Genomic DNA, 144179 nt, shown 5'->3' with positions numbered 1-144179 from the left:
AAGGTGTTGTGGTTTTTGATGTACGGGCAGCCGTAAAAGTGCCACACATGCGATGCTCAGGATAGCCGTATTCGCGAATGGCCCAACAAGAAACACCTACGAAACAGTCTTAACCCATGAAAAGAGTGATTGTAGTTCGGTGAGAAACGCTTAGAGCCAGAGTTAATGTGGTTGCTAGCGACATTGTTAGGCACGCGTTCAATCGATACCATGTTCAACTAATGACATCATTAATCATGAACCACGATAGTGGGTTCATAATAGGGATCGCAGTGGAAGTTTTGAAAATCCTAATAGAGCAGTCACCTAAAACCAGCCTTAGAAAGCAGACTCGAGCACAAAACAACACTCAGATGGCTTATTATCAAACACTGAACTCAAACAAATGGTGGTGTAGCAGTAAAAATAGTGTAGACAAAATTTAGAAACATTCAAAAATTGCAAATTTTACGCGAATTGTTCATATTATTATTCATAATATTATTATTATTATTATTCTTATTACTAGGACCGCATCACATACAACCAAGTACATACACCAATGTTGCAACCTACTCATTGGGCAAGTATAAACAGTGCCATAGGCAGCACTCAGAGCAGTGTGCGTGTACCGGTGGAAATGATGCATATGCATACGTACACAGGCAAGGGAGTTTAACTGGCATCAGAAAAGCACAATACTAAAACACAACCTACACAAAAACCAAGTTAAGTTAGATATATTGAAAGTAACTATATATTGTAGGTGTGACGTGTCTCTGAAGATGACTCAGCAGTGAAGTGAGGCTATGCAGAATAAGGGATATGATGAAGGCACAATTAGCAATTGATCCCAATCAAGCCAATTGGCAAAACAGACTCTGTTGTAACTAGAGGCCACTGGTGATATACCAGTATATCAGCGGTGTGGCATTGGCACAGTGATTACAGTCTATAATATTATGCATACAGCCATGCACAACATACAGGAGATAGTTACACATTGTTGTATATGCAGCACTGCATCGGCTTCTTGAGCTATTACAGAGTAAAAGTTAAGCCAAGTGGAAAATAATTCCAGCCGCTAGCAAGCCAGATGAAGGATGAAGATGTATAATACAATTACCGGTACAAGTATTACATTACTCATTACCTTGTTGATCCAGCTGGTTGTTTATGGACGTATCAGCTGGTATCCCAACTGGTCATCAGCTGGTTGTTCATTGCATGACGCCTGGAGCGCATATCCTGCACACAAAATACACAGTTACAAACATTTAAACATACTTGTAATGTTGTTGTTTACCAGTAAAGTGGCGCCTGGCCTCTCCCAGATGTTTACTAATCTTCTCCTTCGAGCAATCTGTAATTAAACAAGGGCGTGGTGCCGGGCGTTATATAGAATTGCACGTACGGTAAAGTCATCAGCATGAACAGGCGTACTTATTATACGGTTGTGCCTTCATTCACAGGCGAATCTATCCCCGCTTAGTTCATGTCTCTAGGCCTCGTAGTTTTCTCAAACATTATTTATTATTTATTGCATTCATTATTAATGACATAATTTTACCGCATTCCGTATTATTCTTAGTACTTGGTTGTATAATTATTTTGTTTCACTCGTATACAGCCCAAGACTTCCATTTTTTCGCAATAAAAACTACACAGCCTTACTCACTGAGTCCTTCCGCGTATCCATGACCCATTAATTAACCCGTACTCCACAGATCGCTAACCGGCCTCCACCTCGATAAATTTCTAAGCTCTTCTTTGCCATTGCCTGCTGTTCCGTACATGGACGAAGCCATAGAAGAACAAAATTACGGGATCTTGTGTGCTCAGGGATGCGTATTGTTCGACCATAGTCTTTATAACTTTAATAGATGGTAGATTGAAGTTGTGCAGCATTCTTTTACCTTACAAGATCCATAATAGGGTCTCTAGTGAGCTGCCCGTCTTCGCTACGAAAAGCCGTTTAAGCGCGCATCCAGTTTATTCTTCCTAGCCATCACAGTGAGTGCTTTGTTTGTCCATTATAGGTGGAAGGTAAATGGTAGCGCTGATATCATGGCTGCTTTTCACACACAAAAAAGGTTGGGTGGGGTGTTTATTGCATCCCTACCATTTAAAAATATTTTGTGGTCTAACCACATATCATCAACAACCCTCCCATATGGTATCCATGTCATAAACAACTTACAGAGTGTGAAGCCTGACAGTCTTATATGGGAGGATTGTGTGCTACTGTGCTTATGTCACTGTAACTAGCTACTGTGTACATATTCTAGCACACTCTCCGATCAGCTAGTGACATTGACAGTTGCAAACATTTAGCCATGACCACATGCATGCTAACCGGCCAGACTTTGCTGACTATACCTATGGTGTTCCACTTTGTGACACACCGTTGCTAGCAGGCTTTCCAGGGCTAGAGCCCAGTCTAAGTCCTGGAAATTGGAACTCAATATGCCAGTTTAAAGTACTCCTGCATGTATGAGTAATGACTGCCAAATCCCTGGTAATCATGTAAGACTGGCTACGCCACTGGCCACTGGTAGTGATATTGTGATTTGTACATGCAAACACCGGCATAGGAAGACTTTTCGGCCAAGCCTAGCCATCTCCTATTTAGCTTGATTAATACCAACTCACAATGTTGCTGCTGTATTCAGCCCTGTTCATACGTGCATTTATACAAAGGTGTTGTAAAGCATCATCGCTACAATAATAACACTACAGCTACAATGTATAGCTATCTCTTCACTACCTATTCTGCTAGACAACTCTACACCTATAATGTACATGCTTGATGTATGCATCGTTATATCATGTGAAAATTTATGAAAAAAAATTGGACTCTACAGAAATTATAACACTAACAGTTACCATTCTTATAACTTGTATCATAGAGTTTCATTCTTGTCCTTCTGTTAGAATAAACACCTAAGACATCTTGTTCTTCTTCAAGTCTCCTGTGCTGCCATCAACACTGTCTCCTGTATGATAGGTACACAATCAGTAATTCTTCTGAAAGGTAGGAACATATAGCAGTGTGTTTTCAGCGATGGCACCAAGTGTGACGATGATGGCTCAAACACTGAGTATAGACTAGGAATTAATGCCGTATCCTGCCTTATATTTTGTGTGTGTATACAAATGAATCAGGATGAAAATACAGTCTTTATCATAGATTACAAAATTAATATTGCATTAACATATCTAATGAGTTAGCCTTTTAAACTAAAGAATCTCTGTTAGCTTACTACACTAATGTGCCAATTAACTTATAATCCATAAATGGATTTGGAAAAAAGTGCACAAACTAGACATATTTAAAATTAAAAATTTAAAATAAGAAATAGGGATCGCTGAAAAAAGCCACGAAACAAGAAGGGATCGCTGGGGTGGTATTGTAAACCACAAATCCCTATTTTGACTCTCTATAAATGCTCCATTTGAGTATAAAAAGTCAAAATAGGGATTTGTGGTTTACATTACCACCCCAGCGATCCCTTCTTGTTTCGTGGCTTTTTTCAGCAATCCCTATTTCTTATTTTAAATTTTAAATTTTTAATATGTCTTTATACAAGGAAAAACGGGCAAACTCAAAAGAGTTACATCATAACTTCACGATATGCCCTTCTGCAGGGGTATATGAGAGTAGGATACTCTCCTCAGTATATATATATTATGAACTCTTGGTACAATGCATACTTCTTGGATTTACCTGTGTCTTCCTTTGTGTTCCATTTATCTTTGCTGACAGTGCAAGGTGTTGAGTCATGGTAGCGCTGCATGATGGTTTCCCTATATGTCTGTAACAGGAATCATCCAGTTTTCTGTTGTGACTGCAGAGGTCACTCTTAATCATAAAAGTGTTCAGATAGCTTATAAGCAAACTTGTTTTGGGTATGTAGGTGAAGCCCATTGTATGAGCAGTGGTGAACTACTTTAATAGAACATACACTTGTTGCTCTAATAGAATGGTCACTAACTTCTACTGTTTGGATAATTAAGGGTTCAATTAATCTAAGCAAGGTCCTACTGCATTGCCTTTCACAATCTTAGTATGATGATGTGGATGTTCATGCTACGTGAAGATTTTTCCCTCTTTGGTACTATGTTATAAAAATATATTTTGAATTTCACATTTTATAAACATTAAACTGATAATTATGCAGTTGTTCTTAAAAACCATTTGAAACCTAAAAAAATATGTTCGTTTTTATGTTTAAAACTAAATAACATGCATAAATTACACAGAGAAGAGTAGACCTCACTACAAACTCACTTGATATCTTATTAACACATGCTGCATGTGTAAAAATTGAATAACCTATTCTAGAAAATCTAGGCATTATAGAGCGGTTGCATGTGACATCACAGGTGCAGTGTTCAACTGAAACGTTTGGCAAAACGTGTGGCATTTGTACAGCCAGGTGCTGGGAAAATTGCGTGTTTCATTTTCCTGTCATTGTAGAGTGACTAACAGCCAAACTATGTTGGTGTTGATAATCGTCTGTTATCATGTACAGATACTAGAGTAGTGAGAGCATAGCCAGTCTGCTTTGTGGCTACGCGGCGAAAATAGTGTGTATTCACCACATTGGTAAACGTAAATAGGCATCTGGCTTTGTGAGCGTGCTAGCAAAAAGCAGAATTTTTTTCATAATTTCATAAACCAAACCAGCTGCGCTCTTGTCCTTCTAATATATTAATACCTTATAATAGGTGAATGTAACACTGTAGTATCTAAGCTATCCATACTTGTGTTGTGGCAGTAGAATAGAATATGCAATTTTCATGCATTGTGGCAATGGATTCTTGCCACACGTTTTCCTAAACGCGTCTAATGTAATTACTTGTGCAACCGTTCTATTCTTGATTTTGACATAATCTCAAACTTACAAAGTATTTTGTTCACGTATTGACACTAGCATTGTTTTAACAAAATCCAGCCACCATATTTGATTGTACAACAACATCACATGATAGAATAGATCACCAGATGTACAACCATTTCTTAAATCAGACTATCAGAAAGAGTTTTATACAATGTTTTTAAAAGGCATGCATCCGATTTCTCTATTATCTTATATTTGTTTTGGTGTTGTTTCACAAGCAAAGATTATTGCTTGGCCTGTAAATTTTATACAGTTTAAGTCGCCATTCATTGATAAACAAACTGGTGGTAGCTAGTTGTGTGTTAATACTGTTGACGGCTTACTTACTCTCCAGGCACGAAGAACCTAGCAGAAACCTGCCATTTTACTGAATAGCAGACCAACCATGCTAGTGATACCTTTGACACTTTTTCTATTTCTAGTGTCTAGCTTCGTCACTCTTGGATCTTCAAGATCCCACATGTTAGCACAAGTCTAGTTTTGCAGTAGTAGTATGGATGAGTTATTAAAATTTCTATAATTTTTTGAAGCACTTGTTTTGCAATGAAGGAAGGTGCTAATGGTATAAGCCTAAATATATAGACCTTGGTAGCATTGTAAAGAGGAGTTCAAAAGTCTTTGTTACGTCTTAGTGCTCCCAAGGAGACAGAAGATATGAATATTAGTCTGCCTCATGTTGGACAAGTGATTCACTCTCATTTTAACCAGGCACATGCCCCACAACCGGCCTTCATGGTTACTGTAATTGTATTTGAAAAGTACGTGTGTTTCTGTGTAACTCTGTCCACATGGGCAAAAAAAAAGGTTAGTGTTAAAAGCAGCCTGTATATGAGAAATAAAAGCTGTAAAGCATCAGTATTAACCTTCCAGGTAGGTAAGATTTTGCTTTGCGGTGGTTATCCATGGCAGGTTGGTATATGGAAAATGTTATATGTGCCTTTCACAATGAGCTATATGAGTGTAAAACAACCAAACATGGAATTGTAGAATACCAGAAATAATGAAATCTTTACACTTTGCTGAGTCATATTTCCGCTCCACGACAATTCTTGATCCACCTGGCATCAGTAAATTTTGTGATTGCCTACTGTGTTGTTTTGAAGAAAACAGTTATTTGCTCTGATAGGGCTTATCGTGTGATAGCAATAGACGGTCATAAATTAATAATGATGGCAGGTGTGGTAATGAATTATTGTAAACACAAGGCATGCAGCTTGGGTTATAAATATTTTATGTCACAAAATTACTGTAGTGATGATCCCTTTTATTTGGTTACTTAATGCTTCTTATAATAAGATTAATGTGAATTTTGGGTAGCTTCCAAATCAAGACACACGGTAGTGTGTCGTGCGGCCCAAGAAGCCGGCGCGTAACACCCGTGAGTATATTGACAGGAAGAAAGAAAACGCAATTTTTGCACCTCCGTAGCTCTATGCTTCCTTGACGAAACAAGACGATTTTTGCTGTGGACATGCCCTCCAACTTCAGCACTCCACATTCCAAATTTGAGCGAAATCACTTCACGCGTTACCAAGGTATGCGACTTCAAAAATTGGCTTAGTTTCTTCGTTTTTTTTTTCTTATTTTTCTTCCTCTTGTCGCACAGTTACAAAAACTGCTATAAAATGCAAACGCCATATCCGATTGCCTTGAAATTTGGCACACAGAAGGGGGGGTATAACGGCGCATCTCGGTACCAACTTTAGCTGGAATACGATAAACAGGCAAAGAGTTATGAGCAATTATTCATGAAAAATAACACCAATATGTTGTCACGCCTACAGGGTAAACCGCGTATGGGAAGAAGCTGAAAATTGGTGGGTGAATAGGTTAACTATTGAACCTCAAACCTTTTGTGGTTTGAAAGAAATCGAGCTAAAAACCAGGAAGATACAACGAAAAAACCAACAGTGTGTAACAATTACGCAATCGAGATTAGCTAATAAAAAAACGACTGCTTGCCACGCCTACCAGATAAACCGCTTGGGGTAATGCTTTGAAAATCGTTGTACAGATGGAGTAATCATCTTAGAAAGGCTCATCAATGGTGTAGAAGAATCAGACTTAAAGCCATAGAGTTATAACACGAAATCCAACTTGGTGCAGCAAGTGCGAGATCGAGATACTCTAATAGAGCAGTCACCCTGAAGAGAATTCAAGAGATCAGCTAGAAACAAGTAACCTGTATAGAGATCAGCTACAAACAAGTCACCCTGTAGAGAGATCAGCTACAAGCAATTCAGCCGGTAGAGAGATCAGCTAGAAGAAGTTACCTTGTAGGGAGTTCATGCAACTATGGAAAGAGATAATTCAGCTAGAAGAAATCACCTTGTAGAGTTCAGTTACAAATAAATCACCATGTGGAGAGTTCAGCTACAAACAAATCGCCCTGTAGAGAGATCAATAGAAGAAGTTACCTTGCAGAGAGTTCAGCTACAAAGAAACCATCATGTAGAGAGTTCAGCTACAAGCAAATCTCCCTGTAGAGAGATCAGCTAGAAGAAGTTACCTTGTAGAGAGTTCAGCTACAAAAGAAACCATCATGTAGAGAGTTCAGCTGCAAATAAATCACCTGTAGAGAGTTCAGCTACAAACAAATCTCCCTGTAGAGAGATCAGCTAGAAGAAGTTTCCTTGTAGAGAGTTCAGTTACAAAGAAACCACCATGTAGAGAGCTCAGCTACAAACTAGTGGCCTTGTAGAGACATCAGCTAGAAGAAGTTACCTTGTAGAGAGTTCAGCTACAAAGAAACCATTCTGTAAAGAGCTCAGCTGCAAACAAATCACGTGTACAGAATTCAGCTACAAACAAATCACTCTGTAGAAAGATCAATAGAAGAAGTTACCTTGTAGAGAGTTCAGCTACAAAGAAACCACCATGTAGAGAATTCAGCTACAATCTAGTGACCCTGTAAATACATCAGCTAGAAGAAGTTACCTTGTAGAGAGTTCAGCTACAAAGAAACCATTCTGTAAAGAGCTCAGCTGCAAACAAATCACGTGTACAGAATTCAGCTACAAACAAATCACTCTGTAGAAAGATCAGCTAGAAGAAGTTACCTTGTAGAGAGTTCAGTTACAAAGAAACCACCATGTAGAGAATTCAGCTACAAACTAGTGACCCTGTAAATACATCAGCTAGAAGAAGTTACCTTGTAGAGAGTTCAGCTACAAAGAAACCATTCTGTAAAGAGCTCAGCTGCAAACAAATCACCTATACAGAATTCAGCTACAAACAAATCACCCTGTAGAGAGATCAGCTAGAAGAAGTTATCTTGTAGATAGTTCAGCTACAAACAAATCACCCTGTAGAGAGATTAGCTAGAAGAAGTTACCTTGTAGAGAGTTCAGCTACAAAGAAACTATCATTTAGAGAGTTCAGCTTCAAACAAATCACCTGTAGAGAGTTTAGCTACAAACAAATCTCCCTGTAGAGAGATCAGCTAGAAGAAGTTACCTTGTAGAGAGTTCAGCTACAAACAAATCACCCTGTAGAAAGATCAGCTAGAAGAAGTCACCTTGTAGAAAGTTCAGTTACAAAGAAACCATCATGTAGAGAGTTCAGCTACAAACTAGTGACCTTGTAGAGACATCAGCTAAAAAGTTACCTTGTAGAGAGTTCAGCTACAAAGAAACCATTCTTTAAAGAGCTCAGCTGCAAACAAATCACCTGTACAGAATTCAGCTACAAACAAATCACCCTGTAGAGAGATCAGCTAGAAGAAGTTACCTTGTAGATCGTTCAGTTACAAAGAAACCGCCATGGAGATTTCTGTAATCAATATATGTATTATATATATATATATATATAATTTGTACATTTACTGATAAAATATTTAAAGTACATCTACTTCATCTTTTCTTCTCCCTGTGGTAATGAAAAAAAGATAGGTTTAAAAAGTCCCGAAGCCGGCCATAGGGTATACAAATACAAAAAGAAATGAAATCTAATCCAAAACAGCCAAGCTGTAAAAAAAAGTGTGCGGCCCTTAAAAAGGCTATGGTGAAAAAAGATGTGAAATCCAAGGTGGCGGCCAAGAAATGGCTGTGATGGAAGGTTAATGGTGGTAAAAATTTTAATAATGACAATTCAGGTGAATTTTGTGCCAAGACCAAGTGTGCACAAAATTCACCTGAATTATCGTTATTAAAATTTTTACCATTAACCTACCATCACAGCCATTTCTTGGCCGCCACCTTGGATTTCACATCTTTTTTCACCATAGCCTTTTTGAGGGCCGCAAACTTTTTTTTACAGCTTGGCTGTTTTGGATTAGATAATGTTAACAATAATAGCATGTACATTGATACACTAAGTCATTTAGAGTATGTTTCACTACCAAAATTTTGCTGTCGCTTTTTGAGAACAAACTGTAGGATTAGTACTCTTTTGCGGTGGTAATTCTTTTTAACACTTGTGATAATCCTGTTTTCCTTTTAAGGGACTGCGTAGCCTAGGTAAGTCCTGTATGTGGAGGTATTAAACCACACAAAATATGTACGTGTGTAGAAGGCTAGCCATTTCGCTTATACAAACTGTAGTAATTAGCTAGTTACTGATGCATTTATTACAGGTTGGTAGTGACCAGTTCTATCGTCATCTTGAGGATACCAGTAAACTAGCTGATCATTTAGCACCGACAATCACTGAGTTCTCCAAAATCTCCATGGCATTCCAGTACGTGGCTGGAGTCTACCAACTATCAGTTAGGAGAACTGAGGAACTAGAGAAAAAAGTTGAGGAAGTGGAAATAAGAAATAAAAAGCTTGAAACTATAGCTGAAAACGTACTTGTTGAAATGGAAAGAAAGATTAAGGAGCTGGCAAAAAAATATAACAATCAGATTGAAGAACTTAGAAAGAAAGATTTGCAGCGACAGAAAGATATAGATGCATTGAAACTTCTAGCTGTTAATCCAAATGCAGACAACTCACAGCGTAAGGATAATGTTGTTGATGCTGCCAGCCAACTGAGAGTAAGTGATATGATTATGCTGGTTAACCCAAATTAAGCCTGTCAGCAATAATGCAGTTGTCTTACCACATCTATCTTAGTTATTTGATTCCTATTATTTTAATCACCAAGGATCAAGACTCATGGTAGTGAGTCGCACGGCCAGTAGAGCAGAAATGCACGCCACAGATAATTGATGATATCACAGTAGGTTTCCCCCTTAAAGTGATGGGCACTGCCCCCAAATGTTGCTGTTAAAAACCATAGAAACATCATACACAACAAAAATCACTTTAGCAGAATGGCCTTAATGTATCAAACAGTATGGTAGTCCCATATAAGTAGGAATTCCCCCTAAAATGTTGCAAAATTATGCGTTTTGAAAATCATCCTAGAAACATCATACACAATGAAAATCGCCTTTTTGGAATAACTTAACATCAAATACAGCATCAAAAACAAGAAAACACTTACAGGCGGCCAGATATAGAATTTTAAAATAATCGCCCACACTCAAATTTTGTCTGCTTGCCAGCCACCATGGTTGTAAGGCTAGAGGCCAGATGAAGCAGTGTATGGCCATCACTTTATGCCACAATTACAAACACTCACCAGTGGGATGTGCCTTTTGGGGTTCTGATGAGTGCATGCCCTCTATGCCTTGTCTTTCCTTTTATCTTCAATCAGGTTGGTCGTCATTTTACCTTCATACAACGAAACCATAACGAGGCATTAATTTTCCATATTAACACTTTCCTTGAGCAGCATATTTAGATGCCACAAAATTATTTAAGCCTTACACTATACTGTAAAAGATACTGAACACTTGGTAGGTGCCTGTAACTCTTGGTTGAGTAGCAAAAATTGAGCCTGGAGACCACACCTCTTAACAATCTATTTACTGAACACAATGACCATACCCGTTATTGGTTAAGCTGTATTTATAATAGCACAGTGAAATAAGGAATAGTGACCATGCCTCAGTCTTGGTAGGCAAGAGGCTGACTTCTAACCCTAATAGAACAGTCATACATGTATAGTTGTATGCTATATACAGGTAGCAAAAAAGCCAAACAAACTAGTATATTGAAAAACATTAATTAAAAATGAAGTATAGATCAAAGCAATAAAAAGTGAAGCAAAGAGATGAATGATGGTATTATAGCGTAGCTCGGTAGGAAATAGACGAGTATACTAAAAAATTATTAATTTAAAAATGAAGTAGGGATTTAAGCAAAAGAAAATAATGAAAGAAGATGGTATTACAGCACAGCTTGGTGGCACTACTATCCTTTCAGCACAAAATACTTAGCAAATGCTCACATTTACAAATTTCAGTGATTTTTATGATGCAGCTGACTTCATATGAGATTCATAGCAAACTTATGTACATGAATTCACCTTTATACATTCTTTATAGACATTTGCATGGGTGAGATCAAAGGAAAAATGTTCTGTAGATTTCATAAAGTATATTTTAGGGCAAATAGTGCTTTGCTGCCCACAAAGAGTACTTTATTGCACCACAAAGAGTGCTTTATTGCAATAGATTCATTGCAATAAAGCACTCTTTGTGGGCAATAAAGCACAGTTGCCCATGTACTCTAGTACAGGAAATAGCCCACAGTGCTCATGCCAATATGACTAATCACCCAAGTCGGTGAAGGCTGATACCCCTCACAGCGCTGAGTGGTCAATCACCCTAGCCAATACAAGTTCTACCACTGGATTGCTTTTATAGTCATACCTAAATGCTTCAATGATGGGTGGGAGAAGGTAATGTTGCTGTTATGTTTGTTAATGTAAACGGACAAGTCCTGGAGATGTCAAAATACTTCACCATGTGTCACAATAAAATTGATTGTGGGTTACAACCCAAACCTGCCAAAACATGCAACGAACATCTACCGTTCCAAACTATGGTGAATTGTGCGTGAGTTACTTAGCTAAACTAGCTTGTGTGCATTCAGTTAGTGTGCATTCAGGCTGCTAATAGTTCATGCAATGCGTGTTAATTACGAGTCCTAGTGTATGATGAAACTACATGACTAGAAAGTTCCATAAATCATTTAAAGCATTTCCTTACTCATTGCTATATGAAAAATAAAGCACTTGGTGCTGGCCTCAATGCTAATAAAGCACTCAGCTTTGCCTCGTGCTTTATTAGTATCTTGGCCATGCGCCTTGTGCTTTATTTTTTATATAGCACTCGTGGCAGTACTTTAACATATATGTATTGTGCCAAAGTTCAAGGCAATCAAGCTACACATTTGCATTCAATACTATTGAACTCTCTCGGCGTTTGGCCTCTAGCCTTGCGACTATGGTCAGTGAGGCAGGCAGTGAGGCAGTGAGGCAGGCAGTGAGGCAGTGAGACAAAAATTCGAGTTTTGGCAATTTTTTAAAATTCTATATCCGACCACCTATAACTGTTTTGTTATATTTAATTCTGTTTTATCATACAGTACGATAGTAGGGACCACAAAGGAGTAGGCGTGGCCCACAAAATAATATCACCCAAAAATCAGCCTCAATTTTCCCTTACGATGATGAGGCAATATTGGTGAGGTAAAACTAAGCCCAAACAAGCTTTCAGATTGACCTGAAATGCTGTCAACAAGTTGCTACGGAATTTAAAAAAAATTTTATTCAATGGAATTTTTTACTGACCGACTGAGTAACTGACTGACTGACTGATTGACTGACTGACTGACTGATTGACTGACTGACTGACTGACTGATGCCTTTAGACAAGTGTAACTCGATAACGGCTAAGGCTACGGGCTTGATTTTTTCACTGTTCGGCGTCGCTTCAGCCCGACAGGTACCTTTTGGCATACCGCAGTACGTACAATGCATTCTTCATGGACTTACCAGTGTCCTCCTTTGTGTCCCATTCATCTTTGCTGACAGGGAAAGGTGTCGATTTGGCGCGAGCATGTGATGACTTCCCTTGGAAACGGAAATCGTCCATATTTTTCATTGTGGCTATTTTGATATGCAGAGGTGCTTTTCAAACAGTTCCTGATTCGTACTGCCGTGTAATGGATTGAACATAGCCAACAGCGAAGCATAATGGATACTTCACTTTTCAGACAATAATTAATATGATTGGGGCGCGCGGCATGATTTCTTTCTTTTGATGTGCGTAGATTGTGGAGGTGCTTTTCGAACAGTTCTTGATTCGAAATGCTGTGTAACAGGTTGAACATAGCTGACAACGAAGCATAATGGATACTTCACTTTTCACACGATAATTGATATAGCTGGGGTGCACGGTGCCTTTTCAGATGCGGTATGCGTGGGTTCACCAGTCATAATAAAATTATTTGCAAAAAAAGTTAACAAACAAGTAGGGCTGGGACGAATATTGAAATTTACCTTCGAATATTCGCTAATAAAATGTTCGAACATTCGAAGTTTCGGTGTTAGCTTTCAAGTTGTAGGTTTTCTTGTATTTATGCACATCCTTCTTAGGTTTTATCTTTCTAAACCTATTTAACAAGTTTGTAAGCATTTGGAAAGTGCATAGCAGCAGTACTGAATGACGCGATCGATCGATTGCAAATGGGCGTGTCCGCTATACTGCAATCATCCACAGGTAAACACCGAGAAATGGCTAAAAATATGCTTTCCATGCATTATCTATCACTTTATAAGGTGTTTTAAGGCTGCAACTATGGTAGCAAGCTGAACTGCGATAGTTTAAAAGTGGGCGTGGCACACGAAGATCGATCGCGAAGAGACGAACATTCATCACGCAAGAGGAATAACAGCTGCAATAAAGATAACCACGTTTATTTGTAATTCTTTCATAGACTATGAGTGCATTACGAAGCTTCGAAGGATACTTTTATAATTCGAAGTTTACTTAACCTTCGAACCCACGAAGCATTCGAAGCTTCGTCCCAGCCCTACAAACAAGTACACGAAAAAATTTGGAATTTTCAACTAGAGTAAGGACCATACATAGCACATCGATAAAAAGTACTGAAACAAGTTGGAGCAGCCCATGATATTAAATCACTGTAAAACAATAAGAAGTGTTATATCCCTACTGTGCATTTCCGTTATGGTATCTTGAGCACAGTAGGAATATAACACTTCTTATTGTTTTGCAGTGATTTAATATCATGGACTGCTCCAACTTGTTTCAGTACTTTTTATCGATGTGCTATGGTCCCTACTCTAGTTGAAAATTCCAAATTTTTTCGTGTACTTGTACATTATATGGACTAGTACTATTCATAAAGATGATTTTCATCGCATAAAATGTGTTTAAGGTGATTTTTAAAGGCGGAGTTTCAGGAAGCATGTGAAATTTTCTGGGCAATTCCTACTTAAACGGTACTACTGTACCATTTGATTACAACATAGTTATGTGAGAAAATCCCTACTTTGGAATTGAACAGATGGTATTAAATGGCATCCCATAATAGCTGTTGTAATAGTTACATCTCTTGTTTCAGAACTTTTTATTGTTGAAACCCTATTTTATTTAATGCACTAGTTTTACTAGTTATTTATGGCCCCATAAACATCAAAAGATAGGGTAGTACTGCGATGATCACCCTATGCAATTTTCAAGTTATTCCTGTGCAGGGTTTACCCTGTAGCCGTGACAAAAGTTTGATTTTTACATGAATACATATCACAATATTACTATAAATTTAACTTAGCTGAAAGACTTAATTAGTCAGTTAGTGTTTAATTAAGACACACAGTAGTATGTTGTGTATGCAGCCAAGAAAGCCAGTGCACCACACAGTGTAAAGTGACAGGAAGAAAAAAAACACATAAATATCATGCATGCATAACTTTGTTACCCTTTCTCTAAAGCACACCAGGTAGACAGGCCACACAGGAAATTTGATTAAATTTGCACCAGTCATTTGCAAGACACAGCAGTTTTTGCAAAGTATGCAAAAAGAAATCTAACCCCCTTAAGGCATAAGAAAAAAGCAAAGAAGAAAAAAAACAAACCTAGCTATTATTGCAATGTGAAGAGGTGGCCTTTGTAAAGAGATGATCTTTATAGAAGGTGACCATGAAGTGGTCAGTATGTCTTAACCATCTTTGAGATCTAATTATAATGTGGTCTGTGTACAGAGATGGTCTTTAAGAGGTGGCCACTAAACAAGGGTTTTACTCTAGGGTACATTTATATGACGATTTGACCATTTTCGCTTTCCACTTTTTATTTCCGGTTTCCATTTCCACTGTTTCCAATTGCCCTGTGTGCTGCTTTGTTTGGCCTCTAGCCTTCTGACTGTGGTCAGACAGGCAGGCTGAGGCAGCCATACCAAAAAGCGATTTCATAAATTTAATATTCGTCCATCCCTTGTTTTTTTTTTGTTTTTTTTTTGCTGTCAATCTTTCTTTGCTGCATGATTTTAACTTTGCCTGTGACATAAACTTATGGCATTTGATTTGCATGTTCATGGCAAACACAATGGTACAAGATTTTAACTCTGTGTATCATTCCAGTTGTAACTATTTTAATGAGCACTTGTGATTTATTTCCCAATAGTTCTGTACAAAGTGATCTTTATATTTTTAGTTTTTTGAAAACAAAAAAGCTTCAAAAATGTGCTATTATGTATGTCAGATTCAATAGACCATGCAATCACAAATTAGTGTGTATTACAAGGATGGGGATTATGTATTGTTGTTTAGTAAAGTTTACCACTTCCTTTTCTGTTTATAGGACAACTCGAGTCAATTACCCAAAGAAACAGGAACTCAGCTTCATAAAGTTATTGTCAACTCCCAAGCAGTAATCCAGAAGAATGAGGTACTAGAAAATTTGCTAAAAGAAAAAATCTGTGAGGTTGAAAGAGAACTGGTTCAGCTTAAGGAAGGTATACCAGAAAAACTGGCTATGCTTGAAAGAGATATACATTCTAAGAAACTTGCATCAGAGGCAGCATCAGAACACAGTGTTTCAAGTCAGTCTGATTGTATGGAGGCAGCATCTTTACTTCTGCCGCATCAAGACTCTCCTAACATTGAAGTCTACAACAGAAAAGAAGTGACATCCACTAATGCTTCAAGTGCTCCTATTTATTCACAGATTATGGAGCGCATGGATAGCTTTGAACGACAACAACAACAAACTGTAGCTATCATTGGAGCCCAACAAAAACAAATAGAAGAAACCTCAAAAGCCTGTGGCACTGAAATTTATTCACAGATAACGGAGCAAGTAGAAAGCTTTAAACCACCACAGCAGCAAGCTTTTACTATGAAACGGAATGTTGCTTCTGGTGAAGTAGTCCCATATGAGAAACCACCCTCCTCAGAGCTAGTCAAACAAGTTGAAGACAAGGTGTTGGAAGTGGAACGTACACTTAATGTTCTTAGTGTGCATCATTCAGAATTAGAGCTACAATTACAAGCCTCTCTTGCTAGTACCCACAATGGAGCATTTTTGTGGCGTATTCCTGAAGTACGTCGAAGAATCCGAGATGCTAAGATTGGCCGCATCACCAGCATTTATTCCCCACCATTTTACACAGGAAGGAATGGTTACAAAATGTGCATCAGAGCTTACCTTAATGGTGATGATACTGGAGAGAAGACACACCTCTCCATCTTCTTTGTGCTAATGAAGGGTGAGTATGATCCCCTCCTTCAGTGGCCATTTGAGCCTAAAGTCAGTCTAATCCTTGTTGACCAGGATCACAAGAAACATCTTGTCCAAACCTTCAAGCCCAATGCTCAGTCTAGCAGTTTCAAGAGACCAGTTAGTGACATGAATGTTGCCAGTGGTTGTCCTGAATTTGCCGAGCTCTCGATCCTTGATCACCCAAGTTATGTCAAGGAAGATGTGATGTACATCAAAGCCATTGTTGATACCTCTAAGATCTTTCATCCTTAAGTTGTAAGCTATGGATAAAATTGAAAAAACATTTTAAAAATTAAAAAATGAAAATTTTTTTAAAAATTAAAAAAACAACTTTAGAAACTAAATAAAAATAATGCATTTTACGTTTCATGTGTTTTTGTATTATCATATAATGTACATACAATCAGCTGTTGACAAGCATGTTGAGCTGTATGTGCAAGTTATGCACTGAATTTTTGTGTGACTTTATATGTCTGTACACATTGTAGTGTATGTCCACGGGTTTTATAAGACTTACTAATGTAGTGCACAGTATTTTTCATTATTTACATTATGCTATTTGAATGCATTCTTGTATACTTTTCATTTAGTAGTAATAAATTATTTGCTCAATCACCAATACGGTCCATTCTTAAATGGTCAGAAATTTCAGATCCAGGCTCTGAGGCTCTTGCAATTTTACTACAGCCTCACCATTCAATGTAAAGATTTTCACTCCCTCTGCTGTAACTCAGGGTTCCTGGCTTCCTGCCTTCTTGTGGGCTCCTATGGGATAGTAATTCAGTTGTGACCACATACAAAAGGTTCCCCCAAGAGGGCAGCAATGGAATTTACCACCATTGTAACTGTATAATGTATTATATTCAAGTGAGAGTTACTCCAACATGCATGTAACAGCAGTTATAGTAAGTTATCTTGGTGACAATAGTTTTGTACTGCTTCACTTGACACAAACTAACCTAAAATGCATTGCATAATTGCTGAGTGGTTTATGATTAGGCCACTATTGTTGTTATGTTTCACACCAGAAAAGTTAGTCTAATCAATGCAGGTGGGAAGTCAATTATTCATCTATCTATAGCACTGAAATCTGAAAGGGATAATTATTATAACCTCCAGTCCTCCCCTGACATTTGGGTCAGTTTTCAGCCCATCTAGTCTCCATTCATTTATATAAGCATGTTAGTTTATAACTATACAATCTGCATAACTGCATTGTTTACCGGTATTCACAGTGTTCAAATTAAACACTGAGATGATGGAACACTGGTGATAACTTGAATGATGTCATAGATGGCGGTGAGACATAGCAATGCAAGTGGCACAAGTACATAATTAACAAAAAGTGGCCTTAGCGATATAGCTAATAGTCTTTGTTAGCTTAATTTATTTATATCAAGACGCACGATAGTGTGTCGTGCGGCCACAAAAGCCGGCGCGCCACACCGTGAGTATATTTACAGGAAGAAAGTAAACGCGATTTTCACACCTTTGTAGCTCCGTGAGTTCTTATCCGATTGAAACCATATTTGCTACAAACGTTCCGGCTAGGTAGGGGAGTCTACATTCCAAATTTACAGAAAATCACTCCGGCCATTTCCGAGATACGAGCGGCCAAAGTTTGGGTTTTTTTCTTCGTTTTTTTCTTCTACTACTTCTTTTCGCACACTTTGCAAAATTCGCCATAAAACACGAATGCGTGCTCCAATCAGGCTGAAATTTGGCACACGTAAAGGGCTCATTAAGGCAAATCTCAGTACCAAGTTTGGTAGGAATCCGATGAACATTCACGGAGTTATGACTGATTATTTGCGTAAAATTAGGTCGAAGGTCTGTCACGCCCACAGGGTAAACCGCTTGAAGGAATGAGCTGAAAATTGCTATGTAGATGGAGTAACTATCGTAGGAGTACCTTTTTGTGGTTTGCAAAGAATCCAGTTAAAGGCCATCGAGATATGATACAAAACCCAACCTGTGTCAAAATTACGCGATCGATTTTTATGATTAAAAAAACTATTAGTTTTCACGCCTACCAGGCAAACCGCTTAGAGCAGTGAGCTGAAAATCGGTGTGTAGCTGGAATAATTATCATAGAAAGTACTTGCAGTAGTACAGAAGAATCGGATTACAAACCTCTGAGTTATGATTCCAAAGCCAACTACGTGTAGCATATGCGAGATGGAGATACTCTAATAGAACAGTCACCCTAATAGAGCATTCAGCTACCTTTATAATTTACTCCATTATAGAATTATATTACATTGCAAGTTATTCTGTAGGGAGTTTAGCTACAAACAAGTCACCCTGTAGTCAGATCAGCTACCTAATAGAGAGTTCAGCTACAAAGAAACCATCATGTAGAGAGTTCAGCTGCAAACAAATCACCCTGTAGAGAATTCAGCTACAAACAAATTGCCCTGTAGAGAGATCAGCTAGAAGAAGTTACCTTGTAGAGAGTTCAGTTACAAAGAAACCATCATGTAGAGAGTTCAGCTGCAAACAAATTCCCCAGTAGAAAGTTCCACTATGAACAGATCACCCTGTAAAGAGTTCAGTTAGAAACAAGTCATCCTGTAGAGAGATCAGCTAGAAGAAGTCACCTTGTAGAGAGTTCAGCCACAAAGAAACCACCATGTAAGAGAGTTCAGCTGCAAACAAATCACCCGTAAAGCGTTCAGTTAGAAAGAAGTCACCTTGTAGAGATATCAGCTAGAAACAAGTCACCTGTAGAGAGTTCAGCTAGAAGGATTACCTTGTAGAGAATTCAGTTACAAAGAAACTACCATGTAGAGAGTTCAGCTGCAAACAAATCACCTTGTAGAAAGATCAGCTAGAAGAAGTTACCTTGTAGATAGTTCAGCTACAAACAAGTCATCTGGTAGAGAGATCAGCTAGAAGGATCACCTTGTAGAGAGTTCAGCTACAAAGAAATCACCCTGCTTCATCTTTTCTTCTTCCTGTGGTAAACGAAAAATGATATGTTAAAAAGCCCTAAAGTCGGCCTATTGGGGTATACAAATACAAAAAGAAGTGAAATCTAATCCAAAACAGCCAAGCTGTTTTGGATTAGATAATATTATACATCATATGGGTACTTGTTTGGCCCAGCACTTGTACTGCTTCCTATTCATTCAGATGAGCAATTGCAAAAGTGAAGCTTTGGATAGCAATTCATTCTTAATGTATATTGTATTGGCCCAAATTGTAACTTCCTGTGGAATTGAATTCTGTGATTGGTTTCTTTTGATACCTTTGAATGCCAGACTATGTGTGTGGCCAAAAGGAGGTACTAAGCTATGTCACAACGACCATGCATAAACCAGTTTATAACTGATGATAGGTCAGCAAAAGCCTATGATCTGCCCACATGCCACCACACTACAAGTGATACTCACTGGCTTTTCTTTTATCTGAGGTGTACATGCATGAAATTGATACATCATAAATTTATTTATTAAGGGAGTTCTGTAGGATACCTGGTCCTACAGCCTTTAGAGACCTACCACATGATTTTAAAAACCCAAGGCAAAGCTGAGGTTTTAAAACCAGGCGCGCGCCTACAGCCGGCCTTTGGTGGGCGCACGCCTGGTTTACAGAAATTATTTTCGTAAAAGTGTGCGTGTGTGTGTGTGTGTACCCATTTACCTATCTACATATCGTGGATTGCACATCCGTGGTCACCAGTGTCTATGGTGTCACGTGAAAATGGGCCAATGAGAACGAAATTTGAATGGAAGTCCTCACATTTGATTGGCTATTTGGTCAAATCCAAAAAAAAATTTATGACAACGGATGCGCAATCCACGATATCTACACCCATATCGTGGTTTACACCTACAGCGGTTTTCCAAGTTCTTGCAATGCAAAGCGTCATGCGCTATACAAGCATGTACGTGCGCAGCTGTTCAACAGTGGATTTTCAGTGACAACTACTGACTCACAGGACTTCAAGGATGCCTACGCATACAACTTGACAGCCACAGAATATTACAGGAGCTTTTAAAGAACTGCGCATACTGACACATTATTAGCGCATGACGCTTTCCATTGCAAGAACTTGGAAAACCGCAGTATCTATGTTGATCTACACCTATCTATGTTTGTCCGTACGCACCCACGTGAGCAAAATCGTTTAATAACGGTAAAAGCAGCTTTTACGTAAAAAGTAAAAGTGAAATGAAGTCTGTAGTAAACATCTGCACAGGTGAACTTTGCTCTTAGGTGTTTCTTTTCGGCGGACTGAAATACGGGTGTGGTGACTTTCCTCAGATACCTTCCCCTTGAGGTTTTCAGGCATTTAGCAACTGAAAAACAACGGTGCAGGCCTCGTACACTACCAGGAATAGCCTATCGCTTCGAGTTGAAAGGGGGCGTATCCCTTACGTACGCGAACGAAAATGAAGAGCAGCTTTGAGATTTTGTCAAGAGAATTTGTGGGAAAAAACACGTTAGTCACACTATAAAACAGTTTAGAAGATAGTTCTGTGCGTAATATGTTGGTAAAAGCGGTTTGTTTATAACAAACGCTTCCTTAGCAGTGCATAGCAACGTAATTGAACGAATTACGAATATTTCATTAATTACGAAATACGAGAATTTGCTAATAATATTATTGCACAACCCAAAACTACCCTATTGTAAAGTAGTAACACATAGTTGGTTAATTCATAGTAGCATATACTGTCTATAGTTAATTCCAGATGAGTTAGCTAGCTGCATGGCGCCTGGTTTTTAGAAGTAGCACAACATCAACTTGTTTAAAGCCACGAAGATCTGAGTGGGCAATCTCTAACTGACTTAGAAAATGGTGTGGGTGTGTTTAAACAGGTAGGCAGATTGACTGATTGTGGGTTGAGTAAAACATCATCATGTCATCATGTCTTGCACAAAATGTAAACCCACAATCATTTTTCACATGGTCATCTATAATGGAAACTGATAAGCCTCCTGAACAGAGCAGTGATCATAAATAAATCTACAATGCTACTCTGCCTACTCAGTACATCAGTGATCATTAATAAGCTGTGCCATGTGTTGACTTCCTCAACTGGAGACAGCACATACCTATCTGCTACATAGGATGCCTCTAATCATTTTAGAGAACCTCTCCAGAGTGATTGTAAAGATCCTGAGCTCATTATCTGATTTATCTCCAGATAAAAGGGTTTATATACGTATATCAAAGGATGCTTGAAAAAGCACAAAAGGAGAAACAATCCATGACTGTTCTTCAAGATGATCTCACTGCCATTTCTTCTTGGGCTAGTTATTGGCAGCTAAAGTTAAATCCCACAAAACTATGATGTGAAGAACCTAGTACAAAAGGAAAATTCTACACAGGAAACTAAGTAAAAAATACATACCAGGTAGCTATAGATGGTACTGGTCATGGTGCAGGTTTACAAATCAAAACATTTGTCCTAATTTTATGTAGTGTGACTTAATTATATAATTATTATGTTGAATTGTATGGAATGCATTAACTTAGTAGTTTTCTTAATTCTCATTTGTATTATATATGTAATAGTGCGGATGGCTGTGGTATTCGGGATTAATATTTCTCGCATTGTAAACAGGAAGGAGTAAAATAGTGCAAGGCGAAGCCGAGCACTATTTCTTTCCTGTTTACAATGCGAGAACTATTAATCCCAAATACCACAGCCATCTGTCCTATTTCAAATTAATCCGACAACCATAGCAACTGTTGCTAGGCAATAGAAATTCACTGTAAAAGTCCAATCAAACTTAGCAACTGTTGCCTAGCAAAAATTATGTTTATCTTAGTAACAGTTACTTAGCAACCATATTGTTGCTATGGCATGGGGCATCTATCATTATGGTGACACTAGCTGTCAAGTCGGACATTTACTTCTAACAGGAACACACCACACTATTTTAGCCAATCAATTAGTATTACAGATTTTTGTCAAGGTAACTTGACAAATAAATGTAATACTATTTCTATTGGCTATTTGCTTGACATATTTCAATATAATATGTCAAGCTGCTATTGAGAGTATTATACCGTAACACATTCACTTGTTGGATTAGTAGAGTTTACTGTGTAATCAATAGGGTTGCAATAAGATAGTACTTAAAACCACTAACCAATTGCAAACAGTGCCATTATAAATAATGATCACCAGGTCCTCCTCTCCAGTCAAGACGAGTTTCCTCCATGACATATACCACCAGCAAGCATCTATCGTATTAATTTTAATAGTCACTGTTCATAGCATCAATCAGAAGTCACCATCTTCCACTAGTCCCTCCACAGTCCACCATCATCTCTCAAAAATATATATTCAATGCAACTTTCCTCTATACCATTCCTATATCCTTGAAGACAGTAATCAAAAGTCTTTGCAGCATCACCTTTATAATTACTTAGTGTCACTTAGCTTCTGTATCACTTTTTGTTCTGTTTTGTATTTTACTATGCATTGTTTAGTTTGTAGTATCAGGGGCGGATTCAGGAGCTGACAAGGGGAGGGGCACAAACAGGCTAACTTGTAGGTGGTTGGGGAGAACCTTAAATTCTCGTTTGTTGATGCATTTTTGAAGCAGCAAATGTGACCGGATTTGCGAAAAGGTACCTTTTCCACACATTTGACATACCAACAAACAAAATGATGTAACATTTGACTCCTTGTGCTGATTAACTTGCTCTTAGTATCAAAATGTAGCCAGATACTGTAGCTACAGTCAGTCAAAATTTCAAGCAATTATATGCCATGATAAAAAAGTTATGAAGCTTTAAACTTCAAAAAAGGGGTCAAATTTTGTGTGTGAAAAAGGTACCTTTTCGCAAATCCAGTCACAAATAATGACCTCATAGCTGTTGATTTTTGCTATTTTAGCCTTTGCAGATGGTTGTGAAGTCTTAATACCTGTTTACAAGGCTATGAATGTCTCAAACAATAGCAACACAATAATTATTTTAGAGGCACTTAGTGTGCATGTAGGTGTGAGGACAATTGCTCCTACAAAATTAAAATGACACTTATATATTCAAGGACGTGTAGTAGGAAACTTAATCACAGTGCTTCATAACACATTGCATAATCAAGACACACGGTAGTGTGTCGTGCGGCCCAAGAAGCCGGCGCGTAACACCCGTGAGTATATTGACAGGAAGAAAGAAAACGCAATTTTCGCACCTCCGTAGCTCTGTGCTGCCTTGATGAAACAAGACGATTTTTGCTGTGGACACTCCCTTCAACTTCGGTACTCCACATTCCAAATTTGAGCGAAATCGCTTCAGGCGTTCCCGAGATATGCGACTTCACAAATTGGCTTAGTTTCTTCGTTTTTTTCTTATTTTTCTTCTTCTTTTCGCACACTTACAAAAACTGCTATAAAACGCGAACGCCTTATCCGATTGCCTTGAAATTTGGCACACAGAAGGGGGGTATAAAGGCGCATCTCGGTACCAACGTTGGTTGGAATACCATAAACAGGCAAAGAGTTATGAGCGATTATTCACGAAAAATAACACCAATATGTTGTCACGCCTACAGGGTAAACCGCGTATGGGAAGAAGCTGAAAATCGGTGGGTGAATACGTTAACTATTGAACCTCAAACCTTTTGTGGTTTGAAAGAAATCGAGATAAAAACCAGGAAGATACAACGAAAAAACCAACAGTGTGTAACAATTACGCAACCGAGATTAGCTAATAAAAAACGACTGCTTGCCACGCCTACCAGATAAACCGCTTGGGGTAATGCTTTGAAATTCGCTGTACAGATGGAGTAATCATCTTAGAAAGGCTCTTCAATGGTGTAAAAAATTCAGACTTAAAGCCACGGAGTTATAACACGAAATCCAACTTGGTGTAGCAAGTGCGAGATCGAGATATTCTAATAGAGCAGTCATCCTAATAGAGCAGTCATCCTAATAGAGCAGTCACCCTGAACAGAATTCAAGAGATCAGTTAGAAATAAGTAACCTGTATAGAGATCAGCTACAAACAAATTTATTTATTTATTTATTTATTTATTGATTAGCAAACACCCAACAGGGTTTTTACGCTAATGTACAAGGTACGTACACATAAGTGCCTAGTTTAAGTTACAATAACATAAGTGCCTATAATTTAGGTTACAATAATGATTAGTACTAAGTTACAATAAATGCTATATTACAATAGGTGCAAGGTTACAACTAGTGCTAAATTACAGTAAGTGGTAAGTTACAATAAGTGCTAGAATTACAATGAGTACTAAATTACAGTGAGTGCTAAGTTACAATAAATACAATAAGTGCTAAGTTACAGTTATAAAGTAGGAGTAGTTGATTGTTTAAATGTTTCAAGATCAATGGTAGATAGATTTGGGATACATAGATCATTCCAATGGGGAATAGTTCTGGGTAGGAATGAATAGAGATATGTGTTTACTGAAGATTGTATATGATTAAATTTCTGATCATGATGGGCTCTGGTAGCAGTTTGATTTAATGATGGCAGACAGCGATTTGGGACCAATAATAAATGATTAACTATCTTGTACAATAGGATGAGGCGTGCTTGCTTTCTGTGTTCTTGTAAAGATGGCCAATTTAGTTCAAATCACCCTGTAGATAGTTCAGCTACAAACAATTCACCCTGTAGAGAGATCAGCTAGAAGAAGTTACCTTGTAGGGAGATCAACTATGGAAAAAAATAGTTCAGCTAGAAGAAATCACCTTGTAGAGTTCAGCTACAAAGAAACCACCATGTAGAGAGTTCAACTACAAACAAATCGCCCTGTAAAGAGATCAGCTAGAAGAAGTTACCTTGTAGAGAGTTTAGCTACAAAGAAACCGCCATGTAAGAGAATTCAGCTGCAAACAAATTACCTGTAAAGAGTTCAGCTAGAAAGAAGTCACCCTGTAGAGAGATCAGCTAGAAACAAGTCAACCTGTAGAGAGTTCAGCTAGAAGAATTACATTGTAGAGAGTTCAGTTACAAAGAAACTACCATGTAGAGAGTTCAGCTGCAAACAAATTCCTCTGTAGAGAATTAAGCTACAGACAAATCACCCTGTAGAAAGATCAGCTAGAAGAAGTTACTTTGTAGATAGTTCAGCTACAAACAAGTCATCCGGTAGATAGATCAGCTAGAAGGATCACCTTGTAGAGAGTTCAGCTACAAAGAAATCACCCTGCTTCATCTTTTCTTCTTGGTAAAAATTTTAATAACAACAATTCAGGTGAATTTTGTGCCAAGACCAAGCGGCACCAAATTCACCTGAATTGTTGTTATTAAAATTTCTACCATTAACCTACCATCACAGCCATTTCTTGGCCGCCACCTTGGATTTTACATCTTTTTTCACCATAGCCTTTCTGAGGGCCGCACTCTTTCTTTACAGCTTGGCTGTTTTGGATTAGATAGATAATAACAGCTGGAAATATACTTTGGCAGAAAACGGTTGGTGAATGAACAGGTCAATTCCCCAATGTTCTTCTATATTATGCAAAAATTTTCTAAGGGTTATTTCAAACAGTCAGCAGTCACGGTTTGGATGCTCCACTAGCAGAGCATAGCCAGGAACGGGAAGGAAACCAGGAAGAGGCTTTTGCAATTGTTAGAGCTATACTAGGTATGAGGAGAATCCCAGCTGCTACATGACTGGACAGTTTAGTTTAAACCATATGGGTGATACTTAAGATACACTAAACTGATGCTACATATATTTACATATGCCATGTTCAAACCATCTGCGAGATGCCAGATCAACAATCAGGCCATGATAAAGGGCCATGACTACACACAGATACACTACGCAGCTGATGACATCATGAATGCAATAAAAAATTAATGCAGAAAAGTTAGACCATCTGTTGCGCAAATTTAACCTCTGCTTTTAGTTGTGATGCTTATTATAAGGTACAACATGACCATCCCAGCAAAATCTGCTTGGTCCACCTTTTAAAACAAGAGAGCAAGTCAAAAAGAAAGGTCATTACTCAGAAAAAGCACATGTTTCAAACTAACTTACTCACATGCTCATGGAAAGCTCAAATGTCTCAAGGGTATGCATGTTAGTTGCATTTGTTTACAGTGCAGTAGACTCAACCAAGATGGTTGTCATTTTTCATTGAAATGCTTCATACTTCTATGTGTAAGTGAATATTGGGATAAAAGTATAAAACTTGATGAATTTGGTAATGCATAGTGAACATTATAAGCCAAAATCCCAACTTAGTAGACCAATGCAAACAGCAGTTATGGCAGTGAATTTGAACACATCTGTAGTTTATTTTCGGTACAAATCGATTTCTTCGTTCTCCCCACTGTCTAGCACTATAATTCCAAAACTCACCATGAAACTTTGGTATCCCACTTCTTGGACATCATAGGGATTGTCATGGAGATGTCAGAAATGTCATGGAGATTGTCACATATTTGTATGTCAGGTGATGACCTTCCTTGTTTGAGGGCATTTTACTGTAATGATCCCTACTATCTTACAAGAACCCTAACTTTCCTTATATGCCTGCAATCTACCCTTTTACTTATGTAATAATAAACTTTTACAAAGAATACAACAACATACATACATAATTGCAACATTCTTTAATATTAGTGCTGGTCCAAATTTCTAAATATTTTAAATGCATGATGATGTACTTGTATTAAAGTATAGAAAAGAAGAGGAGGTTGTTGCAACTTATTTAGCAAATCTTAATACTAACTTTGGGTCATGATATTTAACTCTTCCAACATTGATGCTTTCCACTTGGCTTTTTATACGATTGCCATCAGCAAACCTTGTGGGAAATCCTATATTAGTAATTCTTACATTTCGAGATAGGCTCTCCAATATTAAAACTGCCAAGTCTTCATCCAAAGTAGCATCACCACATAGCAGAAACTTCTGCAATGTAAGATTACTACGAACAGTTTTAGCAATTGCCATAGCCCCTTCTTCGCCAATAGCATTGTTACTAATGTTTAGTACTACTAAGGAAATATTGTTTGAAAGTGCATCAATAATTGCAACTGCTCCGCGTGGACCAATGCTGTTGTTATTGAGATTTAATACTTGCAATTGTAGGGATTTTCTAATCCCTTCTGATAGTAACTCTGCTCCAGCATCTCCAAGTTTGTTATTACCGATATTCAGTTCTGTCAAGAAAGTAATCATTTTTGCTAATGCTGTTCCTGCTGGTGCTGTAATGTCACAACCCCACAAGTTTAAAGCCGTTAATGAAGAAACCATGACTAGAGAGATGACATCAACACGTTGAATCTGATTGCTACCTAGCTTCAAGGTATGTGGCTGAAAGTGATTAACAAGTTCAGCAATGAAAGACATCGATGCTTCAGTAAGATCATTGTCCATAACATTAATTATTTCTATTGCTATCTTAATCCCACCATTTCCGCACAAAAACTGGCTAAGCCAGTATATACCATGATCTCCAATATGACACCCAAATAGGTTTAGTTCTTTGTACCTACCAGGTGACCTTAATAAAAACAGGCATAGTGAGATTAAGTGGTTTGTCTCCACAAACTTATTTTCAAGAGTAATGGTATTGTCAAGTGTATTTGCAAGCACTTTGCATAAGCTAATATCTTTGGCTTCATAGAAACACTGATACAACTGAAGGACTTTACAATGATCCTCCAAGATGACTTGTGAGATCTTCTCATGATTAGAGACAAACTCTTTTTGTATTTCATCTGTGGTGTAACTGTTTTCACTAGGTATAACTGTGGATAAAAGAAAATCCTTTGAAGCAAGCATCTGCTGACCATACTGCATAGGTTGACCATAATTGGCTACATAACTTCTTAAGGAAGTACACTGTCCACCAGTTATGCCAAAATAGAAGATCCACATGTTAGAGAGGCGAACACTCAAACTTGAGTCAGCTCTCAAAAATGACTTTACCAAGAGCTCACCCACTTCAACTTTTGGTAAGTTTGAAACATGAAAGGCAGCAAAATATTCTTGTAGTGAAAAGTGAATGAAATTAAAAGAGGAGGTTGGTGCAGCAACACTATAGTGCTCAACAGACTGGAGCAGTCCATAACATGTAGGATTGTCTCTAAGCAACTCTGGCAAGTCTTCAAAGGTAAATACGATCTTGTCTTGTAAAAGACCTTGAAATGCTAATTTTGATAGCTGAAGCAACATCTCACAGGCTGGTGGTGGCAAGTGATTGATTTCATTGATCACCTTATCCTGGTGCATTTCTTTAAGATTTTTACGGACTATGAGAATGATAAAACTCTTGTACAATTCAGATGTAGTTGTTGGAAGGTTTTTGTCCATTTTGAACAAATCTATAAGCAATGACAAAGTTAATGGTACACAGCAAACAGCATTGATACTAGGATGCTGCTGAAGATATTTGATTAAATCCATAGTCACCGAAGAATCCTGCAAGGCTTCAGTGATATATTTTACCCTGCTAGAATTGCTAAATCCAAGAATCTCAATTCTATGATCAACCAAAGGGCACAGTGAAGAAGAAGCAGTAGGTCGTGAAGTCACCATTACTCTGGCATTAGTTAAGCACTTCCCTGAAATCAAGTCGTGCAAAAAGGAAGAACAACATAGTTCAGAAGGCATTTCATCATAGCCATCAAGTAAAAACAATACACTTTTTCCATTTACACTTTGCAAATAGTTGCAGACTTGCTCTGCCTCATTGGTTGACAGTGTGAAGCATTGAACCAATTCAAGTAATGTGGTAATTTTCTGCACAACAGGATCTCTTAAAAGCAAAAGAAATAACAACTGGTAATCAGTAAGCATGCTTCCCTTAGCCCAATGGTAAGCAACTTCTTTGGCAAGAAATGTTTTTCCGATCCCAGGAATTCCTTCAATTAGTACTCGACTTGGTAAACCTTGCTTTGATGAACTACAAAATAATGATGTTACTGTTGTTAATATTTGGAATGTGGTGTCAAGCTTGTTTTCATCTTTTTCTGCATATGAAAGATCAACTGTTTTGGTTCCATTACTTGTTGTCAATACATCAATAGGACAGTGTTTAGCCCTAACAGTTAGCAATGGCTCTTGACTGAATTGACAGTTCATTTTGTATTCTTTTTTCAAGCACTCAGCAGTTTCTCCTACATTGAGGAGTAGTACAACATTATGGTTAACCATGTAGCTATAGTATAGTTATCATACAGTGGATATACATATACATACATACAGTACGTACTCAATACACAAGTATATTAGCTACATATTCACCATTAAAAAAGGTAGCAAACCATACAATTAATGCTAGGAAATTATGGATAGTACGTAGCTATAAGCGTTGTGTAAAAAAATCATGTAAAAACTTTTGTATCATTTTCTATAGCAAAATGCAGTATAAAACTACCATGTTTTTTGTACCTACAAGGCACTATGCCTAACCTTTAGTTGTACTCTGTATGTTCTATGAAAATAATCAAATAATTGTGATGTTACAATTACCACAATCACTCAGGAGGTACAATATAATGCTTAAAGTACCACCTATGCTTATGTGTACAAAAACTACAGCACATGGGGGTGCCTCGAGGCAAATACAGCACTTGACTGCCTCGTGGTGTATTAGTCTCTCAACATGCTGCATGGCAGTGCTTTATAATACTAGTATATTAAAAATTATAAATTTAAAAATAAAGTAGGAATCCAAACGATAAAAAGTAGTGAAACAAGAGAAGAACAATGGTAGCTATTACAGCATAGCTCGGTGGGAAATCCCTACTTTGGCATGATATAGCCATTATTTTGCGTTCAATTCCAAAGTAGGAATTTCCCACCAAGCTATGCTGTAATAGCTACCATTGACTACTTTTTATCATTTGGATTCCTACTTTTTTAAATTTATAATTTTTAATATACTAGTTTGTTTAGTTTTTTATTAAGGCATACAGCTAGCTATAAATATGTGACTGTTCTATTAGGGTGAATGCTGTGTTAGAGTATCTCGAAGCAGCCTGCAAGATGTGCGCTTGCCAAAAAGGAGCGTGGTTATTATAGAGTATGTCGAGTCAGCCTTCCAAATTGAAGGTGTGTGGTCACTGAAATACAGCTAGTGCAAAAAAGGAGTGTGTCATTGTGATTTCAATCGATAGATTGATAATGTGTAGAATGAAGAATGAGCGTGATCTTGTGACCTATCGTGAAGCTATCTAGTACCAGTACCTCCATACAGTACCCTCTGTCATAGATTATATCAGTAAGGAATATAATCTATTCCTCCATACAGTAGCGTAGTCTAAGCGTCTTAAATAATCTTGTGACGTCTATTATGCTGTTTAAAGAAAGTATTGATATGGAAAATTAACTCCACGATATGGTTTCGTTGGATGAAGAAGACAAGCAGCCTGATTTAAGATAAAAGAAAAGACAAGGCGCAGAGGGCATGCACTTGTTGGAACCCCAAAAGGTACATCCCACTGGTGAGTTTGTTATTGTGGTGTAAAATGGTGGCCGTGCGCTGCTTTGTTTGGACTCTAGGCTTGCAACTGTGGTCAGTGAGTGAGGCGGTGAGACTAAAATTCAAGTTTCGGCGATTTTTAAAAAATTTATATCCGGCCACCTGCAAGCGTTTTGTTGTATTTTATGTACTATATGGACTAGTACTACTCCGTAAAGGTGATTTTCGTCTCGTAAGATATCTCTAGGATGATTTTTAAAGGCAGAATTTTTGGCAGCGAGCAAAAATTTCACCTGGATTCCTACTTAAACAGTACGACCGTACCGTTTGATAGTACTGTGGGTCGGCCTGAAAGCACTCGATTATACATATAATACCAGACTGCCTGGTATATATGCACTTGTCTGAGGGCCACAAACAAAGTGCGTATATACCAGGCAAAGCATGAGTGCCCGTGGCTTAATTAATATTGTGCCATGTGGTTTATTAATTACCTACACATGTGGGAAACTGCTAGTATGCTTCACAAGTGTATTTATATCAGTATTGAAACCGGGTCAGGTCATCCGGGTCACATTTTCTCCGGGTCCGACCCGGATTGGATCACGTGAGAAACGAAATCGTTCGTTAGACAATATGAAAACTTATAAACACTAGTCACGTAGCTCTTTCATGAGCCATTTCCGCTTATCGCGGTATAAACATACAATCAGCCATGCCCATTTATTAGTAAGTGTAGTCTGTAGCACGAAACTGTGTCCGTTGGCTATCTGCAAACTTATGTGGAGCCACACCCACTAATTGATTATTGTAAGAGTTGTATATAGTCTAGTCTTGCAGCAGGATAAGTACTTTTGTGAGCCACACCCATTTCAATATATCGGTGAAATTGTAATACTAGGTATGCACGAAGCCACACCCAATTGCTGTCTGTAAACTCACAATAGCTATTAGTAGTTACGTGGAACCAAAACCCACTAGCTGATTTTAAATTATAAACTTACCAGCTTAGTTATCACATAACTACTTGTTTACTCAACAGGAATCGAACACTCAAAACATAGTCTTGCTTGCTTGAGACTACCCGAAACATAGCTCTTAACGCATGCTTCAGCTTTAAATAATCTGAGTCACATTCGGGTCAAATCCAGGTCAGCAGTAGTGACCCGATTTCAACGCTGATTTATATTGGGTTATATTAATTTCAATAGTGGACACTAAAAACAATGTAAGAATAACGACAAGGCATTGCTGTGGTACAAGTTCAAAATGTACGTGCAACAACACAAGCATACAAAAAGTTCAATTGTGGGTTTATACAGTGAGCAAGGATACAACAATTCATACTAGTAAATCAAATGTTAGAAACTGAAAACAGGACAAGTAAGCAAATTCTTTATCAAGGTTTATATCACAATACCGTATGAACATGCATCACAATATAGAACTAATTGTAACGTTTACAAGACAAACGTCATACAGTATGATAGTACTGTTAGTAGGGACCATAAAGGTTTCCATGAAAAAAACATCACCGACGATGAGGCAGTATTGGTTATGTAAAACTAAGCCTTCACATTGACCCGAAATGCTTTCAACAAGTTGCTACAGAATTTTATTTATTAAACAGAATTTTCTATTGACTGACTGACTGAGTAACTGATGTCTTCAGACAAGAGTAACTCAATAACGGCTAAGGCTAAGGGGTTGATCATTTAACTGTTCCACATTGCTTCAGCCGGACATGTGCCTTTTGGCATACCACAGTAAGCACAATGCAAGCATCATGGCCAGTATCTTCCTTTGTGTCCCGTTCACACAAACCTTAAAACCTAACAGTTTACTTTGGGGTTGGCATGTCTACCACTAAACCCTCAACACATAATTTAATTAAATTTCAAACACCATATGTCTGACCTCCCCCACATTACCATGAAAACATTGATATAGCTATATTGCCACCTTGTTATATCGATACTATATATTAATATATCGATACTATTAATATATCGTGGCAGCGTTACAAGTAAGTGTGCAACAGCCTCATCTCAAATGCAGGTCTCCCTTGTAACCATGCTTATATCCTCTACCTTACTTGTAGGATGTACTTTTAAAGACCTGTCATCACCACACATGGTGCTCTTTTCATCCAATCATGTTATCACAGGAATGTGGAAACTGACAGTATGGAACATGGCACTGTAGTAGGACGTAAGACAGATATCAACACTTAGTCTGTAACAAGGAAAACTAAAAATTTAAGTTCAATTAGGGAAAGAAAAGAAATAAGGGAGGTCACATACCTGTAGCTATACTAGTGTACTCCTTGTTGTCAATACTAAAGTCATGACTGAAGCAGGGGTTAGATGTCTGGCAGGTGTAAGTGGCGTCTCCGGTTTCATTGCTTTATTTTTATGATCCTATTATAATTCCTAATTATTGCTTGCTACTTCTTTCGCAATATGTGACTGGATTTGCGAAAAGAGGTCTTCCACACACATCCAATTTACCAACTTTGACAATTCATAACTTCAGCTTGGGACATTGGAAACGGTGGAAATTGAAAACTGAAACTGAAAAACTAAAATTGGTCAAAACTTCATATTAACAGGTACCTCTTAACAAAGACCACCTCTATAGTAAGACCACCTCCAAAATAAGACCACCTCATTACAGTAGTTATGTTAAATAGGTCCAAAATATGGCTAAGGTGTACTCATAATGTAATAAAGTACCAATCAATCAGACAGTACTTAAACAATGACAGCTGCAGGGTTGTACAAAAGGATATACTATCTTACCATGCCAAGACCTAAAGTCCATGGTCATGTCACAAATGAAAATGGAGCAATTGCATGCATAATTTACTCCGCTGATACTGGATTTGATAATGGATTTCTCATGAATTGTGCATGATTTAGGAGTTGCAGTTACAAAATCAACATTAATGATTCTTGACTTTGTGTCTTGATAATTATTAGGCACACGTAATAAGCATCTTCAAAGATTTAAAAACCTGAGGTGACATCAGTAATTACCGAGGCGCAGGTAATTATTGTTTTTAAATCCTTGAAGACGCCTAACATGAGTGTCTAAGACACAGAGTCCAAGATCATTAATTTAACTATGCAACTCTTAAATCATGCACAATTCATGAGAAATCCATTATCAAATCCAGTATCAGCAGAGTAAATTATGCATGCAATTACCCCATTCTCATTTGTGACATGACCATGGACTTTAGGTCTTGGCATGGTAAGATAGTATATCCTTTTGTACAATCCTGCAGCTATCGTTTTAACTTTTAAGAACTGTTTGATTGATTGATACTTTATTACATTATGAGTACACCTTATAGCCTTTTTGTTAGACCTACTTGACATAACTACTATAATGAGGTGGTCTTATTAGAGGCGGTCTTATTATACAGGTGGTCTTATTACAGAGGTGGTATTTGTTAAGAGGTACTTGTTAATATACCAATTTTACTTTTACTTTTTCGGTTTCAGTTTCAGTTTTCAACCAATGTCCCCTTCAGCTTATTTCCTTGAAATCTGATCAATAGGGTGCACCAACATATGTTAGAAAATGCTATGCATAGTATGCTTTGATCTTTGACAGATTATGAGGTCTTTAAAAACCATGAAGAAACCTGCTAGTAGGTTTCCAAAATGGTTAGAAACCTGCTAACAGATAGACCTCAGCAATGCAAATCTCACTTTTGATCATTGATTTGCTATGCATGCTCTGCAAAGCATACAGAAGCTAATAGCCCACATACCAACAGAGCTTGACCTACTCCATTCCTTTTATAAGCACACATACGCCAATTCGATTATGGGAGCTAGACTATAATGTTGTAGGTACGTTTGCTATCATAAACGGAGAATTCCAGAAATATAACGGAGTTTTATTTAATGCCCGTCAGTGTTCCAAGCCTGTTTAATATGCTTTTACTGTACTTTAAATGGACTCCCTATTAAAAGAACTAAATAGGTAAGTTTTCTTGCAGAATGTTTATTTGTTTCTTGTAAAAAAAGTTATGTAAGTGTGAAATCGTGCTTAGTCACAGAAGGCCTAGCGTCAGACCATCAATGAGAACAATGTTACCACTTACTTTAAACCCTTGGTAGTGCTGGCTTTAACTTTATTGTCACAGTAGCTATCACTCTGTTTGATCCACCGGCTAACAGAAGCAGCGATAATGTAGCTAGCTATAAGCTTTAATTCGAAAACAAGTTCAATCTTCTCTACTGGTTGCATGACTTGTTTTAACACTGTGACGATTTTGAAACGACACATAACTCAATCCCACAATGGTTCCACCTACATAGCGATACATATATAATGCCTGCATTTTCTTGGTTTCTAAAACCACGAAGACCTTCAGTCTAGGTTCCTAACCTATACTTAATGGATGGTGAAAATTTCAGGCTTGTATCGTTTTTGAACACAAAGTTATGGTCTTCCAAGTTCATAGAATTGGATGTGTGTGGAAGACCCCTTTTCGCAAATCCAGTCACATATAATTTATGACTGGTGAAATACCACATCAAAAGAATGGTGCCAGCTATCAATTTCATATCTAAATGTGCCCCTTGAGTATTAATTATCATACAGCACAGTAGTACTACCGTATAGAGGGAAACTTTGGTGGGGGTAAACTTTGGCGAATAGCAAGCTAAATCGCATTTGGCGAAATAAACTTTGGCGAATTCAAGCTCAATCCATAGCTATAAAGATGCTAATCTCAGGTGCTATGAGAAATTGGCGGGTTAAACTTTGGCGAATTTGTAGAGAATCGCCAAATTCGCCAAAGTTTTCCCCCGCCAAAGTTTCCCTCTATACGGTATATGATGGAGTCGTGAAGGTTATGGCTTCTCTGTTCAAACATGCCCAGCCTCATTTTTCCTTCATGCCCTGGTTAAGTAATTTTCATTGTGATTGCATTGAAAGCAGAGACGGTTCTCATACTGTTCCTCATTTGTAATGCTGTGAAGATAGCTGAAAACAAAACAAAACAGTCATTTTACTTTCCAGCAACTGGTAGTGTCAGGGTGCATGTTCAGTCATGCAATGAACTCCTATCATGCGTCTGGTGCCATCCTTTCCTATGCAATGGATCACCAGCACTGAGTTATATCATTACAAAGGAAGTACTACTTTCAATAAGAACCCCAAGTAATATTTCTCAGTAAAACACACATAAATTTCTACAAAATTACAAGTGCTCACTCAAGAATAGTTGCTGTATTTGTTGCTCAAGATCACTGGCCACACTACTAAGCCCAATGAATTTCATAGCTTTGATCAGCTGGTCCCACGTAGCATTACTGGACTGGTCCTCCTGCCATTTAGTAAGCATCTTTGCACAACAGTCCTTATGATTGAGCTTGTCTTTTTTTGCAATTTGGTCTAGCAATACAAAAGATGTTTCGCCAAGCAGTTCCAGCCCAAGTTCATACCAATGTGTTGCAACCAATGGGACTACATTATTCATTAACAGCTTAGTAGTAGGGAGTTCAGCAGTGCTCTTCCAAGTGGAGTTCCATTTTACATCTTCGACATCTGGCAACAGGTGATACTGCTTTGTGGTAATTGAAGGAGCATTTACTATGAAAGTATTTAATAAAAGAGTATAGCTTTTCCTGGTGGAGTGCTCAATTCCTGTAATGGTAATAATGCTGTATACAACAGATAGCAATTAGCTAGATACAAACTGTTAAATATCAAGCAAGTAAAATACTGTATGAGTAACTTTGATCGACAACAATAAAACAAATTGTAGTGTAATACAAATCAATATAACAAAATTTGCAACACTTATCTGGTAGGGCCAAGCGATACTACCGTTTTAGTGATATATCGTGATATTTTGAAAGTATCGACATCGCAATATTTTGTTATTAACTATCGTGATACCATGCCTGTACATCACCGTCATTAAAAATCCATTTGTTATGCAGTACTTGGCTAAGAATCCTTGGAAATGATAAAGCCCACCCATCTGGTTTCCCCTGCAGAGAGGTATGAACACCATAACAACCTCAAAGCATGTTACTGTAAACAAGGATGATAGTGGCTAGTTTGTTATCACCTATAAGGACTTCCTACAGGAATGCTGAGCAATACACTATGTGGCACCAGCTATGATTGACTTATTTGTAAGTATCGTAAACTATTCAGTATCATGAATAGTGGCTTTAGTATCGATCATGATACTAAAATGGCAGTATCGCTCAGCCCTATTATCTGGTTGTTTACTTGTTTTCTATTTAAGGTTTTATACAACAGGTGTGCAGGGCTCAGTGGTGCTGCAGCCTGTTTAAAGATGCTAAATACATACTAGTTAAAGCACCGCTGTGAGTGCAATATGAAAAAAAATAGAATGAGGGCATGGGTGAGAGACTAATACAACACGTGGTGAAGCTGAGTGTTGCATTCGAGTCTAAAAAATGAACGCTCACAACCAGAAAGAACTTTAAACCACCATCACACTTGTACATAAAGAAAGAAATAGCACTCTGTTATGGTCTTGAGCCAAATACAGCACTCAGTCTTGAATCGTGTTTGTTTTCAGCCATCAGACAATCGGATAGTGTCAATACAGTACAAGTTTGATCATAAAACAAACAAACAGATAGCATCAATTTGGCTACTTCTGGTAATTACAATGTAATGCTCGTGATCAACAGTGCTATATTTCTGTACGCAATGCTGTATTTTCTTATCAGTGCTGTATGGAAACAATAGCTCATACTTGTTTGATCTTTGCCCATGCAAGTGCTTTAATGTATGTTTGTAGGTAGTTCAAGCTTAAGTGTGGTATCAGCACTGCACAATGTAATAACAGCTGGTGTGAAGTCAAAGCAATAAAGTAATTTAGTGTCTAACATTTGTGCATGCAACAAAATTATTTAATTCTTATATACATACATATACATTAGCTGCTATGAATTCTGCAAAATTAAGGATTGATTCTATGGCTATATAATGAATCTCATTTCACTTGTATTGTAACAAGGATTAAATCAGTCCTACTTCATAAAGCCTTCTAAAGTTGCCTCTCACATTCGTCCAGTGACCACATAGTTTCATATATCCAATTTTTTGCCGGGTTTTATATATGTTAAGTAAGCGCATTTCCTATAGATATTATGCAATCATTATCAGACAATATGATAATTGGTACAATGCTGAGTACATTCTATTTCATTTGTAGTGCTTTACTTTCTATAGTGTGATCTGATTGATCGCAGAGGTGCATCTTGTATTGCTCTTCATTTGTAACGTTGTATAACATGTGGAACATTGCTGTAACTCAAAATGTTTTTAATTGTAAAGCGGTAAAATGTGTAGAAAATATTTGAAAAAAAAAAAAGAAGCAGAATGGTGACTTTATATTTGAGCCATTGACAATTGGGATGCACACTATAATAGTTGGAATTTAATCCCTACTTCAGTTCTATTGACTAGGAACACAATGTCAACTAGTATAGCTGGAGGTGCCAACGACCTCCTTGATTATTATTTTTTCTGTGATCCTAAAATTTCTTCTCCTTACACTCGTATAGATTATCCTTATGACTTTTGTACATAACAATGACCCAGTGAGCAAGCCACCAGATTAGATTACAAAAAATCAGGATTAAATAATTCCCAGCAAAGTCGGAGTCATCTTGTACGAGTAGCAGATTTACAGAACAAAACGAAGTGGTGTAACAGAATGACACGATGCATGAAAGTCAGTAGTTTAACATCTTAGATTGAACTTTTTTTTCTTATCCTTCTGCTATTAGTCACAAATGAATGTATTTTTAAAGCAATCTCAAGTAAATATCAACATAGCAGTGCATCCTTGCACAGTCGTTAATCATACAAAAAACATATATTAACATGTGTGGAACTAACTATCTATGATAAGTTGAAGAGGACTGAAGCATATCTGATTATATGTTGGACATATATCAATATTATGCGCTTGCACAACAGCAGCATACAAATGTTACACACAGCAGTTTGACAAAATAAGTGCTAGAGGTGAAACTTATAATACTTCATGGTTAACTATCACTTCCTGTAGGTGGCTAAACAATGAAGCCATTTAGGTGACTTGCAGTTACACTGTTTGGTTTATACTTCATAGTCATCAGCCCTATTTCCTTTGAACACATGATCCAAGCATTCTCCTATAGTGGAGCTCGCTTAGGCAAAAACTAAGGTCTATTTTTGCTATGATTATGCAGGCATGCTGGTGAAATAAATTGTCATTTGAAGTACCTCACAAGCATGGGGAGTCTAACTACCTGACTAATAATAGCAAATGTGTGTATATTGTCATTTTTTTGTAATTGCCGTTTCTGTGTGTTCTTCATTTTGTACTTTATCTTTGTGTACTTTTTAAGTACTCTGGCATGAAAGAATGGCTATGCTGAAAGTCCTGAATCTAACCCTTAAACCTGCAAAGAATTTTCTAGGTGGAGTAACTTAATACTTATAGCCTACAACTACACAATGATTGAAAGTCAGTTTATTGAAGAAGGTTAAATCTGTAACTACAGCAGCTTACTTATTATGAAGCAATGAACAACAGCGAGTTGCACCTTAGTGTTTCAACATACTTGTCACGTGTTTAATTTTCATCGTGGGTTTACTCACAGGAGCCATATATGGCATGATAAAAAAGTTAATGGTGAATTGAACGCAAGTTGTCGCAAGGTGATAAAAGCAACCACCATCAAGTTATGGACCATTTTATAAGGTATGTAAAGGGTTCACATGTTTCCTTACTGAAAAGTTATTTGCACAGCTAGTTTTGGCCTCGCCATTTAGTGTTAGGGTAAAACCCTAGGTATCATTTTACATAAATTGCATAACTATAGGATGGATGCTTCGAAAGTTACAACACTTTGTGCAAGGCACATGAATTTAAGTTTAAATCCAGTTTTCTGGTTTAAGGGTAAAAAAAAAAAAATCTACACATGTGTATTAGGGTTGAGACAAATAGCTTGAAGCTTTGTTTGGTTTTCTAACATTTGGGTGCTGCTTTTTCCCACTAAAGCTTTGTTACCATGGATACTACAAGTTAAACCAGTTGCACAAGTATTGTCGAAGCTGGTATAGTTGTTTAAACAATGGTTATACTGGGCTATAACAAAGTGTAGGAGTTTGTACTACAGTGTACACCCTAATAACCATCAATTGTGTTCATTAATTGTTGACATGACATTTGTAACAAAGCATCAAAGCTTTGGTAATATTTTCAAAAGAAGCTTCAGAAGGTATATTTGTACATTCGTTCCAACCTTAACATGTATACATCCTAATTTTAAACTAGTGTAAAAATAATTTTAAACAAGTTGATGTCGTGCTACTTCTAAAAACCAGGCGCCCTTGCAATTTATACTATCCCATTCTAACTAAATTAATCAGCCATGTATATAATTTAGTTTATATTCGTATTATTAATTCAGCTAGATAATTAGAATTTGTAAATTCTGTAATTCAGTGTATTTTGCAATTCATGAATTATTTTGTAATTTGGTAATTACGTTGCTATGCACTGCTAAGGAAGCATAACTATAACAAACCAGTTTAAACACAGAAGTATCTTCTCAACTATTTTATAGTGTGATTATTGTGTTTTTTTTTTTGCGAATTTTATAGAGAAATCCTTGAGGCTGCCCTTCATTTTTGTTCGCGCAAGTACGGGTAACATCCCCCTTTCAACCCGAAGGATACGCTACCTCTGGTAGCTTAAGAAGCCTTCAGTGTTGTTTTAAAGTTGTTAAACGTCTATAAAACCGAAAGGGAAGACCGTTCAAGAAGTATATGAAGAGTCGCCATATCCGTATTTCAGACCACCGAGAAGAAACCACCTCAGAGCAAAGTTTATGTGTGTGGAAGTTTAATGCAGATTTAATTTAGCTTCCAGTTCTTACATGCTGGCTGCTTTTTATTATTTTAAATGTTTTTAAAAGCTCACGTGGGTGCGACGAACAACAAACATAGGTAGGTACATACGTACGTACGCAAGCACACACACACGGTTTTACGAAAACAATTCAGTAAACCAGACGCGTGGTAGGCACACGCCTGGTTTAAAAAGTAAAATATGGGAATAGAAATTGCTGAAAAAGGTAAAGAAACAAGAGTCAAACAAGCCAGCATGTTAAACACACAGAGATCTATATTTGGACTCAATGGACATGGTAGAAACTATAGTATTTTAATTAGGGGCAGATAAGTACTGAGAATGCTTCTATATAAGTGTTCATTTGAGGCCAAATAGAGACCTGTGTGTGTTTAAAATGCTGGCTTGTTTGACCCTTGTTTCTTCACTTTTTTCAGCTGTCTTTATTTCCATGTTTAATTTTTAAAGTTATTTTTACACTCGTTAGTTTAGTTTTTAATCCATTTATGTATAGCTAACATGATAATAAGAATTGCTAAACATGTATATCAAGTTATTCATCATGTATAGTTGTTAAGTAGTCATCAGAACTGGCAAACACCAGTGTATTGTTTCATTACTATTGAATGTACTTGTACTATACAGCTTTGACATATCAAACTATATGCAGTGTATAGCACGCTGTGGTCAACAATAGTATGGCTTCTGATTTGTACAGCTATGAACTTGTTAACACTGGATACTTATTAACACAATTAGCACGTTGGTCATCCTTGCTGAAACTAGTCAGAAGATCAATGGCAAAGTGAACCCACAAGAAGCAAATATGCTTGAGAATGGGTGTTATCATTGCAATATGCAGTTAAAAATAGGTCATGGACGTGAAGAAAGACATAGGAAGGAAAGTTATGTAGTTGTTATCCCCAAAAAGTACTCACATTTTGCTCTAGCCCTGTGAGAAAAAAAAAAACTTATATAACCAAGTACTAAGAATAATAAGAAATGTGGTTAAAATTACGTCAAATAATAAAAATAATAATTAATTAAACAATTAATGTTCTTGAAAACTACAAGGGGTCAGAGACATGAACTAACCAGGGATAGATTCGCCTGTGAATGAAGGCACAACCGTATAGTAAGTATGCCTGTTTGTGCTGATGACTTGACCATACGTGTAATTCTATATAACGCCTGGCACCACACCCTTGCTTAATTACAGATTGTGCGAAGGAGAAGATTATTTAACATTATTCGCAGAATGATAGTAGGAGAGCCAGAGGCCACTTTACACGTAAACAACGAGATCACAAGTACATGTATGTTTCAATGTTTGTAACTGTGTATTTTGTATGATCCCATGCAGCCAAAAACCCATCCCTGACCAACAAGAATAATTTCCAGTAGCTTACTCGAAGGCACTGCTCATGAAGATGACAACAAGGCAATTGATCTTAATTTATTCAAGTGACATCGTTGGAACATTGCCACAGGGGACTATATCAACTTGTAGACAATAAATAAAATTTCCATACGACTAGAATCTAGAGTTCCAGATATTTCCTTCTTCCTTAAAACATTATCAATTTATGCCCATGTTTAAACCATCGTAGTGTGGCAAAGGGACATGCCAGCAATGGCTGCTACTTAAATCATGGTGCTACTATTGTTTCTACAATCAGGATAGTGTAGGATTTTACTACAGTGTCACTTTTCGATAACATGAAGCACCTTGAGCACTGTAACCCTTTACCAAACAATGTACAGGACACTTTACCCTACATTTTATTAAATGGCGCATTAAACAATTTGGATACTGCTAGGCTACTGGTATCTCCCGTTTTTACATAGCGGCTACCATTCATTGCACTAGCTTTCAGGTCAGCTAATGATATTCAACTTGTGCATCTGTTGTTATTTCTACAACCGAAATGACTGTCAACAAGACGCGGTCAACTGGTTTGTAAACCCAGCGACTTGTTTACAGAAGTTCAGCCTATTATACTCACCACTCATAATGAAATCGGAGTATCAATCGAACCGTGACCCTCTCTCTTAACACTGCACATCCAGGCTTGCATCGATGTCGACTGATCGAGATCCTTGTCACGCCTACTTAAGGTGGCGCTGAAGTAATCAAATGAAGCCTTACAAGGCCAATGGGACATCACGTTTGTGGTCATGCACGAAAAAACACGGAAAACAAATAGAACAAAGCGAAGCGCTTCGAAATATTGAAAGAACCAGCTCTATCAGACTGTCAGGCTACTATTGCTAATACAAGTAACGATATTCACGTACTGACTTCATCACCTTGTCAAAACTCTGGTAACTTCACAGCGAACAACACCAGCTATCATCGCGTGATTAACTTACTGCTTTACGGAGCGCGCCCTCGCCAGTTACACTGTCTCACAATTCGCGAAATAACTCCATATTTACTTACCATAGACTCTCAAAATTTGGCAGAGGCACTGGTGAAGCGTTTCTTTGCAGGGCTATGGAAAGATTTTTCGCGATTCGCTGTTGACGGGCGTGATATCACTTGTTGAAAAATGCGGGTTTGCATTTTAACCGGTTTCCACGTTGTTATCGTTAAAAAGGATTCCATAGAGTTGTTCTACAAGGTGAGAAACCATAAGAGCCAAGGCGGCTTAGCGCTAGGTTGTTTCTGAGGTGAGTTATTTTTAAAATCGGCTCGTAAGTTCAGAGTTTAATAGCCACGAAATTAAAGCGGGTGATTTCACGGAACTTGGCATGCTAAGCTACAACATTAAAGACTATCATAAGAACCCTTTAAATGTAGACTACATGGTTCACAAGCGGAGTTCTCCACCACCCTAAAATAGCTAATTAAGCACGTGGGCTAATTTTAATAGTGACAAATGGGCATTGTACGGCTTCACATAATTACTTCAGCGCCACCTTAGCAGAGGAGGCTAGTCACGCGTCATAATTCTATGACGCGACCAACGATGCTTGCAACCAAGCATTTTTCTATGTGTTAAGGCTTGTCTAGCAGCTAGAAAGCAGCGCATTGTACTGAGAAGACTTGTAATATCTCTGAGACGCTCTGGTATGGAGATACAATCCGTCCTTTAGGCCAATGAAATTTGATTAGCAGTTTCGCGTCATCGCCCGCATGCTTCTGATACACCCGCATGGAATTTCATTATTTGTATTTCACATCGAAATACTCTAATAGAGCAGTCACTTTATTCTAATAGAGCAATCAGCTATACTCTAATGGAAAAATCACTTGTTTAGGAGTTACAGAATTAGCTGAATATTCTAGTAATGTACACCACACAGTACTTTAGCTAATGCAAGAGTAGTCAATGTAGATCTCACTGTTTTTTGGCAGAAATCTTCATGTTTGGATGTGTGTTGTGCATAATGAATAATGAATAATAACCGCCCGCCCGCATCAAATTTTCAAAAATCTGAGCGAGAAACTACATGGTAATCAAGTTTCATTGGCCTTACGATCCTTTAGAATATTAAGAGGTGTGAAGGTTGAATTAGTTCAACCCTTCCTTTGAGATCACGAGATGAATGATGACAATATTGGGTAAGATAGCTGTGCTGAAATCACATGCAAAGAAGAGTTCAACTATCACAGTGGTCATGGTAATTTTATTACTGTGTAGCAAAACTTTATATTATAGATGACTGTTCTAGCAGTAATATTCTTTCAAATTCCCACATTCATTAAATCAGTCCTGCAAGTATAATTTTGACCATGTAGCACTGATTAGTTTTCAGAAGAGCTTAGTTCTTTTCCTTGCTGTTTTATCTTTCTGTTATGGTACACTTGTTGTACCATAAGCAAATAATTGATTATATGTACTCTACTAGCTTTTCCTATAAGCAAGTACATGGTTAAATTTCTGAGGGGGTAAACACTCCTAGATCTGGGCCCCTAGGTTGGAAATTGTACACTTCAAAGCAAGCTTATCTAAAGATTCCATCTGTCAAAATACGTACATGCTTGAGGAGAGTGCATATGCACTGCACAACACAGCCTAGGGATACTTGTGGTGGTGGTCTGGTGTATTATTGCATGCTTTAAGTGATTGTGGTACAAGTGAATGTAAAACGCAGAGTGGAGATGTGCTTATCTTTGTGTTACAGGACTGCCCGACTGCTCTAATAGAGTAATTGTGAATAAACCACAAAAACATAACATGTGTTGATAAATATTTAAATTTAATGACTTAATTTGTAATTTAATGACATACTTTATAATTTAAAATACTCTAGATTATTCTAAAGTTTCAAATTACTATTTAAAACACCAAAATCGCAAAAAGGCATATTTCCGAGTCTTGGATAGCTTCCCAGCATGCATGCCTGAGATGGATCCTATCAAAAATTTTGATCTAATGTGATAAGGAACTCACAGAAAATAATTGGTGCTTTTGTCAGTTGTGTCCACATTATTTTGCTAAGCCACCTAACTATTGCAGTTGAGCTACATGAATAGTTGAGACTCAGTCAACACCTGCTCACAGAAATGATTTATTTGTGTAGGTGAGCTGTACTAGTGCAAGACATATTAAATGCATGGTTTTCCCCCATGTAGCTGTTGAAGATTAACAATGTGACAGACGGCAACAGCTGCTACAAACAACCTATTGTACTCACTGATGCACATATTTTTATTTTTTGCTTGATGTGATATTTACTATATTTTGACTTTTTGATTGTCGGGTTAACTGGTAATATATAAAAGTCAGTGGTACAGGGGTTGAGTCGCTAACAACTGTCACGTGGGAATATATTGTTTGTGCCAACTTTGTGGCAATTTACATTGCATTTACTGTGCATTCAACTAACAGAAATCACACGCACATGACCATAACAGCAATTGCAAGTGTCTGAGCTTATTCACTCATATGTATCATATAGCATGGGGAAAAAATTAATTATTGATAATGTGACATCAGTGTATAAATTTTATATGCACAGAGTGGAGTTTTTGATCTGGAAACAGTGAAATTCACTTAACAATGTTAAAAGGCTATAATGTGTACAGAACAATCAGTCAAGAATGAAATATAAAATAAACTATACTTTAATGAGGAGTCATGATCAGTGCATGGTATTGTTAAGCAGGACTGATGGCTACTCTACAATTGTATATGCCTGAACGGTCTAGATCTGATGCATTATGCACTAATGTATTATTAGATAATGTTACAGACCTGTGCATTGCAATTGTGTAGGGTTGACATACATAGCTTGAACTTAGTTTCCCAGAACATGTACATGCTTTATTGATCATGTGATAGTGTTCACATTTCCATATTAATTATTTAGAAACAGTAAAGCAAAATAATGTTATAACAGTGTAATAGTGTATCAGTTCCTAGTACTTTCTACTGTGACAATTTAGTAGATTCTTACAATTGTTAACCTTCAAAACATTTAATCATGGTACATATACTGTCTAGTTATAATATATTCAAACAAGCTGACCAAGGTGAATGGATCACATTTGGCCAATAATTACAAGTTGCAAGTATTATAGTTACGAAGACACACTATGTGGATGGAAAATGTATATATAATAGCATAAGGACCATGCATGCATATGGTACATGGCTTCTTTTTTTTTACATGCGAACATAATTATGACATGAAAAACTAGGTATATAGCAGTAAGCAGTCATGAGTTGTTCTGTCATGAATCATGATCAATTATCACATTTTAAATTACATCATGATTTATGGTGGTACAGTACATTATAGTAGCTATTACTTGGTCTATACACTTTTGTCCTCCAAAATGATTAATCCAGCTGGTATGAATACATAGCCAGACTGTATGATAACATAATTATTCTAAATAACAATTCTCATATCCATTAAACACCAAAATTGTGCAATGTTGGTGTCAGTATAACAAGTTACTACAAGCTGCATACAAGCCAGCAGCTATATCTCTAATATAGTTATTGACACTTATCTTCTGCTTTGCTTCACAATCATTATTATGCAGCCACACGCAGTTGTGAGAATCTACTAAGTTGTATGAACAACCTGTATACTATTATATTACCACATAAGTTGTATAGTCATGTCAACCTTGTGTTTCAAACAATGCATATCTCTATAATATTATCTAATAATACATGCACATGTACATTAGCCTACGTATAACTGCATGAATGTATCACAATTCAGACATATGCCATTACAGATTAGCCATCAGTCCTTAGTGATACTATACATGCCAATACTACGCACTGATTATAACATGACTCATCATTGGAGTATTCTGTTGAACCTGCCTTAATGGCTACCTGTATAGAAAGACCACTGGTACCTTTCTAAAAAGACCAATTAACTTTAAAATTTTCAACTGAAGAAGTTGTACTCCAGGCCAATTAATCCACCTCCACCTGCCTACTGAAGCCAACAATGTTGGCTTGAAATTAGACATTTATATACAGGTTGATTGATTGTTCTGTGTACAAATTGTGAAGTGAAGTCATGTTTCACCATTTCCAAAATCAGATTGTTTACAAACTCCACTCTGTATTTATACACTGTATATTATGTGAACATATCAGTTTTTACTGTCAATATCATCACAATCCCCTTCTAATTTCGTGCGTGCGTGCGTGCGTGCGTGCGTGTGTGTGTGTGTGTGTGTGTGTGTGATTTCCTTCAGTTGAATGTAAATATAATGCATAAAAGTAAACTCCCACAATAGATGTGGTGACTTAACCTCTGCACCACTCACTTTACCACCACTTAACCCGACAAAATTATGAAGTCAAAGTATAGCAAATATCAAATCAAACAAAAACACATAATTAGGTAGCAGCTATTACTGTTTGTCACATTGCTAATCCTCAACAACTACATGGGGAAAACCCATGCATTTAATAGGTCTTGCACTAGTACAGCTCACCTACACAAATAAATCATTTCTGTGAGTAGGTGTTGACTGAGTCTCAACTAACCACGTAGCTCAACTGCAAGGAAAACATTAGTTACGCACAATTTCTTTTGACAACACAGAAGTATGCAATGTGTGTAGAGGTACGTTATTGTTATTAGAGCTTTACAGTGACCAGCACTGAAGGTCTGACAGTAACATGTGCTACAACCTTTGGATTGCCTAACCTAACTGGAACTGAAGACTTTAAATGATTACCTAGCTAACAATAACGTGTAACAGAAAAGGGCCAAAGAAAAGAAAAAATTCCTCCTACCCCAGGATTTGAACTGCAGGCCACCCAATGTCTAGTCGAGCACAACACTCAATCTCCTCCAGGAGGGATGAATTCAAACCTAAGTATTTATTAAGTATGTAAGCCAAACATTCATAGAACAGGAAACAGACACAAACTGTTGACTTACATACAGGTAGACGTGCTATGTACTGCACAGCCAAAAAACTCAACTCACTGAACAATTGCTGGATTTGCTCCCCTCTTCACTTTTCTTGAAAAACTGTACCTAGGAGTGAATGATATGGTCATTGTGGATACACCTTTTTGTATACCTGGAGAAGTCATGGTAGGTTGGTTATATGTCACACAGCTGTTACCAGCTATGTAAATCATAAACATTTGACAATCATCAATGGTTACTATAGCAACAATATTTCTAACACACCCACCTTGCAGAGTTTGCATCATGCTGGTGACATCAGACCATCACACATCACTGATATCATGCTCGCAGTTCCTTGTAGCCACACTGTGATTAAAATGAGCACAGCAAACACAATGTGAAATAGCTACCATATTAATGGTCAAATACCAACCCAGGGTATCTGCATAACACTTCAATTACATGAACAGTTGTGTGCCTTTCCTACTAACCCTTCAATGAATATGCGGAAATTCACACACACACACACACACACTACACACATGCATGCACACTGAACACTACACACACACACGCTGCACAATACACGTATACACTGCACACCACACACACATACACACACATACTACACACTGCACACACTACACCACATTATGCACATTACACACACGCGCATTACACTACTTACACACATGGACTACACTACACACATACACTACATTACACTACACACATACACTACATTACAATACACACACGCACTACACTACACTATACACACACAATCCTTGCTAATATGCAAGGACAAACACCAATTTTGGCCGGAAAATGTCAGATGTCCCACAAGCACTACATACATACTACACACACACACACACACACACACACACACACACACACACACACACACACACACACACACACACACACACACACACACACACACACACACACACACACACACACACACAGTGCTGGTTCACTAGGTAGGCTTGAATATCCCAGTAGCTATGTACTAGTAACCCACAGGAGGCTGCACCATGTCACAAGGTGAAGGTGTGGGCACCTAAAGTCCCACCTGGACTATCACCTGCTGTGGAAGATAAGGACAGACACAGATACACAACACACGCACACACGTACGCATGCTACACATGCATGCATCTATTGTATGGAAGTGACTCACTCTTTAACTACACACACTACAATATGTATTCACTAGTAATAGTATTCACATGCCTGTGTTTTTTCACACCTATAATTAATAATTACTGTAGCAAGTGAGAAAATTATAGTGCAATGTGAATGTTGAAATAAAATTAGAATGCATCACATAAATTACAATCACTGACTAGCACATTTTTAATTGATGGCTTGTGACAAAATTATGTTCACACATCAGTATTTATAGGATTACTGTCCCTAATTGTATATAGACAAAGTCTATGCAAACTGGCTGGTAGTACAGTACCCAATATAATTCCGGATAGAAAATTTTACCTGCTTATTATGTTAGCAGCATGAGATATTGGTTGAAAATCAAGTGTAGCAACACGCAGTATCTTTGGTAGATTGTAATTGTAGTTTTTTAACAGGGGATCCACTCAGTAACTGAATACTGATTTTCAGTACAGCCCTGTAAACATTAAAAGATTACTGTAGCATAGTTGAAAATTTTTGAGAAAGTGAAACGTCATCACAAAGGATTAAAGCATGAAGATAGATTCACCAAAGCTGCACAAAAAAAATTAAAAAAAAACAACAAAAAAACAACAAAAAACAGTGCAAAGTAAAAGTACTAAGCCATAGGCAGGAGGATAGTTCAATCATGGCTCCTACGTTAGGACAGCTTTGGACTTAACAGGCCTGTGTGTGGGGGGGGGGGGGGGGTAGGGTGAGTGGTAGGGGGCTGAACATTCATTGGTGCAAATTAAAGCATCTAGAAATGCTCCAGCACCACTGATGCTGGTGGGAAATAATACCAAATAAGTACATAAATGGCACAGTGTAGTCCCAGCTTGATACGGAGAAAAAAAGGGTCTGGTGGATCTCCAATACATTTTTTGTGCAGCCGGATCTACAATTTTTGGGGATCGTTGATTAGTGGTGATGAATAGCAAAGGCTTGTTAACAAAGTGACAATAGGAAATGCGGCGCGCGTACCCAAGGATGCAGCCTTGCCAAGCAAACGCGCGCCGTATTTCCTATTGTCATTCGTTAACAAGCCTTTGCTATTCATCACCACTAATCAACGATCCCCAAAAGTTGTAGATCCGGCTGCACAAAAAATGTATTGGAGATCCACCAGACCCTTTTTTTCTCCGCCCCCACACAAAAAGAAAAAAAGCGGTCTGGGCACACAAAAAGAAAAAAAGCGGTCTGGGCACGAGACTATCCCAACACAGTATCATACTTACATAAACACAAAATCTCGCACAAAATCGACTGTCAACACAACTGGATAGAGATAACTCACATGTCATCCATTCATTTCGACGCTGTAAAGCCCTTGAAAGGATGCAACCTTACTAGACCCACGCTGGAAGGGACTGAGAATAGTGTTTCTAGTATTTTGTAATTATTGCTCAAATGCAGTACTGTATTTCGAAATAAATATTAATAAATGTACACGTGGTACAGGTTTTAATTTCGCGAGGGGCTTTTCGCTGCATAATTGCGTTCAAAAAAAATTCGCGACGCACTGCGACGCGATGACTATTTTGCGGTAATCGACATCCGGTGAGAACTGAAACGGAATGATACCGCACTGAGCCACTTCAGTTGAGTGCGAAGGTAGTGTGTCTTGTAAAAAGAGCCGTCTACCATAAGTTCGATAGATCGCGAAAGCATGGATATCACCACACGACCAACTATGGAAGATTTACGTCAGTATGTAGTGCCACTGGTTGTTACACGTTGGGATGACATTGGTTTAGCGTTAGGTTTGGACTGTGAAACCGTAAGAAGTAATTACAAGCAAGACACTGCGAAGTGTTGTGAAGGTGTGTTTAGTAAATGGTTAGAGACTTCTGATAGTGCTAGTTGGGACCAATTGATTAAAGCTGTGAAGTCCGTTAAGCTTGATAAGATAGCTGAAGAGATGCAACTGTTACTACAGTGGAAAAATGCCACTATTTCCAGAAATTGTGCAACTTCAGGTATGCCCATCAGCTGTGTTATACGAAATATGGTACAGCATATACTATAGTATTGTATCGTGTAGTAGGGATCAAGGAGGTCTGCATTTTCCTACCAAGAACATCAGCCTTGCCTTCATTTCACAACAACTTGGCAGTACTCAATAGGCGTAATATTTGCCTTCAGAGCAATCCAAAACATATTCAACAAGTTTCAACTTCTACTGAGTAATTGACTGATGTCTTTTGCTTGGACCTAAGATGTACTTGTTGCAGCAGCTATAATGCATGCATCATGTGCTTACCTTTGTTCCCCTTTGTAACTTTCTCCATTGCTGACTGTAGGTGTTGATTGATGGGTAGTATCTCATTGGCTTGCCATTATTTAGAATGAAATAAAAACTGCCCATATTGTTCATACTATACCTTCTATATTTGAAGTGAATGAATTCATTGCACAGGCGCTTCTTGTACTGTAGTATAAAGGTTGACCAAAAAAGCAAATTGGGCACATCACTTTTGAAAAAACCCTGGCAACTTTTTGGTTAATTTAATAGTGAACAGAGTATTTGTGATCATCTCAGCACATAGTTCGCCTTTTTAGGAGCGTATAAGCACTGCAAGATGCTACAGTGTCCAGGAAATAGGTTACCAAATTTTTAGCCTATTATGGTAAGTGGCTTGGGAATTATAGCACTAGACAGGAGATATAGCAAAGAAATTGATTTCTACAGCAACTATAAGCTACAGGCACTTGAATTAGCACCCATAGCTTCCATAGTAATTGATATACAGGGTTAGGATTAGCTTAGAATGTTCACCATGAATTGGTAAATTCATAGTTTTACCCCTGTATTCACTTGCACATGCAAGTATGAAGTGTTTAAAGAAATGATACCAATCTTGCTTACGTTTAGTCATCTACCACATCATAAATAAACACGTGATACACGTACTCTGGGCTTCAGAAATAAAACAAAGATATTCGAAATCTCCATGAGCAGGTGAATAAGATGGTATATAGGTTTAATTGATTCAAGACTTGCTCCCTGAATAATGACTTAATTAATATTTCTTTATAGCCTATGTAATTTTCTCTGTGTTTTTTTAAAAACAAACTTTATTTTTATTTTGTGTATACTATGCAGGTGTTTTTGCTAAGACAGTCACATTTGTTGTATAATGTAAAGCAGTCTTTCTTGGCTAAAGTACATTGAATTACGGCTTTTTGATCACCTGAAATTGCTTTTCCAGCATCTTCAAAAGAATTACATGCCTCTAAAAATTATTATTGCTTGTCAGCGTTTATTTTTATAATTGCTAGGCAGTCTTTCTGCAAATCCTTTAAATGGTAGCTAATATTTAATTGTAAAATAATGATTAAGATTTAATGAAGAGTGCTTATTGCCATGGGTATCTAGCTACTGTACAGCAGAGTTGGGCAATATTTCAATAAATCATCCATATCGCCTAATTAAGTGCTCGCAATACAACTATTGCATATTTTTAGCCTTCGCAATATTATTGCATAGCATAGGCATAGGAAGCAAGGGGGGGTTAGGGTCTAACCATCAGCAAGTATGAAACTAATCTACCTGCAGACCCAACTCCTCAGCAGCACTTTAGAGTGACGATCATGATAAGCACCTCTAAAATTAATTTTCATGTGCAGCAATGTTGTTTGTATTGGACATAAAGGTAACCTACACAAGTAAGTATATACACTACTGGCATGATTTTTACTGCTAAAAATACACTGAAATTCAATTTCAAAGCATTAGTTTTTAATTTTTTTCTGGAGGGCATGCCCCAACCCCCTAGTTTAGCAGATTTCCTCACATGCTTTATTCAACCATCATTTTATCTTTACCATTGCCTAGCATCCCCCCCAACCACAAGGTGCTAGCTACACCTATGTATAGGCAATGTTTATTGCATTTCACAATAATTATTGCGATTGTTGTCTAAGTTGTGTCTATTCTGCGCCTTATATATGATAGAGTTTGTGCATATTATTGTTGACTATGTTAGTTGGTTAACCTTTTAGCAAAGAAGTTATGTTAGTAAACTAATTCACAGTGAAAACAAGCACTTACATTGACATCACAGACTTCAAAATGTGTGGTTGTGTTACAAATTTCACATGCAATATTGCAATAAATAACTCATACAATAATCACAAGTCACGAATTAAATATCATCCAACCCTACTGTACAATATTTACTGGACCTTGGTGAACATTGTTATTTTTACTCATATGAATCCAGCAATAGTTAGAAAGTTTCTACTTGGATGAAGGCTAAGGCTGAAACGATCAGAGTTTTTAGGTATTCAAGTACTCTCTAGAGTGAACAATCAAGTACTCACAAATACTAGCTACCTTGTAGTCATACCCATTTTATGTACTTTATACTGACTGTAAGCAGTTTACAGCTTTTTTAGGTAACAAAAATTATACACACACTGTATTAAAATACTAATGTTAGTGTTCCTGGCAAGAAATTATGCCAATCAAACTCTACAGCCTTCATTGTGTCACTCCCTGATGACAAATACATCATGTAAACTGGGTCATGTGATCTTAACAAGTACTTGAGTACCAATTTTACTATCCAGAGTACCAAAACCCTTAACGAATACTTGAGTATTTGTAGTATTTGTTTCAGTCCTAACAAAGGCTACCCACAAACTTGTTTAAAGTACTATCAATGCCTAGATCAGTGTCAAATATAATTCCTGGGTTCACCTTGTAATTTCCCCATGCTTTTTATTTTAAGGAAAAACATATTCATTAACTTTGTAGGGATTCTTAATGACCTCATTGGTACATTTTTGCAACATAAATATCCTCACCACAATAGGCAAAAGGTCTAGTGATGGTATAAGCATATTTATTTTGTAAAGCACCACCATGCTTGTGTTCAGAAAATACAGCCATATAAAGTGTTGTGCTTCAAGGTATGTCCACATGACAATGAATTAACCCTCTCACCGCCACAACCACCATATGGCAGTTTCCGATTATAAACGCCTGTAGCATCACATACTAAACACTCTGTAACTTCAGTCGAGCGTTTTAGTAGCCCCTGCGCTTATCCTGTAGTGGGCACGCCCTTAAGTGAACGGGAACAGGGATAACCGGTCTCTTGCGCACTATTGCGTTGTTAGATGATGCAATCGCGTACCTTCAGAATGTTGATAACAAGCATTGTAGACAATTCTTCGACGTGATAATGGCACTACTAATAAAGAGAAACAGTAGGGAGAGGGATTATATAGGTTGGAGTGGCGTGTTGCTACTTTTGTATGCCTCGAAACAGTGACCTTGTGCTTGTATGCACATGCGAACTTGCTCACATGTTGGAAAACCAGACTTAGAGATAATCGCTTCAACTGTAAACTGGTTAATGATGTTTATTGTGTTATTATAAACAATGCTAGCCTGTAAAGCAGTGAAATTTCATGTTTGGTTTCGCTTAGATCAATTTTCGTACTTTAGTTATATAATGGATTTATGGTTACTCTTGTGTAAACAACAACTTCATAATTGAATTTCTTGTTCTATAGCGAGTAAACTGATATATAGTTTTATAGGATTATGTGGTATGGTATGTAAGTTATAGCAGTTTATAAACAGTAGATTGGAGCCTCTACAAATGTGGCGGTGAAGGGGTTAAATGCGTATCAATTTGAATTAGTCTTGTCCACTCATCATTAAGCAGTGTTGGGAGTAACGCATTACTTATGTAATGTGTTATGTAATATTATTACTTTTGTGATAATTAAATAATATAACGAAATACGCTATAAAAACAGGTATTATAACTCAAGTTACTTTACTTACAAATGTAAGTAATATAGTTACTGTAGCGAATGTAACATTATTACTACAAGTAACAAAGTTACTAATCTCGTTAGTAATCCACTGAGTAACGCCTAGCCACTACGAAGTAATGAAGCCTACTAAATGAAGCTTATTCACCAGCTTCTTACTTATAACCAAGATTTGCACATTGTCCAACAATGAAATCATGTCACGTGATAAGGTGGTAGTTTCACACGTGACAGCTTAAGGCTGTGGACACAGAGTAATATAATATGTAATATTATTATAGTTACTTTATTTTATGGGTAATATGTAACTGTATCTAAATGGTTCAGTTACAAGTAATAGGTAATATGTAACTAGTTACATTTAAAAAGTAACTTGCCCAACACTGTCATTAAGACAATTCAAATGTTCTCACCAGGTAGTTTGATGTAAATTAGCTATTTGCCACATCATAATATTACAATTTTAGTTAGCACATGAGGGCTTGGCATGGTTTGCACATGACCTTGGTAAGCAATGGAGAATGGAAATACAGAAGTGCTCAGTGAGATAAAAATGCAAGGATGCTTCAGAACAATGATCCCATTCCTTTCACACACCCTCAGCTGTTTTTCATACTCTACTCTTTGAAATCCTTATGGTAAGTGATAAACACAAGAATAAGCACCTCAAGTACTCAAACATCATGCTATGAGTAAGTGTCCATAGTTTGGCTAGTTTTAGTGTTACACATATGTTCAACCATGCTGTCTAAAAATAAAATACGTACTGTAGTGTACTCTGTATTGCATGCATCCTTGTATGAAAAGAAAGCATAGCACATTTTTTCTTATTGAACCTCTCATGCAAAGTGTATATTATATTGAAATAAAGGGGTAGGTGCAAACTGGTATTTTTGCTTCTTAATTTCAGTGTTAAATTCTTCTCCCTAGCTTGTCAGGGTACAGGTTTGTGTATGGCAGTTGTATTAGTAAAAACTTATCCCTCCTACTTGTAATTATTCACCAAGCACTTATTTTGTAGACCATTTGCATGGCACAATAAAGTTTTAGTTTATCCCTATTCAGGATCTTTGTGTATGTTAGATACCCACTGGAGGTTTTTTAGTAGGGTTGACGACCCGAGGGCGCGGTTTGGTCACCGAGGCGTGGCATTAATTAGTGACCGAGGCGCAGCCGAGGTTACTAATTAATGCCCGCCGAGGTGCCAAACCAAGCACGAGGGTTTCAACCCTACTAAAAAACGACAGTGGGTATCTAACCTATTTAGAAAACAGCTCGTTACCAGCACTGACAAAAGAAGCACAGAGTCACGCTAGGTAAGGTCCTTTACAGCGTGTTTGATTCTGCTGCCGGCTTAGTGGCCAGGTTAGTGTTGTTTTAGTAGCTGTTATTTAGGTCCAAGGCTTGTTTACTAGCTAATACAAGCTGGCCACGAAGCGACAAGCTTTATTAGCTACAACGCGACAAGCTGTATTACAACTGGCCATGAAGCGACAAGCTTTATTACAACTGATGCCACGAAGCGACAAGCTTTATTATCTACAACGCGACAAGCTGTATTACAACTGGCCATGAAGCGACAAGCTTTATTACAACTGATGCCACGAAGCGACAAGCTTTATTAGCTACAACGCAACAAGCTGTATTACAACCGGCCATGAAGCGACAAGCTTTATTACAACTGATGCCACGAAGCGACAAGCTTTATTAGCTACAACGCGACAAGCTTTATTACAACTGATGCCACGAAGCGACAAGCTTTATTACAACGTGACAAGCTGTATTACAACTGGCCACGAAGCGACAAGCTTTATAACAACTGGCCACGAATCGAAACGACAAGTTTTATAACAGCTGGCCACGAAGCGACAAGCTTTAAAAAATAGCTGGCCACGAAGCGACAAGCTTTATAACAGCTGGCCACGAGCTACAGGCTTTTATAACTGGCCACAGAGTGACAAATGTTACAAACAGGTGCAATAGCATAGCTGAAGTGTGTTGATGGTATAATGGCGACAGTGCTGACAAGCAGACGAACGCAAATGTGCTTGCTGTAAACTCGCAACACCAGTAGTTTGATGGCTAGCAAGTTGTGAATGTGAACATTGTTGGGGGTAACTGTGATATGCATCGAGCAGCTGGCTCTTTCGGTTGATGGCTAGATTGGTCAAGTGCTGGTATGGCTGATGAAGGTAAAAACCCAACTCTCACTAACCATACAACCACTAATTAAATCAGTGACATAGAAAACTCTTTGAAGTGTTGCTGAATTTACCATAACAGTCTCACGTGACAAGAGGTCTCTAAATGAAACTTAGAGCCCTCACCTCAGGTCTCTAAGTGGTATTAATAACCTCATTAACTGTGTCAACATCAAAGAGAATTATTCATGCTGCTTTCTAAGACTACACTGTGGTCTGCTTATTTGCAAGTACAGTGTTTATTGAGAATATGGTGGCTCAACCACAGAATTTAAGTCAAAACATGTTGATCCTATTTTTTAGGTTTGGCATAGAAGAATGCACTACACCCATGTTTACATGGAGGAGTGTTGGATAGACATTTTGTGTCATTTAAACAATTGTATGATGAAATGTATGCAAATGTAATTCTTATATCACTCAGAGTGTGCAAAACTGAAAAACCTGTAGGAATAGTGAGTTCATTTATAATAGACTTTGTTGTCAACAAGTTTTGCTCAAAATTGTTGTGGCACACGCAAGTTCTTTTGTAGGTGCAATGAGAAATACTGTGCATAGCTCAGTGCATGCCTCCCTTTGGAGCAAACAAAAATGTTCCAATGGGGAGGTTACGCATCACAGTGTCTGGATCACATATGAGCAAGTTTGGTCTAGTTTTCTATTTTAGCAAGTTTTTGTAGGCTTAATATTCAGTTAAAAGTGATGCCACTCAACCATGCAACTTAGTTTAGCAGGTCAAATCCACGATCTTACACCTTTTAGTATAAGGCACAGGCACTTATACCTAGTGTTGAAGGTTTCAAGGACCTGGCCTACGAGATTAGGTTGGGACATGCCAGCTTAATCAGTGACACTGAATTAGATTTCTAGAGGACGTGTACAACACTATATGGTCTTCAGAGTGCTAGTCTTCCTTTGCACATGCGTTTATGGATAAGCACTATGACAAGATTGATGCCTGGGTCTGGAAGGGAATACTGCTGTAAAAACAAACTTAGGTATGAAAAATAACTGTTTATAAATGTAAAAGTGTATTTGTGACTGGGCCTGCAAAAATAGGGCATGTGGGCACATGCGTTTTGCCTACTTTTTCAAACTTCCATCACTCACAACTTTTTATTCCATTATGCTATGAAAATGCAATGTTCCACTTTTGTTAAGCATTTAATTGGCTTTATGATGCAAGTTACACAATGAAAATATGCTGCTCTGGTACTGAGATATGACCTGTAGTGCGGCAAGGTGTAGTTTGTGCCCACACGCCCTGTTTTCGCAGGCCCGGTCACATTTTAAAAATATTTGTGTCTGTGTCCACGTCCGTGTCCGACCGTATCCACCTTTTCCAAGATGTGGTGTTTTATCATTTCCACTACCCACTGGGGACCTGCAAGGAGGTTACTGAAAGCCTGTGTAGCAGGGAGTCAGAAACATGCTACTAAAATCTGGGCATACAAGCTAATCTCTACAATTATATAACTCTGTATTAGACTTTAGAGCATGTGTACAACACTATATGGTCTTTGACATTCTGTGGAGTGCTGGTCTAGTCCTTCGCACGTGCGCTTATAAATGGATAAGTGCTTTGACAAGATCAACGCCCAGGTCTGGAAGCAAAGACTGCTGTAAAAACAACGTTAGGAATGAAAAATAACTGTTATATAAATGTAAAAGTGCTTTTTGAAAATGCCTATGTCTGTGTCCGCATCCAATTGTATCCGCCTTTTCCAACTACCCACATCTGCCATATAAGTGCTGTCATTTCATGTCCATCTAACCAGTACAGTGAAACCTGCCTTACCATATATCATGAGGTCACCTGCCTAAACTGGTCATTGTGAAAATCTCCAAATGTGTCATTTGTGTACCAAGAACCTACTTATAGCAGCCACCTGCTTAATAAGGTCAAGAAATTTTGGCCCACAGGTGACTGGTTCATTGTACTAGTATTAGACTTTGTCATGTCTTCAATAATATTATTTTTCTCATTGCACTCCATCTTCATTATCATGGATAGAAAAAAGTTGGTTCTTACAGTCCCTGGATCCACTGTTTCTACACTCACCTCTGGCCAAAGCTGTATGCTTAATGTTGGGGATGCAGTGTCTATCGAACAAACCCTAATATCTGGCAATGCATTAGCCCACATCTTCATCAAGCAATGCTGCACAGCTCTGCAATGCTTAAACATAAAGGTATTGAGGATAGAAAATACTTTCAAAGATAATGCTTCCTGCAGAAGATGAAGGGTCATGCAGTTCTGTTTGAACAAGGTAATAAACTGATTGTTCAAAGGACTGTAAATACTACCTCAGTTAGGAAGTCAAAGTGATAATCATCAACAACAACTTTGTAGTTTCCACAGTGCACACAAAGTGCATTATAGGACCCAGATTTACCACCCAATCAACAAATGTCTGTGATCACACTGCCATAGACTCCAGTACCAGAGAGACTTATCCAAATGATCTGTCCAGAACCCTAATTCTGGGTCTGCTCTCCCTCTAGAGCATATAGTACTTCCACAGGCTTTTCTGTTCAGTCGCAGGCAGAATCAGCCTACTAGAAAGAACCCATGGGTGACAGTACTAGAAGGCTATTACATTCTATCCCTCCCTATAATCCTCACTTGTCTGCAGCAAACATTGTAGCATCAGGGGAATAGGTACAGTTTCTTCTTCAGCATCTGTCATACATATTTCAACCCAAGTTTTCATATATAATCTAGACAGATGGAAGTCAGAGATGACGTCAACTTGAAACATCTAAACAGATAAAATGATAGCACCTTAAGGTTGAATGCGTATAAACTCAGTCAGAATTCTAAGAATTGACTAAACAGTGCCGAGGCTCAATGATACTTAATTTCAATTTACCCTCTCCCCCAGTTTTGATCTTTTCTCTTCCAAGTTGGTATACTAATTCGGCCTCTATACTAATTCGGCCTCTCTTCCAAGTTGGTATCTTTTCCCTATTCAGCCTCTATAGATTCAAGGATATTTAAAGATCCTCAAGTCAAATGTGTAATTACTTAGACCACTAGGTACTTACTTAGCTGGTAATTTACATGGACAACGTGTTTCTGGTGGCAGAATCTGAGTAAAAGCTAATAGAGCACTTTAGTTGCCAAATTGAGAACTATTTCTGTGAACTACCCAGAAAATTGATTTGCAAGGAATGACTGTCTGACAGTGGACCTGAAATTACATATCGGAGAGATCAAGACAATTAGACAGATAGCTTACTGTCAAGATGACCATTAGTTTAACAACTTTCACAGCTTTTTGGGAAGCTAAATGCAGCCTTCCTGGCACCTGACTGCAAATCTGCCTAAAAGAAGCCAACCATTAAAATTACCAAGTAGTGGTTTAAGTCTACCCTTAAAATCTTCAGTGGGCACCTCTATCTCTCCTCATAGAATGGAAGAAGCCTATAATCATCTAATAACATCAGATGCATTTCTGTACAGGGCTGAGAAATGACATGCAGCAACAAACCAGATCAGGGGTCTGTGTTTGTCATCCACAAGTCCTTTCACATCAATTGCCTGGAGATGCAAATCACTTCAAGCATATATTCACAAAGATGAAGTTGGGTACTTAAGATCTTTTACCAAGACAATTCTACTTACATCAGAAGAGGGGACCAATGTTATTTCTTAGCTAACAAGTAACCTGCGGTTGTGGTAAATAAAGAAGAAAAATCTACCTTCAAGCTCACGAGTTCTCAACACAATTACCTAGTTGGGAGTGTCAGAGTGATATCCCAGAATCTACAGGCCTGTAAAAGCCCCCAGTATTTGTGAGTTGAGTAGCCACAGATTGCCTTGATTAGAGTACCCTTCAAGGGAAATTATATAACAGTTCATCTTGCAACATGATAGGTTAGTTCCTGTCCCTTGTACAGTTTCATGGAGTTCAAAAAGTAGTACTGGTAGTCCCTCTGTAGAAAGCTTAAGCAAGATATCCAATAATATTGGTCAGTAATCAGTACTTGTCAGCAACACAATACAGCCAGTGTCAGAACAATCTACCAGACCTTATCCCACAACTTGAAGAAGCAGATGACCATGTAATTGAAGATGAAAGGAAAGGCAAAGTGCAAGGCAGATAAGGCACATGTCAATCTCACGAGTTAGTTATTGTGGCCATGCATTGCTTCATCTGTGCACTGCTCATTTGGCCTCTAGCCTTGTGGCCAACTGACAGGCTGGAAGGCAGGGCAGACCAAAAATCGGGTTTTGGCAAATTTTTATATTACAATACCTTTGTGGTACCTTGGTGTTATTGTTTAGATATAAAACTAAAAGTTCCTTTAGTGCACTTTCAGTAAGTTGCTACATATTTTCAGTGGAATTTTCTGCTGACCGACTTACTTACTGACTTTGTGCAGATTTTAATTGATGCCACTGCTGCACCCTCAGCTATGCCAGCTAACCCCCAAACATGCCAGGTTTGTAGCACAGTTGGTATTGCTAAGTGTTGCCACATTCCTTGGGCTTCTCTGTTGTCACAGTAGTTATTTGGATTTTTTTAGCCCAATGAATAAGTTTTTAGGGTGATAGGGTTCAGCTAGTTGTAAAATTTAAGAGGTTGCAGTTATGACGTTAGAAATGATTATTCACTCATGCCTATAGGGAAGGTTTGTTCTTTTTGTAAATTTTGTTTACCTGTTTCCTACACATGTTTAGTTAATGTTTTGCCAGATATTACTTCAAATTTCTTTCAAATCAAAAGGCTTAAGCTACAACGAATTGTTAATCTATGCATTGATTGATTTTCAACTTTTATTCCCATACAGTGTATATAAGCCTTTACCTGGTAAACCGAAAATAGTTGAAAATCAGTCTATAGAGAGTCAGAGATGGGGTAACGTGTTACATAATATATATTACAATTCACGATTCTGAATAATATAACGTGTTACTTTTGGAAATGTAGTAATATAACTTTAAGTTACTTTTGGAAACTATAATCATTACTAGTAACGAAAAAAAGTAATATTATTACACGATGAGTAGCTAGTAGTGAAAAGTAACGAGTAACTTTACGATGGTGTAACGAATGATAGTACCAGTAATGATGAACAAGTAATGCATTAAAATGGATTTTACTGCCAATTATCCATTCTACTAATGTTAATCCATTACCCTTTCTTCTAAATGGTGCTCAGGTGTTGTATGTAAGCGTGACTGATGTGCATCATGTGACCACATGTGGTTTGTATGTTAACTTTAACTTAGCTGTCTTACTGGCAAAAATCAAAGCATTAACATGATCAAACACGTGATCCATGCTTCGAACTAGCAAGGCTTACATAACTTGCAACATACTAGCAATACTTGAACGTGTACAATGATCGGCAAAAGGTGCAATATTCACTTTAATGCCTTGCAAGTTCGAGATGTTTGAATTACAGATCACGTGTTTGATTCACGATTATGCTTTGTTTTTTTGCAAGAAACCTGAAAAACACGGTAATAAAGTAACTTAGCATGAACATAATATTTGTAGCTAATATTATTATTATGTTAGTAACTTAATATGTAATATTATTAGGCAGCAATTTAATATGTAATATTATTAGTTAGTAACTTAATATGTAATATTATTAAGTTACTCTTTATTCTAAGTAATATGTAACTGTAATATCATACAGTATGATAGAACTGTAATATCATACAGTACAATAGTACTGTATAGTAGGGGTTGGTAAGAAATCATATGGTTTCGTGGATTTTCGTACCTTAAAAAATGGCCTTGCAATAAGTTTTACCCAAAAAAAAACACCTGGAATGCATTAGTACTGTTATAATGATGCTTTACCTCGAGTAAACGAAGTAAAAAGTTGTTCAATGTAGAGTGAGTTTTAAAATTTTCAAAATTCACCTACATTTAGTCTGCCTGCCTGCCTGCCTGCCTGCCTGCCTGCCTGCCTGCCTGCCTGCCTGCCTGCCTGCCTGCCTGCCTGCCTGCCTGCCTGCCTGCCTGCCTGCCTGCCTGCCTGCCTGCCTGCCTGCCTGCCTGCCTGCCTGCCTGCCTGCCTGCCTGCCTGCCTGCCTGCCTGCCTGCCTGCCTGCCTGCCTGCCTGCCTGCCTGCCTGCCTGCCTGCCTGCCTGCCTGCCTGCCTGCCTGCCTGCCTGCCTGCTGTAAGACCCAGTAGCGCTAGGTGTACAGCTCCAGAAATTTCAGACAGCCAAGGTAATGACAGCAGATTCACGAATCTGTTGTTCCGATTACGTTCTATCCGTTGTACCATGCTGCTTACTTTCATCACTCCTTCGTTTCTTTGTTCTTCTTGAAGGATAATTAATAGCTGCGGCATGCGCCACAACCCAAACATGTGATTTTAACGAAGTGTAAATACGTGTGCATAAGGTGAGTGTGAACGGGTGTAGTACCCAAGGAGTTGTCTCTAGCATTAATGCTGGGTAGTCGTTTTGTATAGATTTAATTACCAGTTTAGCTTTTTGTGAGGTAGCTAGCTAATTTTTGTCTTTGAGGGGCGGATCCACCTCGGGATCCTGACTTCTAAAAGCGAGGGTTCCACTCTTATAATGGTAAACTCTTCAGCGATATTTTACTGTAAAATCATCAACATTTAGGCCATTAGAAATGCAGCTGAAGCCTTAAACAGTTGCTGTAATAGTTTTAAAAGACAAAACAATAATTATTTTTAGAGGCATTTATTGCGTACAAAGGTAAAAGAGCTGCTTCGAGTGATATTTATACTATGTGGAAAGCAAAGGAGTATAATACAGCTAGCTAGCTAGACAAAAAAGTTAAGAAACTAGTTATTATTAAAATTTCAAAAGAAAGTAGGGGTTGATATATTATACAATGAATATACACGCTACAAAAAGTATGGAAACAAGTTTTTAAAATGTTACAGCTGAAATGAGAAATGATCCAGCAGTAAAAAGCAAGGGAACAAGATTAGACGACTACTTGCTAAAATGAGACACACTTTAATCCCTATTTTTGGCTAATTTGATGGCCTCATTTCAAGATGCTAGCCAAAAGTAGGCATTAAGGTGTGTCTCATTTTAGCAAGTAGTCATCTAATCTTGTTTCCTTACTTTTTTACTGCTGGATAATTTCTCATTTCAGCGGTAACATTTTTAAAACTTGTTTCCATACTTTTTGTAGCATGTATATTCACTGTATCAGGCCCGTACGCAGGAATTTCAAAAGGGGGCTCTAAATTGAAGCGGTAGGCAATCCCAGATGCAGGGGTCTGGGGGTGCAGTCCCCAGACGCTGAGAAAGGTTTAATATTCAGTGTCCTGAGAATAACCTCAGATTGCTTAAATGCAGAAATGCATGCAGTGATTAAATAAACTTCTCACACATCATTGTATTAACACAAATTCCTCTCAACATGGACCCATTGCACACCGTTGCTAATGCAAACAAGAGAGTAAAATATGGTTGTAGTGCATGTACATGCCATCATTTCTAAGGCTGCTCAGCTATAAGCTAAACCTTACATTTAATCATTGTCCAAACATGGATGATAGCTAACCATAATAAGGGTAATGTGAAAACAACTGACAGACTCACACACTTGACACTTTAGAATGCAACATGCCAGGCTTACTTGTTGTTATAGTTGTTGTTATAGTTAACAGTGCAGTGTCCATCCAGTCTGGTGTTCATCATAGCTATTCTGAGTTCTTATTAGAAAATATTTAATTACGATTGGAATTAATCGAAATAATAATAGTAGCTCACAGTGCAGTATGGTCATGGATGGTTAGATGGATGAAGCCTTAGCGATAGAGACAAAACCACTGTCTGTATTCATGCATCATTAAAGTGGTTTCTATGTACACAGATAGCTAACCTCAAAGCGCTGTGGTTAATACCTGGAAGCCACACGCAGTTCAACTGGTAGAAGCCATGGAAGGCGTATAACGAATGCTAGAACACAAATTACAGTTGAAAAGATCATTTTACAGTATAAATACAATTTCCAGTTTAAAATAGGGGGTTCAACCGAACCCCCCTGGGTATGGGCCTGTGTATAATATATCAACCCCTACTTCCTTTTGATTGGGATGTTACTGCACTCCTACTACTGTATGGCAAACTAAATCACTATGTGATTAGTATAGGTAATCACACACATTTGAGTGTAATTAGGGAATAATTGTACGAGTAACAGTCAAAATTGCACGAGGCGAAGCCGAGTGCAATTTTGGCTGTTACGAGTACAATTATTCCATAATTGCACGAAAATGCATGTGATTGCCTACTAATCACATAGTGACCACCCTTCATGGTTTGTAGTACACATCTATCCAGTTCTATGTGGCCATTAACTTCTACCAGGTGATTGCATCATCCTTCTTTGTATTACATCATTTGTTGTTGCACTTAAAAGGCTTCATGTGTCAGCAATTCTGATTGGCAACTCAAAATGTCTACATATGTTGCACTTAAAAGGCTTCTATTTGTCAGCTCATTTGATTGGCCATTCATTATATCACTTTTTTGTTGCACTTAAAAGGCTTCTGTTATTCTGCTATTTTATTGGCTACTTTACAGTGCAATTACAAAAACAAGGCCATGCGATTTGGGATTAATTGCACTCCTACTATTGAGACTAATGTATGGCAAATTAAATCACTATGTGATTAGTACTAGTAATAGCATGGGTAGCAGTGAAATTTGGGATAAATATCACGAGTGTTGTATTGGAAATTTACCATTTCCAATACAGCAAGAGTGGTATTTATCCCAAATTTCACTGCTACCCATGCTATTGCCAGTTAATACCATACTCCCTGCATATGCTGCATTAGCTTTGCTATGTACGCAATTTGTCACTATGTACTAAACACGCGTCGACACTAATTGGCGCTACATTGTTAACATAAATTCTAGCCAATGAAATTGCAATTACAACTTTTTCACTGCTGTCAGTGAAATACGGGATAAATTTCACTGCTACTATTGAGACTTTTGTACGGGCAGTGAAACAGGTATGGTATTATGTGAATAACTGTAAGTTGGCCAAATTTTCTCCACCCAAATAAATTATTTTGCTTGTGAGGATTTTTCTTTGCTTTGTGCAAGGCTCTTTGTGGTTTGTTACATTATGTACATAAGTCAATTTTACAATATATATATATATTAAGTGTGTAAACCTGAATCAAGCAGTCTCTTGGGTAACTCTGCACCACCATTAGGGTTTTGAACTAAGTCCCTGCCATTGATATCTACTACTGAGCTTGGCAATACATGTGTGGTTCCTTGAATCTTGAAGTCCAGACAAAATGTGAATGCTACCATATCGACTATTCCAGAGGAATGACTAATCTGAACTTGTAGTTCAATACTGCATTATATTGTCAGCATGTGGCAGGCCACAATTAGTAATTAAATGAACACAGATGCACACTTTACTAACAATTAATCATACTTTCACTTACAATATTACCATTAAGCAAATTGAACTGCTGACATTTTTGAGTTAAATATGGAGGTCCCTGGTTTGAATCCTGGAGATCAATTCTTTGATAATTTTGTGTACTTTTGTGGTGACTGTTCTATTAGAGTATTTCAATACTGCAAATATACACCAGGTTTTATTTTCTCTGTAGAGTTTGTCACTGCAGTTTCTTGTAAACAGCAACAAGTTTGAGCTATGATGGTGCAGTTATATTATACAGACTGATTTTCAAGTTATTCCATAAATGGTTTATTCTGTAGGCATGTTTATCATATTTGCACTATGTGAATTTGCTTTAACATAAACCAAGTTCGGTGTTTGCAGTTCATGATGATTATGAGAGCGATTGCAGAACAAAATTGGAAAAGGGAGCACAGAGCTACGTACACATGAAACCCACATTTTCTTTCTTCCCGTCAATAATATGCTCACAGCGTGGAGCAAAAGCATTCTTGGGTACAACACACTGTTGTGTGTCTTGATGGTTTGTTACACATACTTGGCTTTTGCATTATAATTCTGTAGGAGTTACTTTGATACATTCACAGCCACAAAAGGTTTAAGTTGTAATAGGTAAACTGTCTTCAGAGTTGGGGAAGTTAGATCAATCAGAATTGCTGACATGTGATATCTATATATGTGACTGTCTCAGCAAAAACCTGACTTGTTCGCACAATTAAAAAATATTTTTTTTTATTCACTCAGCAATATCAGCAGTGTCCAAGGAATGGATCACCACAGTTCCAGCCTTCTGTGGTGTGTAGTTTTGGAATTATAGTGATAGACAGTAGGAAGAGCAAAGTAATCGATTTGTACAGCGACTATACTGAAAATAAACTACAGGCGCTTACATTCACAGCCATAACTTCCGTTTGGATTCGCCTACAACGTTGCAATTTGGCTTAAAATGTTCACCGTGGATCAGCACATCAGCCAAGGTATAGTATTAGCCCTGTAGATACTTACGCATATGGATATGAAGGTGGTTTGGTAGAAGAAACGATGACAATCTTGTTTACGTTTACCGCATCGTAAACAAACGCACTTGACACGTATACCATTGGAGCTAGAGATACGAAACAAAGATTTTCGAACTCTCCATGAACAGGTGAATAAGATGGTATATAGCTTTAATCGATTTGAGTCTTCCTTCTTCGAGTACTGGCCCGATAAATACTTGCGTAGTTTTTTTGTAGCATGCGTAATTTACGAATTACTTTTAAAATTTGATTTTCTCAATACGCATACTTGTGCAAACAAGTCGGGTTTTTGCTGAGACGGTCACATATATATATAAAGCTCAAAAGCCATCTGTCTGAAACTCTGTCCGTCTACAATTCCGATGGTGTCCAACTATTTTCTCACCAGCTGATGCACATATCGAAGCGTTTTTTGTGCCAAACTAAGTACTCATCATCTAAGAATTACCTCGCTTTTAAATGAAGCTCTAACTACTGTCGTTCGTCATTTACAGCGCGATTATTGCAAGGGTGCAGACAAAAATTCTTTCTGTAAACCGCATGCAAACCGCAAGTAAACACCTATTCCATTCAACTTAAGCATGCCTTTATAAACAACTTATAGGCTCAAGCAAGCCTCAGATTACATTTAGTCGAATCGTTAGAGCGTTCAACTTGCGATTGTTCAGTCCCCAGATCAAATCCCAGTAGTAACATGGCCTCTTTCTTTTTATCTAACCTTTTTGGTTAATACTTTTTTTTTGCTTCGACAACCTTTTTGGTTACAAGTTTTTTTTGTTTCACCAACCTTTTTTGTTACAAGTTTGAATTCTGTTTGGCAATCTTTTTGGTTACACCTTTTTTCTGTTACATGTACTGCACACTTATGCCATACCATACCATTATTCTCTCACTGGACACCTGCTTACCATCTCTTTTTTTTTTCAAGTGTTTTTGTCTTTGTAATCAACGCAGTTTTTTACTTCACTGAAGAAGGTGTTGAGGTGATGACAAGATATTTATTACATTATATAGGCTAGCATTAATTACTTCAGTGCTTTGGCCCGTTTTTGTTTTACTTTATTGTTAGCTAAGTTAAGTAATTGTAGTCTTAATATCCAGTTTGTTAGGTTAGGTAATGCAAAGGCTGCAGTGCATGTTGCTGTCATACCTTCAGTGCTAGCCACTAAAAGCTTTAATAGACTTTAAGTATACAGAAATTAATAGTGTAACTAATGGCATGTAAGGAATGCACAAGTATCAGCCACAGGTATCAGCCATAGCAATCTATCACCTTACTTGAATGCATAACATGTGAAACTGCTGCACCATGCCAGTGTTGTAGGGCAATGTACACCGATGCTATATGCTACATTATGTACAAATTCATTTCTTTTTTAGTCAGTAAGTCAAATGTCATGTAGAATCTGAAATGGTATCATTACCTGTATGGCCTGTATGACAGTTACTACTAACATTCTATTATTGTTTACACCTTTGTGGTAAACATGATGGGATAATATAAGGCTAAGCTTAGAGCTACACCCAGCTCACATTCTTTAAAAGTGACATCGACATCACCATACATGAATGGCACTGATGTTTAATGCTTGGTTCCCATTACTTAGTTAATGTGGAGATGGCTCTGCACATTTAGCACATAACACACACAGTATGGCAAGTGCTGCACTCCGAGTGGATTATAATGGTCGGCCATCGGACATTTACCGACCAACTGGCTCGAAGACCGCTCAATTATGTACTGAACCGGTCAAGGATGGCCGACCAATTTCCACTAGAGAAGATCGATATACTCTAATAGAACAGTCAGCGACTCTAATAGAACAGTCAAACAGCTTTTAAAAAGGTGTAGCAAAAATGTTTTTAAAAACGAGAGAAAAAAATCATCTGACTTAGGGAATTGAACCTGCACCTTTCAATGAAGTACAATCTGCACCATTCTACCACATGCTCACACACTATTTTCATGGCTTCTAAAGGGGTTTTAAATGTCCTGCAGTTAAAACATCACATTGATATCAAATCATTGTAGTGTTATTATTACAGATTTATTATGTATGTGGTTTAACAATGTAACAGTGCATGGCTGCTGAAGGAGTTTTGGGTGTCAAAATACTCACATCCAAGCTTTGAAAATCCAAAGAAATTTCTGGGGCATGCCCCAACTTGGCATGCTTATGCATACTGCTAAGCATTGCCATACAATGTCAGATCATGTCAGATCAACTTTGACTTTGATCTGACATAATGTCAGATCAACGAAGACTAGTTATAATCCTCTCTGGCTGCACTGTAAAGTAGGTACTGTATGTACAAATTCATGTCTTTTGTTGTCAGCATCAGCGTGCATAATAGGACAGGTACTACTACTAGCACCATTTGTACCTGTATGGTAAACACTATAGGTATACACAATATACTACAGTTTGATTCTGAGTATTATTGGTGCAACGTTATTTCTGAATGTGTGCCTTGAAGCATAATCATGTTAAACTAAGTTAAAGTATATAAACTAAGTCAAAGTACAGACAAGTGATGTTTTACACTTTGCTTTCCAATACTGTGTAGGAATTTTTGTCACTACATATAGCTACATGATTAAACTTAGAGTGTAAAGTGCATGACATTGTAAGCAGTCCTGCACCGTAGGGCAGGTACCACTGCTAGTAATAATAATAATAAACCAATCAAATTAAGAAGGCTTTTAAGTGTGCTGGAAGAAAGATGCAATCACCTGTTAGAAATTAATGGCCACATAGAACTGAACTACAAACCATGAAGGGTGATCACTGTGTGATTAGTAGGAAAATTTGCATCATCAGCCAAAATTACACATTACCTCATGCAATTTTGACTGATACTCATACAATTATTCCCTAAATGTGTGTGATTACTTATACAAATTTTGTGGTCATGAAGAAATTGCTAGCCTACCCACACAGTTTATCAATGATATTACTCAAATTGTGGTCATGGTGAATGTCAAATCTATACCTGTATCCCAAATCAACTAGGCTTGGACGTTTGCCACTCTGCCTGGCATAAACAACTGATTTATCCTCCTATAGAAACCCTCAGACACATACTAGAACTTGTTCTCAAGTTAAGCACTCTAGAATTTAATCAAAATTCTACCTCCAGTTATCTGGGGCTTCCAGTCTGCATTATTGTTGGAGAAGACAATACTGGACACCATACCCAGATATTACTGATGATGTCTTTATCATCTTTCCATATCCAAAAGTGGCCTGATAAAATTTATGCTACACATGGATTCTGCAAGCAAATCCATCCAATTCTTGGCACCAAAGTTTCTATTCTTGCATGCTGATAAGATCGCAGGTCAGATTTTATGACAGTACTTGTAAGATTGGGTAAAAGGTTAATGCCTTGCATTGTAATCCTGTCAAGTCATGCAACGGTTTGCTGCACAATTTGCATGCATGTAATACATATAGGCATAATGGTTACAATGCATAACTTTTTAAACGTAGCCACTATGAACCATAGTGGGGCGGGCTGTTACATTGTATGTACTACAGAACTAATTATCAATGCCAATTTAGAGTTTTTCAAATCCCTATGTTGCAATGCCATCATTTCAGTTAGACAATACATGATATTTAAGTAATGTGGTTTTTTTGTGCCTTGTGTTTCACTATGCTGCACTGTAAATTTAGAAATATAAATGTCATACAAAATTTTCCACAAGAGTCATCCAAAATCACCATTTTGTATGACTCCTGTGGAAATTTTGTATGATATTCATATTTCCGAATATACAGTGTATCAATAAGAGGTGTGGATTTTATGTTTGCTCGCTATAAGTACAGCTAAGGGTCATGTCCCTCAATTGTTATTAGTTCAGCTAGATCAAGGCATATTGGTCCAACTAGTTTGTAAAAGGATGTGGCCAATCATAGATACAGCGTCTACCAACTGTCCATCAATAATATCCAGTGCAAGTGTTTTAAATAAATTTGTGACATCTAAATAATAGTTAGACACCAAGACCAAGGGAACTAAGCGATCTAGTAATCCCGATGGCCTGAGGCTGTAGCGTCCCAAGCGCAGCAAGGGTGCTATTAAGGGCCTGAGGGGTTACTAAATCACTTAAATCCCATTGGTCGCGGTGTCTAACTTATTTAGACTATGGTTTAAAGTACGTACCTTTATAGGCAGAGCGTGAAAGAGCAATGCAAAACAGCGGAATGGCTTTCTTCCTGAAGTACTTACAGCACCCACAAAAATAATTATTCAACCAGTAACCAGAGTAACGGCTAGAGCTACAGTAGATATGCCGCCTAGTCTACTATTTGTCCAGGATTATTTGCAGAACATGGAGAAGAAGAGTATTACAGTATTATCAAGTACTGTAGTGTGCCTTTCGTGTTATAATTATCATGTACAAAATTGCTTGAGGGCGGGTTACTAAGTGAACATGTCAGGTGACTAAGTGATTTAGTAAACCTGTAAATGAGCCATACCATAGTCTAAGTACATAAAGTGTCAATATGGAAAATTAATGCATTGATATGGTTTCATTTTAGGAATCACAATTAAAGGTTAAAGGAAAGGCAAGGTACAGAGGGCATACACTTGTCAGAACTCTAAACAGCACATGCCACATGTGAATTAAGTATTGTGATGAAAATGGTGGCTGTATTGGCATTATGACTGTGGTCAGGCAGGAAGACAGGCAGACTGAAAATCTGGTTTGATGATTTTTAATCCAATATTGGTGTATGTATTGTTTAGATTTAACACCATACAAGATATTTCTAGGGTACATGGATTTTAAAGGCAACATTTTAGCATGCACTGTTTATTATTTGGGTGATACTATTGTACTGTTTGATAAAGTTAGAAATTTCCTTCCACAGTTATTGTGGTCAGTGAGACATAGCTGAACTTTTACTATGCATGGGTACTGTGCAGACAAGCCATTCAGCCATGCAACACATGCACACATCATAAACATTGCATTTTTTAAATTTTGTCTGTTAATATGCTGTAAATTTTAAATCACTGATATGCTATACTTTTACACAGGAAAAGATTTAATTACCATTATAAAAAGAGCAAGCTTTAAAAAGTACAAAAGACGTCATTCTGTGCTCTATCAAACTCAAGTATTAGTAAAAGGTGAAGAGACTACAGTGCCCATCACTTTATATGAAGTTGCCCCAGCAGGAAGTGATAGTAAGTCACCCATGTCACAAAAATTATCGTACATTGAAAAAATATTGCATCATCCATTTGACAACAATCCCAAAAGAGTTGTACTTATTGAAGGTATTCCTGGTATTGGTAAAACCACTCTTTGCTTGGACATTGTGAACAGTTGGACTCAAAGTGAGTTAATCTCTTGTGAAGTTTTACTGCTAATACTTTTAAGAGATCCTAATGTACAGAAAATCTCAACAGTACAAGAATTTTCAGAATACTTTATGCAGTCAGCTAGTGAAGCTAACTTGCTTAACGACTACTTAGAAAATAAAGGAAGTGTCACAATAATTCTGGATGGTTTTGATGAGATGAATAGTGAATTACGTAATTTTTCTTTTTTCTCTAAACTTATTAAAGGAGACTACTTACCTAAGGCTAAAATAGTGGTGACGTCGCGACCATCTGCCTCAGCTTGGCTACATGATGTGGTCGATCAAAGAGTTGAAATTCTTGGATTTTACCGGTCTAGTAGGGAAAAATATATTACTGAATCACTAAAAAAATTTCCTTTATGGCTTGAAAAACTGCAGAAACATCTTCAACAATATCCCAACATTGATGCCATGTGCTACACTCCATCAGTGATATCAATCATTGTATTTATAATCTTACATCAACCAGAAGAACTTCCGCCAACTATAACAAAAATGTACCACATTTTTATTGTATACAAAATATGTGATTACCTTAAAGCTCAAAATATGATACCAAAGGACAAAACGATCAGTGAAATGCAGCAATTTCCACCTGTAGTACAAGAGACACTACAGCAACTACAGCAGTTTGCATTCAGACATCTTGTAGAAGACAAATATGTGTTTACCTCTAAAGAAGTACCCAAAGATAGTTTTGGATTACTTGAGTCTGTAGAGCACCACAGTAATGCAAAATCTTACAACTTCATTCATTTTTCAGTCCAAGAATTTTTAGCTGCTTGCTATGTTGCCAATCTGCCAACAGTTGAAAAGGATCAAGTTCCTGCAAAAGAATCGTTTATTAAGAAAGCCAATAGTAGTGAGGATATTCATTTCTACAACATGTGGATCTTTTATTGTGGCTTTACTAGTGAAAATTTTAGATGTGCACCCTTACAGTGCAAACAGTATTATTCTACTGATCTGTTTCAATCAAGTATGCCATTTCAGCCAAATTCTGATTGTTTTCATCAATTTTTTCAAATGCCATCTGATCCACAGTTGCTTACCCTTACCATACCGAGGCTGTTGAGCCATTCTGGTTTGCATGTGGATATTTTACAGGATTGCAATGTACCTGTACTACCATGGAAATTGTGGTACTTTATCCGTAGTAATCATAAGGAGCCTGTCACTATTTGCACTACACCTGAAATACCTGTAATGAATTCAATAGAATCCTCGGAAGGTTGCACTTTTCCACAAGAATTTTTTAATGATACTGTAAAGATACTTCATATGTTTCAGTGTTTTAAGGAAGCCCAAAATGATATGGTTTGTGAAGTTCTTTCTAAAAAAATTCATGGGAATGCTATCAACTTAAAAGATCACAAGTTAATAGTCCCTTGCCAGGTAGAATCTTTAGGATTATTTCTGACTAATACTAATTGTACCGAATTAATACTATTTAACTGTCAAATTGGAGACTATGGTATTAACATTCTTCAACGCTATCTATGTAGAGATGCAAAGAAAAATCACCACATTGCCACCATTGATTTCATGCAAAATGGCCTTACTGAAGCATCACTTCCCCTCATTGGTGACATCATTGTTCATGTTCAACCACATACTTTGCAGTTAGGTTGCAATAATTTTGCTTGTGTTAAGGATATCACTAATGCAGTGATAACTTTTACAGTGAGAGTACTAAACTTGTTTGGTTGTAATATAACATCACAAGAAGCAACAGCAATATCTGATATGACGGCTGTCTTAGAGGAACTAAATGTCAGTAATAATAACCTCTCAGATGATGGAGCAAAAGTCCTATCAGAAGGCCTAACCAAGACGAAAAGCTTGCGAGTGTTGTACATCAATAACAACAACATTGACTCACAAGGAATTGTGTCCATTGCATACGCACTGTCATTGAACACATCACTAGCAGTCCTTAATATGACCAACAATATCATACGTCAAGACGGAGCTGCAGCAATTGCTGAAGCCATTATGAAAAATAAAACACTAGAAGAGCTTTTATTGTGGGGTAGTCGTACTTTGAATGAAGAATCAGCCATTTTGCTACTGGAAAAGTTATATAATGGAAACAGTTCCATCACTAAGTTAGGGTTTCCTAAAAAACTGGCTAGCAACAATTGCATTAAAAATTATATAGAAAGTATCAACATCAAAAGGAGATCATGTGGTCAGCAAGATGTCAAATTTGAATTGTACTAGAACTATTAATTTTATTCATTCTGCCTGAATGGCTGAACAGAAATCCATTATTGTTAACAATACAATTCTGTTAGTGATATAGTACACATAATAATTAATTTATTAGTGTGTTATACATACTATTACATTTATGTGAAGAAATTCACAATTTCACAAATTGGATACAAATTGTCCACTTGACTTGGGGAAGCTTTCAATACTAAAAGCTAAATTTATCACATGCGTGTTCAGTTAAAACAGTATAGTTATATAATTAGCAAGGTGCATGATCTTGTTTTCTGTAACTACAATGCCATTCAGCTTTGTGTCTATGTGGGTAAATATAGCAGACCATGCAAAGGTCAAAATACTGAAACTATTGACTTACTACATAGCATGTGCTGATTGTAATTCGTAAGCTCTATCTACCCTCAGGTACTGTTGGCTGAATTTTGTTAATATTGGTGAATTAAATTCAATGCACTGGCTTATTGAGTGTTGACTTGATCAATACCAGTTTAGTAAACCACAATTCATTATTCATGGGGCATGTTAACCTAATGCAATTGATACATGGTTGTTCAGATCTATAACTGCAGCAGCCAAAAAAGCCTTGCCAAGTGGTATTCCTGTGGTCATATATACGCCAATGCAAGTACTTGTATGAAAATTTCTTACACAAAAATTTTTACATAACATCAAATTACTTCGTAAATCATACAAAAGTATTTTTACATGAAAATAAAGCGAATTACAGTACTATATTAGTCTGGCGTAACCAACCCGCGTGCAGGATGGCTACGCCAGACTAGTACTATATAGGATTTTTGCAAAGTATTGATATAATATCTCAAACACTGCTGATACAGCACAAGTTTTTTTGCTAGTCACAAGTATAAACAGCACTTTATAACTTGATCAGGCATGAAGTGCCATCTAAAGATGTTCAAATTTATTTATTTATAAGACTTTACAGAACACTGAAGTGCTGAAGGTCTGTAGAACTCCTACACCCTGTTTAAAGTTGTTTACAGAAAGTATATTTGAAAAGGTGGAAAAGATTAAAATAACATGTACAGTTACTTCCCATTTACAATGAATCAAAGTCTTGCTAAATGATCATGTGAGCTACCTGTATCAGTATCAACCCTTCTGGTATTGAGTATCAATATATTCACTTTAGTGTACACGATTGTATCAACACTTGTGGTAATTTGCATATCACCCATCTCTACATCAAAGTACGGACCTTATATAATTAATTGCGTGTCTTGTAATAGACCAGTTCATTTCATTTAATGTGTAAGTATTTTAATTGCTGTGGTATTTGCTATTGCGCAATACTGGATGCTGTGGTTAGCCATGAAAATGTACAGAAACCATTGGGAAACGGACAACCGCGGAAACTAAATCCTAAAGATATCCGTGTTTTGAAGACAGCATGGAAAATTACATTAATTTCTACACCTGATGGTGGTTGTCTGCTGCTTCTAGGTGTAGCGATCGATTGGCAAGTTATGAGCTGCTGAAGTTGAAAGCGCCTGGCGAAAAAGTTGTCTAGTGACGAAGCATGCAAGACGCAGGTGCTTGTTTCTATGTTTATATGGAATAACAACACTAAAACAAGCGTTACGATCACCTGGATAGTGTTTGCTGACTCACTAAACATGGTGTTTGCTTGTTGGCCTGTTAAGTCTATAGTAGCCTTTATCTTTGACGCGAACCACAGAAACCTCTACTACACTGAATGATTTTCAAGTACAAACTCACTATTACCAGCCATGTAATGCGTTGTTCAGCAAAATCTTAAATTTTTCGGCTCTATAACTCACTCATCCTTTACCCTATTCACAGCAGACAACCACGAAGTGAAAGAGAAATTAATGTAGTTTCGTTCTATGTACAGAGATAGGCACCAGCCTATTATGCTTTAATTTAACATATTATGCTATGCTGCAGTGCTCAAAATTTTTGCCACAGTTCCAATGTTTTGTTACTTTTTATGGATAATAACAAACTTTGGCTTATGAACAACTGGTTAAATGTAAAAACTGCTTGTTGTGCATTAAGAATTTGGCTGCATTGTAAACTATAATAACAGTCATGTCAGATAATTACTTAATGCCATATAAGTGGCATCAACTGTTTTATTATTGTAAGTCAACTTTTTCTGTGGCATACATTTTGCTTACAGTATGACAATTATTCTGCCTATTATGCTTGATGCTTTCAGGCACCTATTATGCTCAAAATTATGCCAGCATAATAGGCTGGTGCCTATACATAGAATTGGAACATACCGTATACTTTGTAAGTGCGGAGATTTAACCATCAATTATCATCGTTTTCCTGCTTCAATACATTTTATGGGTATCCACAGTATCCAATTGTTACGTCATACGCAATTAACACTAATTGCATTTTTAAGGTCCTTAAAATCATAGATAATACACGTAATAAAGGATTGGCAACGCGCCTATTAAACCTGTAGTGACGTCACGTACAATCCTCGTTACGGTACGTCATCCAGTTAACGCGCCCTCTCCCCTCTCACCTGTTACTAAACGCACTAGGCCGCTTCGTTCCTTGTGCCGTAGCAAAGTACTACTCAGTAAATACGTAAAGCTTAGTTCAAATGAACGTACAACTACTAAGGTGAGTATCTGATGTAATAAAATAGTGAAACACACTGTCATTTTTAACCCAACGCAAGATAAGGCCCACTGCTTCATGGCTTTTCTCAGTTTTGGAGTTTTAACAAGGAAACTAAAGTGTTTTTTTCCGAACAATGTATAAAGAATTAATTGTAACCGTTAATAGAGTGGAATGCTTTGTTTTGAGTAGGCGTACCACTTACCAAACTATGGTTTGAAGCTGTTTCGTTGTGCTGGGTTTTGGAGTTTTATCGTGGTACTATGTGGAGAAACATCAAGTTACTATTCAGCACAAGAGAGCTCAATGTTATGGTGGTGGAACGCAAATATGTACGAGCTCAAATTCAGATGTGGCATTAGCCATCAAAGTATGTGAAAATGGGTAGTGGAATGGAGCATATTATCAACATGAAGGAGCTGTTGGTGGTAAAATATTGTACCATGACTTCAAGCTTAGACAGGGAATAATGAATGTTTTTGGAAATGTAGCAGCTCACAGCAAATACCATCCAGTGGATATCAAGTGACGTCCTTGTGTTCGTCAGTGCTGGAAACTGATGTTGTGGACTAATGTCTAGCTAGACTCTGCTATATTATAACAATTGATATAAACAATGGAAACACATCTGAACTCCTAGGGACCACCTGCAGTTCAGATACCTGATAAATGAAGTTTTGTACAAAATCTCTTAAACACATTTGTAAAACATGAAAAAAAATATTTAACTTCTCTAATAGAACACTCGCTACTCTAATAAAGCATTCAATGAATTCAAATATTCAGATCAGATAAAAATCACAACCCTAGGAGTCACAAATGACATAGGACTCTCACACACAATCTCAGAAAAAAAATCTTAAAACTCTGAGCTATATAAAATCAGTTATTTTTGCTTCTGTCTTGATTATCTAATCCAAAACAGCCAAGCTGTAAAAAAAGTGTGCGGCCCTCAGAAAGGCTATGGTGAAAAAAGATGTGAAATCCAAGGTGGCGGCCAAGAAATGGCTGTGATGGTAGGTTAATGGTAAAAATTTTAATAATGACAATTCAGGTAAATTTTGTGAAGCGGCACAAAAATTCACCTGAATTGTCGTTATTAAAATTTTTACCATTAACCTACCATCACAGCCATTTCTTGGCCGCCACCTTGGATTTCACATCTTTTTTCACCATAGCCTTTCTGAGGGCCGCACACTTTTTTACAGCTTGGCTGTTTTGGATTAGATTTCATTTCTTTTTGTATTTGTATACCCCAAAGCCGGCCTATGGCCAGCTTTGGGACTTTTTTAACCTATGTTTATTTTCTTTACTACAGGAAGAAGAAAAGATGAAGTAGATGTACTTTAAATATTTTATCAGTAAATGTACAAATTATATATATAATACATATGTGACTGGATTTGCGAAAAGGGGCCTTCCACACACAATTTGCCAACTTTGACAATTGATAACTTCATATTGGAAAGAGCTATTGCCTTGAAATTTGGGCAGTGGTGATTTCTTTGCAGCTGAACTCTCTACATGATGGTTTCTTTGTAGCTGAACTCTCTACAAGGTAATTTCTTCTAGCTGATCTCTCTACAGGGAGATTTGTTTGTAGCTGAACTATCTACAAGGTAACTTCTTCTAGCTGATCTCTCTACAGGGTGATTTGTTTGTAGCTGAACTATCTACAAGGTAACTTCTTCTAGCTGATCTCTCTACATGTGATTTGTTTGCAGCTGAGCTCTTTACAGAATGGTTTCTTTGTAGCTGAACTCTCTAAAAGGTAACTTCTTCTAACTGATCTTTCTACAGGGCAATTTGTTTGTGGCAGAATTTTATACAGGGTGATTTCCTTGCAGCTGAACTCTCTACATGGTGGTTTCTTTGTAGCTGAACTCTCTACAAAGTAATTTCTTCTAGCTGATCTCTCTACAGGGTGATTTGTTTGTAGCTGAATTCTGTACAGGTGATTTGTTTCTTTGTAGCTGAACTCTCTACAAGGTAACTTCTTCTAACTGATCTTTCTACAGGGCAATTTCTTCATGGCAGAATTTTATACAGGGTGATTTCTTTGCAACTGAACTCTCTACATGGTGGTTTCTTTGTAGCTGAACTCTCTACAAGGTAACTTCTTCTAGCTGATCTCTCTACAGGGTGATTTTGTTTGTAGCTGAATTCTGTACAGGTGATTTGTTTGCAGCTGAGCTCTTTACAGAATGGTTTTTTTGTAGCTGACCTCTCTACAAGGTAATTTCTTCTAGCTGATCTCTCTACAGGGAGATCTGTTTGTAGCTGAACTATCTACAAGGTAACTTCTTCTAACTGATCTTTCTACAGGGCAATTTGTTTGTGGCAGAATTTTATACAGGGTGATTTCTTTGCAGCTGAAATCTCTACATGGTGGTTTCTTTGTAGCTGAACTCTCTACAAAGTAATTTCTTCTAGCTGATCTCTCTACAAGGTGATTTGTTTGTAGCTGAACGATCTACAAGGTAACTTCTTCTAGCTGATCTCTCTACAGGGTGATTTGTTTGTAGCTGAACTCTCTACAAGGTAACTTCTTCTAGCTGATCTCTCTACAGTGTGATTTGTTTGTAGCTGAATGATCTACAAGGTAACTTCTTCTAGCTGATCTCTCTACAGGGTGATTTGTTTGTAGCTGAATTCTGTACAGGTGATTTGTTTGCAGCTGAGCTCTTTACAGAATGGTTTCTTTGTAGCTGAACTCTCTAAAAGGTAACTTCTTCTAACTGATCTTTCTACAGGGCAATTTGTTTGTGGCTGAATTTTCTACAGGGTGATTTCTTTGCAGCTGAACTCTCTACTTGGTGGTTTCTTTGTAGCTGAACTATGTACAAGGTAATTTCTTCTAGCTGATCTCTCTACAGGGTGATTTGTTTGTAGCTGAATTCTGTACAGGTGATTTGTTTGCAGCTGAGCTCTAAACAGAATGGTTTCTTTGTAGCTGAACTCTCTACAAGGTAACTTTTCTAGCTGATGTCTCTACAAGGTGACTAGTGTGTAGCTGAACTCTCTACGTGGTGGTTTCTTTGTAACTGAACTTTCTACAAGGTGACTTCTTCTAGCTGATCTTTCTACAGGGTGATTTGTTTGTAGCTGAACTCTCTACAAGGTAACTTATTCTAGCTGATCTCTCTACAGGGAGATTTGTTTGTAGCTGAACTCTCTACAGGTGATTTGTTTGAAACTGAACTCTCTAAATGATGGTTTCTTTGTAGCTGAATTCTCTCAAGGTAACTTCTTCTAGCTGATGTCTTTACAGGGTCACTAGTTTGTAGCTGAACTCTCTACAGGTGATTTGTTTGAAACTGAACTCTCTAAATGATGGTTTCTTTGTAGCTGAATTCTCTCAAGGTAACTTCTTCTAGCTGATGTCTTTACAGGGTCACTAGTTTGTAGCTGAATTCTCTACATGGTGGTTTCTTTGTAACTGAACTCTCTACAAAGTAACTTTTTCTAGCTCATCTTTCTACAGGGTGATTTATTTGTAGCTGAATTCTGTACAGGTGATTTGTTTGCAGCTGAGCTCTTTAAAGAATGGTTTCTTTGTAGCTGAACTCTCTACAAAGTAACTTCTTCTAGCTGATGCTCTACAAGGTCACTAGTTTGTAGCTGAGCTCTCTACATGGTGGTTTCTTTGTAACTGAACTCTCTACAAGGTGACCTCTTCTAGCTGATCTTTCTACAGGGTGATTTGTTTGAAGCTGAACTCTCTACAAGGTAACTTCTTCTAGCTGATCTCTCTATAGGGAGATTTGTTTGTAGCTGAACTCTCTACATGATGGTTTCTTTGTAGCTGAACTCTCTGCAAGGTAACTTCTTCTATTGATCTCTCCACAGGGCGATTTGTTTGTAGCTGAACTCTCTACATGGTGGTTTCTTTGTAGCTGAACTCTACAACGTGATTTTTTCTAGCTGAACTATCTCTTTCCACAGTTGCATGAACTCCCTACAAGGTAACTTCTTCTAGCTGATCTCTCTACAGGGTGACTTGTGTGTAGCTGATCTCTATACAGGTTTCTTATTTCTAGCTGATCTCTTGAATTCTCTTCAGGGTGACTGCTCTATTAGGATGACTGCTCTATTAGAGTATCTCGATCTCGCACTTGCTGCACCAAGTTGGATTTCGTGTTATAACTCCGTGGCTTTAAGTCTGATTCTTCTACACCATTGATGAGCCTTTCTAAGATGATTATTCCATCTGTACAACGATTTTCAAAGCATTACCCCCAAGCGGTTTATCTGGTAGGCGTGGCAAGCAGTCGTTTTTTTTTTATTAGCTAATCTCGATTCCGTAATTGTTACACACTGTTGGTTTTTTTGTTGTATCTTCCTGTTTTTTTAGCTCGATTTCTTTCAAACCACAAAAGGTTTGAGGTTCAATAGTTAACCTATTCACCCACCGATTTTCAGCTTCTTCCCATACGCGGTTTACCGTGTAGGCGTGACAACATATTGGTGTTATTTTTCGTGAATAATCGCTCATAACTCTTTGCCTGTTTATCGTATTCCAGCAAAAGTTGGTACCGAGATGCGCCCTTATATCCCCCTTCTGTGTGCCAAATTTCAAGGCAATCGGATATGGCGTTCGAGTTTTATAGCAGTTTTTGTAAGTGTGCGACAAGAAAAAGAAAAATAAGAAGAAAAAAAAACGAAGAAACTGAACCAATTTTTGAAGTCGCATATCTCGGGAACGCGCGAAGCGATTTCGCTCAAATTTGGAATGTGGAGTGCTGCAGTTGGGGGGCATGTCCACAGCAAAAATCGTCTTGTTTCATCAAGGAAGCACAGAGCTACGGAGGTGCGAAAATTGCGTTTTCTTTCTTCCTGTCAATATACTCACGGGTGTTACGCGTCGGCTTCTTGGGCCGCACGACACACTACCGTGTGTCTTGATAAGAACCATATGTGACAGACACACCCTTTGAGGTTTCCAGGATGGCTTAGAGTTAGCTAGATAATTGACTGATGGATGCTCCATTAATTGATTTGTGCAAAGCACACCTGCATCTCCATTGAGGTTCCTGAGGTCCTGTCAGTTACTCATTTCATGCAATAGTAGCAGTGAAATGATCCTATAGTAAACACCTAGATAAAGATTTATATTATTGAAATTCTAATCAAATACTTGAAATCCCTAAAACATTACACAATTTAGGGATGTTGGTCGAAAGGTCTCTCACTCAGTGAAATACTGATCAAAGTTCAGAAATTTGTCAATTATTTTTTTCGAATACTTTCCACATACCTAAAACAACAGCCATTGCAAGATCTACCATGGTTTCTGGAGTAAATATGGCCCCTTGGTATGGTTTCCTACCAACAATTAGCCCCAGGTATAAAAGGAGATTTATTTTCTGAAATATCACCATTGAAACTTGCTGCAATTTTGATAGCCAAATTTCAAGGATTTTCTGATTGACCGACCCCTGGAATTCCCACACAATACAACACATACCATGGCCTAATGAAACAACACATCACATGTGAACAACATGACGAAAATAGAATGGAGTGTTGAACTCTTGTCCTCCACACACGCTCTCACACACACACACACACACACACACACCCAGAGCCTAAGCTGGAAGTTGTGTGAAACAATTATTGCCACCCAGCAAACCAACACTGGGATGCCTGTGTACCACTCAGGCACTAGAATCTTGTGCAGAATCCTCCTGGGACAGGTCTAGTAATCCAAAGGACTGTCCAGGTCTAGATCTCACAGGGAGAAGTAGCAGAACCCAGTCACACAATGACCACAAAGTTGCGACAAGGACAGTGAGGCAGCATAGCCAAGTGGCTATAGCACTGGCCTGGTAATTGAAAGGTTCCGGGTTTGATTCCAATCTGGTGATTCCTTGAGCAACAAACTTTACTCATACTGCTCCAGCTGTATACAGTTGGGGACCTGGTGAGCTGTCACAGCACCACCAGTGGGTACCTGGTGTTTACTGGGGAAACAAATGCCCAATATACACACAATATCCATCAGTCCATTAAAAAAAAAACACATTGCCACTGGATACATAAGGTAGTATGCTGCTGAAGCCCTATTACGAACAGCCAATCGGCTTAAACCCTGGTTTACATAGCCCATCCTTATTATGACCTACTGCAGCTGGCTACCAGGAGCGCATCGAATTTTTCATAGGATTCGATATTCCTGTGCCACGGTAAATAAGACTCCAACCCCACGACTCACCAAGTTGCTGCCAGCGCCCAAAATCCGCTAGTTGATAGCTCACTACAATCGATACTGGTTACATCTTGGGTTACATGAGTAGCTCCTCTCTACTACTGGATAGCGAAATAACAGCACTGGGAACGATAAAACCATAGATATACTATACACATAGGGATTGGAAACGGAACTCGCGCACTATAACATCCGTGTTTCGGTTTGCGTCATAGTGCGGTTGCTAAGGACGATGCATATGATGGCGAGCAGGTGTGTCCGTAGTTTATCTGTTTGTCGCTAACTTCACTTCAGGATGAAGCAGTTAAGTCTCCCAGGATAATAACAAAAGTCTGAAGAGTTTGCAAGAGCCGTATTTCGGCGAATTTTCGGTAGTGACACATTGGACGCTGGTGCATGATTTATCCAGTTTGTTTAGTGACTGATTTCAACGACCCGTGACCTTGTACTGAGTCGTATATTTGAAAGAACGGACTTTAGATGTATTCCATACCATACCATACTGTCTTGTAAGTGTGTCTGCAACTAGCTAATAGAACACTTGGTCCACCAGGCCGGGCCACATTCTTCAATTCCCAGTCCAGGTCATTCTATGATTTCATAGATTTGCAGGAGGCCTGTATGGAAGCTTCAGTACTTACGTGGCATTATACTACAAAGTGGATAAACATGATTGATTGGTCCCAGTATGACTTCAGTTAATTACACAAGCCATTCACCATTGCTACAGAGTTGGCTAAAGATAGCCGCACCAGTACAGCCAGACTGTGTTAAGTCGACAATCCGTCACACTAACTAACAAAGAAACCATACACTTTGAATATTCTGTACAGTGTAATATGTGTACGTTGATTATGAATTACGTGTGCAATGTAGCTAGCTATAAGTGTTTATGTCACTTCTTTTGAAAGTGCACGTACTGTTTAAACATATAATTTGGTAGTGCATCTTGAGCTCTTACTTGTTGGTCATCAGTACACTGTCATTTGGTGTTCTTTGATGGATGTCTAATCATGTGGCTTGGATGATTTCTTCAAAATTTTGTGTCTTATTAGAAGATTCTGTCTTTCATCCCCGTGCCATACAGCTTTGGTTTCAGAGCAATCCAACACACACTTTACACCCCCCAAGTGTGGTAGTAGTTGATGGTATGGTAAATTGATATCTAGCATTGGTCATGGGCCTACTAAAAGTCCACAAGTGTAAAGTGGTAAGCAGTAATTTTATACAATATGACAATTGATACAATAACTCCAAGTTGCCTATTACACTACACACTTGATATAGATTTCAAAACAAAGCTACCTAAGCTGCTTCCCAACACAGAGAATCTGTGAAAAGTCTACAAAAATGAGACGGTGTGGCCATAACATAATTCGCTTACCTCTTGACATACTGGTGGCTTGTTTATTACGAACAACAGCCTCTTGTGGTTGCACACGAATTCCTGTTATTGTGTACAAGGCTAGGTTAACCAATTCGTCAAGTTAAAAGTCGACAAATTGCTAATAGTTGGCAAATAAAGCCATTAGAAATAATATCGCGCTCGTAACTACGGACAGTATCTATGGCGACTAACTAGCGCAAGCGAAACTTGGATGATTTTTCGAGCTCGTTACGTCACATTGGGAATTTGTACAGAGACGTCACGTGAGTTACTTCCGTTTCCAATCCCGTTGTAAAGTTTAGTATATCTATGATAAAACGGAGCATTCATTCTGTGGGGTAGCCGTATCTATGACGATAGACGCGCAGAAGTTACATAATAGGTCACGCGACCGTAACGAGGATTGTCTAATAGTTGCTATGCGCGTTGCCAATCCTTTATTACGTGTATTATCTATGCTTAAATGAACTGCCAGAACTGGTCTATTGATTACTTATTGAAAATGGATTTATTATATAGACCATTACTAGCGATTCCGGGAGAATTTTAAAATTAATGGAAATAGTTTTTATTTAACATAGCCTTGTACAGTACTCCCTGAGGATCTCATAAACACTTAGTTTTTAAAAATCCGTCATAGGATGGTGGAGTTATAAGCAATTTTGTCCTTGAAAGTAGGCAAAATTTTCTCCATATCTTTCCATTGAAAATAGTCTCAAAAATGGCACAATTGAACAAATGCTTATAAGTGAGCTTTGCAATAACATTTTGAATTTTGTTATAAATACCTTGATACATGGACCACAGTGTAACCTTACTTGTAAGACCCTCTGAATAAAGGTCACCTCCATAGAAAGCCACGAAATAGTTGCATGCATTTAGCATCTTGCAGATGGCAAAACTGCATACACATCGTGAAGTGCAACCACTCTGTACCAGTCATCTCCACTCAAAAATACAATGTGCATGCAAAACAAGGAGTTGTACTGTTGATTTATAGCTGCTTATATGATTATTTTTTCTCTTAATGTATAGTTCCTTGACAGCTACCAAAATGGTGCATCAAAGAGATAAGGTATTTGTGGTGCAAATTTGCTGACTTTTAGCATAGTAATATTAAAACCTACATGGACAAAAATGCTCACCTTGGTGTAACTAACATGTCCTGGGTTGTTTCTTGCAAAGAGAACATAACATTGTGGTGGCTACATTGCAAAATAATCTTATAATTGGCATAAAACTCCACACAAACATATTTGTAGCAGAAAACTAACTACACCATCATATTCCTTGCCCCCAGAAACCCTAGAAATGATCCAATTGTTTGATAAATCACTCGTACGGCAACAAATTGATTGTGCCAACTCTTCAATGGAAGATTCACGGAGAAAATTTTATGCAAAATTTACGGAATTCCGGAATCGCTAGTTTATGAGTATTTGTCTTGGTATTATTAGTGATCAATTATGCTAAGACAAAATTTCATTATAATCCTCAACATGTTGATCAAGTAAAGCCTAAAAGTGAACAAGTTCAGCCCCTAAAGCCAAGGGCAGATTTAGGGGGGTGCTTTGGGTGTTGAAGCACTCCCCCTCCAAAATTTTACCATGTGCAAGCTAGGAAGCTTCTAGAAATTGTAGTATAGGTGCACTTGCATCTTATACATATGCATGGGCAATGAAATGATGGAAAGAGGAGGGAGAATGGCTAATCTCTACTTAGAATTACTAAGAGGGGTTCAATTTATACTTTTGGTGTGAGACTTAAGCTAAAAGCTGCTAAAAATCGAAATACTCTAATAGAACAGTCAGCTACTCTAATAGTAATAGAACATCCATCATAGTGTTTTTTTCAAGAAGTTGCCAGTGTGCTTTCTTGACCTGTGCACTGCTATCTTACCATTGCTCCAAACATCCTGCCATATACTAATCACTTTCTGAGAACAACTTCTGTCAAATAGTTTAATATTATAGTGGGTATTTTCAGTTGTTGCCACATTGATGCTTGGGTCGACATGCCTAAGTAAACCAGTTAATTTCTTAGCATGTATATAGTTAACAAGGGTGTAGTAGCTATCTGAGAACTATTTGTTCTTGCTTTATCAGTACCAAAGTTCCATGCTACATTTATCTGAATCTATAGCATCAATTGAAGCTAATATCATACAGGGTTTGCACTCCCAAACCCCAACTTTATAAGCTCAAATGATACCACAGCATTTATGCTGTCACATTATAAGGGGGTTAGTTGTGGCCAAAAACTAGTTGTATATGTAAGTGACTTTGGACTCTGGTTATATGGTGATGGGGCCATATGGTTGTAAAAAGTCAGATTGAAATAGTAGCAGAACAGTCTGTGGCTATATATACCTACTACAAAGTTGAAGTTATTTTTGTGTGCATTTTAAATCTCTACAGTGACCTTAAGATTCAATCCTGTGTATGTCTTTGACAATCCACTATTATGTATTGCCTTATAATCCAATAGCATTTAAAAGTGTAGTTCTGTTTTTCTAAAATTGCTTACAACTGAACTCATCCATCTTGTACCCCCACAATCTTTCAGTACAATAGAGTATTTGGTTAAAAATAGCTTCCAGATTCAATCTTGTGATAGCTATATTCCAAAAATTTTCAGACGGAGCATTCACCCCAGACCCCTAACTGGAAAATTCGATGTATACGTACTCTATACACACTGCATGATGAGTGTATACTTGCGCATGCCCTCTCTTCATTGTCACTGTTTGGATGTTATAGATTATAGTTTGAGCAATTAGACTGTAAAGCACACTAGTTATACCTTAAGCCAAGCAATACACTAAATTTAGTGATCTTGTATATTGATGGATTTACCATTTAATTTGTGAATTGATGTAATCAATTAGCAAAAAACCAAACTCTAAAATTGCTACATTTAATGTACCACTACATTAAGGTATTTCAAACACAAAATTAATGGCAAGTATTGATCATGTGTAGCTGCATCCATCTCCTTCCTGTTCTTTATGTAAAGAATATACTTTAGTTACTGGCTGTGCCCTTATATGACAGCTATTACAACTGTTCTGGAATAATGGTGTCATTTCATCATTATTACACTTAGGTGATTCACAATGCTTTACAAGCATTGTGAATCACTTAAACAAAGTGGCATCATTTTTCAGTCAAAAATATTGCCAAATTTTAATACTGAATAGACTAAATTTGCAAAAAAAAAATTCTGTGGGGGCATGCCCCCAGACCCCCCTAGATAGAGCATGCTTCGCACACTATAGCTAGTTGCATTAACCAGTTGTCACTCTTTTTAGCCAACTAACCATGATGTTAGCACCCCCCTTCTGAAATCCTAGATCCACCCCTGAACAGTTCCAGTGTGCACTAAATGTTTGGACAGCTGGCCCCACCCATACAAGAATAACAAAAAAAAACAAGCCAGGTGAACATGAACGGACTATATACATTTATAACTGTTATCCCATGTACTGTGAGAAGCTACTTGTAAAAACAGCAAAAATTAGAGTCCCAACATTAAAATATGGTGGGTTTAAAGGTAAAATCCACCATAAAATTTTAAACCCGCCTCTAAATTTTTTGAGCTAATATATAGTAATAATAACAGTGTGTATGACATGGTACAATTACAGCAAAGAGATGGATAACAAGATAACATATTGTCTACTAGCAACGTGTGCAAACCAGCCAAAAAAAAAAAAAAACTTAATGCTAATACATGTGCAAAACAAATTATGTAAAAGTACATGGTATGATTGGATAGGAAAAAATCATGTAATCATAAGTAATTATAAGGTTTGAAAGATGAGTGCTCATAAATTCAAAAACGAAAAAAAAAGAAAACTTAATGCTAATACATGTACAAAACAAATACATGTAAAAGTTCTGTGTACATGGTATAATCAGAGGGGAAAAAATCATGCATAAGTAATTATAAGTTTTGAAAGATGAGTGCTCAAAAAATTGGACTTAGCATTATTATTGTTTAATAATCACAATGGAAGAGAGTGTCATTAGAGCCATATGGTGGAAGAGAGTGTCACTAGAGCCATATGTTTATATTTTAAACTTTTTTTTGTTATTTTTAACTTATACTCTTTTTTTATTACTTTTTCTTGGTATTAAATCGCTACATTACAGATGAAAGATCTTAGAGGTATCAACAATGGCTTTGATATACATCACATCTTCCTTGATGTAACTTGGGTTATCAAGGATTGAGAGCTCGGCAAATTCAAAACTGCCACTGGTACCACAGATGTCATTAACTGGCCTCTTGAAATTGCTGGACTGAACATTGGGCTTGAACGTTTGGACAAGATGCTTCTTGTGATCCTGGTCAACAAGGATTAGCTCGACTTGATGCTCAAATGGCCAGTAAAGGAGGGTATCATGCTCACCCCTCATTAGTACAAAAAAGATGGAGAGGTGTGTCCCTTTTCCAGTACCAACACCATTAAGGTAAACTCTGATGCACATTTTATAACCATTCCTTCCTGTGTAAAATGGTGGGGAATAAATGCTGGTGATGCCACCAATTCTAGCATCTCGGATTCTTCGACGAACTTCAGGAATACGCCACAAAAATATTCCATTGTAGGTAGTAGCAAGAGAGGCTTGTAATTGTAGCTCTAATTCTGATTGATATGCAGCTATAGCATTAACCATACGTTCAACTTCCAACACCTTGTCTTCAACTTGTTTGACTAACTCTGAGGAGGGTGGCTTCTCACATTGGACTACTTCACCATAAGCAGATTTTTTGATGGCTACAGTTTGTTGCTGCTGCAGTTGAAGGCTTTCTAGTTGCTTGGTCTTATTTTCAAGCATTTCTACTTTCTGTTGGATCTGCTTCACCTGTGGGTCACTGTTTCTTGGAGCTACTGCTAAGGAAACCTTTTCTTGCAATTGCACATTTTTCTCACTCAACTGGGCATTTTGGTTTTGTATTATTTCAACCTGTTTTGCAATAGTTACAATTTTTTTGTGCAAGTTATTGATTTTCTTTTCATTTACACCAGATTTGTTTTCAAGAAAAGCTATTTTTTCAATTGATTGCTGACTATTTTTCTCAAGTAATTTATTTTTTATTTTTAATTCTTCAAGTACTTGGCATTTTGTTTCTAATTGTTTAATTTTATTAGTTGATAGTTGGTAGGCTGCAGTCATCTCCTGGAAGGCCAGAGACATCTTGGAGAACTCCCTAATCATCGGTGCCAAATGATCAGCAAGTTTACTGGTGTCCTCGAGATGAAGCTTGAACTTGTCACTGCCAACCTGTAAAGTCATAACAAAAATTAATGTTGGCAATGAAGACAACAGATTAGGTAAGAGCATGCTCTACTACACTGTGAATTTTTAAACTTTATAACTTGACAGGAAATTCAAAGTCACTCTAAAATTAAAAGTGACAGGAAATTCTACCACAGTATGGTGTATTCACAAACATGCGCTTACTTTACAGAAAGTATTAGGAATTTTAAGTTCAATTAAAAGTAGGGAAACAAGGGAGGTTGCCTACACCTGTAGATATACTAGTGAACATTTAATCCCTATTTCAGTCTATACCCATGACTGAATAAATTAGGGATTAAATTTTCACTAGTATATCTACAGGTGTAGGTGACCTCCCTTGTTTCCCTACTTTTTTATGATCCCTAATCAAACTTAATTTTTAGTTATTCCTTCTACTTGTACTGAGAACAAGTGGACAAAGAACCAATGTTTAACAACATTGAAGTGTTAAAACCTAAAGTAGGAAGCAATAACAAGGTCCAGTGGTCCAGTGTTTGTACCTGTACTGATAGGAGCTAGCTTGGTACATGTACAATCTATGAAAGCCTTTTCACAATTGCTGAGCAATACAGTATATGCAGGACCAGCAATGATTGAACTATGTGTATGAATTATGAAGCATTCAATATTGGGAATAATGGGTTTAGTATCGATCATAATAGTATTGCTCAGCTATAGCACATACATGAACAATAGTAACCCACTAAACATAATATTTCAATAGCTACCTCATAAATGACATCGTTTTCCTTGCACACACACTTAATGTGTTTACATTCCATGATGTGTTGGAGAAACTATCAATAAAGAAAAAAGCATTGTAAGGTTCAGGTTCATTATTAATATTGTGGCAAATGCATTTTAAAAATGTGACCGTCTCAACTAAATCTTACATATGTACTTCACACAATTTCCAATTCCTTTTTATCGTTTCACCGTTATCTACATCCATAGAATGGGTTACTAAAGTTTCAAGCAAGTAGAATTATAGCACTACATAGTAGAAAGAGCAAAGAAATCAATTTGTACAGTAACAGTACTAAAATTAAACTACCAAGCATTAAATTTGCAGCCATAACTTTAAAATCGGAATATGGATTAAAATGTTCACCATAAACTGGCAAATCTACCAAGGCCCTGTAGTCATTTGCCCTTGCACATACAAGTATGAATGTAGTTTATTTAATTAAATGAAGAAATGACAACATTCTTTTTATGTGAATTGCATTGCATGTAATAAGCATACTCTTCAGCTACAAGAACAAAGCAAAAATATTTAAACTCTGCATAAGCAGGCAAATAATAGATTTACTTGATTTGAGACTTGCTTCTTTTGAGTAATGGCTTAATTAAAACTCACACAATTTTCTTTCTCTATTGCATACACAATTTCACCTATTTTTTAATTTCATCTTGTACATTTGTCTGTGAACTAAATTTGCAGGCTTTTGCTGAGACGATCACAATTACTAAAGATATACCACAAAAGTACTGAAACAAGCCAGCACCATAATAATTTTTTAAACCAGGTGTGCGTCCACAGCCAGCTGAAGGCTGGCTGTGAGTGCACGCCTGGTTTACTGAAATTTTTTTTGTAAAAGTGTGTGTGTGTGTGGACTTATGTATCTACCTATCTACCTATGTTTGTCCGTATGCACCCACGTGAGCAAAATCGTTAAATGTGACCGGATCTGCAAAAACCCGACATAATGGCGCAAGCCTAAATTTTCAGTATAGGCTATTGATTGCAATGGGTAAAATATTTGCACAAATGAAAAAAAAATTGTAAAATTTTTAACGCTTTGTTCTTTGTAAAGAAAGGGTGTAATTATAAAAACATGGATATCATCTTATTCGCCTACTCAAAGGGAGTTCGAAAATCTGTCTCGTAGCAGTAGCTTAAAGGATACGTGAGTTATGGGCGTTTGTTTACATCACGTCGAAGCGATCGTACGCGATCGATTTTTCTTCACTGATTTCATCTCTGTATGTAGTGAAGAAAGGTGGTAGGAGGACAAACCTACCACGTAATGGACTCCCCTATTCATGGCGAACATGATGGTGCAAGTTGCTGTATTGCGTTTGTAAGTTACAGTCGTTTTCATAAGCACCTGTAATTTATTTTCCCAATACTTGCTGTACAAATCCATCTTTCTGTTGCTGCTACTTTGTAGGGCTGTAACTCTAAAAGTTGTTGGCATACGAGGCTGAAACCTGGCCAGAGCATACACTCGGCTAAATATTCAATAATAAAGAATTTGAAAAATGCACCATTATGTAGGGTTTTCGCAGATCTAGTCACAAATAATGGTAAAAGCAGCTTTTGCGTAAGAAGTAAATGCGAAATGGAAGTCTGTATTAAACTTCTGCATAGGTGAACTTTGCTCTGAGCTGGTTTCCTTTCGGCGGACTGAAATACGGGTATGGCGACTTTCGTAAACTACCTTCCCTTTGAGGTTTTCAGGCATTTAACAACTGAAAAACAACAGTGCAGTCCTCGTACACTACCAGGAATAACCTATCACTTCGAGTTTAAAAGGGGGCGTATCCCTTACATACGCAAACGAAAATGAAGAGCAGCTTTGAGGCTTTGTCAAGAGAATTTGTGGGAAAAAACACGATGGCTAAACTATAAAACAGTTTGGAAGATACTTCTGTGCATAATGTGTTGGTAAAAGCGGTTTGTTTAACAAGCACTTCCTTAGCAGTAAATAGCAACATAATTGAACAAATTACAAAAATTTCATGAATTACAAAAATACGAGAATTAGCTAATAACATTATTGCACAACCCAAAACTACCCTATTGGTTAAAACAATAAAAATAGTAATACTTAATTCATAGTAGCATATACTATCTACGGTTAATTGCCTACCAATAATTGGCAATAAGTTAATTGGCAATAATTGGCAATAAGTTAATTGGCAATAACTGGTTAATTGGTTTGTTTGTATATTGGCAGACATAATGTGACTCAACAAGCCTGCTGGAAGGGTTAGAGTGGTACCTAAGTGACCATCAACATCTTGTCTTGCAATAACAGTTATTACAATCACACATTTACACATTCTTTGAATTTATGTTATAATATTAACACTTGTCAGCAGCTAGGGTAATTTATAGTTTACCAAGTGGGTGGGCAATAACTGGTTTAAAGGTTTCTTCACCAGTTATTGGCAGACCTAGATAACACCAGTTAATAACCGGTTAATTGGACACTGGTGTACAGCACTACTGCATGGCGCCTGGTTTTTAGAAGTAGCACAATATCAACTTGTTGTTTTTTTTAGAAGAGGGGATACAGGTGTAAGGATTGCTGAAAAGCTCAACAAATAAGAAGAGAATGGTGAAGTAACTACAAATCCTTATTTTGACTCTTGTCAAGGCATCATTGGTAAATTGTATTCTGTTAACATTTTTGAACCAAAATTGGGCATACATTTACCACCCCAGCAATCCTTTCTTATTTGGAAGCTATTTCCTCTTTCCTTATTAAAATTTCCAATTTTTTATTCATCTAGTTTGTGTACATTTTACTTTTAATAATCCATTACTGGATTCAAGGGCTTAGGAGTATGAGGGCTAAAGGTAGCCATAACTAATTAACCACAAACTGATCAACATCCATGTAGACACTAGTGATGTGCGATATATCAAAAAAATATCGATTTCGCGATAATTTTGTCGATATCGTTATCGTATCGATTTTCGATACTGCTTTAGCAGATTTCGATATTTATCAAAAAGGTAACATTTTGCGATAATTATCGAAGAATATTTCGATAAATCTACAGCATTTAGTGTGTGATTGCGCAATCACGCTAGAAATGAAGGTTGGTTCTGTACTATCTAGCTACTTTAAAAACTTGTCTACCAGTTTCCTAGGCTTATTATTAGTTTTATGCAGTTTGTGTGTAAAGTGTATTTCAAGCATATTTATAAGTATCGGCCGCCCACGCAATTACACCACCCACACAATTAAAAATTATCGAAAATCGTATCAAAATTTCGATATTTACCCCAATATCGCATCGATAACATATCAAAATAAAAATCCTGATATCGCACACCACTAGTAAACACATAAGGTCATATTGACAGGGCTCCTGCAGCTCATTTCATACCTGCATTTATATAAAGGTGTTGTGAAGTGTGCTAACACTAGCTAATAACCCTACAACTACACTGCATAACTATCTCTTCACTCCCTATCCTGCTTTATTCCTCTACACCTACTGCACGTGCTCGATGCTTGTATACATATCAGATGAGAAATCGTGGTCATGTGAATGTCTTCTCTTCATGTTTTATGTGTTTCACACTACAAGTATTAAAACAGTAGCAGTCATTATCTGCAAAGTGAAACATCGTACTTTGAAGGCACAGGGATGCCTGCTCCAGCAGGTATTCCCTAAAGTGTAGATCACGTGAATACCACATTGCATTCACAGCTGTCAACTTTCATTTTCAGAATGCTTGTATAAATAGTGGCTATCTTTAAACTCTTGATCAACTTGACCAAAGTCTTCACACTACCACCTTTCAGATTGTGACCGGATCTGCAAAAACCCGACACAATCGTGCATTTTTCAAATTCCTGTTTATTTAATATTTATAATCTACTTATCCAAGTGTACCCTCTGGCAAAGTTTCAGCCTCGTATGCCAATAACATTAGGAGTTACAGCCCTACAAAGTAGCAACAACAGAAAAATCGATTTGTACAGCAAATATAGGGAAAATAAATTGCAGGCGCTTACAAAAACAGTTGTAACTTACCAACGAATTGAGGTACGGAGCTATAATTTTCACCATCGTGTTTGCTATGAACAGGGGAATCAATTACAGTGGAACCTCTCTATTATTGACACTAGAATTTTTGGCCACTTTTTGTGGTAACATAGAGGTTTTCCTCTTTCAGAGGTAAAAAATGTATTAACCAGACCTGTTTAGAACAAAATTTTTGTCCTTATTATGGAGGGTTTTTCTATTACGTCCTTAATTCGGGGAGTTTGTTAAGAGAGGTTCCACTGTACTGGGTAAGTTTTTCTTTTACTCACCCTTCTTCACTACATACAAAGGTGAAATTCATGAAGAAAAATTGATCGTGTACGATCGTTTCAACGTGACATAAACAAACGCTCATAACTTCCGTATCCTTGGGTCTACGGCAATGAAACAAAGATTTTCCAACTCCCCTCTTTAGATATGTTGCCAGGTTCAAGCTATATCTTTTGTCATCATGTAATGCCACAGATATGGCATTCTTTCCACTGTTAAACTTCTCACTGCAGCCATGCCACTATAGTCTGTTTGTATTTACCTGAGCCCTCGTTTCTTTTTAATAACTCTTGTTATATGGGCCAGCTGCCCAAACATTTAGTATCGCTGTGAAGCCCTTCAAACACCAGAACTGTTAATCAAAAAGTGCTTCGATACAGTCAAGAACAAGTGAGTAGTTATGAGGCTTTAAAAATGTCCCATACATTTAATATAGATGATTCAGGCACGCAAACATGTTTACAACATGAAAAACATGCTTGTTCCTATACAAAACCATCGGGAGTGAACACATGTTCACCTCTTTGATATTACCTCTTTGAAATATCCTATCTGTTCAGTGTGTACGATATCATCCAGCAATCACACCCACCAGTATAAAGAGAGTTCTGACAAGCCTTTGAATGAGACACACCTCCCACTACTTACTGTGAGCAGGACACATGCTGCAAGAAAGACAGAGTGTAAGAGGAAGATTGTACATTTTGCTTCCTAGAAGAGAGTGAGACAGTTCATAAACTATGTTCAATTACTCTGATAGATTATACATCTATTGTGTAAAAGAATCATGTGAGAAGCCCTAGCAGTTTTTGAGCAAGATACATAGATTTTGAGCAAGATACATTTCCATCCCCAAATTACTCTGCTGTGATATATATTAGTACTTCTCTGACTAGAAACTCCTTCTCTCAAACTCCATTCAACTGCTCCAATAGAACATGCAGAGCAAAGAAATACTCCAAATGAACAATTGTTCTTGATTAGTGTGGCTCCAAAACTCAACAAGCTCCTGGCAGGATTTATTTATGCTATGCTGATACAAACATTAGAGAGCTGTACCTAGAAGCACTGAAGGTCTGACAGCAACTTGTGCTGCCAATACATATCAGAGTTGAATACTGTAGGCCCACAATAATGTCTTATTTATGACACATAGTATCTTATAGTGGACATGGCAATACTTGCAATTATCGCATGATCACCTCAGTGCAATAATCACAAGTAGAAAATACCAGTACCGCCCAACCCCACATCACTGAAGATGAAAATTATTCAGCTATGTAGCCAGTATACAACACAGTATCAACATCAACTAGAGGTCACCGGTAGCTAAATATGGTTCATCAGTGGTATGGCAATGGCACAGTGATGGGTAAAACACTATATGAACACACAACTTGCAGGAGATACACAATACTGTAGGAGTATGCAAGCCAGGTGAACCAGATAAAGGAAGACAGCCAGCCAGAGCCTAGTAAGCTAGATAAAGGCAGATGATACAATATAAGTAAACAATACAAGAAAAACATTAAACATACTACGCTCTTTACAATACACTAGTAGCTACAAACAGACAGCCAAGCCAAACAGAGCCTAGCAAGCCAGAAAAAATATAAAATACAAGTAAACGTTACTGCTATTAATTCTGTTCTTGTGCAGCTGGCACGTCAAACTTCCTTTGTATTGGTACCCACTGGCAGCTGGCATGGAGACTTGAGACTTATGTTCCAACTGGCAACACTTTCTAACACAAATGAACAGTAGTTCGCTCATCTAAATAGCCATTTGAATCCACCTGGTCAATTAATAGTGAGCATCACGTGCTGTTTTGATCAGCGTTAAATAGAATTGTTGTACCGTTTCTATCACCTCCATGAAAAAACCTGTCCATTATACAATTGTCTCTTTATACAACATGCATTCTATTTCTGGTGAGTGCAAAGCCTTAGGCCTTGTAGTTTCTCAAAATTATTATTTTTATTTATGATGTAATTTTAACCGCGTTTTGTATTATTCTGTATAATTAGGAACGGGTCAAGTACATGTACAAACAGAACAACCTAACAACAAAGCTAAGGATGTACAGTGTGTAGCTAGCATACTGTGGTCAGGAGAATAAGCTACTCCCAATACAAACACCAGTCATATAACAGTATTATGCAATTGCATTACACCGACATGATTTTCTACGTTGGTAACCATAGATGTCACTGCTACAACAGAATTAAAGGTTTGAAACTGACTACTATATTGGGGTAAGTGACTGCTCTATTAGAGTATATATAAGCTGAAAAGCTGTCTGTTTTTCTATCTGCCCGTCTGCTTCGTGACATCGCTAACTTGATAACCAAAGCATGTATCGACATGGGACTTTAACAAAAATTAAGCATCCATTATCTGGCAACTCCAAGTTTGTTGTTACAAATCACTACCTACTTTTGTTTGCTCTCTACAGAGCATTGAAGGCATTGGTATAAAGGAAAACTTGAGCTACATTCTTGTCAAAACCACGAAAAAACAGCAAAAGCATTAGCACATAGAACTGTTAACCCAAAGATCCAGGGTTGGATTCCTGCCCATGAAAACATTTTTCTTTTCAGTGCCACCTTTTCGTGACACATTTTTTTCATACGTCAGCTACTGACAATAATTACACAGCAATCTGAGCACATATCAACATTGTATCAACATGATTCACACACGAAATGAAACACTCACCATCTGACTGTGTTGCAAAGTTTACTGCAAGCCTCTACATGTGTTCCTTCGTCTGCTACTGCATGTTGAAGGCCATGATGTAGAGAAAATTTCAGCTGCATTCCATTGCTAACCACACGATAAACAGCTCAGCTGGTAAAGTGGTCACCGCTGTGTAGGGTGTGGGTTCGAATCCTGCCAGTGACAAAACTTTTGTTTGTTTTGTTTTATATACCTTTTTGGTGCATACTTTCCAACTTAACTTTTTTTTCTCATTATAAGTTCATACCATCCACGTATTGCACCACAACAGTCCATATGTTGGAAAAGTACACAGTATATAGCACATTTGACACGCATGAGCAGGCCAATTGGGTGAATGTTCTTTTGTCTGTGTGTTTGTCCTGTGTGTTCTATTAGAGTAAGTGCCTTCCTTTTGTAACTCAAATTCTTTGTGATATTAACTACCTGCCTAAATTATAACCAGGAAGTATGCACCTGTGAAGATAGTTTTGCTCAAACCCCTTTGCTTGCAATATAGCTACAACACATAGTACTTTATTAAATTCTCTTTGTTGATAGTGGTGTAGCCAAGAGTGGGCATGAGCGGGCATTTGCCCAACCATCATAGTTCCTTGCCTGACCATCATCAACTTTTGTACAACCACCACAAGCAGCTAGTTATGCTACACTAGTTTCGTGGCAGCATACAAACAACCCTGTGACAATCCATACTATAATAGCGCACGTACCACATTGTTGAATCATGACAACGAATAAGTTCGAATCCAATTGATTGATATCACGTGATGTATTTAGGGGAAATCCCTTGTCACTTCCAGTAGATCATGAGTAGATGCACATGACACACAAGGCAGGTTAAATTTTTTGGATTTTCAAAATGGAGTTGAGCACATGGATGAGAGGTTTTGTACGCGGAGTTGACTAAAATATATGCACGCTTCACAAGAGTGCACAGCGCTTGAGTGAGAGTGAGTATCTTTAGTCTATCCAGAGTAATTGTGTTTCAACTGTTATATTCTACACCCCAGTAGATGAAATGATTATAGATAGCAATTTATGGTGAGTGAAACAGTACCTCCTAGAGATTGAAATCAATAGAAATTCTTGATGGATCAGACGTTTCAGACTTTTAGCGATCCCACACCCACCTAGTCGCAATTAGTGAGTTATCCATGAAGGAGACAAGAGTTCATCGAAAATTGTTCCAGTAGCTCAGGTGAATAATTGTTGGTTGATTTAGGTGCTTGTTATTAGAGACTAGTTTACCGTTTAGATAAAAGGATTTCGTGGAATCTGTGAAGTTACACCATATATGGTAAGCGCAGCCATGATATATCAATACCATAGCATGGCGCTTTTTATCTCAACCACAGATGTGGTATATATATATATATATATATCAATCGACACTGTGTGGGTAATTAAAAGTGTGTGCTTTACTACAGCTAAAATGACTGCTCTATTTTAGAGTATGTAGATTGCACAGTATTTCATCATGAGAGACTTATTTCCAGCCTTCTTACACAAGTACACGGAAAAATTTGGAATTTTCAAATAGAGTAGGGACTATAGCACATTGATAAAAAGTACTGAAACAAGTTGGAGTAGTCCATGATATTAAATTACAGTAAAACAATAAGAAGTGTTAAACTCCAGTGCGTGGGAGTATCAAAGCGCCGCGCTGGGTTATAACTACCATACAGCTAGACAGAGCGACGCTGCTACTGTACGATATATTAGTTATCACCCAGTGATAACTAACTTATCACCCTGTTGCGGAGCCACTCAGTCTCTTTCGTGACATCATAATAACTGCGAATGGCATTGTTTACCGATGGAACAAAGAGCCAAATAAGGAAATATTGATACAAACACACCAATACAGCACTTAAAACTACCTAAATCTTACAAGAAAACTGTTAATCCTTTAGACAATAACACTACAAGTTACCAATACGATAGGGTTTAACAAATGTCAAGAATAGTACGTGACGATTTTCGCTCCAGCAATCACTCCCAACGATTTTCGCTCCAGCAATCACTCCCAACGATTTTCGCTCCAGCAATCACTCCCAACGATTTTCGCTCCAGCAATCACTCCCAACGATTTTCGCTCCAGCAATCACTCCCAACGGTCACTATGGTGAAGAACTAACTTCCTCTAGCTTCATCGTTCTATCTTGGACTATGGTAGCCACTTGTCGGTCTTTATTTTTCTCTTGCACACCACGCAACAACACTATACCAATTTCTGACGAAGGCGAATCGTACCTGGAACCGCTGCTTCATAACACCGCCCTTCGCTACAGTTTGTAGGCAGTATGTAAGGTCTCTCTTGTGGCTACGAAGTAGAATCTCCACACAATTCGGACGAAATCTTGAGCACAGTGACAGGAACTCAAACCGGAACTTAATTTACTATCCGTAAACTTCTGCGCACTCCCACGCACTGGGATATAAAACAGTTATATCCCGTATACTCGGATGATATCATTGTTATTACACTCGTCCTCGGCTCCGCCTCGGACTCGTGTAATAACAATGATATCACCCTCGTACCGGGATATAACTATAACTTATATCCCTACTGTGCTCAAGATACCATAACGGAAATGCACAGTAGGGATATAACACTTCTTATTGTTTTACTATGATTTAACATCGTGGACTACTCCAACTTGTTTCAGTACTTTTTATCGATGTGCTATGGTCCCTACTCTAGTTGAAAATTCCAAATTTTTTTGTGTACTTATTAGTTAACTTTTTTTTGTAAATAATTTTATTATGACTGGTGAACCCACGCATACCGCATCTGAAATGGCGCCGCGCGCCCCCAGCTATATCGATTATCGTCTGAAAAGTGAGGTATCCATTACGCTTGGTTGTCAGCTGTGTTCAACCCGTTACACAGCCATACGAATCAAGAACTTTTCCAGAAGCACCTCTACAATCTACGCATACCAAAAGAAATGGTGCCACGCCCCAATTTTATTAATTATCGCCTGAAAAGTGAAGTATCCATTGTGCTTCGCTGTCGGCTATGTTCAACCCGTTACACAGCAATACGAATCAAGAACTGTTTGAAAAGCGTCTTTGCAATCAAAATAGCCACTATGAAAAATACGGACGATTTCCGTTTCGAAGGGAAGCCATCATGTGCTCACGCCAAATCGACACCTTTCCCTGTCAGCAAAGATGAATGGGACACAAAGGAGGACACTGGTAAGTCCATAAAGAATGCATTGTACGTACTGCGGTATGCCAAAAGGCACCTGTTGGACCGAAGCAATGTCGAACAGTGAAATAATCAAGCCCGTAGCCTTAGCTGTTATTGAGTTACGCTTGTCTGAAGGCATTAGTCAGTTACTTACTTACTTCCTCAGTCAGTAGAAAATTCTGTCGAATAAAATTTTTTTTAGAATTCCGTAGCAACTTGTTGAAAGCGTTTCGGGTCGATCTGAAAGCTTGTTTGGGTTTAGTTTTACCTCACCAATACTACCTCATCGTCGTCAGGGAAAATTGAGGCTGGTTTTTGGGTGATTTTATTTCATGGGCCACGCCTACTGCTTTGTGGTCCCTACTATACAGTTACTATCGTACTGTATGATTAGCTATTTTGCAAGTGCCATTTCTCAACAGGCTGATGAGCTGGCGAAACCTGGCATTAGTGCTATTCAATAAATTGCCTGTAAACAACCAGCTGTGATAAAACAACGTGTGATCTGACTAATTAATACTATGCTATTATGATCCCTACACAAATATAAAGTTTCTACTACTTGTTAGAATAGTTGATTACTAACTAAACAGTATTACTATACTGTTTGATAGGGCAACTCTTCATAACTGTTATGGTAGAATTAGCAAATGATGTAGTATTTTAGATGTTGATGTGAAAGAAGAAAGTTGTGTGCTTAAAATCAAGATTGGATATGAAAGGTTACAATATGGTGTAATTGGATTTTGGTTGGATCTCCAAAGCACACCCCACTCAATTTTAACACTATAACAACTGAACTTGCTTACCTGTGATGCTAGTATTTTTTTGTGACAGTTCTCACACACTTTAGGAGCATTAGGACATTGTTCAGTGTGTTCCTGTAAGTATCACCACATCACCCACAACTCTACACTACCACACTACACACCTGTAGTTCAATGAAGGACATCTTCTTGCCACAATCCTTACACTCTACTTGTCGATTAGGACATTTCTCCTTCAAGTGTGATTCCAAATCTGACATCAACACTCGTTCATCACATCCAGGTTTCTTACACTCCACTGTGATAAACTGGCAACTATCCAAGTGTTTCTGAGTGAAATGTACAGGATAATCTGCTATAAAATATTACACATACCGTACCGTCAAATCTTTGAACAATCCTGTCCAATCACACCCAACCATGCAATTCTTACACTTCACTTTGAGATTAGCTATTTCTCGCTTTGCAGCACCATCTGACCATACCTAATTAAAGAAATCGAATTTCTTAGTATGTACACACACACACACACGTACACACATATATGTACTTGTAAGTGTGCACTGTTTTTATAGTTGAAGCACCACTGCATAAGGGTGTGTGCCAAGAGACTAATACAGAATGAGGCAAAAAACCAAGTGCTGTATTTGCCTCGAGACACTCCTGAGTGCTGTATTTTTCATACACATAAGCATAGACAGTGCTTTAAGTGTTTTACTGTACTTCCTGGTTGTCTTGTTTTCCTGAGGATTGCTTCAATTTTCAATGATCAGACTATCAGTAAGGCAAGATTAGTAAGGCTGGCTATAGCATTTGACAGTGTCACACACATGATCCATCGTGCTATCAGTGTGGGTTGTTGCTTCAATTTTCTGTGATCAGACTATCAGTACAAGTGTTCACATAGTCTATAACCAACCATAGAACCAACTGGTAGGATTAGTCTGGCTTGTTATAGTGATTCACAATGTCATGCATGTGATCAATCAAGCTGTGTGAGTGGGGTTGTTTTCATAACTAACCACACTGCATGTAACTGTACTGTATTTGCCCAATTAGCCACGTAACTGGACTGTATGACTCTTACAGTACAGTTATGCAGCTAATTGGTACTGTATGAAAAAGTACATAGCAGCACTTTAATCCTCCCATAAGTACAATAAATTTGTATCAAACTTAAAACTCCTTTTCTTTGTACTTGTAGAACAGGGGATTATCTGAATACCAGCTCAAAATCTACTTGTTGCTCGGTGGAAACATTTTATTTTATAACAGAGATAAGTAAATTTCCTTGTGTTCACTCTAAGTTACACATACGTAAAACTGATAAGCTCACTCAATGATGCTGCAGATACGTAGGTAGATAACTAACATTCTAAAACACTGTAGCAGTCATTTGTTTTAATGCGTGGCACCTGGTGTTAAAAGACTGCATAAATTACACTAAGAACAGTGAAATCATTCACATGCATAACTTTTCAGGACAAGTAAAGATTTAGGAAAACCAATATAAATTGTGACCGGCTGAGAAAAAATCGGCCATTTTCACAAATCCTCGAATTCCATTTTATTGCATCTCTGTAATCTATAATAACAAAAGAGTGGACAGCCAAAGTTTCATCCTTTTATGATGAATGGTCTTGGAGTTACAGTTGGAACAATGAAAAACTTGATTTATACAGCAATAATACGGGAAATACATTACAGGCGTTTAGATAATCGATCGTAACTCACGATTAAAGCAAGCTACAAAGATGGGACTTGGCTCAATCTGTGCACCATGAATTGGCAATTCAATCAAGGTGTAGTGCTTTCCCTGTACTCCTCCGTATTGACAAAGAAGGACATTCTATGATGACAGTGAACATTGTTTTTACCGCATCGTAAACAAACACCCATAACTAAAGTATCCTTTGCTGTGCAAACATGAAACAAAGATTTTCTTACTCTCCATAAATAGGTGAATCCAGTGGTATATAAGTTTTATTTTGAACTTAATTTCAGTGTGCATGAACACAAATAAAGTATGCATAAAATTTTCATGTAGCACGCATATTTTTACCCTGTGTATTTTGTATGGTTTTATGGCAAAATAGATTTTGCAAAAACGGCCAGTTTTTACTCAGCGGGTCACAATTGTACTTTAGTGATTTCAAGCTTAAAGATTCCAGCCATTAGATAAGCACATATATGAAACTTTCACAAAGATGCATCAATTTATTACCTGTTAAAGTGTTTCCTACACTGGTAGTTAGTTGGCTGTTGAGATTCTCTGTTTTCATAAGAAAACTTAAAGATCCAAGTGCTCACTAGGGTGGGGATGGTGGATACCAGCTAGGCTTCAAAATGGACAGGAACAACAATTCAAAGCTCAAAACAAAGTTAAAGGGTTATGGTGGCTAAATACAGCAAATAAAAACAGTTTGTCAAACAGTACAAAGCCATTCACCATTGTATCACTACTGTTTCCCATCAAGCGTTCTCAAAATTTGCAATTTGAACTGAGAAAAAGAAAAAAAAAAACACTCAAATTAACCTTGTGTAGTTTGAGGTAAAAAGCAATAATCTGATAATGTACCTGCTCAGTGATGGTACTGAATCTGTTGGTTGTTGTTCGGTATACAGTTTTATAAAATCTGGTAGTGCTAATGTATTGTATAATAAAAAGAATTTCTCTTATGGTTGAACGTAAATTGCAACACACACATACACACACACACACACACAAACACATGCACATACACACAAATATATACTTACAGTACCTTATCTTTAGGATGAAAGTCAAAAGTACAGTTAGGATCCCTATGACAATACAAATGCATTATGTACATTACCACTAACATAATAATGTGTGGTACATTTAAGTCAAACAACGAATTTTGAAAATCATCAATCTATGCGCATACCACTGAAGTTGATTTTTCACCATGAATGGATAGCCATTCCAATATACCACATACTTTAACTACAGCTATATAGGCTACCTTTTTCTAGAGACACATATCAGCCACTGGGAACACTCTGGCACCTTTGAATATCACTGGCTAGCAAAGCCAAGGAGATGGACACTCATGGCAGTTGCCCACATGCGCTCTATGTGTATTTCTTTCAGGTGGCCTTGAGAGCCCTACATTAAGGCCAGAGATTCCATGACCTGCTCAGTTATTTTCTATTCATATACCAATAGCCCATTTTCACACAAGGGCTAAGGAATGTGGTAGTTAATAATTGCGATTGTGCAAGATCCGGTGTCCTTTAAGTTATAGTTGCACCGCCGTGTGTGTGTATGGAAAATACAGCACGAGGGGGCGTGTTGAGAGGCTAATACAGCACGAGGCTAAGCCAAGTGCTGTATTTGCCTCGAGACACTCCCGAGTGCTGTATTTTTCATGCACACAAGCATAGGCGGTGCTTAAGTGTTATATTGTACTTCCTGGTCGTCCGACTCGGAGCGATTTTCTCTGGTACTCAAACCACTGTGATTTTCGGTGATCAGGATATCAGTAAGTGTTTAAATAATCCATTTCTAGTCGTAGAATGAACTAATAGGATTAGTTTGGCTAGTTTTAGCAATTTACAATGTCACACATGTGATCAATCGTGCTGTCTCAGTGGAATCGTCTTTAAAAAGCTTCGTGATCAGATGATCAGTAAGTGTTTATACAATCTATTTCTAGCCATAGAACGAACTCGTAGGATTAGTTTGGCTGGTTTTAGTAATTTACAGTGTTGCGTATATAACATTCCTTAAATAAATTCTCCACATAATTGTACTGTATTTGCCCAATTAGCTGCATAACTGTACCGTATGACTCATACAGTACAGTTATGCAGCTAATTAGTACTGTATGAACAATACGATACACGGCATCACTTTGATCCTCCCATGCAAAGTACAATATATTGCATTGAAGCCTATGGGAGTGAGGTAAGAAATCTTCATGGGAGCTAAACTCTACCATTTATTCTTATTATGAGAACGAAATTGTAATCTTCAGGTTGTTATCATCACAATGGTATATAGTTTGTGAAGATTTGCTGTGTTGTAAAGCGGAAAGAAGCAACTTTAGTATGGCAGAAGACTCTAGTGACTTTGTTTTCAGCATCTATAAAGTCTACTTAGTGAGATAAATTTTGTTACTACGTTTCTACAAGGCTGGGAACAACGCAATGCAAAATTTTATTGCAGAAATAGGCTAGCTATCTTTCATCACTGTGATTCTATCAATACTAGGCGATTATTTCACCCATTACAGTAGGTTTAGTGACCATGTTTTGTTGCCTAACGATCCTCTATACTTACAAGAGTAAAAATACCTCACTTTAGGAAAGATGCAGCCTTTAAAACTTAAGATATCACCATCGCTTGACACAAGATCACTGATTTCTTGATCACAACACAGCGTATCTTTCCAATTTTCAGGTCATTGTTGGCTGCTACAAAAGTACATTCTTATAACAACGTTTAACGGGTTAAATCAGGTTAATGTAGCGAAGTACGCAGGTATGCATAACACAAAGTGGGTTATTACTCACGTGAACAGGGCGCGAAGAGGAGCAATGGGCACGGACGGCAATAACTGGACTTGGACGGCGTTTACTAGAATACAGGGGCAGCAACAATTAGAAAACATATGTTGCGCATGCGTAAGCAAAAGGCGGGCTTGAAGTGTGAACGCGTGGCCAGCAAAATTGTTTGTCCCACTTGGTTCGTCTTGGTTAATTGTTTGGAAATCGTTCGTAAAAAATTGTTGGCACTGGTCAGAGAGAGAATGCCACCCAAAAGGAGAAGCAAGAGAAGACGTGCGGAGTCGGAAGAGACAGAGGAAGTTACGGCTCAAGTCGAAGACGCTAGCCAAGGTACCACGGCGGTCCAAGGAACCACAACTGACGTTTCTGCTGGGTCGACAACAGGCAGCGGCAGGTCCTCCGATCCTTTAACCAGAGGAGATATCCCGGCAATCGTTGAAGAGATCACGAGGCAGCTCCGCTCGGACAGTGATGGAGGCCACGCGTCCTTGACGCCAGGTACGTGCTAGACACGCACTGTATACCCCCCCCCCCCCCCCTTGTCGTAGCCCATGGGCCCATTTGGGTAAGGGACACTCCCAGGTCTCAGGGTCCGTTGTGCCCCGGCGCGGACTACCGGGTGACCACGTGCGCCTTTGTAACCCCCCCCCCCGCACAACACAATTCCTTTGTCACTGTATATACTTGTATGTGGTTCATGAATCGTCGATTGCTGGACAGGTATTGTAATGCCCCCACACCTCCCCTCCCCTTGGGCCTCCCAAGTATAAGGGCCACTACACATATGTCAAAGGATGTATGGCTTAAACGTGAGCATGAAGGTAGTGTTGCTGAAAAAAAAAAAAAAAATCATTTAATAAAAAAATAATAAATAAATAAATTAAATAAAAAAATAAAAAAATAATAAAATTTATTGATTGATAAAAAAGGACATGCCATGCCCTGCATACTTAGGTTGGAATCATCTCTCATGTAATAAACATTAATCCATTGCAGCCATTGCAAGGATCCCTTCTCCGGAGACCATTTCCCATGTACCTGTAACCTCCGACCCGCCATTAAGACAGGGACTAACATCAAGTCAAGACCCAGAACAAAGTGATGATGCTCCACCAAGAGGCACAACAGACAGTGTTACCTTCAGTGCAGGGTTCCCACCAGTACCGTCCAAGCTGGTAAAGCGGATTCAGGATGGTGAATATGTGGACTTGGCCGAGCTTACAATAGACTGTCTAAGCATGCCGGGTCTTTCCGATGCGAGCAGATCAACCCAGATCAGGAAACGGCCTATTACTTCCATTACTGAGTGGACACAGTGCTTCAACAACTACACTTCGATCCGTGGATGCACCCAGCCAGAAAAGATCCATGATGTTTTAGGATATGAACACTTGATTATAGAGGCACACTTAGAGTATTTTGGAGATGCGTGGGCAGTGTACGACCGTCGTTTTCGACAAATTGCAGCATCCCGCGGAGACATTATTTGGGAAATACGAGACATGGACCTGTGGCACACAGTATTCGCGGGTTGCCAACGCCGACCATATTGCAAACACTGTTTCGGGCCAACTCACTCAGCGGATCAATGCTGTGCAGCTTTGGTGCCCCTACCCAGGGAGAGAACGACTGTGACACCTCAACCTCCGAAACCCAGAATCTGCCGAGAATGGAACTTCTCGCAATGCTCTTTCTTGGGTTGTCGGTATATCCATGCTTGCTTGACCTGTTACACCGACCCAGACTCCACAGGCAGCAACCACAAATGGATCCAGTGTCATCGAAACCCTAACCGACGCCGAGGACCTTCAGCACCCCCTCCAAGGGGGGTGCCCCCACTGATGGGGATGTCACAGCCCCCTTATTGAAGAGGATGCTAGACAAACACTTGCATGGCTATAATCCAGGAACCGTCTTGATTAGCACACAGTTAGGATCACTAGGCAATTACAATTGTGAATAGAAATCAACACGAGCACAACTCCAATTTTGTGACCCACCCCCATATGTTCCTTTTCTTTTTCCTTTTGTGTATGTATTAAGCCATTGTTATTAGCGTATGGTGTCATGTGATCTGCAATTAAGATAATAATGTGATAGTTATCATTAGGGATAAAGGGTTATGCCTGCCATAATACCCCCTCCCTCTTTTTCTCCCTGTAGTGCCCATCTATGACTTACCACCAGAATTGTGGGATAAAGAGCTGGTGCAACAGGCTCCCAGGCCACCTTCCCCTGACAGCTGGTTACAGCAATGGTCATCCTCACTCCAAACTAATTCCCCTTTCCAAGTGCCCATCACAGCTAGCTTGGTACATACCCCACTTTGTGCCCCGGCATGGTATTCAATGTTGATAAATCACCCTCATAGGCAGTTGGTGCAATTCACACTATGTGGTATCCAGGAGGGTTTCCGTATTGGCTTCACAAAACCCACATCATTGAAGTCTGCCAAACGCAACTTGAAAGGAGCACGAGAACACCCTGATGTAGTTTCCGACTACCTTGCAACAGAGCTATCCCTAGGCCGAATTGCAGGACCTTTCCCCCCAGCAGCAGTCCCTCAAGTCCACCTAAATCGTTTTGGCGTAATCCCCAAAGGCCAGACAGGGAGATGGAGGCTCATTGTGGACCTGTCCCACCCCAAAGGTCAGAGTGTGAATGATGGCATACCTAAACATTTATGCTCCCTTAAGTACGTAACCATTGATGAGGCCATAAAGGGGATCGTCCAGCTTGGCCGTGGCACTCTACTGGCCAAGATTGACATAAAGAGTGCATTTCGCCTAATCCCAGTCCATCCAGCAGATAGGCACATGCTAGGGATGAAGTGGGGAGATGGAGTATACATTGACACCTGCCTCCCGTTTGGGTTACGCTCAGCGCCCAAACTGTTTAATATCCTAGCAGAATTCTTAACTTGGATAGTTAGACAAAGCAATGTGTCATTCTTAATTCACTACCTGGATGATTTCCTAACGATGGGGCCTCCCTCCTCCCCAGTCTGCCAACACAATTTAGATACAATCATTCAAACCTGTGATTACCTTGGTGTCCCACTGGCTTTGGAAAAAGTAGAGGGTCCACTTACCACCCTGCCATTCCTAGGCATTGTTCTAGACACCAGCAGGATGGAGGCAAGACTACCTGAAGAAAAGCTTTTGAAACTGCGGAAAGAAATTGTCGACTAGATTGGCTACACCAATGCAACAAAACGGGAAATTCTCTCCCTGGTCGGATCTCTGCAACATGCTGCAAAAGTGGTACGCTGCGGCAGAGCTTTTGTCTCCCGCATGTATGTAACAGCAGCCAAAGTAAGAGAGCTACATTTCTACACCAGATTAAATGTGGAGTTTAGGTCAGACCTGTGTTGGTGGCACACTTTCTTAACGGACTGGAATGGCCTCAGCCTGCTCCGCTGGAATGACAACAACTGGTCTCCCAGCCACATCATCCAGACAGATGCATCAGGCTCTTGGGGGTGTGGTGCCTTTTGGGAGGGCCAGTGGTTGCAATGGTGCTGGCCACCAGAATGGGCCCAATACAACATCATGATAAAAGAACTGGTTCCCATAGTTTTGAGTTGCGCTGTCTGGGGTAAACAGTTGGCCGGGAGTAAAGTACTGTTTGAATGTGACAACTCCAGCGTGGTCGCTGCAGATAACAAGCAATACACAAGAGAACCAACAGCCATGCACTTACTACGGGGTCTCTGGTTTTTTGTAGCCTATTTTGATATTGACGTTAAGTGTAAGCATATAGCAGGGGTAACCAACACAACAGCAGATCACTTGTCCCGTGGTAACCTACGTCAATTTTTCTCTTTACACCCTCAGGCATCCCTCCAGCCATCTCCACTGCCTCCACCATTGCTCCAGATCATAGCGGGAGGGCCAGATTGGACATCACCTCTATTCAGGCAGCTGTACAATATTACTTTGAGAATGGTTTAGCACCAGCTACTCAACGATGTTATAGTGCCGGCCAACAAAGATACATACAATTCTGCACACAAGCTAATCTAACACAGATACCCACTTCAGAAAGCACATTGTCACTGTTTGTAGCTTATTTAGCACGCACAGGTTTAGCACACAGCACAATAAAAGTCTATCTTTCCTCTATTGGTAATTTACACTTATCCTGCAGTCAGCACCACGTGTACCGCAGGGCTCTCACCCCACGCTTGGAACAGATCCTCCAGGGCATCAAATGAGAACAAGCCAGTACACGCCCAGTCAGAATACGCCTCCCCGTCACAGTGGACATCATGCATAGCATCTACTCAGTTTTGTCTAAGACCCCAAACCAAATACCAGGAAATCATGCTGTGGGCAGCATGCTGCACCGCGTTCTTCGGTTTCCTCCAAGTGGGGGAAATGACCGTCCCTACGAAGACTGCTTTTAATGACTCCATTCACTTGTCCTTACGGGACGTTGCTCTTGACAGCAGGTCAACACCAACCATAGTTTGGCTCACGATCAAGCAGTCTAAGACTGACCCCTTCCGCAAGGGAGCCAGGTTATGCCTGGGTCTAACAGATTCGATAGTCTGCCCAATCAAGGCATTGCTTCCTTACTTGGCACTTAGAGGTAGCAAACCCGGTTCATTATTCCTTGTGGAGGACAAAACACCCCTGACTCGGGTCCAGTTTAAGTCTCTCCTCTCTGCTACATTAAAGAAGGCTGGGCTAGATGACTCACAATACAACACTCACAGTTTCAGGATCGGCGCAGCCACTGCAGCAAAGGCAGCAGGAATCTCAGATGCACATATCCAATTGTTGGGCCGCTGGAGGAGTTCAGCATTCCAAGGCTACATCAAAACACCCGTCCAAGTTCTCACAAGGCTCTCTAAGCAACTGGTATCTGCTCCTGGGTCTCAATGGAAATAGCTTACAAGAAACAAGTGCGTCATACATTAGCATACCAAATAATTATACCTTCATATGGCATACCTTTGTATAGACTGTTGTACTCACATATTTGCACATGTTATATAGAGTAATCATTGAATATTATAAGGGCACAAGGAAAGTGAAGTGATCAACAAACAGGCTGGCTTCTGGTGGATATGCAGAGGCTCCTGCTATTCCTATGGCTTGGAGGGAAAGGCAGTAGCCTTTTTTTGGCCTGTAGAAATTTTGTGGCTTCAAGTTGGGGGAATCCCCAAGAATTTTTACCTCCAATCCTTTATAGTAAATAATTGGCCAATATATTTCGGGTACTAAACTTAAATTGCTGAAAGTGGCCTCCTTTGTTAAAACGGCTAAATAGGAGAACCAGGGAGCCCTGCACAACCACCAAGAAAACCACCATCAGCTGACGGTGGCATTTCAATGCTCAGTGGGATAGAGGAAGGGACCAGGCTTACTGGGTCTCAACTAACTAGCTACATTAAATAAGAATAAACAGTATGGTTTGGGCTCCCGTGAAGTGTAAAGGTCTTAGTCCCATAGATTTCAATATATTTTAAGGCCTCCCAAAGGACACCAGATGTTGTGCAATGTGTAATAAATTAGTATTCCGTGAATACTTTAGCTTGCGTGGAAATGGACTGCTCTTACTCAGCATCCATGGTCACGTACTTGTGTTAGAGATACAGATGTAAAAAAGTCACTCAAAAGTATGGCTAACTTATCCACTATGGTTGTCACGGAGAAATTTCAAACTCATTGCTTTTTGGCCTTCTGAGGTAAAACTTTTAAATCACTCTAATCTATTTACGTGTGTGCGTGTATATCGGCTTTCCAAAATTAGGTCAAATTGTCGTGAACTAAAAAGAATGAGGGATTAGTACACATCATTAAAGTAAAACCTCACTTAGCAGCCACCTCTTTAATAAGACCACCTCATTATAGTGGCCACCTCTAGTAGGTCCCAAACATAGCTAAACAGTACTTTATGACCTCATTAATAAAGCCACTTCATTATTAAGGTCAAAATTTTTGGTCCCAGAGCTGGCCCTATTAATGAGGTTTCACTGTAATACAACTTCAGTTATTGGAACTTTAATGCTCAGACTCCTGATAAGCCCATAACTATGAAATTTTGCATGGTAAAAGGCAATTTTAAGGTACTTTAATAGAATGACCCTGACTGCACTACAACATCCAACTACTGTAATAGAACAATCATGTTTCTATATTATGTAACGTAAGTTAGTGTTGTATCTCCTGGCATATACAAATTCATTTTTAACAGGTATATGCTCATAACCGACTCAAAGTTCTACTGTGGGCACATGTCAGGTTTCTAAACTGTTTACTGAAAATTATTCGTGTACATTTGTGTGTCTGTACATGCATGCATGTGTGCATGTGTGTGGATATACGTATGTACCTATCTGTCCGCACCCATGTGAGCAAAATGATTCATAGTAAAAGCAGCCGGACTGTGAGAACTGAAGGGCGCATAGAGCCTGTATTAGTACTTAAGGATAGGCCAAATTGCACTGAGGCCACACTGCTAGGAGTCACTGCACATGTACAGCATGCAAAGCACAATCTGAAAGCATGGTTAAAGTATTTTACATAAAGCTGAAAATATTTATCTATCAGTCTATCTGTACCCTTTCTTTATCAGGTTAGTTACTCAATATTCAAAGCATGTATCAACACAGGACTTCAGCAAAATTAAGCACCCACTGTATGGTAAGTCCAGGTTTGCTGTTTCAAATTGCTTTATATTTTCATTTGTTCTCTGCAGCACGTTGAAAGTGATGGTCTAGAGAAAAACTTGCAGCATAGCATCACAACTCACTTATAGAATAAAATTTTGCCTTGCTATAACTTGTAAATTGAGTTTCACAGCAAGATGCACTAGTACTGAAGTGACACACCCATAGAGCTCTCGTTTCTGGGATAACTGGATCCTTCCTGGACTAGTCTGCATTTGTTATGTAATCAAAGTGTAACCTTTCATGATAGATGAAATAAATTGTTCTTTGAGTTGAAAAGTATTATTTGATAATAAAGAATGTGTTATACTATACATCGATGGAGATAGGTAAAGATGACAGTTGGCTGCTTTATCCCGAATGTGGCATGGTGAACACGAGTGCATGTATGCATGCACAACAGCAAAAAGGGGGCAAATCATGAAGAAATCAGCTGTGGAATGGATTGCACTGTAATAGTTCTTTGGAGCTACGATGGATTTCATTGTTTGTTCGGGCTGGATTTTACCAAAGTTTAGACTTTTTGCTGTTTGATAACTTCACTGCGGTTACTGTTATGCAAACAAAAACAAATAGCCAACCTCCTTAGTTTATTTATATACGTATATGGTTACTAAGTAGTTATGCATATTGGATGGTTAGTACAATGCAATTCAGGTTGCAAGCACTTGTGATTTGCCTGATATATACTAGCTCATACTCGAGCCTGCAGCCCTCATGCTTGTGTGTATGTACAGTATCAGACAAATTACTTGTGCCCATGTTACAACTATTACATGTGCTTCTAAAACTGGATAAGCGTATAAGCAGAAAATTATACAGGGAATTAATTTGGCAGTTGGAAAAATTAAATTTGCCAAAATAGCCGAGCAGCCAAAGAGATCAAAAATACAGAGAAATCCAAGGGTGAACCTATGCAGCTTATTCTGACAAAGAAGTATACCAGCTACTGAGTATACATACATGGTCCCACAGCTACAGCCAAATATTTCCCTATTTTCATACTTGAGCCACAGGTACCTGCAAGGTGTTCAGTCCTACCAAGTGACTCTTCTACTGATGCATCCCAGATAGCTACTGTAGCTACATTTGTACTTACGGTAACCTCAGCCTTGCATGCAGCTATAATACTCGAAGCTATCACTCAAGCTGCCATGACTATCACTTCTGCTTTCATGATGCCATCTGAAATTCTCGAATGCAGCCTATGCATGATTAGCGCAGGCCCTAGCAAGCAAGAGGAAGACTGTCAAATTTAAATCAAACAAACACGTTGTTCAATTCACTAAATATTTTCTGCTAATTTTCTGCTACTTTTCTGCTTTAATGGCATTAACACAATGGGCTATAAATGTTAACATTATTAAGTAATGATATTCACATTTGCCTTCAGGGGCAACCAGGAATATAGCTAAGCACTTAAATTTAACCATCAAGTTTTCTGGCAGAGCATATCATGGGGAGCAAAACTACTGTGATAACTCACTTGTTTTATTGCTAAGCATATCACAATGCTTGAACTATGGAACTTTTTCCATTTACACCATGTTTTTTTGGCTATTGCTATTGTTCCAGCAGCCATGTGAAAAACAACAACAACAAAGTCCTTAACTGGGAATCAAACCTAGGACCTCCGGTGTGTGAGCCCAGAGTTGTAACCACTGTGCTACGTGGCTCCCAGCTACCCACCTCCCTTAGTTTCTACCTTATGTGTCTGAGTGGAGTAACTTCTATATAGTGAAGACAAAGGTGAAGAAGAAACCAATGCTGAACCTAACCCTAACCTAACCTTAGGTTTGCCTGTGAACTACTTGTCGCATTCCCCAAAGTACAAGACCCGAGGCAAACTACTGGTTGCATGCCCTAAAGTCGAATACTCGGGGCATACTACTAGATGCCTGTCAACCCCTAGCTCATGTATGTGTTTGATAGTGAGAGAAATCTAGTGGACTGCCGGAACAATAGCCCTGACAAAATATTTCCGGCTGCCAGAACAATAGCAATTTCACTTTTTTTCTTCTTCCCACCACACTGTGTTAGTGTATAACTAACTACTAATCTTCTAGACATTTCCTCTCGTATAAAAGCCACAACATCTGGTCCTAAATGAAGGCCAGGGGGTGCTACACCTTAATACCAGGAGATTACAATAGCATAATTTGTAGAACAAGCCTTACTACAACTACTGAAACTCATGACTTTTCAAAAGTATGTCAATAGCAGCTGTTACAAGGAGCAACAAAATATTTCAGCTGGTTCACAAATGGTTGACCTATACAAGGAATGGTAAACTCTTGTTCAATAATCCAATAACCCTGCGGGTACAGGATAAACACACTACATTATAAAATGCACAAAGAAGTTGTAGTGAAGCTGAAATTATGCTCAGCACATTAGCATTTATTAATCTGCCATATGGTGGTTGTGACAGGTAGATACTTGTTAGCCAATGACTGATCTGACCTAGTTAATAATTAACTCATACTGATTCAGCAAATTCACAACACTAATGCAATGGCATAAATAGCAGAAGACAGAGCACCCCAACTATATTGCTGACACCCCCTAGGTGTATTGTGCAATAGTTGTCACATGAGCTTCTACGAGGATGCAAAGAAACTAGATCAAAATACTCTAACAATAACAGTTGTCACTCCAACACAACAGTCAAGCATGTATTAGTATTGTGATTAACTGCTGAAACCACTGAAATATGTCCATCTCCTGACATTAAAATTTCTTTGGGGGGAGACCCTCTAGAACTAGCAACTACCACTTTGTACATAAATTTTTGGCACTCTAGCCTTCCTCCTATGAATGATGATACAATACACCTTTAAGCCCACAAACTTCCAAAGATTCTTGGATTTGGTGATTAGTTAAAACAAGCACTAACTGCCATCTGCTTACCATGCACGTTACATTCTAAGATAAACAACTTTATAAAGCTTACATACTTTTGTGCTTTATCAACACAATCCTCGCATAATCTCAGTCCAGTTTCACTAGTTTGTACAGGATCCTTCAACACCAGCTTGCAGTAAGAGCAAGTCAGTTCATCACAGACTTCTCCACCACTCAGTAGGAACAGTTTATATCCCGGCATTGTTAGCGTCAGAATGAGCTGCAATATCCTGTAGATGGTAAAACAAACAACACATCAGTAAAACACCTAGCAAACACAAAAAAATCTAACAAGATATGTAAGCAACAACAAACATTACAGTAAATACAGGCCAGATAAACTACAAGATAATCTTCAGCTCATAATAAGCTGAACTGAACTGGTTGACTACTGGACATCAGAATTTTATAGCAAATATCCAACCAATTGGTTGTAGCTATTGATACACCAGAGAAAAAGTATGCATCATAATGAAATTTATTTGACTAATAATTATTAAACCCGCATAATCCAGAAAACTGGATTTAATACACATGCCTTGCACAAAGTGCTGTAACTTTCAAAGCATCAATCCTATGGCTATGCAATTTATGTCATTCTACTTGTGATGTAACAAGGATTAAAATGATACCTAGGGTTTTACCGTAATGCTAAATGGTGAAGCCAAAACTAGCCATGAAAACAACTTTTCGGTAAGGAAACATGCAAGCCCTTTACATACCTTTACAAAATGGTTGAAAACTCGATGGTAGTTGCTCCCATCACCTTGCAACAACTTCCAATTGATTCGTCATGACACTTTCTATCAGGCCATATGTGACCGGATCTGCGAAAAGCTGACACAATCGTGCAAGCCTACATTTACAGTATAAAGCATTGAATACATTGAGTGAAATACTTGCATATTGTTGAAAAAATTTTATAAATTGTTTGAACGCCTCTTTCGTAGTGAAGGAAGGGACTAACAATACAAAACTAGATATCATCTTATTTGCCTGCTCAAGAGGAGTTGGAAAATCTTTGTTTTGTTGCAGTAGACCCAAGTATACGCAAGTTATGAGTATTTGTTTACATCACGTCGAAGTGATCATACGCGATCAATTTTTCTTTATGAAGTTCGCCTTTGTATGCAGTGAAGAAGGGTGAGTAAAGGAAAAACTTACCCAGTAATTGATTCCCCAGTTCATGGCTAACACGATGGTGAAAATTGTAGCTCTGTACCTCAATCCATTGGTAAGTTACAACCGTTTTTGTAAGTACATGTAATTTATTTTTCCTTTACTTGCTGTACAAATGGATTTTTCTGTTGTTGCTACTTTGTAGGGCTGTAACTCCCGAAGTTATTGGGATATGAGGGTGAAACTTTGCCAGAGGGTACACTTGGCTTAGTAGATTATAAACAGGAATTTGAAAATGCACGATTGTGTTGGGTTTTCGCAGATCCAATCACATATATGACTTGTGTGAGTAAACCCACAATCGAAATTAAACACAAGGCAAGAATTTTGAAACACGAAGACGCGACTTGTCGCCTTTCATCGCTTCATAACAAGTAAGCCACTGTAGTTACATTGTTCATTTAACCTTCTCCAAGTAGCCCAGTGAACACACTTCTATGTGTATCTGTAGACTGTCACCCCACCTAGTGTCGCCATGCGTGCCCACATTGTGTAAACAAGCATTTCCCAAAAGTTCTCTGCGGGTTCAAGCAAGCAGCATGCAATGCACATTTTATCTCCTCTGTCTCAGCACTATCCCCTGTGCACCACTTCATTTATTCCTTGCCTGTGAAATTTGTCGTCTGAGAGTTGTACAATTCTGTTCCTTGTACCTACTATGGAACACTAGTGATTTTAATTGGCCTGCCACTTTCTTTCTGTGCAGCTCTCCTGGTCTTCATATTCTGCTCTCATCAACTTCTCAATGGTCCAGTATTGTGATTGGTTTGTGAATGTAGAGGGTACACTTTTTCGAGATCAAGAAGTTGTAGTATTATGCATACACACGTGCATAGTTGTAACATTATGTAACACGTAGATACGTCATAATGTATTATGTAATTGTATGACAACTAGCTTTATAAATGTGTGCACAATAATTTATTTTTATTCTGCTGTTATCTAAATATGAACTACGTGAACACTCTGCACATCCGACATGGTGTCAGAAGCTAATCGTGAAGCTACAGCTATGGTGATGTTTCAGTGGTCCCCACCGGAGTAGTTCACTTTCCGCACACCAGCAGAATGGCCAAGATGGATCCGTCGCTTCGAGAGGTTTCGTCAAGCATCAGGCCTCGTTAGTAAAGGCGAAGAGAGCCAAGTGAACGTTTTAGTTTACGCAATGGGCAATGAAGCAGACGACATCCTACATTCTTTTCATTTAACAGACGAAGACTCCAAGAAGTACGAAACTGTAAAAGGAAAGTTCGAAGCTTACTTTGTAAAGAAAAGAATGTTATCTATGAAAGAGCCAAATTCAATCAAAGAATACAGCAGCCTGACAAACCAGTTGACAGTTTCATCACCGACTTACATAGTTTAGCCGAATTTCGCGACTATGGAGCTCTCCACGACCAGCTGATTCGTGATAGAATAGTAGTGGGAATTCGAGATTGAAAGTTATCCGAAAGACTGCAGATGGATCCAGACTTAACCTTAGAAAAAGCCATCACTAGTGTCAGGCAAAGTGAAGCCATCAAACAGCAGCAGTCTACCCTACACAGCCAACCAGACGCCACTAATTCAATTGCAGCGATTAGCAGAGGAGGTGCTGCACCCAGACATAAGCAGTTCAGCCACAACAAGAGACACTTAGACTCCAGTAAGTCATGCAACAGATGTGGTAAATCTCCTCCACTTTCCAGAGAACAGTGTCCTCCAAAAGAAGCCACATGCAAGAGATACCACAAAAAAGGCCATTTTCAAACAGTCTGCAGAAGCAAACTAAAAAGAATGTTCGAAGTCGAAATGGAAGACGAAGACACTTTCCTGGGAGCAATCTGTGACACTGGTCAGTCAGAACCATGGACTATTCAGCTATCATTTAACAATAGTCCTCTAGAATTTAAAATAGACACTGGAGCCGACGTTCCAGCTATCCCAGGAACCAAGTATGTTGAAAAACGAGATGGACCACTACAGCAGACAAGCAAAATTCTTAAGGGTCCTAGTAAACAGTTACTGAAAGTTAGAGGATTTGTCACTGCAAAAATTGCAAGAGAAGGACTAGAGACAAATGAAACAGTGTACATCATAGAAGGGTTACAGAAACCACTAGTAGATCATCCAGCAATCCAAGCTCTGGGACTAGTAGCCCGAATACAAACAGTTGACACCAGTTCACAGAACCGAAGTGTTATTGAGAAATTTCTATAATTATTTTCAGGCCTTGGCACAATTGAAGGCGAATATCATATCAAATTGGAATCTGACACAAACCCATTTGTTCTCAGTACACCGTGAAGGATAGCAATTCCTTTACAACCTAAAGTGAAATTAAGCTGCAATGCATGGAACGACTGGGGGTGATTAGAAAAGTTCAAGAACCTACTGAATGGTGCTCAGGTATGGTTGTTATTCCCAAACCAAATGGGACTGTAAGAATTTGTGTAGATTTAACAAAGCTAAATAAAGCTGTTTGTCGTGAACGCCACATGTTACCTTCTGTAGAGGAGACACTTGCTCAACTGGGTGATGCGAAACTATTTTCCAAGCTTGATACCAATTCAGGATTCTGGCAAGTAAAACTAGACAAGAGCTCCTCACTACTGACCACATTCATTACGCCCTTTGGCAGATATTGCTTCAACCGCTTACCGTTTGGAATAACCTCAGCCCCAGAGTACTTTCAGAAGAAAATGTCAGCCATACTCTCAGGTGAAGAAGGGGTCATATGCCTTATGGATGATATACTGATTTATGGCAAGAATAATGAAGAACACCAACAGAGACTTGAGAAAGTGTTGGATAAACTCAGAGAAGCCAATGTCACCTTGAACATTGAAAAATGTCAATTTTCACAGCCGTCAATAAAATTCTTAGGCCAGATAGTGAACAAAGATGGCATTAAACCAGACCCCACAAAAGTACAAACAATCAGAGAGATGCCAGCTGCTACAAACATTTCAGAGGTGAGACGTTTCATGGGCATGGTGAACCAACTTGGGAAATTTTGTCCACAGCTGGCAAATAAGGCTAAGCCAATTCATGAGCTACTGAGTAACAAGAATGACTGGTATTGGGGAGAACAACAGCAACATTCCTTTAAGTTGATCAAACAAGATATAAGTTCAGCTCCTCTACTTGCCCTATACAATCCTCAACTTGCAACTACCGTTTCAGCAGATGCCTCTTCATACGGACTTGGGGCAGTCCTTACCCAGAAACAACAAGCGGGTGAGTGTTGACCAGTTGCTTACATTTCCAGAGCTTTAACCTCAGCAGAACAGAGGTATACTCAAATTGAAAAGGAAGCATTAGCAGTAACCTGGGCATGCGAGAGATTGAGCAACTACCTCACTGGAATGCACTTACACATTGAGACAGATCACAAACCATTAGTCCCCTTACTCAGCTACAAGAATGTAGATGAGTTACCCCTTCGGTACAATGATTCCGAATGAGACTAATGCATTTCGACTATAGTATTTTTCATGTTGCTGGTAAATTGCTCACCACAGCAGACACACTATCACGAGCCCCCTTAAGAGCATTCACAAATGATGATGAAACACTTTGTCAAGATACTGGCCTCTATGTAAACATGATCATGAACCATCTACCTGCTTCTGATAAGAGGCTAAATGAAGTAAAGCAAGCTCAAGAAAGTGATGATACTTGCAAAGCTGTGATGCACTACTGCAGAGAAGGCTGGCCCCAACACGTCAAAGGACTGATGAAAAAGTATGCTGCAGTACCTAGTGAGTTGTCAATACACAATGGTTTGTTGTTAAAAGGCCACAGACTAGTTAAACCACCTTCCTTACAGCCTAACATACTTGACAGTATTCATGCAGGTCACCAAGGCATTACAAAGTGTAGACAAAGAGCGAGAACCTTGGTGTGGCGGCCAGGAATTAATCAGAAGCTTGAAGAGTATGTAACAAACTGCCCAACATGTGGCCAGCACAGATTTCAGCCACCTGAGCCTCTACTTGCTACAAAATTACCTCAATATCCTTGGCAGAAGCAGATTTGTTCGAATGGAAACAAACCAGTTACCTGCTTGTTATAGACTAACTCCAGATACATCGAAATCACCAAATTGACAACTACCTCTGCAAATGACGTTATCCGTCACCTTAAGTCAATCTTTGCCAGACATGGTATTCCTGCCAAAGTCTTTACAGACAATGGGCCACAGTTTTCAGCTAACTTATTTTCATCATTTTCTAAATCCTATGGCTTTACACATAAGACCAGCAGTCCAAGAAATCCACAAAGTAATGGAGAAGCAGAAAGAGCTGTCAGAACTGTTAAGAACATTTTGACCAAGTGTGATGATCCTTATCTTGGACTACTAGCTTACCGAACCACTGCACTTGAGATGGCTACAGTCCCGCAGAGCTACTAATGAGACGAAAAATCAGTACTACAGTCCCAACCATTAACAGTCAGTTTAAACCTAAGTTGCCTAACAATCAGAATTTACGAAAGAAAAAAGCAACAATCAAAGAGAGACAGAAATCTAACTTCGACCGACGACACAGAGCTCGAAGTCTAAGTCCCTTAAAGGAAGGACCTGATGGAACACATGGACACGTGTCTAGACCAGCTAATGCACCAGATTGAGACTGACACTGGCATTGCACAAGTTCAAGCTCTTCATTTAGAAAGCTACTAGACATGACGCCATACTTGGCAAAGTCTACTGCTACGTGCAAGAGGGATGGCCTAGCAAGGTGCCAGAGGAACTTCAACCTTACAAACACTGTGAAAATGAACTTGGTATAGAGAATGGCTGTGTGATGTGGGGTATGTATGTGACTTTCACAGACACTTCATTCACAAGTACTAAAATCTCTCCATGCCACTCACCCTGGAATCACAAAAATGAAGGCAATTGCATGGTTCCGTACAAAATGGCACTAAAAGGGGTTCATTTCCTACACTACTATAGGGGAGATTTAGTGCCACAAGCACTAAATCTTACCTACAGTAATGTAGGAGATGAATTATGCTCAACACTAAATCTTCCCTACAATAATGTAGGAACTATATTGTGCTCCAGGCACTAAATCTTCCCTACATTAGTGTAGGAGATGAATTGTGCTCAACACTAAATCTTCCCTACATTAGTGTAGGAACTATATTGTGCTCAGGCACTAAATTCTATTGAAGTGATCATAGTGAATTGTTGCTGTTTTAGTTGCAATACTTCAACTGCTTGTACTTTATTTTCCATACAACCTCATAACAGCCTTCTACCTTTGATGCTAAGGCAGTAGTACCCTTTGATTCCTGGTATAACATATTGTAAACATTTGACTATGGGTTATAGTAGTTTACTTAGTTTTAAAAATGAGAGTTTAGTACTTCTTGTAAGTATGCATATTTATCACTATAGCAACTTCTTTGCATATAGGTCTGCTTCTTTCTTGGATACATAATTTAATGTTGCATGGAATCCCATGGTTGATTCTTGCTATGCGTATATACATACAAATATAAATGGAGTTGCACTTATGGACCTTATTCATGATGTCACAAGACACATAAAGGCCAACATAGTTGGGACAGCAGGATTACGGTTACATAGAAACCATTTAAATTAACTAATACAAATTAGCATTTCATGAAATACTAATTACATAATAATACTAATTACATAATAATTGTAATTACTGCAAAATATGAAATGGTTACTAAGGAACGCTCAACTTGCAATACGTTAAACCCACAAATGCATGAAGAGAAGTATAGTGTTTTCGAAGAAAACTATTCAGCCCTGGTTTTCATACACATACTAGCTGGACACGCCCTCAATTCCAACTCAAAGTGCTACGCTATTCCTAGTAACTCAGGAAGCTGGTAGTGTAGTTTTGTCATTTTTAAACACCCATAGAACCCACAACAAAACGTTCACAAAGTTTTAGAAAGCTGCCATGCCTAAACTGCCTTAGAGCAAGGGCAAAACTTACCTGACTATATAGGCGCTTAATACCGTACACTGGGAAACTTTGACGAAGGGAAACTTTGACGAATCAAAGTGAATTCGTCAAAATTTATTTCATCAACATAAAATAAGTGCCCAGGTTCTTATTGGTGATTTCAAACAATTCGTCAAAGTTTATTTCGTCAACTTTGCCTAAGAGCAGATTCATCAAAGTTTACCCTCGTCAAAGTTTGCCGGTGTACGGTATAGTTCTTATGCTGCCTCCATTTCTAACACATAGACTGCTTTTGACACAAAACCATTAGCTCACATGGGTGCAGACAGACACACATGTACACGCATGTACGTTTCTTTCTGGAAACAATTATAGTAAACCAGGTGTGCGCCCTTGACAGCCTGCAGTGCCAGGTGCACGCCTGCAAATTGCACGGGGAACAGTAGGGAAGAACAATCACACCTTGGGCCAAGATGGCAAGCTCTAACCAACAGATATGGTAATTATAACAAAAATCATAATCAGTCGAAAGGCACCTAGACATTTTTATTGCAATATGTATCTGCTGGTATAGGCTGTAGCTATAATTGTTTAAATAATTTCTTCCATACATGCATGCATAAAGTTATAGACTTTAGCAAAAAAGTATTCGTAAGCAGCATAAAGCTGCACGCTAGCAACTGACCAAGGTAGGAGACTGAGTAGCAATGCACTACCTGCTTTTATATGCAACGCTGGGCATACTTGTAAGACTAGCTTTAAAACCAGTACAACTGGATAGTGGACTGGTATTACCAATTGTAAAATACCAACACCTTTCAAGGAGTAAACAGGACACAGAGAAATATTTTTAGCTAACACCAACACTTTTCTCTGCCAGACATGTCAACTAGCATTCAAGGAGTAAACAGGACACAGAGAAACATTTTTAGCTCTAAACAAGGTGGAGTGTTAATAATGAAGTATTATTTTATGAAGTATTATTTTATGAAGTATTATTTTATGCCTACAACAATGTAGGGAATAATTAGTGCTTCTTTGAACAATATTTTGCCTACTACATTGTAGGGAACATTTAGTGCACCTTAGCACTAAATCTTTCCTACATATAAGGGCAAGAAATAATATTTGAGTATAGTGCTTCATCCCACATGTATTATAGGGGAGATTTAGTGCTCAGTGGCACTAAATCTTGCCCATATATATAGGAACAAAAGTGCATTTAGTGCCATTTTATCTGGACCCCAATTGCATGAAGCTACATTTGGTGGACTGGACTAGACAAAGCAATTGAAGAATCTTGTCAATCATGCCAAGCTAACCAAGCCAATCTGGCTGCAGCAATGGACCTCTACACTCTTGGATATCCCATGGAAACATATTTATGTTGACTTCACAGAGCCATATATTTGGATCACATATTTTTCATTGTTGTAGATGCATATACTGTATACTCAAAGTGGCCAGAAGTAGAAGTGATGTCAACCACTACCTCTGAGAAAACAATTAAAGTACTAAGGTCACTGTTTGCTCGTCATGGATTGCCAGAACATTTAGTATCAGATAATGGTTCTCAATTCACCTCTGCAGAATTCACAATTTCTAGAAGGCAATCAGATAAACACATCCTGAGTGCTCCTTACCATCTAGCCTCAAATGGTCTTGCTGAATGCTTTGACACTTCTGAAGGCTAGTCCCAATGATGGCAAATCAATCCATCATCGCTTAGCAGAATTCTTGTTTGAGTATCATGCAATTCCTCATGCCACCACTAATATTTCTCCTTGTGAACTGTTCCTGAAACGAAAACTTGGAACAAGTTCTGACTCAATGATGCCAAACACAAAACAATTAAGTAACATCTAAACAAGCAGATCAAAAGCAACATCATGACACATTCCAGATCACAACCCATGTTTCCAGGCACTACTGTAATTGTCAGAGAATACACGTACACAAGTAGATATCTGGCATGATCCTACAGAAACTGGGTCCAGTGACTTTTAGTGTGTTGCAATTAATAATGGCAGAACCATGAAACGTCACATAGACCAACTACACCATAGAATGGTCACTCCAAAGGCAATAGCCATACCCAACACCACCTCATCCGACTCTATTGACATTGACACCAGCTTATCCTTATTCACCACCAGAAGATACTACTGTCTCTGAAATCACACTGAACAACATACTACTAACCCAGCTACAACAGAACAACATTATCCATCACAACAATGCAGACCATTTTGCACTTAATTTTAGTTACTCTTGACACAGGAAGGACATGTGGTATTGTAGAGTTTGATAGAGACAATAATCTTTAAGTATGTAGACTAATGTTTATGAATAAAATTAGCTATTTTTAGTCACTTGTACTTGATACTTATTTTAGTAACTTTTAATTTCCTTTGTAGTTCTAGAACATTCTCTTAGCATGACTATATAAATGTGTGCTGTGTGTAATACTTTCAGAGTGTGAATTAGAGTGAATTATAAGCTTATTGATGAGAACTTAGCTTTAGTAAATCATCTACTACTACATCCAGTAGATGCACATGAGTGCAGTTCAATGCTTGAATTTTAAGATGGAGTCGAAGTTTTGTGCCACCATATATACATATAGAGCAACTCAAGTACAGATATTAAACACCTGAATCAGTTGGATTGTAGCAGTAAGGGACTTCAGTCAGTGACATTTTAGTCAAGCATATTTTAGTATACTACGGAAAGTGCTGTACACCCAAGGTACCAACTAATGAAGTTAAGTGGAAAAGAAACTAATGCTCTTCAGTCTAGAATGATGATACACTCAATATATGCCATGGAGGTTGACTGAAACAGGGAATGAAAATAAGGTCAAGCCATTGTGAAGTGTCACATGTACCACACACCTGTTTATGCAGTTATAAAATCTATGCAAAGCATACATTTGTTATAATTCAGTGAGACCAAACTGAATCCTTTACTAAACAGACTGCTGTATAAGGTGAAATGCAATTAGTGCCCCTGACTTTCATTTAAGGTATGACGTTTATTTGAGTAGACATTGTATATCAAAGGTCTCTACTGCCAGTTGATTATAGCTTGTAATTAAATTGTTTATTCGCTTGGTTCTTGTCCCAGGCTCATCTTGATGTCACGTGATGTTCAACTACGACGATTGTTGCTAATGGATACTGTAGCTACATGTGAAGAAGACCAGAGCTATACAAGTTATAAAACAGCATAGATGCATCAATTAATTCGTATGCCGTGCAAACAGCATTTATTTACACCATAGTACAGCTGGCTATAGACTGTGTGCATACACTTTCATAATTTTTTATAATGCGTCACATACATGTGAACATGTTTCTCATACTCTATTTTACTGCCCAACAAAGATATCAGTGCTTATTCATGCTTAAAAAACAAATAATTGACCATTTTGTTTACAACCATTTGAATAGTAAAATTCATTTCAGCACTATTAAAACTGCTTCAACCCTCCTCTGAGATGCAGCAGCACAAAATAAGAGGTCAGCCTGAGTTTAATAACCAGTTGATAATGAGTATAATTTGCCTTGCTCTGAGCATGTCAACATCCCCTGCAGAGTGATATAATTTGCCTTGCCCTCAGTTTGTCAACATCCCCTGCAGAGTAATACAATTTGCCTCGCTCTGAGTTTGTCAACATCCCCTGCAGAGTAATATAATTTGCCTCACTCTGAGTTTGTCAACATCCCCTGCAGAGTGATATAATTTGAGCTTGTCAACATCCATTTAACAGCCAGGAATGGAATGCTTTCTACTAAGAAGCCCAAGAAACATTAAATTTTGACACAGAGAGCATTTTGCACCATCAATGGGTAGTGTCTAATCACTAGACTGGACTACTGGACTGGACTACTGAACTGACATTTTTTGATTTTACACATTTTTAAGGGTGCATGGGGTTACTGTACATTTGTGACAACATTTCAGTACTGAGTGGTGAATGATACTTTAATCCTAAAAAGTAGCTGTGATAAGCCAATTAAATTCATTTCTATTCATTGCTACTCTACTGTATAGCAGATATGTATACCCAAAAATGTTTCTCTCACTACATGATTATTGTGATACAACTTTCTATAACATATATGGTGTGTGCGTGTGTGTGTGTGTGTGTGTGTGTGTGGGGGGGGGGGGGGGGGGGTGAACACACAAACTACATCCCACTGCATAACTGGTTATTACTGGAATGAAATGTCTGCGCATTCTGTAAATTGTACTACAATGCCATTTAAATGCATCCATTTGGCTTATCACAGCTACTTTTTAGGATTAAAGTATCATATTCACCACTCTGCTGAAATGTCACAAGTCACCCAAATTTACAGTAACCCCACCTTTAAAAATGTGTAAAACCAAAAAAAAAAATGTCAGTCCAGTAGTCCATTCCAGCATTCCAGTCCAGTGATTAGACACTACCCCATCAATGTGAGAAATCAATGCTTCAGGTGTATATTCAATCAGACTACTAGCTAAGTCATGATCAGGATGTCACCTTACCATTAACTTGTCTTGCCAAATAAAGGATTAGAAATTTGGATGGTTTCATAATATCAAGAGTTAATAATAAGAGAGGAGAGTGTCTAACGCTGTATATTGTATAGTCCGGTAATAGATGATTGCGCAGAAGTTAAACGGCTTCCTTTCCGTGTAACGTATAGGCTTCTAGTGTTTGTTAGTTACCTTACTGCAATTAGTTTAGCCGCACCATGATGAATCCTCGAGAATATCCGAAGACTGAACTAAAGACTGAGCTGTATGTACAGGGAACAGTGCTCCTTCAAGTGAAGAATGCTCAAAGGTAGGGTAACATGGCGACGCAGTGAAAATTTGAAGTAATACTCCACTGTTGGTTCAGTGTTTATTGGTTTCTTTGACGCTCTCCCCCAGAGTTACCTTCGAGGTTAACAGCCACACTTCTTTATGCAACAAAGTGATGCTCTTCATGGTGAACTTGAACATGGAGTTGAACGCACGCCCTTGTGTCTGGGATACCCTTTGTGGTTAAATGCGAAAATATACTAGCCAGTCTGTACATTATGCGGGAAAGAAGCCATTTAACTTCTGCGCAGTCATCTATTACAGGACTATACAGTGTTAGACACTCTCCTCTCTTATTATTAACTCTTGATAATATTTACAAGTGGTTTTTAATGAACCAACACAGAATCCTCCATGGGTTGATTGTTAGTTAGTGATACTTAATGCATGGTAAGCTAAAGTGGTCCCTCTAAATAGTTTCATATAATTAGCTAGATTTTTTTGCATTTGGGAATACAGCAATTATATAAATTTTGTTATGCAAAACCATATTTTCAGCTTCTGGAATCAGTATAGTAGGCTTACTTACACACCCTCACCGCATCCCCACGCAAGTTATCATGTGGCATTCATGCCCTACGTATTTACTACACACCATACAATTTTAGTAAGGGATGGAGTAAAGGCCACTGCATGCCTGACCGGCAACATGAAAGCCGGTACTAGAATTATAACAATCCATCAATGTTTATTCTAGGATTTCTCCTTTGGGGGAATCAGAAATTTGGGGGTGACCTAGTCTCGCGGCGCCCGACCCTAAAAAGAGGGTCTGGTGAAACTGTGTACAAAAAGTTTGGCACTGCCGGAATGTTGGAAGCTCCAATTAGATCGCTCCATTTCAAATTGATTATGTAATGCGTACATTTCAAAAGATTCGCAGCTTACGGTTAATTACATCCGGTGACTCTGCTGCTTAAACTCGTTGAGAAAACAGCCATACAATTCTGTTGGGCTCGTTTTAATGTTGAATAAATAAAGTAACGCTATTGGTTTGGTGATGCTGTAAGCGGATCTGGTTGAATGGATGTTGTGACGTAACATTGCACTTACGTAACACGTAAAACGTCATCCAATAAACATTCCAGAGCTCAAACTTTTTGTACACAGTTTCACCAGACCCTCTTTTTAGGGTCGGGCGCCGCGAGACTAGGGGTGACCAGGCGAAAGTCTGCGTACAGTTGTCCAAGCCCACAACTATATAAAACAGTTGAAATAGTGGCTAAACTGGTTACTCTGAAGTTAATCTAATTTAGTGTGTCATTTTAAAACAAGCTTTAATTAAGTATAATGTAGTAGTCACTCCCATTTTTAGGGGGTGAGTCGGAGGTTGTAGGGGGGGGAAGGTCTCCTCTAACAGCCAAAGAATAAACACTGCAATCCATTCAACTCAAAATCTAATGTCTACACTTCAATGAACTCACTGCTGCTGCAAAAAAGCAGCCACACGTTAACTAGTCTGGCGGCGCCCGCCCCTTCGCATAGAGTTTGATACGCGAAAAAACCATGTTACGCTCTGATTTCCTAGGTAGGGAGACATGTGTCTTTTATAAAAGTAGACCAATCCACTTTCGCCTGTGTAAAGGCGAAGAAAGTTCAATATCTCTGCCACAGTTTTGGGTGAGGCACTTCCGTTAAGGCCATTTTCGTTACGTCATTACATTCAAATTAAATTCCTCCAGAACAACTCGGTGATACTAAGCATACCAGACCCTTACTCTATGCGAAGGGGCGGGCGCCGCCAGACTACACGTTAACGTGCTTGCTGCATGGTAAAGCTGATGGTAACATGCGATAGTCAGCAATTTACACTTAATCCCTACAAAACCACTATACACTCAGTTAAATTGCCGCGATGCAGCCACATGCACAGAAAACATGTCAGTAAACGCGTGAACAAATTACAGTTAACACTAACACTGCAGCTGTACGAACAAGAAAGTACCTGACACGATGTCCTGTTTTATGTCCAGTCACAAGTTTACGCTGTTTTATGCCGTTAAGGCCCACCCGACACACACGCGCGAACAACCACAAATCCCTCTGCACGAATCCTGTCTAATTGCTCACGTGGATATGCGTAATTTGGAAACTGTGGGCTCCCACTTGGGAAAATTATGTGCTTTGATGGTTCTGTCTCTTACTAGAGAATGGTAATCCAGTGGTGAATGTTAGAATCAGTAAACTATTCTCAAACCAAATGTGATTCTCAAACTTGCTGTACCAGGCAACATAGTAGTCTGGCGGCGCCCGCCCCTTCGCATGTAGTATGCGAATGGGCGGGCGCCGCTAGACTAGCAACATAGCTAGTCCTTCTACAGGTCAGTTTGTAATGCTTATTATGTGAAACAGACAAATTGCAATTTACATCTTTGCTGTGCTCTCATGTTTGTGAGTTTAAATGTAGAGCCATGAATGTGCATTGTTTAGCTTTTTTTTAAACTCTTGTAAGGAAGAATGCATGGGTATAGCTGGCAAGCTCATAGCCAATTGCTGGTGTCAAAACGGTATATCAAATCAGACCATTATCATGATAAATGCTTATACCAGTATTTGTTTTTTTGTGAACACACTGTTCATTTGTAATGCCATCACATATACCAAGCCATACAAAAGTCACTTTTCATAATGGCACCTTTTCCATTGACCTTTTGATTTGTAAATATAACTGTTTTGTATTAACCTTATAATAGCTTTGTACATATCTCACTTAGGGAAGCACCCGCAACCCTTGTACAGGCTATGCTTTTTCGTCCCACCCTGTCTTTTTGACTATAATTATTGATTTAGATTAAATGTAATAATAACAACCAATAACTCAGGTGTTTCATCTCCCAAGCAAACAACGCCATACATTTAACCACTCTATAAAAACAATTACATAGAACACTACCATTACAACTTCATCTCTAAGGAAATAATTTATCAAAATTGGTTGATCCTAAAGTGTCCATTATGTAGAGATTCCACTGTACATACATGCATGATTTCCCAGTGCTAGTTATAGGATAATACACAACTTGCAATAAAGTCACCTTCAGCTCTTTCGTTTTTTCCTCTTCCTTACATGATACAAGCTATATAGGTAGGTAGGCCATACCATTCAGTGCTCTAAATGATGCACACCTTGTGGAATTTGCACTGAGGATACCTTTGAGTTACAATTATGACTTTCTGCTAAAATTAATTACTGTCACATGAAAAATTGTGTCACACATGCAATGAGTATGATAGACTTGTTTAATAAAAGTCTCTCTGCATGTATATCACACAACAAAAAGCACTGGTTATATCAATTCAGTATGCTCACATACAATCAAACTGAACACTATAATTATGCAGGTCATTGACTCAAATTAAAGATATCTTAATTCCAAAGTATACCCTACTTATCAGTGACCCAGTACAATAGATATGAATTATTAGTCATCTTATGGAATCTCTCCTGTAATGTTTTATGACTTCTGTATCATAACACAGCTAGTTGTCAGTCCCTTTGATATTATAACAACACAAACGACTGTGTGAGGGTGTATGTTGCTATGGTGATCACTGTAGATCAGTCACAACACTGGTTGACCTAGTGGGAACAAACAAATACACATACATACTTCTGTCCATACCAACTTAAGGCCAACAATTGTAAATTCCTTGTTTCTTGTCCTAGTCAGACAAAAAATACCATGCGGGCAGGCAGCTATTATTTATTATATTGCTAAAATTTATTATTTAGTATCAAGGATATTAAAGAGAGCCCATTAATCCAAATTGCTTTCTTCTCCCAGATTCAGGAGAGCATCCAAGGTTAGTTGTGATTTGAAAGGATTCAAACCTCTAGAAGGTTAGATTTGAAGTGTTGCAGTGTTTCCTGAGCAGCCAGAAAGGCATTTACATATAGAGCTGCTGGGTTTGCCATGCTTGTGGTGATACATGCTAGCTAGTACTGTACTTACTAGCCTGACTCCGTACCATCAACTTCAACAGTACAAATTTTCCAAATGTTTACACAATAATAACAGATTGAGAATGGGACTATTGTTGATGTACATCTCAATGGCTACTTGAAGAGATTCACTGCTAGTATAAGGCTGGATGCCATGCACTAAATAACATCATAAACTCACAGCAGATTCCACCTATAGTCTTCGTCCCAATGACACGACCACACAACTGAACTCTCTGCCAGTATTAATATTTAGGTCACGTGACTATCAAATGCAATAATAAATTTGCATGCAGCTCTAAATTACCACACGGGCGGGTGACAGGAAACAAGGAACCTACAATTGGTGGCCTAAGGTGGAATGCTAGTAAAAATATCACTATATTAAAACTGCTTGATGTAAATGTGTGCATTAATAACAATATAGTGGACACATTTGTGAGTACAGCAGTAGCAGTCTGCCTCCACATCGAGGTAAGATGAGACTGAAACTCCTCATAACCTTGGTATACAATCAGAGCCCCCGATTGCTGGTGCTGTGACCAGGATTCTTGTTTCAGTCATTGATAATTCTAGCCAATCACTGAACAGTTGTTGTACTGTGGCATAAGGATTCTACTAATAGTATATACCCAGAAGGCAAGTGAATTCACCCACGTCGTTATTGTTTACTGTTACAGCTGCAGGCAGGTGGTCCATTTCCATTATTCCGCTATGAGGTTGGAAGCTTTTCAAGCTATTATTTACCTGACACAACCATAGTAAGCTGTATTAAAGCCAGAGGAAGATGGAAGCGGTTTTAAGCTCCATTAAAATGAATTATGCAAAACCCTCGGTTTTGGAATGAACTGAAATGTGTGAACAATGTAACCATTGTTTTATTATACCTGGATTCACTACGTGCAAGCATTGATCCACCAGTTTTGCTTAGAAAACTAAGTGCTGTTACAAAACAAATACAATATTCTGCACAATTGACAATCCCCAATGTTTCATGTGATATTCCAGGCAAAACTATGCAATTAATGTTAATATTTTCAAGTAGTACATAAAGTGCTTCCACCCTCCTCTGATAAAATAGCACACTTAAACTTACACATAGCAAAGTTGACAAACTGTAAATCTGTTGATAAAGTGAGCACAAGATCGTTTCTGCTGAGCCTCTGCAGTATTCAAGAAAATAATGGAAGAATGTGGAATTATCACCTTTAAGCAGTTTCATACTTCCATCATTTTATCATTACAGCAGGGATGAAAATCCAAAAAGCATGAAAATGTCATATGGCTTCTTTAATTGGTCAAAGACTGTTGATCTACAGTCTATTAGAAATGATAACAGTAAACAACTTAGGAATGGTAGCAGTAAACAACTACCATAATGGAGTGAACTATACATGTACATGTTTGTGGCTAGTGAAAATGTAAGAAGCCATACCACACACACTATGCATTTTACTCTTCAACATTACAAGAACTAATAAATCCTCTGTGCACCTTCAATTGGCACTTTTTAAACTTCCATTGAATGCATTTTCAAACCAAAGTACAAACTCCTGCAATTTGATCTCTTAGTCTTGTTACTCAGACATTATCACAAAATCTCTGGGAAAATATCTAGCCTGAGTAAACATCAATTATGCAATTAACATCAACTATGCAATTAACATCACCCACAAAATTTAATTCAAGACTGCACTGGGCAAGTAATATTGATCACAAAGCTTGACATTATACTGTAGTATGCAACCCAAAATGGTTGACTAAAAAAAATGCCTATATGACAAGGTTTAAAGTTTAGGACATGCACACTTTGAAAACCAATGTCCAATATACCGGATGCAAACACACAGCCTTAACAAGAAAGGATTTGCTAACACCACATTGCTCACCATGCAAAATCATACTAATACTTCATCCAAAGAAAATCTTCACTCCCATAGAAAGTACTCTCCCATAATTGTCTGCCATTATCCTACACCCACTATTTTCTGCCATATCTCCATCATGCTTTGTCCTATGACATTAAACTAAACACCATTAAACTTAATTATTAGTTTCTCATCCCCGCCCGCATCGCCATTTTTCTTACCTCATCAAGGATTTTCTGCACCACTGGTAGCTAAGGGAAGCCAATTAGCACCCCTTATAGTTGGTACCTTGCTAGAGCAGTCTAAGAAAATTGCATTTTGAGTCATTTTAGCTAGCTAATTCAGCTATCTAGTTAGTAAAAAATAAAATAAAAATCCGCCTTCCCGCACTGCTATTTTGAGGGTCATCTGATTGGTATACAAGAGACCACAACATGTATTTGTGAAAAAGAAAAATACGAAATGGAAGTTTGGTAAAGATGACATTGCCCATTCATTGCATCATATCACGAGTACTATTATATTATGTAGAAAACTGTTTAGATATTATTGTAGTGTATGAAATTACCATTAAGTTTATGTACCTCACAGAAGACCAAACAATTAATACAAAGTTACGTGTTCTTCCATACTTGAAATTTAATTTGGTCTTCGAAGGGTTTTGTAAAATGTAATTTTGACCTGATTTTTCTCCTAAATAAATTCAGCTTATACACTATCATTTATTAGCTAGATATGAGCGATATCCACAATTATGTTTCTTGACATTCCGTGCAAAATCTGTGATGTCACAAAACAAAATGGCCACTGTAGTGTGGGGACTTTGTACATAGAGGTATTGGGTGAGATGGTGTTTCCCTATGATAGCGTTTATAAATTTGAGTAAGGGTGAAGGTGAGGCTTATAGTATATAATGCAATACAAGTAAGCCTATTTGTGTGCGAATCTAAAATTTTCGGTATACTTTCCTTGTTGGAGCATGTTTTGCACTGTCACGGTACATGTACTACTTCTTACCTTTATTATCTCATGGTTCCATGTGTAAAAAACTACAGACAACATTCATTTCAAACACTGTGTGCCAAAGTTTCTAAAGCCCCCACACTAACACGGCCATTTTGTCAATTATAACATCAAATTTAGCAATCTCAACATCAAAAAATGTCATTGCGGATATTTCATTAAATTTTGTAATTCAATATATGAATTATTTTGCAATTTGTAATTACATTACAATGCACTGCTAAGGAAGCATAACTTGAACAAACCACTTTAACCACAAAGTATGCAAAGAATTTAAAAGTATCATCTATATCATGTTTTCCTACACAAATTGTCAAGAGAAACCATCAAGTTGCCCTTCATTTTTGCTTGAGCAAGTATGGGAAATGCCCACTTCACCTTGAAGGAATTCATTATTTCTGGTAGCCTATGAGGCTATATAGATACACACCATTTTTGGTTGTTCTTTGTAATAGTTCATTGTGAAAGGTATTCACAACATCTTCAGGAACTTGCTTCACCACTATTTCACACTGGCATGATTAAACCACAAAACTTACCTACTACCTGGAAGGTTAATACAGGCTCTGTACAGCCTTGATTTCTCATATACAGGCTATAAAATATTTTGTTCACGTGGGTGCAAAAAGATAAACAAATGTAAAACAAACATACAAATTAAACACATACTGTACCGATGTTACTTTTGGAGAACAATTCATTGACAGAATTAGGAATTAAATCTCCAATCTCTAATCATAATTAAAATTCTTAATTTTTCTTTATACTTGTTTCTTTACTTTTTTGTAACATTATTATGACTGGTGAGTCCATGCATATCACATCAAAAGAAAGGATAGCACCAGAGTTAATGTTTTCATCTGAACGCATGCCCCAGCTAGCAATACTGACTTGAAAGTGAAGTGGCCATTACACCTTGCTTTCAGAATGTTACACAGCGCTACGAATGAAAAACAGTAGAAATCCAGTTACCATGGACAATTTGCATGACCCAATTATCAATTACTGTATTGAAAGTGAAGTGGCCATTATGCTTTACTTTCAGGTATGTTCAACATGTTTCCAGCACAAAGAACAGTATGAGAAGCACACCTCTGCTAGTCAACACAGAATATACAAACAGTTCCCGTTTACAATGGTAGGGAAGCCATCGCGATAACACCTTGGACTGTCAGCAGAAAGAAGTAGGACACAAAGGAGGGCAAAGGTAAGTCCATGATGCGTGCAATATACGTACTGCAGTATGCCAAAAAAAAGCACGTCTCAAGACAAAGCGGTGTCATTCAGTGAAAAAATCAAGCTCGTAGCCTTAGCCATTATTGAGTTATGCTTGCCTGAAGGCAGGAAAGCAGACAGGCAGGCAGTTAGTCAGTAGAAAATTCCATTAAATATTTTTTTCAATTTCGTAACAACCTATTAGAAGCACTAGTTGTACTGAAGGCACTTTCAGGCTTGATTATATACCTAACCAAGGCACCAGGATGGTATTGTGAGACTGGTTTTTTGGGTGATATTTTTGGCCAGAAAAACTCAAACCTCCTAATTATATAGTACAGTAGTACTGTATAGCAGCAGGAGTGACAGGCATGGAAATGCTAGTCTTATTAAAGACCACAATTTCTTTAGATAGTGCACAACAGTAGAACAGAAGGTATTTTGAAGAATAATACTATCGTATGGTGTAAAATATTGACAAGCAATAATTTTGACAACTCGCTCACAGTCAAATAAATATTAACAAATGCTTGACTTTCGACTTTGATGACGAAAGTTTTGATGATTCACCAACGTTTTGTCAAATGTGTTAGAATTTCTCCCATCAATTTTTTTATGCAGTACATGATACAATACTACATCTCAGTTGCTAGATTACCACTGTATATACGGACGTCTCTTACCACACTCACTACACTATCAGCTTAAAACAAATGTGGGTTGGTTAAGACAGAAACTTCCAATTTATATATGCATCAGTTGAAATAATATTCACTGATAGCAAGAGTATATTTTATACCCCATATAAATCCATAAAACTCTTGCTCACAGCCAGTACAACAATACTTCCATATGCATACCTCATTGAGACATTCAAGTTCACAATGGCATACTTGGATAAACACCACACTAACTTGTGTGCAACACACAACAAAACTAAACACACTTTGCTTACATTGAAGGTAACACAGGTCTGTTACCTGTAATAATATTCTGTAGTCACCACCTAGATACAAACAAATGCTAACACCATCTCCTACATTGTGTTCATGATCACATTGGTACCTTGGTGTCCTTGCAGAAAGGTCTCTACCTGTAGGTAATCGATATCAGGATTAATGTACCATTTTGTATATACAGTAAACTCAATACAAGGCTGTATTAGACCCACAGTGTACCGTAGGTTATTTTAAAAAACATCAGATGTCCCTATTCTACAGTTATCACTTGCAGCCAGTAAAGCACACACATTTCTAATTCTATAAAACAACCATAATTTATGGATACTGTAGTAAATTACAATGCAGTGATCAACATGGTAGTAACGTGGTGCTGGACTTGCTCAATGCACTAGATTAAATAATAAACCAAATATTACTTACTGTTCGCACAACATACACAGAACATCAGATAAAGAATCTGTATTCAAAGAACATTATGACTTTACTCACATGTCCCTTGCAGCCAGATTATAAGTTAAACATCCAAGTCATCACTGATACCTTAAGGCCAGGCATGCTCTTTGCTGTACTGAGGCTTAAGGATTCACATAGCATCCTCAGTGTCCTAGATTATATAACAAATAATACACTGAATATACTACCCTTCATACAATACACACGTACAAAGCTGCATCAAAACTAAAACTCATTGGAGATCACAAGCTTTTCAGATGTCCCTATTCTGCCAGCCATACATGAATGGAACTCTCTACCAAAAGAAGTAGTTAACTCTTCTAATTTACATGAATTTACGGTAGTGCCTAATCACTGCACTGGACTACTGGACTGGAATACTGGAATGGACTACTGGACTGACATTTTTTTGGTTTTACGCATTTTTAAGGGTGGGGTTACTGTACATTTGGGTGACTTGTGAGAACATTTCAGTACTGAGTGGTGAATATGATCTTCAAAGTAGTTGTGATAAGCCAAATGGGTTCAATTAAATGTATTCTAATCACTGCTTGACAGTATCTACTCTACTGTATAGCAGATACTGACATGTAGGTATACCCAAAAATGTTTCTCTCACTGTTAGGCACACTTGATTATTGTGATACAACTTTCTATAACATATATCGTGTGTGTGAACACACAAACTAGATCCCATCACATAACTGGTTGTATTTCATTACTGAAATGAAATTTTTGCATTCTTTGTTAATAGGAATAGAAAATTGAATGGTTACAGCACAACGGCATACAGTACATACAAGTTTTTAAAGTAGGTAAATTTAATGTGCACACAGTTACATATCATGGACTAGTCATCAATTCACAACATATGTTATAGAAAGCAGTATCACAATAATCACGTGTGCCTAAGAGTGAGAGAAACATTTTTGGGTATACCTACATGTCAGTATCTGCTATACAGTAGAGTAGATACTGTCAAGCAGTGATTAGAAAACATTTAATTGAACCCATTTTGCTTATCACAGCTACTTTGAAGATCACATTCACCACTCAGCGGTGAAATATTATCACAAGTCATCCAAATGTACAATAACCCCACCCTTAACAATGTGTAAATGTCATCCATTCCAGTATTCCAGTCCAGTAGTCCAGTCCAGTGATTAGACACTACCATAAATTTACAAACAATTTGCCCAATTTATATATGCACACATATACTCATGTTTTAGTCAGGAAATATTATCATAAATCTGGGAATAAATTCCTTACCAAGAAATTTTTTCACCAATATATTTGTAAAGGTGTCTGATGACATATTTCAAAAAGTTTAAACTCAACTCCTGTGGGGGAACCCGTGACAGCTGCTGGAACGTTGGGTACCCAAAACCATATCACGAAAATTAAAAAGTTTAATTTTGCTTTGTGTGGAGTCAAAATAGGGGTTTTTCATGATTCTGAATTGAATAAAAGCATTGGTTTTGCATCAAAACCACTCCTTTGGAAAAAGACCATGCCCACTTTCCGGTATTCACAAGAACTACTACTATAGCTACTAGTACTATACAATTTCAATTGTTGTAGAAAACGTAATTGTAAAAATCTTATGGTCATTAAAGTTTTGTAGCAACCTTATCAATATCAACTGAGAACACTGAGAAACCACATCATGTAACAAAGAAGTATGAACTCATTTACACACACATAACTGTGTTAACACTTTGTTTTGTATCATGCAATCAGCACCAATCTTAAGTCATTTCTATGTGAATGCAGATTGTATGTATTCGGGGTTATTTTTTAAAGTTATCTATTGTAGTTTGTTGTGTATAAATATGCTGTGTACTCTGTGCATTAGTCAGTGTGTAGTGATAAGACAACTTGTCTGAAAATATCTTACTGCAAAGTACTACAAAATAACATGGAGGTGAACATCCGCACTGTGGATGCAGTACCACTACATGGTTGATGTCATCAAGATCTTCATCAGAACTGAAAGGCTTGGAGACTACAATGGGCACATTTCCTGCATTGTTACCAAGATGCTGGACATCTTTTCAGCCCATCATCAGTATGCCAAGGGTGCACGGCTGTATTGCCAGCTGATGAAGCAACTTGAAACTTCAAAACCTTTGAAAGCTTTACAACCCATGGGAACCATGTTGTCTGTTACTCTTGTCATGAATGGTCCGGTACCTGATGTGACATCTGTATTAAGCAGAGACTGATGAAAGTGGCCAAGTTAGAAGGTGCATGGGTTGAGCAGAGGGAGGATGAGGAATAGTGATTCTGGCCACAAGTGTTGGATACAAACCATCTAAGTTGTTCAACTGACTGATAATTATTTCTCAAAGGGATATGACAGTCAAGACAAGCTTAGAGTATGAGCTGACTCCCTTCCCATTGTCCTTGTTTAGCAACAAAGACTAGAAAATGAACAGAGCAAACAAAGCCAGCTTTTCCAACACTAGCCTGAAGGGGTTGACTGATCCACTTAACCTCACTGACCAACCCTGCTCCAGCCTGGTGGTTGATGGTGGATGGCTGCTCCACATGATAAAGTGGGAACAAGGTCAGACTTGGCAGGAGATTGCTGACAGCTACCTCAGCTATGCTCAGTATCTTGGCAGACACTCTCAAAAGATAACTGTTGTCTTCGATGGCTATAGCAGCTTACCAAAAGATCACGACCACATCCAACGTATCAAGACCTCCTGCTGTAATCTACAGATTGTACCAGATATGATACATTTGACACCAAGAGAAAAGTTCATGGACAACACTCACAACAAAAGTGAGCTCATCTATCTCCTCTCTTTAACACTCCAGAAATATCAGATCACCGTGGTGCAGTGTGACAACAATGCTGACACTTCAATTGTGAGAGTAGCATTGACTGATGCTACAGATGACTCTGTAGAGGTCAGTACATTTTTTTTACTTACACCCTTTTGCATGGTTGTTGATTTTACAGGTGCGGGCAGAAGATGCAGATTTGCTGATAATGCTGGTGCACCATTGCTCAAATACCAACCATCCACTTTTTTTTCACCACATCTAAGGGCCTCTTACAATGTGAAGATGATCCAAGAAGCGCTCTCTGAAAAACAGAAGCGCTACTTGCTCTTTTGTCATGCCTTCATTGGTTGTGATACTATTTTTTCAATTGCAGGCCATGAGAAAAGTACCCTATTTGACATGTTTTGTGCAGGGGATATTGATGAGCACATGCATCAGCATGGACATCTTCCTTGACATACAGAGTACTAAAGACACAGTGATTAGGGATAGTATTACCATTTTCAAGTACATTTACAATGCACCAGGTACTATTTTGGGAGAAATTCGATGCAACATGTTTGCCCATAAGGCAGCAGCTGGACTGATCAAGCCAGAGACTCTACCTCCAACAGAAGGGGCAGCTGCACAGCATTCTCTTCTTGCTTATCTCCAAACCCGGGACTGGATGCTACTGCGAAGCACATCTTTGAACCCCGATGAGTATGGATGGACTGTAGGGATTCATGGTTATGACCCAGTTCCTATTCTAGATTCCATGGCTCCTGAGGAGCTACTCTGGTTCACGAGCTGTAATTGTCATGGAGATTGCAGTACCCAACGGTGCAGTTGCAAACAGCATACAGTGTATCTCCGCATGTGGAATTTGCAAAGGCATTACACGCAAGAATTGCATCAATGATGGCATAGAGTCTAGAAAAGACTCAGACATTGACTTTTGAGGTGTTTGACAGTCGGAGCCATTTGTAAATTGTAGTGTCTATTGAAACAAATGTATATATACCTGGGGAGGGGAAAGTTGTAAATAGTGGAAAGTGGGCGTGGTCTTTTCCCACCAAGGAGTGGTTTTGGTGCAAAACAAATGCTTTTATTTAATTCAGAATCATGAAAAACCCCTATTTTGATTCAACACAAGGCAAAATTAAAATTTTAAATTTTTGCAATACGGTTTCGGGTACCCAACGTTCCAGCAGCTGTCACGGGCTCCCCCACAGGAGTTGAGTTTAAACTTTTTGAATATGTCATCAGACACCTTTACAAATACATTGGTGAAAAAATTTCTTGGTAAGGTTATTCCCAATATTCCTTGACCATTTGAGTTCTGTGCATTACAAATAAGTAAATAAATATTCTTTAGCATCACTTGCAGCTATTAAACACGATACAACGCACCATACAATACTCTCAGCAGTGACTGACCTTTTTAAATGCATGTGTTCATCACGTGATAAGTTATTTTTCTATTAAAAGCGTACTGTCTAGTGAATTTCATTAAATGCGCACCGTCTTTAGATGGAAGCAGCGATCGATCTTTTGAAACAATGTGACAAGTTTATGTAGTGAAGGTATTTTATGCATTATACGTATAGGGTCTATCCCTTAGTCTGGTCCTTAGCAAAAAGTGACCCTCGGGTCAGGTGAAATACAGATTCAAGGATGTATCCCCCTGGTGCAAGTGAATTTGCTTAATATAGCTAGCTATGCTTTAATATTAATGCGTGTGCCTGTGTGCATAGATAATGGCGTGCGTGTGTGTCTGGTAATACACAACAGAGGATCGGTCCTTTGTGGCCGGTGTAGCCGCTAATGGCAGTAGCCTGTCCCTGACTGTTCGGATGGAGGCCAGGCAGAGACAGGGTGCCCTGGAGTTGGCCCTGCAAGCCAATAACGGGGCTTACACCATGTATATATTGCTTCACACATACACTTGCATTGAGGAGTACCAAATCTCAGGTACCAAAATTTATATCTTTCTATACTAACACTAAATTTAGGATAACTAAAGCTCAATGTGAGACATTCTTACCAAACTATAGTTCTTTCTATAACTAAGGCCCCTATTTGGTGATTATTAGTTTCTCATCCAGTCTTTCTAATTATTATGATGCGGGCAGGAGGGCATTACCATTAGGCCATTATAATATTAATACACTGATGTACAGACCTTGTCCAAATTCTCCTTCTTTCCTCCCACAAATTAACATTGGTTTTTAGTTGCAATCGTGCTCTATCGAGCTAGCAGCTTGAAAAACAGTTGAAAATAGAATCCACTGCAGTAATTTGCCAAGGAAACAACAGTACTCCTGGCACACTGTAGCGTTAATTAAAAACGTCATCTTGTTTCAATACAAATTATGACGGTTTGGTATCACGTATTCTTCTGAGCATGCACAGACTAAATAATGGCTTACCACGCGGTAGCCTAAGACGGATGCGGGCGGTGGATGAGAAACTAATAATCACCAAATAGGGGCCTAAATAATGCATTACTAAAACAACAATAGTGTTAATTTGTTATTCATTATTTTGACTTTCCAGTTAATTTTGTAGTTGAAGCATGTTTCTAAGTATTAAGCATAGCTAAGTGCATAAAAGGATTTTACAAGAGCTGCTAAAAGCAGCATAATATGTGTAAACTAACCAACACAGCAATTTGATGGGGTGTGATATTGGTGCCAATTAAATGTGAAGTTTGAACTCTAGTTTGAAGAGAGAGTGGGTTAACATGGAATCCTAAACTCTTTGCAATCGCGTACTGCAGACAGGTTCTGTAGGTGATTTTGACTATAAGCATTATGTATGGTATAAATGTACTGTGGTAATATTACACCTCAATTATAAAAAGCTGTTTCTTGTGCGATATTAATTGTGCTCTAGAATTACTTCTGCTGAATTATCAATAACCACATCATTATTTAATATTAGGCACCAGCCTTATTATAGTTTTGAACATAAATAGGTACTTTGAATCATCAAGCATAATGCTAGCATAATCAGTAGAATAATGATGCTGAACTTTTAACTTGCTTGCCCACTGTAAAACATCAATCTATTCTAACACAACAGTCGGCAATTCTAATAGAGCACGCAGGCAGGTAGTCATTCAGCACAACTGTTTTATTAGAGTATATCATGCATATATACACTTATTTGCAGCATTATATCTGTTGTTCTTTTTACTTCCATGCAAGCCAAAAATATTACTGTCCATTCAG

The 144179-nt window shown here is 38.2% G+C and overlaps 4 protein-coding genes, 6 long non-coding RNA genes and 1 pseudogene across 29 annotated transcripts in view; 5 read left to right on the top strand and 6 right to left on the bottom strand.

Moving 5' to 3' along the window:
* Positions 1–17077, top strand: part of LOC136266190 (TNF receptor-associated factor 2-like) — a 95196-nt gene extending 78119 nt beyond the window's left edge. For all 3 annotated transcript variants that reach the window (XM_066061189.1, XM_066061188.1, XM_066061187.1), the window contains exons 8-9: positions 9457–9858; positions 15544–17077. In XM_066061189.1, the coding sequence (XP_065917261.1) occupies positions 9457–9858; positions 15544–16716 (1575 nt within the window). In that variant the 3' untranslated portion in view covers positions 16717–17077. The remainder of the gene's footprint in view (positions 1–9456; positions 9859–15543) is intronic.
* A 9877-nt stretch (positions 17078–26954) lies between these two features.
* LOC136266362 (protein NLRC3-like) lies at positions 26955–42924 on the bottom strand. Its single transcript, XM_066061380.1, has 3 exons — positions 42769–42924; positions 36085–36516; positions 26955–29542 (listed from the first exon to the last, which is right to left on the bottom strand). The coding sequence occupies exons 1-3, from the start codon at positions 42773–42775 to the stop codon at positions 27123–27125; spliced, it is 2859 nt and encodes a 952-aa protein (XP_065917452.1). The 5' UTR covers positions 42776–42924; the 3' UTR covers positions 26955–27122.
* Positions 42925–47543: 4619 nt separating this feature from the next.
* On the bottom strand, positions 47544–51877 carry LOC136265724 (uncharacterized). 5 transcript variants are annotated; one of them, XR_010705703.1, is made up of 7 exons: positions 50586–51877; positions 49610–49745; positions 48396–49202; positions 48279–48326; positions 48182–48232; positions 47686–47745; positions 47544–47629 (listed from the first exon to the last, which is right to left on the bottom strand). It is a non-coding gene; the product is annotated as an uncharacterized lncRNA (long non-coding RNA). The 5 variants fall into 5 exon arrangements; XR_010705705.1 differs by lacking the exon at positions 49610–49745 and having other exon boundaries at positions 50586–51872; XR_010705704.1 differs by lacking the exons at positions 49610–49745; positions 50586–51877 and having other exon boundaries at positions 48396–48969; positions 49032–49602.
* Positions 50830–75491, top strand: LOC136265721 (protein NLRC3-like). Its single transcript, XM_066060630.1, has 2 exons — positions 50830–51267; positions 72767–75491. The coding sequence occupies exons 1-2, from the start codon at positions 50958–50960 to the stop codon at positions 75316–75318; spliced, it is 2862 nt and encodes a 953-aa protein (XP_065916702.1). The 5' UTR covers positions 50830–50957; the 3' UTR covers positions 75319–75491.
* LOC136265726 (uncharacterized) lies at positions 69964–84386 on the bottom strand. The gene is made up of 4 exons (XR_010705709.1): positions 84164–84386; positions 73630–73921; positions 73313–73579; positions 69964–70099 (listed from the first exon to the last, which is right to left on the bottom strand). It is a non-coding gene; the product is annotated as an uncharacterized lncRNA (long non-coding RNA).
* Positions 84387–84854: 468 nt separating this feature from the next.
* On the bottom strand, positions 84855–85840 carry LOC136265725 (uncharacterized). Of its 2 annotated transcripts, none has more exons than XR_010705708.1 (2): positions 85542–85840; positions 84855–85499 (listed from the first exon to the last, which is right to left on the bottom strand). It is a non-coding gene; the product is annotated as an uncharacterized lncRNA (long non-coding RNA). The 2 variants fall into 2 exon arrangements; XR_010705707.1 differs by having other exon boundaries at positions 84855–85488.
* A 3308-nt stretch (positions 85841–89148) lies between these two features.
* On the bottom strand, positions 89149–130793 carry LOC136266254 (TNF receptor-associated factor 2-like). 5 transcript variants are annotated; one of them, XM_066061266.1, is made up of 10 exons: positions 116789–116876; positions 105385–105424; positions 105198–105264; positions 105069–105120; positions 104844–105018; positions 103000–103104; positions 102784–102948; positions 102662–102733; positions 91582–91650; positions 89149–90835 (listed from the first exon to the last, which is right to left on the bottom strand). In XM_066061266.1, the coding sequence occupies exons 6-10, from the start codon at positions 103039–103041 to the stop codon at positions 89693–89695; spliced, it is 1491 nt and encodes a 496-aa protein (XP_065917338.1). In that variant the 5' UTR covers positions 103042–103104; positions 104844–105018; positions 105069–105120; positions 105198–105264; positions 105385–105424; positions 116789–116876; the 3' UTR covers positions 89149–89692. The 5 variants fall into 5 exon arrangements, with proteins under 5 accessions (XP_065917338.1, XP_065917336.1, XP_065917335.1 ...); XM_066061264.1 differs by having other exon boundaries at positions 104844–105120; XM_066061263.1 differs by lacking the exons at positions 104844–105018; positions 105069–105120; positions 105198–105264 and adding an exon at positions 130647–130793 and having other exon boundaries at positions 116789–116965.
* LOC136267095 (uncharacterized) lies at positions 105896–114098 on the top strand. The gene is made up of 3 exons (XR_010706518.1): positions 105896–106125; positions 113738–113805; positions 113861–114098. It is a non-coding gene; the product is annotated as an uncharacterized lncRNA (long non-coding RNA).
* Positions 118927–120113, top strand: LOC136266560 (uncharacterized; annotated as a pseudogene).
* LOC136266256 (uncharacterized) lies at positions 125699–127215 on the top strand. The gene is made up of 2 exons (XR_010706001.1): positions 125699–126595; positions 126642–127215. It is a non-coding gene; the product is annotated as an uncharacterized lncRNA (long non-coding RNA).
* A 1254-nt stretch (positions 130794–132047) lies between the features above and the next one.
* Positions 132048–142439, bottom strand: LOC136266043 (uncharacterized). Of its 9 annotated transcripts, XR_010705875.1 has the most exons (7): positions 142384–142436; positions 138376–138460; positions 138202–138316; positions 137816–138100; positions 137706–137756; positions 133741–133964; positions 132048–132281 (listed from the first exon to the last, which is right to left on the bottom strand). It is a non-coding gene; the product is annotated as an uncharacterized lncRNA (long non-coding RNA). The 9 variants fall into 9 exon arrangements; XR_010705880.1 differs by lacking the exon at positions 138376–138460 and adding an exon at positions 134139–134263 and having other exon boundaries at positions 137706–138100; positions 142384–142439; XR_010705878.1 differs by lacking the exon at positions 138376–138460 and having other exon boundaries at positions 137706–137773; positions 142384–142439.
* Between the last annotated feature and the right edge of the window lie 1740 nt (positions 142440–144179).

The sequence above is a fragment of the Dysidea avara genome, chromosome 9, assembly GCF_963678975.1.
Source record: "Dysidea avara chromosome 9, odDysAvar1.4, whole genome shotgun sequence".
NCBI classification, from domain to species: domain Eukaryota; kingdom Metazoa; phylum Porifera; class Demospongiae; order Dictyoceratida; family Dysideidae; genus Dysidea; species Dysidea avara.
The sequence above is the reverse complement of the archived record's forward strand: the minus strand, read 5'-3'. Positions and strand labels throughout refer to the sequence as shown.

What these genes read in the sequence shown, in the direction of transcription:
- LOC136266254 (XM_066061263.1), bottom strand. Translation starts at nt 116,937, where the DNA reads ATGCCGGGATATAAACTGTTCCTACTGAGTGGTGGAGAAGTCTGTGAT. An exon ending in TGTGTTGATAAAGCACAAAA is followed by an intron (nt 105,425 to 116,788) that starts GTATGTAAGCTT and finishes GTATTGTCATAG; the next exon opens with GGATCCTAACTGTACTTTTG. An exon ending in AAAAAATACTAGCATCACAG is followed by an intron (nt 91,651 to 102,661) that starts GTAAGCAAGTTC and finishes CTTTATTGATAG; the next exon opens with TTTCTCCAACACATCATGGA.
- LOC136265721 (XM_066060630.1), top strand. Translation starts at nt 50,958, where the DNA reads ATGGATATCACCACACGACCAACTATGGAAGATTTACGTCAGTATGTA. An exon ending in CAGAAATTGTGCAACTTCAG is followed by an intron (nt 51,268 to 72,766) that starts GTATGCCCATCA and finishes ACTTTTACACAG; the next exon opens with GAAAAGATTTAATTACCATT.
- LOC136266362 (XM_066061380.1), bottom strand. An exon ending in AATACAGCAACTATTCTTGA is followed by an intron (nt 29,543 to 36,084) that starts GTGAGCACTTGT and finishes TCCTCAATGTAG; the next exon opens with GAGAAACTGCTGAGTGCTTG.